Below are 144,179 nucleotides of genomic sequence, written 5' to 3'. Positions count from 1 at the left end.
GACTTTATTTCTACATGTTCAGCCAGCTACAGAGTCCAGATAATCACAGAAAGGATGCAGAACAAGCACAAAAAGAAAAAAACAGTCACAATAATCCCCGAGTAGAAAAAAATCTATATTTATGAAATGTACTTCACCTTCAAATTTACATCTAATGGCGCCTGAAACTATTGGACAGGAGACTACAGGCCAGTGCAAAATAAGGACATTTGGAAGCAAGGAGAGGCAGGCAGTTAAAATTCCTCAAATTGCAAAACAAGATTGAGAAACTAATGAATCTTTGGACTGCAAATTTTCTTTTTAAAGGGATTTCTTCTCAAATTATTTTGTGTGCTACTACAAGTTTGTGAATCCTCATCTATTCATCTTCCAGTTTGTCCATTTCCTAACCCAAGAGGGCAAACAAAATATATTTACTACCTGGACAAATAGCAGCTTTTGCCTACTACATCTCAGGAAAAAAAAAAAGAGAGATTAGAGCAAAAGAGAATGTATCTGGAAATCTAGGTTTTCATCTTGCTTTAGACCACTCACAGAGGAGCCATCATTAGTCCCTGAAACTTGCTGCTACATGAGCCTCCAACCACCAACTCAAAATGGAAAGGAACTGTGACTACGTGTTCCTTGCTTAACTTACAGTATCACCCACAGGTTCTCTGCAGGTGGTGCCCATAGGGCTTGCCTTGCTCAGTCTCTGAGCTTACAACCTTAACACACAACATGTTAAACTACCCAGGTTCTGTTAAGTAACTTGAGCTGGAATCAGAATCTTAAATAACAAGACAGAAAACTGGCAAAGATAATATATCTATCTACTGCATTAAAACCCACAAAACCTTAGACCTAGATTCATCATAGTTAAATGCTAGCAGCAAATGAAGATACTATCCAGTTCATTGGCTGGGGAGAATGAGGTAACTTCAAGACCCATCAGCCACCTGAAAGCTGACACTCCAGTGTCTGCCTGAACCCCTGTGGTATCTGGACCATCACAGATCAGAACTAGTTTCTGCAGATGTTTACATTCAATGAATGCTAAGCACTGCTTATCATAAAGGCTTGGCCCCACTTGACAGTCACTTTCTCATCTTCTTTCTTGCTGAAAAAAAAAAAAATTTAAAATCAGAAGTTCAAAAGATTTATTAGTAATGACAAGATGAGGACTTTTCAATATACAGTAGTAGAACTGCCTCAGTGAAGTCTCAGTGGCTGTGTGCTACAGACCATGTTCCTGACAGTGACCTTAGGATTGCAGGAAAAAATGCAGATATTCTTAAAAGAAGGAGAAAGGCAGCATTTGCCATGGAAAGTAATAAAATCATTCTGATGAGCAGAGCAGCAAGGTAACCCTGTCAAAGTCATGCATCCTTTATGTTAGCACACATGTCATAAGGTAAACTGCTTTAAAGATGCTACAAATAAAAAGCAAAATGGAGATATATATATATATGTAAAGTAGTTTTATTCCATTTTACATGCAGAAAAATGTAAAAATACTTTAAGGGTGATCCTGAAAGAAGAAGAAATTCCTGGGTTTCAATAATAAATCCATTTCTGAACACATGCATTAAAATAATAAAAAGCCTCCTCTGCATCAAGAGTACACATAAGCTCTCATTTTTTTATAGTCTCCCTCCTCTTTCCAAAAAGCAACTGTCAGCAGAAAACACAAAGAGAAACCAAACAACTTTGTCACAAAACTAGATTACTCGCCTCATGGATTTGTCAAAAGGAGACCAGGCTTTTTCATATAGCAAAGACAAGTTTCATTGTAGACAAGAAACAACACATGTAATTAAATCAGTCACACAGATGAGCATGATTTGCATAAAATGCTACCTTGAATAATGCCTTCTTGCATATCAGTATCTCTGCCATATGGTGAGCATTGAGGATGAGTTGTTGTTTCTGTTTTGTTAACAAAAAAGACATACTTGAACTATGACATCAAATTATGATGAAACTTAAGTAGCACAATGAAAAAAGTACAAATTGTAAAGTCATCTATCTGTCTGTGTTGTCTGCAATGATAATTTCCTTAATCTCAAAAGAACATAGTTGATACCACACTTACAAAAAAAAAATACTTATGCCCTGAGGTACAAACTTATGCTGAAATGATTTAACCAAACATCTTTAAAGATTATTCTGAAATTGCAAAGAACTCTATAAAAGCAGATGCCAGCATACTTGCCACATGGATACAGTACATCACTTAAACTCAATCTTGGGTACATACTTTGATGTTTTGTAACTGCCTCTGTATTCAAAAATTAAGCTTATTTTAATACAAATACTGATTTGCTGAATTTTATACCCATATGCTTGAATAAAAGAGACTGACAAACACCAAAAGATGTTAGAAATGGTTTAATGAAATTACAAAGATATAATGAGAGTACTCAGAGATGTTAATTTGAGTTTCAGGAGACTGCTTCATTCCATGAATTCCAGGAAGAATCTCATGAGACTAAATAAATAATAAAGGAAGAGAGGGTCATTTGCCCAGTAACTCCCCATTACAAACATAGTAAATATAGAAACATCATATGAGGGGAGAAAAGACCTTTAAAAAGATTGGGTTGAGGGACAAAAAATTAGCCATAGAAAAACTAAAGAACTGAAGTTGTTTTGGCAACAATACTGTCTTCCCTTTATGTCTACATACTATAACACATTTTTCAATTACATAATCACTGACTGCATTGTTCCAAGATCTCTGCTTCTCCCATTACACAGGTAGTGCAATTTCCAATGAAAGGATCATGGAAAAGTTAATATAGTTCTTTTATATTAAAGTTATACTCATCTGCTGTCTGTGAATTGCATGGAGAAACAAACAGACCATCTTTATGTCTCCTTATCTGTCCTTAACTAGAAAACCGGTGATAATATATCTGAGCACTTTTAATGGAGGAAAAATACAGTAGAATCATACTACAAAATTCAGTTTGGTTTTACCTATGTTGTGTACAGAGTGGAATCAGAATATCATGAGGTTACACCATGGCAAGTCACCAATAGACATCAGAGACTCTGATAGCTCTTCAACATGAGTAGCAGTTCACAACATCACTTAGCTTGCTTATTTTGAGAGGGAAGAAGAGAAGCCCTAGAAAAAAAGACTTGAACTGCACAAAGCAGAAGAAGCCATGGTGCTGGTGTAAACACTGAGAAACAGCAGACACATAAGGAACATTATGGGATGGATTTGTCACCATCAACACTTATAAAATTAGAAAAATTTCTGTTTTTACAGCAAACATGAAGAAAAAATGTAGAAGGTATTTTTTATATAGCTTGTTACACTGTATAACTAAGAACAATTTTTCTGACAGGCTGTTCACTGATATTATGACATGCTATATTTTTACATGGTGGCCTTCTTATATAATAACACCAAACACTTCAAGGGAAGGTTTTTCACTTCAGAGATTTGTCCATTTTGAGCCAACATGTGACTGACAGAGAATGAAAAATAAAAGGACCATCCAGCCCACATCTTTGTTATTTAAACTGTTTGTAAGAACTCTTTTTAACTGTTAAAAGTACTTTGAATGAAGGTAGACAAAATAGTAGGCCAGATTAAGTTTGCCTTTGTATTTCATAGAATAGGTATTTATTAGAAATCACTCATTGCACTCTCATTTAAAAAATATTCTTAACTGCTATATGAGAGTAAGTGTATGCAATTGTCTAAAGTGAAAGTGTCATCATCTATTACAGGTAAAACTCATCACAAGGTTTAGAACACATCTGGAGGTTTCCCAAGAATTATTTCCTTCCTACAACTAGAATGCAGGCTGAATTCTGATTAAACACTATATACCCGCCAAACAGGCAGCTTTTTTCAATATCTAAACTTATTTTAATTATTCATGTATTTTAAGTCAGCAGAGACCCTAATAAGAAGTATTACATGAAAACTACATTGGGTGAATAATAACATATGCACAAATTAAAGACTTGGCTGGGCAAAAGAGACATATTACAGCTGCCTCCTGAGAGGAAGAACAGCCCAACAGCTTACATTTTCAGTGAGCTGTCCTGTCTTCTTTTAATCAAGATGGAACTTTTTGCTCCAAAGCCACTCAATAAAAGACAGCCTTGCAGAGCTACTATGTCTGCCCTCTATCTAACATTTCACAGAACATAAAGCCTTTCACATACAATTTTGTATGTGTTCACATGACAGATATACAGAAGAAAACCACAAGGTTTCTGTCCTCTTACCTAGAGATCCACAGCAGCTGCCTGCAAAGTTTGTCAAGCCTTGCCATGAGTGGGACAGATGAGTTGAAGAACTCGATTCATCATCTACAGAAGCTGACCGTGAAAACCCCAAGCATAATGAGATAGAGAGAAACAAATGATTGTAAAACATCACTTGGGGGCAACTGAAAAGTAACAGCTTGAATATGTGTGCTTGTAAAGTAGCTATTATTAGAGGTTGGGATTTTGCATATATAACCACCTTTACTAGCCAGTTGCTAATAAGAAACTCTACCTTGTATTGTATGGAATTGTCACTTGTAAAAGAGATGTTAAAGAATGCAAATTTGCAGCAGCTGCTAGAAAATGCTAAGGTAAAAGCTAGAAAGATTCTAATATGATGGTACTGTTACAAAGCAGATAATGGAACAAATTAAGAGGGTGGGAGAACTCCACTGGTAAGAAGTTTCTTTGGTTAGTCACCCACTGCCATCAGCATCTTCAACATGCTGATGCACTCTGTGATAATTACTCTGCTAATGTAAATCTGTGTGTACTTTGCTGTAGTAGTGACTTGTTACTGGGTTAAGCAGGTGAAACTCTGCATTGACAACAAGGTTCAAGGACTGAGATTGACCAAATGCCTGCTACCACAGTCTGCAACCCAGCAGGCGTAGAGCGGTGGGGACACATGCCATGCCAGACCTTGATGTGAGGGATGGCCTCGGCTGTTATCAGAGAGCCATCCAAGGGAAAAAGGGCAGGCCCAGCTGTGTACAGCTATCAACAGGACCATACTGGCTGCCAGCGAAATATACAAAGCCCCAGATCTCAACAACATAAAGAAACAGCTATGACAGAAATCTTTGTATTATCTGTTCTATTATGTGTGACCATGGGTAATGGACAAGTATACTGAGCACATCTGTTAAATCCCCATTATTCCAACCTGTTACATGGTGTGTAGGATTCACGGTATGCCACAGGTTATAAAGGTTCAAGTGACTTCAAATCAGACTAATCTTACTGAAATAATGCTGCCTAGAGTAGTGGGTTGTTATGTTACACAAGTCCAGCAGTGACAGAGCAGACATACCAAATTGTAAAAAACTTATAGTAAAACTAAAAAGGGGGAGATGTGGAGACAGTGTTCTCACAGGAGAATGGATATTTGGTACATGAGCTCTGAATAACTCCAAGGGATACAGCAAGGCTGTGGGAGGCCCAAGGAAGCCTAAGCAAGCAAGATAAGAAGAAGCTGGAATTCACTGAGTTATGAGAACTGTGGACTGTTGGCAAGCGTTCGAGGTCAAGTTCTCACACCTGTGCTTAACCAATTATATGTTAGTCACTAAGGGTCTTCAAGACAAGTATCCAATCATGATATGCCAAATAGTTGTAGGTGTGTGTAAGCAATAGTATATAAGGAGTTAATGCTTTGCAATAAATGGCTTTTTGTCTGATCATATTGGTCTCTGACTGAGTCCTTTCCGTGGCAATCCAGTGACCAAAAAACTCCCCCATATTTTTCTCATGTAGGTGCTTACACCTTTTCATAATGGCTTTTTTTTTTCTCAATCTCTATCTCAACAGCCTTCCCTCTGTCTGCAATTTCACATTTTTTATCTTTCTTGAAACCTCTTGTAGTTCTTTCTCCCTGTATGGCAATTTCCTCTGCAGTGTGAGCCAAGGTGAGCATTTGACCCATGCAGAGCAGAGACAAGAATTCCTGCACATAGCCAGTGCCAGCCTGTGGCAGGGGGAAGGCCACAGAGGGATTTACAACATAAACAGGTTATGTAAGTGACTGCTTAAAATGAAATATGAAGTTATTCTTTCAGATGCAAATACAATTGTGGTCCCTGTACCAGTAAGAGAGAAAATTTTGCTTCCTGCTACCAGCGAAGCACCACATCTTACTTTAGAGGCAGCAGTCAAGTTGAGCACCTTCAGAGAACAACATCCACTGAGCCCTTCAAAAAACAGTGCAGCCAAAGTGAACTTCGCACTAGTGGAAACTACTAGATACAGCATAGAAATTAAATATTGTGGGATTGCAGCAATGCAACTTCAAATTATCGCAGGGATAGAACCAGTATAATGTCCAAAGTTGGATACAGCTTCATTCTTAGTTGGGGGACAGAGGCATAGATAGGCTGTACATCCACATAACCTTTGTCACATGGAGTGATGCATGAGAAAGTGCTATGCCACCTCACACTAAGGCCCCTCCAGCTTCTCCCATCTTACATCTGTTCCTGATACCAGATTTGTCTACAAGCTGAAAAATTTTCAGACATAAATGGGTCTTGAGGTGGTTGCCTTCCACTCGATCCTAATGACAGCTTGAGGTCTTACACTTTTTATACCTTTCAAGATGTCATTAAAAATAGCTTTGATTCAATTATTATACCTATGCAAGGAAAGAGAACTCTGCTTTGTGATGTTAGCAATTCATGTCCTGATTTCTGTCCCTTACTTATTGCATTAATCATTCTTTTGCCATTTTATTGCTCAACTAGCTCTTCAAAACTGAAGAACTTATTTCCATAAGCATTATAGTGACTCAGGCACACAACAGAATGAATTTGGAGCTAAAGTTTACATTTGATTTAGTACTTCCAGGTCCTGGGCATTTAATACTAGTTGTAAAAGTATTTCTATCAGCTTCTCATTTGTACAATTCATTGACCTTTTTAGCTCACAAATGAAGAGCTGTAGGTTACAAGGATTTTCAAAATATTTAATTATCCAAAATTTAATAAAGAAATCATGTTTTCTTATAGCTTAAAGTAATTCCTAAAAATCTAATTAAAATATTCTTAATTAGTGCTGGCAAAATTGCTCAAGCATCAAAGGAGATCATATTCCCCTCCTCTAGAAAAAAAATATAAAATCATTTTGCAATTTGTATGCACTATCACTTCTGGGAAAAATGTGGCTGTCTGGGATTTTCTAAAGGCAAAGTTCAAAAATGTTCAAAGTGCTCAAATGCACTGGCATTGTACTGTACTTGGCAAGAATAAAGAAATCATGCTTATTCCAGCAAAAAAAAATGGACTTCTGAGATGTTAAATGCTGTGTTGGTCAGGGATGGTATCTGGAGTGTACACGACTTACAATCACTCAGGTGAAGCAAGGTGCTTTATCCTGTCAGATGGTTGATTCTTGTCAATTCATTACACAATAACATTTGAAAGTTGTAACTGACCAGAAATGGAGGGAACAACTGGCTAAATCTCATCCATCCTGGTGGCAGTAAAAAAAGCACAAAGGAAGAAAGTGGACACAAAAGATGATTGTGTCTTTTGTGTCTCTGTGGAAGCAGAGCTTGCACAGGTATACCTGTCCTTGGAAAAAGCGCCATGCCCTCGTGACATGCACACAGAAAAGGGCTTGAATTGCAGCACAGTAATCGTGCTTACACAGCCTTTCATCAGATGTGCCACGGAGTAAACAGGTTACCCACAGTTTGCATCTCACTCCATAGCTAGCTGTGTGCTCCATGCCCATCACAGCATGCTCCGTAGAAAGCGTTGCAGCTGCCACAGCCTCTAGCCACTTCTCTGAATGTCCTTCCAAATCATTGTGCAGCCTTCTGCTTTCATGGCTGACAGTGATTCGGAGAAAATTCCGGGAACAAACTCTCCAACAAAGTTGACAAGCAGCTATTCTTCATTGCAGCGCCAGAAGACACGGCGAATAGCTCCTCCTAGCATGTGTTCCCGTATTGCTACACAAGTCGGCCTCATATAGCCACTGGGCATATATACATATTCATGAGGCTACCTGTAGATTACATCATTTTCCAGAAAGTTTCCCGCATGCATACAAAAATGTGGTAGTGGTCTCTGAGGGTTGTTTACTTCTTCCAACAATCTTCATCATTTCTGGCAGCCTTTGAAGCATGCGCAGTATATGTTTTATACCAGCTTAATTAGTTTGTTAAGACTACAGACATAGCAATCATCCTGTCCTACTTATCACTTAGTTTAGCTGCAGCCCATCCTGGACACCTGCTATTCACAGATACGCCTTACCCCTAAGTCCTGTTTTTCTATCCTGTTTTTCTTACACTTATTTAGTACTAAGGTCATAAGGACCTAAAACTACGTCAACACCACCGGTTTACCTTATACAAGAATTCTCGGTATATTCTCTAGCTGTACTCTATTTTTTTTCTCTGTGAATCATGCACCTCAGTAATTTTCAATTGCTACTGTTACAAAGCCATCAAACTTAACATTACTTAAAACTGATTCTAAAGGTTTATATTTCATTTTGTGATTTTGCGCCTCCTTGTCTCAACAGTGTCAAGATGAAGCTCATCACCAGGGCCAGCATCTCAGGAACACCCACTCCCTCTGCCAGGAGAAACTGTAATTGTGCAGTGGCACATGCAGGGCTGGCAGGGGGTGCACAGATGGAAAGCAAGAGGGAGCAGGTAGAGAAGGAAATATGGGAAGAAAAAGAAGAAATGGACTGTGTTTAACAAGTATAACACAGTCAAAACAGAAATGGGGCCACAGAGTCAAACACCAGGTCCCTTGAGCTTGAAAATGGGGGTGAGGGGCCACAGAGACTCCCCAGAACTGAGAAAGAAGATGGTATAAAGACAGGGAGTCTCTAAAGGAGGGAGAGAAGGGGAAGCAACAAACGGAAAGGCATGGGAGAAATGTGTGTTGAAGCTGCCTTCAGTAACTTCAGTGAGCTCAGGCAACAGAAGCTCTGCACAGCTCACTGGTGTTTCATAAAAATAACTCCTAGTCCAAAATCAAACAACTCAAAAGTGTCAGTGAGAAGTGAGCACAGGCACTGTGTACCAACAGATCTCTGGCTCCCAAAGTAGAAGAGCTCTCTTCAATGGAAGCACTTCAGTACTGCTTGTCATGGAAAAGCACATGGAAGTGCTCATGCTACATATCCAGAAATCAAGAATTTAGGAAAGATAAATAGGTCATAGAATCATTTATGTTGGAAAAGACTTTTAAGATCTTCAAATCCAATTGTAAACCTAACACTGCCAAGTCCACCACTAAACCATGTCCCCAAATGCCACACACAGATAAATGTGCAAACACATATCCACACCTGTAGTAAATCCCCAGTAAAGATTTCTCCTAATGCCATGACAAATGATCTGAGTCATACTGCATTCTGCCTTCCCTCAGACAAGAAGTAAAGCTACAGGTAAAAGTTTGGGATCACAGAGCTAGAAAGAAAATAAGAGATCCAGGTTTGGCTAATTAAAGCTCCCCTATAGCTCCTTCACTAATCCAAACCTGAGAGTTCCCTCTTCCCTTTCAATTTACTTTTGCTGCTGTGGTGCAGAGAAAAACCTACCATTCCCTGAGTAGCTAAATGTTTTCTAGCAGCCTCATTTTCCTTTCTGTGTGCTGATAAGAACCTGAGCATCAATTCTCTCTTTTAGCACAGCAGGCTCAGTCTTGTTTTTTGAGTACTTCAATTTGGCATTAGTACATTTCTAACATCAATTGCATCTTTCAGATTAATCTTTAAAAGATCTCTGCTGCGTTGAATAAGTTGGGAGGGGATGAAATAGAGGATTGAGGGTCATTTGTATAATTGATATCTGATGCTTTCAAAGTTAGCAGACAGTCAAATCACAAGACCTTCACAATGAATTATGTTGTTTCTACTTAGGCATGAGCATAGGCGTGCTGGTGGGATCCCCACTTAGCTGAATACTGGCATATATACAGGCTGGCTGCTGCTATGTTTTTTACTATTATAATTAATGCTAATAATGTTAATAAAAATATTATCTAGACCTAGGTAGAGCTCTCAATTAGTAGATCTCAAAATACTTTCCAGGAACCATTAACTAACTCCTCAGTTTGCCATCAGAACAAATGGGACTAACAGCCATTTACTTTTTAATGTGCGTCACTGACTGACACTAATAGGGCTGACAATGGCCTTTATCCATGTACGTGACCACTATTACTTATGGTTGTTGTCTGAAGTGCTACCATATACTAGGAATTTCAAAATCTCAAATACATTTAAATAAGCTGCCTGCCAGAAGAATCAGAAGGGGAATCAACATATGAATTCTTTAGGGACATAATTTAGTCAGTGAAATGTTTCAGTCAGTTTTTCCTGGTTTTTTTTTTTCTTTTATTCCAAACTTGCAAATGGAAACTATCCATGATTATCAAACTACTTTCTTACCCCGTGTTTCTGTTTAAAACATTCAGCATATAATTAGCTAGTGTCTGATACAAAACCAATGGTAACTCTGGGTTTGGTTATCTGTGCACCAGTCCTGACAGCTCTGCTTAGTATGGAGCATCAAGCAGGGTATCAACACGCAGCTCAGACAGATAGTTTGACTCCCCCTAATATGATCACTTAAGAAAAGTAATCTGCTGAAGTATAAGGCCACCTGGATGTAACTGCATGGGTTTGAAGCTAGTGAGAACTTTTTTTTTAATGTGAGTTAGTATGTTAAGGTACTGGAACGGTTTTAAAAGTCTTACCTCTTGTTCCTTTTATTACGAGCATGAGTGGGGGATATAATGCCATGAAAATGAGTTAGAAGACTGTTAGTTTTATATATCTGCACTGTAACATTATCTGCTGGAAACACACTGCCAAGCAGAATAGTAAATTAACTATTGTATTAAAATTTGCAGGATCATTCCTAGAATTTTCATTTCTGTTTTATAGTCAAGTAAAAATTTGTATTTATTATATGATGATCACATATCATAAGCAGTGATTACATTTTTAATTAACAATTGAAAAATCAATTATACATTGCCAGGATTCAGAACAGAGTGGTATAGCTTAAGAACCATGTTGTTATATGACTCATGTATTTCATACTATAAAAACTTATACTGAATATAGGGGTTATAAAATTTATCCTGGGAATAATGTTGTAAAAATTATCACAGGTTGCTAATTCAGTCACTGCAAATGAAAAAAAAAAACTAGTCCTTTTACAAGGAAGGTGTAATAATAAATGTTCAGTTTTGCGGGCAAGCTGGACTCAAATGTGGTTGAGCTCTGTGGCCAAGTACTCAAAGTGTCTTTTACTTCCAAAAATAAATAAATTTTACACCCTACTCATTACAGCTACTTCCACCATTATCTTGAGCTTTGGCTGTAAAAGTGCATTGGAATATCTGGTTTGAGCTACGAGTCTGCAAAACAGTACAAGTAAAACTCATGCAGACTCATCACAAGGCCCAATAGCGACCTATAGCTCTTATGTCAGCAGAAAACATTGCCGATAATCAATAACAAAAGCTAGAACTGCATAGTTCTAGAACATGAAGGTGTGTAAGTGCTCTCTTTGCATACTTTTCATGGACACACTAAGACAGCCAAAGTACTTCTTTCTGATCTATATTTTTTTAATTGCAGTACTGTATGTGCCATAAATGTGAATGTTTCCCCTAAATCCCTGTGCTAAAATTTCCCCCTCGATACCTCTCATGATTATGCAGAAGTGTCACATTGAACTGAATGACATACAGTAAAAGCATCATCATAGAAATGTTGGGATAGGTAGTAAATATATAATTCTTTCCTCATGGACATGCTCTGGTTCTTGTTAACAGTAGAGTTGCATACTACATGCTATGTTTTGAGGTGTTTTAGATTGAAACAGCCCATTACTAGTAGTTTGTTCATTCACTTAGCATTATGGAAAACATAATTCTATTTGTATGAATCACCCCCTTATGTATGCTAAATATTTACAGCAGCTGCATTTAGCAGATTTCATTGCATCCTCACAATTCCTGAAGTGTAGGAAAGCATTGTGCATATTTTGGCCTACAAATGTTTACAGGCTTCTTTTCTTTTATCAGCTAAGGGCAGTTAATCCCTGGAGGAGAGGAGGTGCAATACGTTTTTAGTTTGCTGTTCTCAGACACAAACATGATTTTCTCTAATTCTCCTCCATTCCTTCGTAAAGCAAATAACTGGTTGTCTGCTTCCTTTTCCCCAGTGGCTCTGCTATTTCAGGCAGCTTGTCTGAATCTCCTTGAGGAACCTTTTTTCTTCCAGTCAGACTTCAAAGAGAAGTATCAAGGGAGCAATGGCTGTCACTCTGTGTAAGTAAAGATTACTTTTTCATTTAGCATCCTCCTCATGTTTTTTCCATACATTGAATTTTTTCAAAATCTCAGCTTCCTCTGTATTTTGAATAAAATCTTGATCTTCTCTCTACTTTTCTCCAGCTGCATGGAGGAAGAAGTTTGGTGGGAGCACAGAGCCATGATGATTACTGAGGGACTGTCTGAGGAAGGAAGAGGTTAGAGATGATGTTTCTAGCAGGCTGAAGAGAGGCTGTTGTTGACAGACGTTTGAGGCAAGGTCCTGAGGGACACACTTCTGTTAGGAGAAGTGCTTTGGGAAAGAAGAGACAATTTAGGGTGGGATTTTAAGAAATGGAAGAAACAGAGAAAGAGTAAGAGACAAGGAGAATACAGTGGTGAAACCCTCTGTGGGGTGAGGAGGAGACGTTAAGGACAATCCAGTTCCTGAGACATAGGCTTTTATTACTATTTGAGCTACTCTGGCACTTTAGACATCTTCGTGGAAGCTGGCAGCTAAACTACAGGGTGCAAGTGAGCTTTCCTGAACTTGCAAGTGAAAATTCCTAAGGACATTTCAAAGGAAAGTAGATCCCTATGTGTATTTAATTATCACTTGTATATTCAGCAAGACATAGAAATTAGGGAGGAATAAGGACTGATCTTAAAGGAAAGCATGAAGAAAGTTATTATAGAAAATGGTAAAAGCAAAGCAGAAAAAGAAAGGAAGACTTGTCAGGTCATAAAAAACAGAAAACACGCTGAAGAGTAGGAAAAATTGAGAAGGAAGTGATCTCTGGGGTAACAGTAAAACAAGCAGAAAACTGCAATGCTGCTTAAAAGTTTAAGTTGCATACTCTGCTTGTATGTTACTGGCAGACATTTAGTACACAAGTCAGGTTAAACTTCAAAAATATCCATGTTCCACATTGGTTTAACACAGCTATTATTTTGCACATCTGTGAGTATATAGAATCCGTCTAAGATTCAGATGGTACATTTAAAAAAAAAAAAAACAAGTTATAACTTTTATTATTTTCTAAATTAAAATCTAAACCTAAGGTCATTCCATAAATGAAAAACAACAGACCTTCCTGAGTCCCTGTAGCATGCTTGCATGTTACAGGTGACCAAGTATCTGGCCTCCTATACTATATACTTAAGAATATCTCTAGAGTGTCAGAAGAAGTAAGATAGTGTTGTGTGTCAAATTTAAAAAGATTGATCTAAATTAATATCTTTATAGACCACTGCCCCCACTTAGTTCACATTTCTTTACTTTTTTATTCACCTCTCAATATTGAGAGAATATGAAAAAGGGAAAAATATTTGTAAAAGAGAGAAAAAGTACAAAATTAAAGGGAAAAAAAGAAGAAAGTGAAGGGAAAAGAATAAATGTAAAAGCAGGGAAGGACAACAGGAAAGAAAACAGTACTTGCAATGGGCATTTTTGTTGTGGAAAACTACTGTATGGTTGAACACAAATATTTACCTTGTCAATAGGGGCCAAAGGATCTAAGGCACAAGATATAAATGTGTTGGCTTGGTGATTTCCCTATTCATGCATAAGGGGGTATTAGGCCTTCTATGAATTGCAGAACTGCTAATTTAGAATAAAATTAATTTTCAACTGTTCTTGTAGAGACAATGCTGGCTATTCCAGAATGTATTTTTCTGTTGTAATATCTATTTTCATGTTTGTCTGACAGGAGATTTACAGGAGTGTAGGTGAAAGATTTGGGTTTAATATTTAACAGCTTTTCTTTAGGAATGTTCTTTACATACAGTAGTATATATTTTGAAGACTGCTTTCTAAGGCCTAAAATATTCCAAATAACAAAAGTATAAAACACTGTGTTTCCAATATCATCCCCTTTTCTTTAATAGCATTATTCCTCCACTCTCATTCCTGAAAGGGTTTTCCATATGTATCACTTTCCTCCTCTGAGCAATCTCATTGAAGACAATGGGGTTCCTTGTACATGCACCACACATTAAAATCTCATCCTAATTTCGGCCATGCTGATCATGGAAACTACAGGAAATTGGTATGGCATTTTCCTCCTACAGCTGATATTCAGAAAGAGCGTTAAGTAGAGTTTGAGGGCTGAAAGACAAGGTCAGCCTCTGAAGCACACACTTTCCCTATGTCTAAATCCACCTTCCTTAGCAGATGGTAACAGCAAGCAAATGAAGGATCACAGAGTCTTTTCCCCTAGCAGAAGGAAAGGGAAAAGAAGACAGTGCAACGGGAACAGCTTCATCCTCTCATCATAGATTAATTGGCTATGGCTTGAGCCAGTGTGCATAGCGCTGCCTAAGAGTGAAAGAAGAGAAACTTCAGATGAAAGGAGAGTCATTCACGTGGTCATGTTCAAAAGACCCAAACATGAAACTGCTATATTTCCAGCTGGAAGAAAGAACTGCAGTGGTATGTTCAGATCCAGGCCTGAATTCAATACTTTTTCCCTGTGATTTCCATTTGAATGTTCAATTCAGACCCTGCTTTAGATCTTTTGATAAAGAACTTAATAGCAACTCTGTCTGAAAAGACAAGGGGAAAAAAGTAAAGATGGCAACTAATTCAGCCTAACTTTTTTTATTGCCAAGCAGCATTTACCGATTTCATCATTGCACTCGGTGCTAGTGAACATGGTAATTTTTTTCTATTAATAGTCTTATTTTATTCTATTAATATTTATGGACTGTGCCTGGTTCACCTTTTTTATATCTTAGCATTCATCTGACATTAGATTAGCACAGAAATGCTAATAAGGTTTCCTAGATAATCATAGAATCCTAGAATAGTTAGGGTTGGAATGGACCTTAAGATCATCTAGCTCTTTGACTCTTCCATGGGAACAAGGAGGTACTCACTATTGGGAGATTCTAAAGGGCTTATTTTCAGTGATCCCAAATTGTCCATCCTAGTATTAAGTCTGAACAAAATGCTGATGTAGAGAAAGGCAAAATATGAGCTTATTGCAACCCCTAATGTCTAATCAAGAAACCAAAATTCCATAAACATAAATGGTTCTGTTTAAGGCACATTAGCGGGCAAGATAGTGCATCTAGCATCAGCCTAGCTCTGGTGACAACTTGACATGAAATCCTGAATTCATAAGCTTGTTCTACTGCATCTTTGTCCTTTTTTTTAAACTGCAACTCAGCTGTGGCAACTACAAAGTGTTATGTACTATATAGTGCCTGACAAAAGGAGAGTTCCACTTCCTGTGAGACCCGTAAATGCAGGAATAAAAATCCTGAAGAAGGGTTTCTATAGCACTCAATTGTATGATTCTAATCTAGCCTACAAGGCTCCTCCTTTAGTCAGTAAATCACAGTTCATCTGAACTGCCTATGGCTCTAGATTGACAGGCAGGTGTTATAAGTGTTCAGCTAAGTCTGGTGCCTATTGTTCAGAAAGGTAATATCCTCTCAAGTAAAATGCATCCCACTTGGAGGGTCCCGTGGGCCTGAGCTGAACCAAATCAAAAGTAAAATAAGAAAAATTCAGTTCAGTTGTTGACTTCCTATTATACTTCTTGCAGAGGAGGGAGAGTAAGAAGAAAGATATAGCAATATAGTCTCTAATTCAAAATAAATGAGAACCACCCACAGATCTGGCAAAAAATGACTGTAGCATAGAGTCATTTGACTTGCGTGAATAGCACCATTGGTGCCAGCAGAACTACTGCCCAGGAACACAGGCAAGTTTTCCCAATTTTAAAAGTTCATGATTTCTCCAAGTAATTAAAGTAACATTAATTCTTGACAAAGTTTCTTCTAAATAATATTCACATTTTTAATTTGTTTTAAAAGCTTTTCCTTGTCGCCAGGGTATATGGGGCAATATGTCTGTCAGACTGCCACTCTGTAGAGAACAATAGTTGAATAATTATGACAAAGAGCTGTCTAATTAGTCTACATTTTTCAAAGAATAATTGCCTGTCAACCAGTTAAACCATCTGTCTGGAAACACATTTCCTAGGGTGGCAACTGAAATTACAGGTATGCTCATGTGGATCTCTGATAACATAAATCTTTCTCAAAAGCTGTCCTGTTTCTATTGTTTTATAGAAAAGTGTATTTTCAGGGCTATTTTATATTTGACAAGTACTGCATAAAATTAAGGAAACTTGAAGGGTTTTCAGTGTTCCAGCAACAATACTGTGCAACTAATGTACAGTAGTTCATTTCAAATAACAAGGCCGATGACTTCTTTAATGGCAAACGTTAGTCACTTAGAACAGTTTAAAATACTGCTGTTAGTTTTTCAGAAGACATAAAGCACGTGCATTAACAGTGGCATGAACAGAATAGCATAAGGTTGAAGCAAAAGGGATTGAATATTAATGCTGTCACTCCAGGTAAAGATTGAAGCTATTTTTGGATCTTCCTTTTCAACTGTGCTTCAAGCAATAATGTACTCATTACCAGACTCTATGGGGACTTCTGCTCAGTAGAACTTACTTGGTTTGTATTGGTACAGAGGTAAAAGCACCTTTGAAAACATAAAGCATATTTCAATAAATACTAGAATCTTTAGCAAAGCTCAGAGGAGATATTTTCCAATACCTCATTATGTATCATATCTTCTTATTCTAACAGTAATCAGGCACCAGGGAAGAAACAGACGTGAAACTGGGATAAAGAACTGAATTAGAGATGCTGCATACTTGCTTTGTTGTAGTTATATCCCTGAAAATGAATCTAATATGATGTACTCAAGAAACTGCTAAGAACATAACAGAGAACTCTGCTTATTTATTGGGCATTGTTCTTTATATGACTTAGATTTGCATAACTTGGCTCTTCATGTAGTGCAATTTGTATGCTGAGATTTACAAATCACTCTTAGTTAATTTCTAGTTTTGTTAAGGCCAAGGTTTTACAGCCTTCAAGTTTACAAGCTGAGGATATCTGCATGTTCAAACTTACCAGGACTATCTGTAATGGAGCTCTCTACTAAATGTTTATTCTCTTGTCATTATCACTCAAAGCACTATGATATTTAACACAAGGCTACTAACATTTGCGAGGAAAAGTGAGGCGTTTCTGCTTTAGCAGAGAAAGGCTAATTGCCATGTTTTGCTTTCCAATATATATAAGCAGAAATAAAAATTTCTGCTCATTTTAGTATGCTTTTGAAGCACAGACCTATTCTGAAGATTACACACTAGAAGCCAAAAAAACTTGTTTTTGCCATCTGAAGTGGCAGACATCACAGGTGGGGGTTTTGTGTTCATTTGCCATTCATTACTGGAAATCTCTTGGCGTCAACCTTCAGGAGTATTTCTTTCACTATCTGTGAAGGAAGGATCCTGATGTTCGTTCAGATTTTCACTATACAAAAGATGCCACGGATGGTATTACACATGGGAAAAAAAATGCACTAAGCTTAATTGAATTAGTAATTATCCTCCTATAATACCTTACATGAACATTTGTTGAAATACTATATTAATTCCTTTTGGGAAAAAAAAAGTGCCAACAACTTTAAATATTGCTTTTTAAATGCATTTAAGTTTTCTCTCAGATGGCTTCAAAAATTTCAAAAAATACCCCTTTAGTTATATTGCAAGTATACAATATAGCATTATAATTACTCTTAATTGAGAACTATTCTAATAAATGCTTTGTAGTTGTTTATATACATTTATCATGTGCAAAATCATTCAAAAACATAATTTAATAGTAATGAAGAAAACATAATATTTAGTTAGCAATAGTGAAATAACTTATTTCCACTACTCATATAACACTCATTGCTGACTAATAAATTATTACACCCAATTTGAACTCCCTTTTCTGGATTTCAAGAGAATAATAAAGTATTGCTCAGTAAACATCAGTCTGCTTCAGACTTTATTTATCAGTGTTTTGCTATTTATTTAATTTACTTCAAGATAAATGTGTATGAGATTCAGAAGAAACCATCTTCTCTGTACCTTCACCTTTCATTTTAGTTTTTAGGGCAATATTTTGGCTACTGATTGACTGGCCTGACCAACAAAATCTTCCAGAGGAAAGTGTTTTGTAGAACCTTGCCCAGTCACCTTGGGAAGCTGATCCTCAGAATCAAGTTCCTGGCTCTGCCAAGACACCTCGCCAGCTGTCTCCAAAAGGTGTCAAAAACAAATGCCTCCTTTTCTCAGACTTTGCTGTATTAATATCAGCTCTCACTGAAATCAATCCAGACTTCAATATATGCTGTTTGGTTAAGGTTGAGTGCTTTTCCAAACAAGAGTGGGGATTTTATTATATGATAATCATAGAATCATAGAATAGTTATGGTTGGAAAGGACCTTAAGATCATCTAGTTCAACCCCCCTGCCATGGGCAGGGACACCTCACACTAAACCATATCACCCAAGGCTTCATCCAACCTGGCCTTGAACACTGCCAGAGATGGAGCATTCACAACCTCCAGCTCTTTTTACTCTCCAGACAATTGATATGGAAGGATTTAGAAAGGTTGTTGATTATTTTGAACTAAGCAAGTTTCCTTCCATAGAAAGCCATGAAAAAGATCAACTTTGCTTGGCAATATATTCATTTTTAGAAGGCTTGTTGCTACCAAGAAGATAAATGACATAGACAATCTGTGTCAAAGCTATTTCCTTCTTGGGGCTATAACACTAGGCAGCCTCTATAGTGCCAAATAAAATAGGTCACATTATGTCATATATATAAAAATGTTAACAAAGAAGAAATTTCCAAAGAAGGCCTCATAAAGACTGCAGGAGAAAAATCCATTATTCCTTTACTGTGACAGAACCTAGAACCCCCTTTGGAGCTCTGTGTGAAGCTCTGAATTCATTTACACTTGAATCTGATTATGAGAATTGATGGAATAGTGAAAGTGATGACACAAATTTTCTCTCACAGTTGAAAGTATCACAATTATATATAAGATGTTGTGGAGTTTCCCTCCAGACCATTGTACACTTACTGCTTATCTGTTACTAGAGAGTTTGCTTTTCTTTTTCTGTGCTCACTCCCACAGACTAATATTATTTCTTCTAAAACTTACTTAGACCACAGCTCTTGATTTAGAGCCATTACTACAGGTATTTTCAAGGCTCTGTCAGCACTGTAATTACAAACTCCAAGCTTCATTTTTGTTAAGCAAAAATCCAGCACTTAGGTTCCTTTGTCATTTATCAGCTTGCATGCTGAGTTACAGTTCTTTGTAGATGAATACTCACTCATCAACTTGTCAGCACAGAACCATGGATATTAACTGAGCAGGGATTTATCTGTGAAGCATACTATCAAGCCAAAGAGTAAAATAGTATAGCTTTTGTTTAAAAGGGTGTACTATGCAATTAAACACTTCTCAATGAGACAAATTCACTTTTCCAAGCAAAGTATGAAAGTATGAGAAAATTAGGTAATTTTTCTCCTCATTATGCATTTTCCTCTTTTCTGACTTTAACAGTTCTGATGAGAGCTGTTCTTGTCTCTTTACCTCCTGTGGTTATTTCTTTTATGAAAAGTATAAACCTTACCGTGAACTTCTTCCAGACTGAACTCTATTGCATTACTCTATTCTTAACAAGCCAAATTTTCAGGATAATGTATGTCTCTCCCATGCCAGTCTTATTGACCTAAGGTATGGACCATGCTTACAGAGCACAACCTATACCCAGCTTGTAAATGTTGTGGCTGAAGACAGATATGCAGATCTATTCCTATGTATTCTCTTTACACCAGAGAAGACCAGAATTAAAGACTAACTTCCCAGTAAGTTGGCATCCCTATGCCACATCCTCAGGGAAGAACCTGAGCTGAATCAGACAGGTGCCCTACAACTGCTGTCACTCTGCATGTTTCCAGCCATGGGGAGCAGAGGTTGCCCCCATCCTTTGTGCCCAGTCATGCTTCAGGAGACCTCCTGATGTTCCAGCTGGGCTCCAGAGCATCACCACTCCTGGGTTACCCACTTGATCACAAGGCTGACAACAGCCCTGTATTCAGATCAACACAGTTTGTAGCCCTTAGATGTCACTGAGCTAGGAATATGGTTAAATTTTAAGATACTACCAAAAGGAAACACCTATAAACAAATCGCTCACTGTCTAGGCATTGAGAGCACTGATGCATAGTTTCTGATGGTTCTGTGTGTCCCCAGCCTTCCCCATCTTTCCTTCCACCAACCTCATGTCATACTCCCACTGGCTAGTGTAGGCTGGGACCAGCCTCCAGCTACCCATGTCTCTGATGTCTAATAGCAGGCCATACTTTACTATTACATCTTATACAAATAATAATCATGTAAAAGCAATTACAAAGAAAAATACTACAGAAGAAACATTTTTTCAGTGAATATGAGGATGAAGTAGACAGTGAACGTAAGAACGTGTAAAGTGCCATCACTGCAAAGGAGTTACTGAACAGAAAATTAAATAGGTGAGGGAATTGTCTTCTTGAGATGTTTCTATGCTCTTTATTACAGAATCAGCACCAATCAATTTAAATATCAGAGGGTTTCACATTTAATGTTATGTAAATTTCTTATATTGTAATAGGGGAGAAAAGAAGTGCCTTAGTGTAGGTGAAAGAGGAGAAAGGCACAGCATTTCTTACAGTAGGAATTTTGGTACTGCACCAAGTTCTGGAGCAATTATCTCACCACTGGGGCCCATGTTAGACTCTTCTGGCTTCCAATATAATTGAAAAGGTTTATCTTCCTACAAAGACAACCTTCACTGCATAAAGAGCACTTCTCACCATTTCCTCGAGTTTCTTCTTGGCTGCCACCCGGTAGACCACAGATAGCTGCTGTGCTGCAGTACCCAGTGAGTTTTATGCCTTTTCTTCAGGGACCAGTGGCATGTATACTTCCACAATTGCACTGTGTCATTAAAAGGAGAATAAATGTCGATGTACATTACACTGGCACATATCTTAGATGGAAAAAAAGAGTTCATTGCAAAATTGGGTTTATGATCCATTCAGTTCCTCAGGGATACACCTGTTATTAGCCTACACAGTTACTTCAATCTCTATTTCTGTTTCCAGAGTACACCTGTAATGATAGCTATAATATACTGTGCTAAAAAATCGCATGGTACGGGTCTGCACTAGGGAATACGCACTTGCTCTTAAAATGCTCTGGAGATTTAAGCAATCAGTATCAATACAGAGAATTACCTGTTGACTTTGCAAATGGTTAACTTTTGATTTACTGACTTACACAAGACAATAATGAAAAATTGCCTCCACTTACAGTCAAAGAGAAAAATGCTTCACACTCAGGGATCATGGTAACATTCAGGTTTGGATTTGAGGCCAATTTAAGCTTAATGATCAAGTTTGAAATCAGACTCTGCAAAAAATTTGAGTATCTAATTTGATAAAAAATTGAGATCTAATTATATTGAAATAACAATGTATTTTAGAATCATAGAATCATATAAAAGTTAGGGTAGGAAAACACCTTAAGATCATCTATTTCCAAACTCCCTGCCAAGGCAGGGACACCACACACCAGAACATGTCATCCAAGGCCCAGTCCAACCTGGCTATGAACACTGCCAGGGATGGAGCATTCACAACTTCCTTGGGCAACCCCTTCCAGTGCCTCACCACCCTCACAGTAAAGAACTTCTTCCTTATATCTAACCTGAACTTCCCCTGTTTAAGTTTGAACCCGTTACCCCTTGTCCTCTCACTACAGTGCCTAACGAAGAGTCCCTCTTCAGCATCCCTGTAGGCCTGATTCAGATACTGGAAGGCTTCTATGAGGTCTCCATGCAGCCTTTTCTTCTCCAGCCTGAGAAGCCCCAACTTTCACAGCCTGTGCTCACTTGTCTGCCCAAACCGTAGCTGTGCCTGGGATTGCCCTAATCCAATTGCACTTCGCATTACTGAACTTCCATGAAGTTGGCATTGTCCCACCTCTCACGTATGTCAAGGTCCCTGTGGATGGTATCCATTCCCTTCAGCATATCAACAGAACCACACAGCTTAGTGTTGTTGGCAAACTTGCTGAGAGCACATCAATCCCACTGTCCATGTCACCAACAAAGATGTTGAACACGAATCAATCCCTGAGGGACATCACTTGTTACTGGTCTCCAGCTGGACATTGAGCAATTGACCACAACTCTAGTTGCATCCATCCAACCAATTCTTTATTCACCAAGTGGTCCATCCATCAAATTTATGTCTCTCCAGTTTAGAAACAAGGATGACATGATGGACAGTGTCGCATGCTTTGCACAAGTCCAGATAAACTATTTCAACTGCTTTGCCCCTATCCACCAGTTCTGTAGCCCCATCATAGAAGGCCACCAAACTGATCAGACATGATTTGCCCTTAGTGAAGCCATGCTGGCTGTCACCAACCACCTCCTTGTTTTTCATGTGCCTTAGCATGCTTTCCAGGAGAACCTGCTCCAAGATTTTGACATGCACAGACACGAGACTGACTGGTCTGTAATTCCCTGGGTCATCCATTTTCCCCTTCTTGAAAATGGGGGTTATATTTCCCTTTTTCCAGTCATCAGGAACTTCATCTGACTGCCATGATGTTTCAAATATGATGGACAGTGGCTTAGCAACTTCATTCACCATTTCCTTCAGGACCCACTGATTGATTTCATCAGGTCACAAATTATTGCTCAAAAATACCTGAAGTGTCCTGAGCTCACCTACATGATTACATCAGACTAGTTGTAAGGAAGACACTCTTTGCAGTGAGGGTGATGAGGCACTGGAATAAGTTGCATAGAGAGGTGGTAGGTGCCCCATCCCTGGAAACATTTCAGGTCAGTTTGAATGGGGTCCTGAGCAACCTGATCTAGTTGAAGATGTCCCTGCTCATAGCAGGGAGAGGGGTTGACTAGATGACCTTTAAAAGTCCCTTCCAACCCTAACTATTCTTTGATTCCATGATTTTCAGTGAGTGCTCCCTTCAAGTTGTCCTGGGTTCAGCAGTAGCAGCCATTTCTCTCCTTAGTAGTTGGTGCAGTGCTGTGTTTTTGAATTTCAGGCTGTGAACAATGCTGATAACGCCGATGTTTTCAGTTGTTGCTAAATAATGTTTGCTCTGACCAAGGACATTCTGAGTCTCATGCTCTGCCAGGGAGGAGGGGAAGCTGGGAGGAAGCAGAGACAGGACACCTGATCCAAACTAGCCAAAGAGGTATTCCTTACCACAGCATGTCATGGCCAGTATATAAACTGGGGGCAGCTACCTGGAAGAGCTAGATTGCTGCTCGGATCAGGCTGGGTATCAGTCAGTGGGTGGTGAGCAGTTGTATTCTCTTCCCTTGTTGTTTCCCTTATTATTATTGTTATTGGTGGTAGCCGCAGTGGTTTGTGTTATACCTTAGTTACTGGACTGTTCTTATCTCAACCTGTGGGAGTTACATTATTTTTATTCTCTTCCCCGACACTCTGGGAGAGGCGGGAGGAAGAAGCAGGGAGTGGGCCAGTGTCTGCATGGTTCTGAGTTACCAGCTGGCCTTAAACCATGACACAAGTTAATTCAAAGCCAGTAGCCTGGTATTCCAGGTGTTGAAGGTTCAAACATTTCTTCTTCCTGCTAAAAGCAAAGGGGCAGAAAGGAGATTTAGACCCTGTCTTTCCAGATGCACCTCCTCCTTATGCATGTAGTTAATAGACTTTCAGGAGAATGGTAACTGCTTTTCTTAAAACTAAGCAACAGAAAATCTTACCCCAAAAAAAAAAAACCCTACAGAAACTCTTTGACAAAAAAAAGAAATAAAATACAGAAGGTTATTTCTGGTTTGCTGTAGTTAAACAGCAACACTGTCATTAAAATGACTTAAAGGCACAAAAGAACAGAAAGGGCAGGTATGGTATAATGAAAAAGATCTGGCAATAAAACATCTGTTACTAGCTCTGCTTCAAAAAATCTAAACAGTCCTAAAAAATAACAAACCAGTGGAGTACTTCTTACAGATGGTGTAGTACAGCAGCAGCTCACCATGCTCACATATGAGCAAAACTCTACTTAAACTCTTTCCTTAAATCAGCTTCCTGTCATAGGATGCATCTACGTACATTTATTTTCATTATGGTGACGCTTATCAGTTAACTCAGCTTTTTGTTTCTTGGGGCAGGGAAAGAAAATCGATCACGGCCATTTCTATTTTTAAATCCATGGGAGGCTCTCTGATACTGTAACTACAGAATTGCACAGAATCTGAGGCAGGCAAATGGATTTTGCAACTGAAATCTAAAATATTATTATCAGGTCCTTCAGGAGATATAATGTTAGTCTGAAGAGCAATACAGTGATGGGGACATGTTGCTTCATGTTAAAATCCCACAGTTTTTTAAATTTCTTTAGCTTCATCTCCCTTGCAACATGTTCCACTCCCACATGCAGAGAACTGAATGGAAGGGTCTGTTTACCGGGAAGATTTGTGCCTGGAAGGAATGAAATGTGCTTTCTGTGTTATCTCTGTGAAAAATGGATGATCTTTTCTGCAACAGTGACTAACCAGGCACTCCTGAATCCAGACATGAAGTCATTAATATTTCTTTCACACAATATTTTCAGAAATGGGCAAATAAGTGTAGGGGCCAGAAAATTTTCAGGCACATGACATCGCGCTGGTGCTTCCAGCTCAGTTAGATATAGAATAGTTGAATGTTCAGAAACACATGCACACTTTTTCTTGTTAAACCATGAGTTATATCAAATAGGGAAAGATATTTTTCTCAAAATAGGAATTTGGTCTTTTTAGTACATTCAGGTCCCTGTCTGCCTAAATTACTTCCCTTTTAGACTGAAGCTTTATAATAGAAATTGTTGTTTAGTCTTTACTACGTATCCAATCTAACATTTCATTTCAAGCAAAAACTTCACACAGAGTGCACAACAGGAGAAAATTTCATGATTCTTTAGAATACATGGACCAAATACAGTCATCAGTACACTGCCTGCACAGTGCTTTGAAAAACTAATATTAATTCATTTTATTATGTGTTAGAGTATGCATTTCCTGACAGAAAGGCTTTTTCATAACTCAGTCCCATGGTATAAAATACCAAGCAGTTACTTTAACTTCTAAAGCTGACAGGTTGAAAAAAAAAAAAACCCACGTAAATTAATATTAATCTTTCCAAAAGAAAATTAAGACACAAGCCCCAGTAAATATATTGCAATTTGCAAAAAATTAAATGCTGTTGCAAGGTCCTTTCCAATCCTAACTATTCTATGATTCTATGAATTGCAATTTATCCCTCTACTCTGAGCATGCCTAAAGTCAAAGTCAAAGGCATTCCTAATGAAAGCTTGCTGAGCTACAAGCTGGCCACAAAATATATTGACAATCTAAAATACACTTTTTTTTTTTTGCCAATTCACGGCTTTAACAAAAATTCACCCTATATCATAACACTGCTCAGATGACTCTATATTTCATGACCTGAAGAGCTGAGCTCAGGATCTATCTCTCTCTAATAATTCACTGGTTTGTAGTATTAAACTGAATGTATTTGAAGTATAAGCTATGACAGGCAATAATAGGGTATATTTAACTACAAACTGTAACAAGTAATAACTTCTCGGGTTATCAGGGAGGTACTATACTCAGAAATCTTGAAGACCTAGTGAGAGATAAACACAAGTCTATAAAATCCAGTGATGCCGTCTGCATTAGTCTTTCCCCATATATTAGTGACAAGACAAGTCTCAGGCTGTAGTTACAATTAATTTAATTTCTGACAATGTTCTTGTTAGGGTGCATCAACCAGTTAAAGGTTGGTTATAGCATCACTCAGCCATCAGTGAGAGACAGGAGAGTGAATACTCAGGAAGAAAGCACAAATACTAGAAACAGAAGTAATAAAACCAATAACACATGTTAAAATAGCTCCAAGTGTATGGATATCTGATATAATCCAAGTCCTTTGTATAGCCTTCCACTTAAAAGTGCAGCATGTCATGAATCATAAACCGCATGAGGAAAAAATAAACAGCATGGGCCCATATAAACAGCAACTTTTCGTATACTTTGCCATGTGGAGCCCCAGAAATGAATGACTATGCTGGGACAGGGGTTGTGACCAGCCCAAGTGTTTCTTCCTCTTAATCTAAAGCTTACAAGCAGTCCAAATCACTACAGTAAGATCATTTGAGTACTTAAATACCTACTCTTCAGATCAGGGCTTAATCTACAAATGCTAATAAAAATATAAATTAACATTGTAAAGTGCTAAATTATAAAACTCAAATTAACAAGGATAAAGTGACTTATATAAAAACTCAGTTTTGCAACCATTATGCTGAGAGAAGTTCTGCACGTTGCATGGCTTTTTCAGTTCCTTTCGAAGTTCCTAATTCTCAGCCCTCACTGCAATGGAACAGTGAGCTGTTCCAGTAAGATAATTTTTTTTATCTCTGGGAAATGTAATGAAAACATAAAAGGTATTTGCAGTCCTTTGTGCCAGAAAACATTAGGACAAAGGAATGCATGTTATCAAGAATTGTTCAAGTACTTCATTTCTGCAGTTGCCCAGTATTTCCACTAAGCTATAAAACAAGCACCAGAAAAAAAAAGAAAATACAAAAAAAGGTTTGATAAAAACTAAGCAAAACAAATAATTCCTTTTTCCTTCTTTTGTCTTAGAATCAAGGCTGCAGGACACTAAGTATTTTTTATGCATGTGTCTAAGTTTTTCTTTAGCTTGTGAAAGGGCAAGTAATTGATTCCATTTATAAAGCCTTTTTAATGCAGTCCTGCCACTGAGATTGATTTTTCTAACTCATTCAGGTTCATCTACTACATTCTTCAGTTTAGTGCTGTCTGGTATTTTATGTGCAACAATCTCTTCATTTACTACATTTGCACTCTTAAGATATTTTTTCTTTCCTTTCATCTATTTTTCTTTCTATTCTATAACCTTCTCTATCACCCAGTTTCACAGAATCATTTAAGTTGGAAAGGATGGAAAGGATCTTTGAACTTCATCTTGTCCAACACAGAATCACAGAATCCCAAGGGTTGGAAGGGACCTTGAAGGATCATCTAGTCCAACTCCCCTGCAAGAGCAGGGTACCTAGAGTACACCACACAGGAACTTGTCCAGACGGGCCCTCAATATCTCCGATGTAGGAGACTCCACAACCTCTCTGGGCAACCTGTTCCAGTGCTCTGTCACTCTTACAGTAAAGAAGTTCTTCCTGATGTTCATATGGAACCTCCTATGCTCCAGTTTACACCCATTGCCCCATGTCCTACCACTGGATATCACTGAAAAAAGCCTAGATCCATCATCCTGACACCCACCCTTTATATATTTGTAAACACTGATGAGGTCACCCCTCAGTCTCCTCCAAGCTAAAGAGACCCAGCTCCCTCCGCCTCTCCTCATAAGGGAGCTGTTCCACTCCCTTCATCATCTCTGTGGCTCTGCGCTGGACTCTTTCAAGCAATTCCCTGTCCTTCTTGAACTGGGGGGCCCAGAACTGGACACAGTATTCCAGATGCGGCCTCACCAAGGCAGAGTAGAGGGGGAGGAGAACCTCTCTTAACCCACTCCCTGCTCTAGGTGACCTTGCTTGAGCAGAATTCCAGGACCATGTCCAGTTAGGCTTTAAATACCTCCACAGGGACTCCACAACCTTGCTGTGGACCCTGTCCCAGTGTTTTCGCACCCTCATAGTATGAAAGTGTTTCTTGTCTTCAGGTGGAATCTCACATGATTTAATTTATGACCATTGCCTCTTATCCTATCAGTGGCTCCTTAACCTTCATTTCTTCTTATCAGGTATTTGTTTATACACATGGATAAGATCCCTCTGAACCTCATCTTCCCTAGGCTGAATACCTCCAGCTCTCTCAGCCTCTCCTCAAAGGAAAGATGCTCTAGTCCCTTAGTCATCTTTGTCATTCTGTGCTGAACTCATTCAGATCTTTCTCGTACTGAGGAGCCCAGCACTAGACAGAGTAGACTAGATCTACATCCTGTTTGCAGAATATCTTTTATCTCTCCTGATGTTTCAGTCTCACTGATGTTTCAGTCTCACTGTTCACGCTCATCTGCTCCTACCACTGTAAGGTCTATAAAAAGATTCTTCTCTTAGTTCTAAACTGAGTTATTTTTCCAAATATAGGAAAATGTAATTTAAAAGGTGCTGAGCCATTTTTGCTCCTGACAGCTATCTGAATTACTTTTTCAGTATTTATAGACCTTTTAACTGTTATGGTCAAAAGCTGGCAAAACTGAGTTGCAGCCTATTGGAGAAAAGTTATCAGACCTTCAAAACTGATGTTGGTACCACGGTGTTGACATGGTATATACAAAATAACTCCAGTGCTTTCCAGTTTCTAATTCCAACAGGCTATTATGCTGAAAAGTCATTCAGGAAATCCTTATGGTATGCATAACAGTGCAACTTCACTTATGATATAACGTTTGTGTAAATTTTCTATACAAGATGCTTATATATAATTTATACTTATATACAATTTTTAAGTTTTGTTAAATTATCAGATTTTTGGTGTGGTACTCATAATGTTGTAGCATCATTCTTCTGTCCCAGTCCTCTATACAAAAGCACTGTTCTCCTATGGAAAGCACTTTCTTAGTTAGATATACACACAGTACTTATAAACAGATTAGCCCATTTTTCCAAAACTAGTCCTACTGAAATCAGAGACAGATGTCAAAGCAACAGAAGCAAGATATATGCATCCACTTATACCGTACCCCGCTGTCCTGTCCCACAGTAGGTGTGGGGGGGATCTATCTTTTACCACACTCTGCACGGTTCGAGGGAGAAACCACATGCTCTTCTGTAGGTTGAAAAATGATATGACAACTAATTTTAAAGTAAACTTCCCTAAAGCTGTGGGAGGAAGGGAGGGAAGACAACCACCCACTGACTGATACCCAGACAGACCTGAGCAGCTGTCTGGGCCCTCCATGTAAGTCTCTCCTGCCCCTGAGGGACACCACTCATTACTGGTCTCCAGCTGGACATTGAGCCATTGACAACAACTCTTTCAGTGCGACCATCCAGCCAGTTCTTTATCCACCGAGTGGTCCACCTATCAAATTGATGTCTCTCCAATTTAGAGACAAGGATGTCATGTGGGACTGTGTCGAATGCTTTGCACAAGTCCAGGTAGATGACGTCAGCTGCCCTACCCCTGTCCATCACTTCTGAAGACCCATCATAGAAGGCCACCAAACTGATCAGGCATGATTTGCCCTTAGTGAAGCCATGCTGGCTGTCACCAACCACCTCCTTGTTTTTCATGTGCCTTAGCATGCCTTCCAGGAGAATCTGCTCCCAGATTTTGACAGGCACAGACAGGAGACTGACTGTTCTGTAGTTTCCTGGGCCTTCCCTTTTCCCCTTTTTGAAAATGGGGGTATATTTCCCTTTTTCCAGTCATCAGGAACTTCATCTGACTGCCATGATGTTTCAAATATGATGGACAGTGGCTTAGCAACTTCATTCGCCAGCTCCTTCAGGACCCGCGGATGGATTTCATCAGGTCCCATGGACTTGTGTACATTCAAGTACTTAAGATGGTCTTGAACCAGATACTCTCCTACAGTGGGCCTAAGGTCTTCATTCTCATAGTGTCCTGTCTCTGCTTCTCCCCAGCTCGCCTCCTCCCTGGCAGAGCATGGGACTGAGAAAGTCCTTGACTGGGGTAAACGTTACTTAGCTACAACTAAAAACATTGGTGTTATCAGCGTTGTTCCCAGTCAAAAGCACAGCACTGCACCAGCTACTAAGGTGTAAAAATGGCTGCTACTGCTGAACCCAAGACACTCTAATACACTTTCCCAACAAAAAAAAAATATTGAATTAACAAAAACGGAGCATTTGCTCATTGAAGTGCAGGCTGGTGTTCTGCCACAACCATTACGTCGAAAATGCAGGCAAAAAAAACCCAAATAAGATTAATCAGAATAAAACATCTACTCTGCTGATTATTTTGGAATTATTTTAACTGGTTTTCTTTAGATCTTAAATAATTCTTTATTTACTCATGTGCTCCTAATTTCTGATTGTATATTTACTTCCTTTCTTCACACTTCACAACCAGGATCTTCCCAACAATGCATAATTATTTTTTTTCAGTCATGATGACTTTTTCCTTCCCTCTGCAAGTAAAGAGGCTTCTCATGCCTCTTTCTCCCATTCAGCCTCTTTCTCCCTCTTTCCCTCAACAGCCAGTAATCTTTCCAGTCCCATGGCTCCTTGTAGTAGCTCTTCCCTGGGAGCATTGACAGAGCTTGCAAGTAATGGAGCGTCCTAAGAGCCTTCAGTCATCATACTTGTATTTTCTCTGTTTTAATCCAGGTCACTTACATCAACATGTCATTCATTAAAAATATATCTTTTTTTTGTTTGTTTGCTTTTACTGCAGCTCTTCCTGCACAGCATCTAAAACTACAGCAGTCTTGGGTTTATTATTAAAAAGTGATACTAGGCTAGCAAAGGCTACATGCAGTGCTATACGTACAAGAACAGTGTGTTACAATCCCTGAAGTATATTTATTTAGTGCTAGGCAGGTTCTTCTTGACAAGTGTCAGTTTCTGAGGTTTGGGTTAATTATGCAGAGGCAAGCAGCAAATTTAATCTCTCTTTACTCCTGCCTGTGGTACTTATTTTATATTTCTGGCCAAGTCTGGAAAAAGGGGAAAAGGCAGGTTCAGCACATATTTTTTAATGCTTTCATCTTCCTGCAGCAGGTACAGTGAGCACACAGGTTAGAGCCATTACAGGAAAAGAAAACAAACTGCAGCATAAAGGACAAAGCTGCAGCACAGCAGTTGTGTTGGGCCTAACGCCTTTGGTTGGAAAGAGAGGCCTCTTGTGCCCCAGGAAGCCTCCCTGGGACCTCCTACAGGGAACAATACCTGCCATTAGATATGAACAAGGACGTCAGATGGAAAAGGTGCTTTGTTAAAGTGTCATGTTATGACATTTGCTATTAGCCTTGAGAAAAGAAGGCACAGGACTGTGTGCTTGAATGCTCGGAGTCCTCTGTGCTGGATGAAAGGCTTCCATCTACCCTGAGGATATAAACCCATCCGCCTTTAATATTGCACATACAAGCTTTATAGTTCCCTTTGAGATCCAGGCAGTCTCTAATGAAGAGGCTGAGGAATTTAATGTTCTTCCTTTTGGCTCTTGAGAGCAGTTACCCCCCACTATTACATATGTCATGTAGAACTTTACTTAGTAAACTTCCTAAGTGCAGCTTAAATTCCAAACTGCTACAAGTACTGGCAGCATAAATCAAGCCAGACAGAGGCTTTGCACTAAATCCCGTTGCAGGCTTTCAGAGGTAGCTCAGGGAGCCATTCACATATGGGAGGAGATCAGACTTAGCTGAGCCCTTCTGCAGTTTCTTGCTCCCAGGAAGTGTCAAGTGAAGGATCAGGGTTGATGTCTGTAATTTAGGAGCAGTAGTTTTAGAAGTAAGAAGGCCTGTTGATTGTTTATTGTGGATAGATGGTGCTGGATTATTTTTGCCCTCTTCTCTTGTCTAAACTTCACAGAGGGACAGTAGCCAGTAGCTTTGCCATGCATCTGTTATGTTTCAGATGTACAAACATTCTGTAATTAGGAGATGAAAATCTGCAGAAGAATAATATGCTCCCTTTTTAGCCCCAAAACCTGTTACAAGGGGCCAAAATTGCTTCTTTTTTTTAATGGAAGAAACACAGTGTTTAATATTCAAACTATTTTATTCTAAATCTGGTAGCTCCAGTCAGTCCTATTTGTACATAATTTGGTGATCTAATTTCTTTCACTTGCCTGTTTCAGTGAATTTTACCATCTGATTAAGCTGTAAGAGTCAACCACAACAAAAAATCACTTCAGTGAGTTTACCATTGATCTATTTTGAGCTCATACAAATCATTAGCATCAAATTTCTTAGTGGCCCAATTTGTTAACCAGCAAGAGTTTTGCTGAGCCTAGCAACTGTCACTGATGTCTGATAACATATTTTGGTATTTGCCTTCCCTCATTTCTATCATTATTTTTGATACATAACATTCTGTAATAGCTCTTAAATTGGGTCATCCCCTCCACTATAGCTTCTTCATTATCAGTCTACCAGCTTAAATATACTCTATCTTTTATATTCTCTGACTACTTTAAATTTACAGTTTTTTTTTTCCTCCCCCTTCTCACAGAAGGACATAATACTTTGACCCATGTCTCCCATTTACATCTCCTAAACTGCAAGAGCTCTTCACTGCTGTTTAAAATGTCCTCCAAGCCATCCATCATTTTAGGTCAGTGGCGCAGAGAGGGAGATGCAGCAGGGCTCTTTGACTGCACTGAAGTCACTGTAGTGCTGGGCCAGTCTATAGAAGATGCAAAAAACCTGCAGCATAAAAAATAACAACCCACCAGACTGATTACTGCAATGGAGAATATTAATGTCTTAAATTAAATACATCTGACAGCATCCTCAACTATTTACCACTTTTGATGCTAGTCTCTACTTACCTTCAGAACAGGCTATGACAACCTGCAGTATAATAACTGAGATGGAGAGAGCCCTGGTCCAAAGAGGGGGAGAGAAGGGGAAGGGGAAGAAAGGACTGTGCAGCCATTCAACTGTACAGCACAGACATCAACATAGAAATACGTTTCATGCTGAAAGAAAGAATAAAGCATGCTTATCCCTGCCGATAAACATATGTTTGGTTGTCACTTGAATTTCCATAAAAAACCAACACAACTAATTTGTCTGCCCTGTGTTTTACATATGTCCCATGCATTTAATCTGTCATGACTAAAGAATATAGAATCCTGGGATATTTTCTCCTCTTCCAAAAGTTACTACAATATAACGTATTTGAAGTCATGAAATGAGACAGTTGCTATTACTCAAATGTGTTTCTAAAGCATACACACTTTTCCACAATGGTTATTTGTACTTCATTACCTTCAAGCTAGTTCTGCTTTAAAGTGATGCATAAGTAGCATTTGCTTTTACATATAAATGCATTTCTGTATATAGGCAATATTTCCCCTTAAGATTAAGTGAGAGATTCTGTACAGTTGATACACTGAACCCTTCAAACGCACAGGAAGTTGTCTATTTCAGGCTTTGGGATTTGCCATAGCTCTAAAAAGATGACATTCTTATTGTTCCTACCCAGAATGAGGAAAATAGGCATACTATTTGAACAATAATCTTACTCCTCCATACATCCAGATCATCTCTTGTTTATCTTTCATGCCTGTTTGTACTTGGATAATACAGGACCAGATTCTGGCTGCCTAATCAGTTTGAGTGGGATGCTGCTTCCCTAGTAGTTTCATCAAAATAAACAAATCTAGAAGAAGTGCTAATGAGTAAGAGTAAATAAAGCACACTCACATTCATCATTCACATTTCATGAAAGCAGAAGCAAAAAATTAATCAGGAAGCACTGGGGAGAGAAGAACAAAACACCTATATATGAGTACAGAGCTGCCCTTGTCTGTACGTTTTCATTTCTGCATAACTGTGGTTATTTTAGTTGCAGTTGTGGAGATAGAGAATAAGGACCAGACAGGTGTAGTTTACAGGGGTGAGCGGAATCTTCTTTGATTGCAAAATCAATTTATTCTAAGTCAATGTATAATTTTTGTTAAAATCTTGAGTTTGATCGAGGTTTTTGCCTAGGCTTTAAATACTACCAATGCGATAAGGACTATGTATTTGTGCAAGACAGGCTAGCAAATCCTGTGAGCCACTAACATATTTTTAAAAACCATACTTTTCTGCAGCAGCAGGATGCCCTATGAAGAGGTGATAGAGTGTAAGTAAGGATGCCTGTTGCTAAAAAGTAAGATAAATTCACTTCTTTGTCTGTCTCTGTCTTCCTTGGCCTAGCCTACACTATAGCATTCCTGTCAAGAGCTGACACAGCATCTACAGAGAACAACCAAATTGCTATATTGAAAGAATGGATGCTATTGAAATAATTGATTAAATTTACACCATTTACTTGTCTTGGTGCTCCCATTCTAACCTTAGTCAAATGGGAAGAGACTGCAAAATTTCTGGTTATACAGTAATCTTACTGCTTTGTTTTGTTGTCATTACATTTTTTTATCAGGCAGATAGAATTCTGAGCCCTTTTTGTCCTTATTAAAATTTATTAGATGAATGGATTGATTATGTGCCAGTGTCTGGTCGCTTACGATCTTTGCAGGAAGAATTAGCCAATACCTCTCTGACCAAGGAGGGGTAGGTGGCAGTTGGGTATTATGGCTGGTTTTTTACAACTTCATTTCTGAAGAATGTCATGAGTTTCAAAATAATGAGCATTTGACTTCAGGCAATGTCTCCTCAAGGGACATACCACATCTGGCTGTCACAGTCACCATGATGGAACATGACACAACCAAGCAAATGGTGGTAGCATGTTACACAGGAAATCTGGCAAAATAGAAGCTTCCTCTGGGTGCACCTGAGCAAAGACTTTCTTAACCCTTACATCTGAAGCGTATGTTCCCTAGAAAGGAACATGTGTCTAACATAAAAGCAATAAAATCACCAAGATGCACTAGTAGGTTCTGCAATTTTTTTCCTTTACTAATTCAGATACTTGACTAAAGGTTTTGTTAAAGAAGAATACAAGTGCACTCCTTGAAATGCAGATTTGAGAAAACCAGAGAAAATCTCACCTTTATTTTGTAAAGATATACAAAATCTAGGCATTCACACTTTTTCCTCAACTGCAGTTTAAACCATAACTATTGTAATAGTCTTCAAAAAATGTCTGCATTGAAATTTCTGTCTGCCAGAGAAGGGGCAATGGATGGGAATCATCTTATGCTACATCTGAATAAGTCACTCAAGATTTCTTTGGTATCCAGTGAAGAGTCATTGCTCCCTGAAGCAGGTATTTAAAACAGGTCTGATGAAGCATGCTGTAGAAGTGCATGTGCACAGTGCTTCTTCTTGACTTCAAAGGGACAGCTAAAGAGTATTGGTGAAGCTCTATATAGTCAGATGACATGGATCCTACCACAGGGTATTACTGTGACCTGATCCCATTCCAGAAATGAAGAAGGAAATTTTACCTTCACACATATTATCCATTCACACATGGAAATCTAGGAGCCAGATTCAAACTCTTGCTCTTTCACTGAGCCTATCATATTAAAATCCTATTTTCAGTGAGAATTGCTGGGAGTTTCTGAAGAGAAAATGCTGAAGGCAAAAGAGAGAAAAATACACTTTTTCATTTTTATTCTGCATTTATTTTCAAGGTAGAAATCCTAGTTGGAGTTAAGCCTTAGCACACTCTTAGTTTTGGAGAAGGTAAGGCAAAGCTTAAACCTAAATTGGAGCTTATAGCTAAACATTGTGAAGGAAAGCCTTTGCTTTGGATTTACATAAATTTAGGATTCACCGTGCTTAGAAAGATCATAACTTCCAGCAGAACAGCTCTAAGGGAAGTAGTTTAAGTAGTTTCCTATACTGGCTCATGTCAGAGACAAAAGCATTATTACAACTTTGAAATAAATACACAATGATCCTGTTTAGGTTCCAGTGTATACCTATGACTTGTTAAACAGATCATTGCTTTCTGTGTTCTTGCCAAAATATCTACTCCACCCGCTTCCAAGCTTCCTCATCTACAAATGCCACATACAGATTTTCCCACCATGTTAGTGTGTCATTATCTTGGAGTCTAAGCAGCTGCAGTGTCTTCTCCTGTGTATGCTTCTCCTATGGCATCCTGAAATATGTGGCAGTATCCCTTTGCTGGTCTTGGCATTTGGTGTACTACTCACCAGCAAAAGCAAAGAAACTGACTGCTGTAGGAGGAATCTCTGAGCCTACCACGAGAGTCATGGCAGGTCAGGTACCTTCAGAGAAGGAACCAAACCAGGCATCACATTTCTTAGGCAGCAGCAAGAAACAGTAGCCACCACACAGCATCTGAGATCATGTACCTCCTCAGGCCTCTTCATGAGGAAGGAGCCGTGTCTCTTCACAATCAACATGTTAAATGTCTTGGCTCCAGCCTCTATGCCTCAGGATCATCTCCTCTGGCAGCTTCCAGGGATCCAAATCCCTGTGCCTTGCTCTGAAGGAGCAGCTCTGCCCTCTATCTGTAGGAGAACCTGGCTGGAAATACATACCCCACTGCTAAAGCCAACACAGCAAGTGCCAGGAGCTTCAGGGCTGGCCAGACAGGAGCTGCAAGTACCAGCAAAGTTAGTGGATTAATGCCTCATGGGCCAGGACACAGTCCCACAGGCCCCAGGAAAGAAGGGCAGAGTAGGTCTGGTGACAGTAATATGGGGCAAACGAGAGGGCTCTGAGGCTGCACAGTTGCACCACATCAGCCCTGAGCAGACTCCAAAAACTGGTGGAGGTCAGGGATGTGCTCAGGGTCTAACAAGGCAGTGACAAAGAATATGCTTTTCACCTTTGTTTCATACAGAAGCACATCAGTCCCGCAACCTGCTCCAAGTGTGCATGTCTTTCACTGCACACAGTCCTTTTTCCCGGCTGCCACTTGCACAAGGATGCAGGGATAAAAGCAGCCCCACAGCAAGAGAGCCACGCCTTCCACCTAGGCACCTTCAAAACAGAAGAGCTAGAGAGAAGGTGCTCCCTGAGGAGAAGCAAGGGTTAGGTCAGGTATCAGCACTGCAAAGTAAAACCAAAAAATGAGCTCTAGTAAGAGACCTAAAATTCTTTCTGCTCCATAGCAATTGTGTCTGGGACATGCTCTTGCAAGTTTCCCTGGCTTCAGTAAGTTCTTTCATGATCCCATGAAATATAGAAGATTATATAAAACGAGAATTTAATAAAGAAGCACTCTCCCAGTATGATCCTAATCTCAGCAATTTAGCAAAAAACTTTCATATATTGGAAAGGAGTGCTGTCATACTTTGTCTTCATTAATAGTGTCTCCAAGCAGCAACTGAGTAATAACTAAATGCAAAAAATCTGTCTTTGAGTAATGCTAGGGTTAATATTTTATGCACAGTAGGATTGAGGAAGGAACAGAATTACATTATTTGCCTATCAAGTCAGACAAAATTGACCTATGCAGAACATTTTATGTGTAAAGGAAGAAACACCTTGCTTACTATAGGGTAAAAATAAGATTCACATCACTAGAATACTAGGAATAATCTAATCTGCATCATAGATCATGTCATCTTAATTATAGTATATTTGAAAGGTACATAATACAGTCTTGCCCTCTTAGGAAACTGTGTTTTTTTATTTCCTGTCACTAGTGGGTGCATGTTTCATGTTATGCTCCTGTAGTGTTGTGGCTTAAGTGCAGTTAGTAACCCAGGCAGCCTGCTCACTCACTCCCCCGCTTTCTCCCCACGCCCCAGCCCCACCCCCCCACCCTGTTCCTGGAGGGATGGGGAGGAGAATCGAAAGAATGTAACTCCCACGGGTTGAGATAAGAACAGTCCAGTAATTAAGGCATAACACAAACCACTACTGCTGCCACCAATAATAATGATAAGGGAAATAATAAGAGAAGAGAATACAATACCACCCATCGACACCAAGCCCAACTGAGCAGTGAACTAGCCCTTCTGGGTAACTCCCAGTTACATCCTGGACATGACATGCTATGCTATGGAATATCTCTTTGGCTGGTTTGGCTCAGGTGTCCTGTCTCTGCTTCCTCCCAGCTTTCCCTCCTCCCTGGCAGAGCATGAGACTCACGAAGTCCTTGGTCAGACTAAACATGTGAGTGATAACTAAAAATATCGGTGTTATCAGCGCTGTTCCCAGGCTGAAAGTCAAAAACACAGCACTGCACGAGCCACTAAGAAGGAGAAAAAATACTGCTACTGCTGAACCCAGGACATGTAGCTTCAAATAAAACATACAGCTAATACCACATAAAGCTATTTAACAAGATTCAAAACAGTTAACTGCATTACGTAAGAAGCTGTCACAATAGAAGAATTTACTGTGAATAAGATGAATCACTGCCAATATGAGCAAGCCTTAAAGTGTCTATGTTGTCAATCACATTATACTATCACCTTAAAAAAATCACCTTCTAAAGGGAAACTTCCTGAACTCTCAGATGCTGGTATCTTGTGGTCCCTACTGTCTTCCCATGTGAATGTTCCTGACCTCTGCTAAAGACTACTTTGTGTCCTGAATCCATCAATTATAATGACGGTTGTCCCCATTTTATACTGTATCTGACAAGCAGAGTGAATACTGTTCTGGAGTGACTAATGCATCCATGAGTTCAGTGTCTGGGTCCCTCAAGGTCTTAGCCTCTGCTGTGAAGGGCTTTTTCACGTCCAGTACCTTGGCAACTTTCTACTATACAGTTTTCTTTGGAAATACCACAAATAGGTGAACTGTTTTTACTTTTTTTCCCCTAAGCATGCTGTTAGATTTTTAGGAATACAACTATTGTCCCACCTTTTTTAAAATCTAGTACCTCACATGTATATGCTTACCTCCTTATTTAATTTATAACCTGCTGCAGTCTACACTACTTGTTCAGCAAAAGCTAAGCATTTTGCTTGTCCCTTCACACTAAATTCCACCCACCATGGAGACACTAAGTCAGTTTACAGTGTGATTGAGCACAATGTTCTGCATTTGTAAAACAACCTCAGGACTGTTCCATTTGACAATTGAGAGAGATAAGAAGGGCACACTGCATAAGGTGAAGGAAGACTTTGACTTGCAGTTCCTCTTGACAGTTACCTCTGTGTAGCCATCGAAGCATTACTAACCTATGTTTCTTGTTTCTCAGCAGTAAAACAAAACGCATCTTGAAACACTTATGTTCCATAATTAAAAATTACAACATGTATTTTGAAGGTGTGATGATCCTGCTTGCCTTGGAAGAGGCACGTAACTCCTACATCCCCAGCCTCATAGTTGGCTCATCTTTTGAAATTGGGTTATCACGGGATGGAAGTTTGAGTAGTACTGCAACACTCATGTGCAATTACAGTGCTCTCACAGTTTTCAAGGCTGTGCTAACATGCAAATTACTAGCCAAATTTGTCTTGATTTTCAGGAAGACATCTGTAATTACCCTGTAAAAGGCAAAGATACCTTCACTTATTTTGGCTTTGAATCAACAAGGTACTTAATCACCCGCTTATTTTTGAGCATGAGACTGGAACAATTCATTTTAAGTGGAAAGATAAGGAAATACTTAACCACTTGCTAGATCAGGGCTATGAATTGCACTATAAATTAGGAAATAATCATGCCTTTCTGTATCATAATTTAAGTTAGGGCAAGTGAACTGGTCAAGGAATGGGGCCTTATGGGGAAAAAAACAAACAACTCAATAGTGGAAAGAGGGACAGAGTGGACAACCTGTGGGAAAATACGGACATCTCAACATGGTTGACTGAGATTAGGTTAGATCAGGTTAGATGCAAGGAAGAAGTTCTTTACTGTGAGGGTGTTGAGGCACTGGAACAGGTTGACCCAGGAAATGATGAATGCCCCATCCCTGGCAGTGTTCAAGGCCAGGCTGGACGGAGTCTTGGGCGACATGGTCCTGTATGAAGTGTCCCTGCCCATGGTAGAGGGGGTGGAACTATATGACCATAAGTTCCTTTCAAACCCTAATCATCTTCCAGAGCAATTAATGCATGAAAGGAATCTGTAAGAAAACTCACTTTAATGTAAAAATGCAACTCAGTAAAGTGCAAGTTAGTAAAATTTTGCTTTAACGCTTCTTCCCCAGATATGATTTCTAATCTGGCACGATAACAAAAAGGAAAAATACAGACTATACATATAAAACAGTAAGACAAAAGCTGATGATTAAATATAAATGTGGAGCTTCTATGATCACTCTGTAACTATAGAGGAAGGGCACCATGGAATTTATCTGCTCTTCTAAGCAGCCTTCTCATAAGCCTAAGCTGATTAACAGCCAAAAAAAAAGGGAAATGAACAGGAAGACAACCAGGGGATGTCTATGCAGATGGACAGAGATTTCATGATTGAAGACATGAACAGCTTCAACCCCAGGAAGCAAACAGCTGTATCTGCAAAACACAGAGCTGTGGGCAGCAGGAGCAGAAACAGCTGTGCCACTCTAGACATGAATTGGGCCCCAGCCTGTCTTGGCTTGCACCTTCTGCCAGGGATTTCTCTGCTGGGTGACAGCACTGCATTAGCAAAAGTTGCAGCACTTTGCCTCAGCTCCCTGGCCAGCCAGAAGGGCTCTCCAGCCCAAGAAAAGAGCTCTTGTGCATGGCAGGTGTTCATGGTCTTCCAGCAGAGATAAAGTAGCACACCTGATCCCCACCTCCCTCTCCTCTTTATTAAATGGAGCATATGCATGCACTGCAAATAAACAAATTTGCCAGGGAAATTACATTCTGTGTCACTAACTTCTCTACAGCCTTTCCTTTCAGATGCCTGAAAAGACTGGTCCTGAGCAAACAGGCAGAAATAATTAACCTCTTTGCCCTTCCAGTCAATCCGCTGTGACCATCCTCCCTTTTTTTTCTGGCTAGAAATAATAGGTTTGTGAAACAACTTTTTTACAGTTTACTACTGGTCACTGCACGTGAAATTATGAGATCTACTGATGCAGAAAGTGTTTATAATTAACTAGCTGAGATACTCAAAAAGCTTGGCTAAAGGGTCAGAGCTGAGATCTCAGCCCTTATCACATGTTTGATGAAAAAAGACTGGCTCAGTCACAGAGCCCAGTCTGCCACTGGCAACAGTCTACTTACTCCATCAGGATTTAAACCTTAGCCTTTACAGTATTTTGCATGTGGAAATTCTGTTGTAATGCTCCAATGAAACAATTTTAACAAATGCAGGTTTGCCCTTCTAGTCACCCAGCCACAGAGCTTTATAGATACTTGAAGGTGATGCGTGATGCAGCTCCCAGAACAGCTGTCTGTCTCCAAGCACCTTTTAAAATTATTTATTAAAGTAGGTGTAGAAATTGTTCCAAACTTGAGGTACAAATAATCCTCTCAAGATAACACAATGCTCTCTGTATGCAAAAAAAAAAAAAGACATGGGTATCTTTGTTCTGAAAAAAACCTCTGTGGATTTTGATCAATGACTCAGTTTTACAGTAACTGAGTGTATTGTATGAAAGTCGATGCTCTTTCTCTGACAGGTCTGTGCTGTACCCTAGGCTGATCTGCCTTGTTTCCTCGTAATTATAAAACCAACAAGAACAATAGCTCCATTCTTCCAATGCTAGTGTAGTTCTTGTAACTCTTCCACCCCAGTTTTTAGCCAGAGAAAAGGCAAGATCAAAGGTGACACAGACTGCTGCGACGCCAGCAGAGTTTTGCCCAGTGATGTCACACATCTTACAGGCAGTGGTAGCACTGTGGGGTTTTTGGAGGGTGGGGATTGTCTTCCGAAGTGTAGAGTTCATGGGTGGTACTGCTTTCTGGAATCAGAAGGGGTGACCACAGCAAGGGACAGTTTTCCAAACTATTACAACAAAAACGGAACTGGTGGCCTGGCGACTAGATCCCAGGGACTGATGGGGCCAGAGTAACCCCACTGGCTACCCCTGCTGGCTCTGTGGGTGACAGCTGGGTTTAGCTTGCTATTGACTGGCCGGCATGTTTTAATTCCAGTGAGAACTGGAGTAATTCAGCTACCAAGCCAGCATTCCTATTGCAGGCAAAGTGCTGAACAAGGCAGAGAAACTCCCCTTAGAGGAAAGTGACAGTAACAGTGACATTCTTATGTGTTCAAGCCTAGAGGCATAATACTGAGATCAAATAGATCAAGCCTGAGGGTAGGAAAGTAAAAATGTGTCACATTTTCTGAAAAGAGTATTGTTTCTTTAAAAAAAAAAAAAAACAAACAAACCAAAACAAAAAACCAGAAAAAAAAAAACCACCACCACCCCCACCCACCCCCGAAACACATCCATAACATCTTTCCTTTGGAATAAACACAAGCGACCTGCTAAAGAAGACAACAATAGCCATCAGAACCCTGGGAATAGCACCAGGATTCACTAGGTGGGTATGTGTGATGAGTAAGGCACTTCAACTATTTCTCTTTGGCATTTATATACAAAAAAATTACTGCTTTCTCTCTCTCTTTCCCCACAATGGGAGCAAGGAGAAAAAAACATTTTTTCTGGATTTGATTCTTGATGAATTAGAATTAATTATTACTACACTGAATTTGGACTTCTGCCTACAACCACAACTCATTTGAAAACAAACACAGTTAGCATTCCAAAGGTAGTTACACATTTTGAAGAGCCTATCAATTGTATTTTACATACATACTTAACTATATATGTGCATACGTATTATGTATGTAAGGAAAGCCACAAATAGTGCAGGGTGCATACAATAAACCACTGTAATCTGAAATGTATAGCTACGGGAAAGAAAAGCTCCAGTCTTTGTAACAAAGAAGAATATGACTGATTTGTGATTACTCACATAAAAACCTTGTTAGTAGAAACTGACCACACAAAGAAGTATATACATGGTATAACAGTGGTACCCGGAGACAGAACAAAGAAGTGCACAGTTATTTCACAACACTTATAAACTATTTTTCCTAGACAATTAATATTTTCATTATCAAAAGCAATCCTTTCATTAACTTGTGTAAAATTCATGCTATGTATTTTCTGTCTCTCATTAACATAACATTCTTTAGAGTTACCAGCAAATCCAGAAATCGATGTTTTTAAAAACCTAATGCTAAAAACTTGTATATTGCATTGTCACTCAAAGTCTGGAGAATAAACACCTTGATACTAATGTAGCATGAAGAAGCAAGCACTCCTTTATTGCAGCATTGAGTGCTAGGTGGAATTTCCACAAATCAAGCACACCCCATTCCAATTTCATCATTACAATTATACACAAAAATTACAAGGTAGTACACTTCAGTTACAATGACTGGTTAGTGACTTGCACATAATTATAATATCTGCTTTGTCATTCTCTTCGGTTACTATGCTTGTGCAGAGGAAGGGTCTTCACCTGGGCAAGGGTCCTCTTGATTTGTGGGTGTGTTTTTTAGTATTATAATGAGAGTTTAACGAGGACAGTTAATTTAAAGGGCACCCTAATCTTATTTTGTTACCAAGTTGGCTGGCTAGATGTCCACCTTGCCAGGTTGTCAAATAACTCATCCTATATACAACAGACCCTAGGCGCTCTGGTTATGGTCTAGAAAGTAAGGACTAAGGCTAACATGTTACAGAGAACAGGAACTTCAAGCAATGGAGCATCAGATTTCAAGCACCACAGCAACCCATGCTAACATCTTAAATCAAGATGTTCCTATAGGCAACTGTTTCACAAACAAACACAAAATACGGAAGGATTCAGTAAAACTGAACATAATCTGCAACATTCTCCCCCCTCCACCCCAAAAGTTTTGAATATCATTTCAATACTTTCATTCTCAGATTTATTTTTATGACTTGTTGGTTGCAGTTATTATAAGTTAGTGGGAGTCCTTCGGATTGATTCTTGTTCATCTTGTTGTCTAGCCACTGTTTGGGTGATCACTCGACTAAATAGTTGTCGTGGTTTAAGTCCAGCTGGTAACTCAGAACCATGCAGCTGCATGCTCACTACCCTCCTTTTTCCTCCCCCTGCTCATGGAGGGGTGGGGAGAAGGATCAAAAGAATATAACTTTCACGGGTTGAGATAAGAACAGTCTAATAACTAAGGTATAGCACAAAACCACTACTGCTGCCACCAAAAATAATGATAACGGAAATTACAAGGGAAGAGAATACAACCGCTCACCACCTGCCGACCGATACCCAGCCTGACCTGCGCAGTCATCTGGGCCTTCTGGGTAACTGCCAACAGTTTACACACTGGTGGGCATGATGTGATGTGGTATGGAATACCCGTTTGGTTAGTTTGGGTCAGGTGTCCTGTCTCTGCTTCCTCCCAGCTTCCCCTTCTCCCTGGAAAAGCAGGAGCCTGAGAAAGTCCTTGGTCAGAGTAAACATTACTTAACAACAACTAAAACCACTGGTGTTGTTCCCAGGCTGAAAGTCAAAAGCACAGTGCTGCACCACCTACTAAGAAGGAGAAAAATTACTGCTATCTCTGAACCTAGGACAATAGTCTTGCTGTTTGCCTTTTAAAACAATAGTAGATCAAAATAATTGTTAAAAATATTATCAACATTACTAATGCAGCACTAATCAGTGATTTTATCCATGAACTTAAATTCCATCCTAACCCCTTGAAGATTTTAATCTATCCAACTGTCTTGTACATCTTGTTGAAACTTTATTCTCTTTTACCTTTTCTACTAAGTCTAAGTCATGCTCCACATCTTGAATTGTATTCGGAATGTGCATACAACAATGATCAATTATATCTTTCAAGTATCAGTTCAGGTTTTGTTTTTCTAAATGGTGTCATTGTTTTGCATGACACAACGTGGAACCTGAGAAAAAATGTGAAAGCTGTTCGTGTTTGAAAAGAAGTTCCTGGCTTCACTTTAGTTCTGATACTGAGTTAGCAGATGGTAATTACAGTCTTGAGGGCCAATCCCTTCATTAGTTTTCTCCCTCTGTCCCTCTCCACCCTGCTGTCTACAGGTGGGTGACCTTTCCCAGAAGTTGGAGAAAGAGTCTAAAAAATGCACGCAGATAGAAGCACAAAATCGTGATTTGCAAGAACAGTTGTCCACCATGTGTGTGAAATGTGAAATACTGGAGAAGAGCGAATGCCAGCTGAAAGAAGAGGTGGTTAATCTCAAACATCACATCGACACTAACATGGTAGATCGCAGCTGGATAGAACAATACAAAAGAGAGGTAGAGGAACGAGCCACACAGGAATTAAGAAGAAAACTAGAACAAGTCAATCTGGTTTTGCAGGTAAGTGGATTTTTCACACGTGTCTGTAGTTTCTATTACAGATTTCCATTATGGTCATAATTTTCTAGTATTTTATTTTTGGTGCCTGATTCCATGTGTTTGTGCTGTCTTTCCTGGTGTGTGGTGGGAGAAGGGAATATGGTTGGGCCAGAGTGCTTTTATGTGCGTGCAATGTGCAGGCAGTTCCCTGAATCGACAGCTTGCCCAAGGCAGATTTACATTTTGCAGTTTTTCAGGAGTATGGCTGCATACTGGTCTTGTTCTCACTGCTCATCTTTGACTGGGTGTTGCAATTTACAGGAATCCTTTTCTCTATGCCAGAGACAGTGTTCTTTCATGAGTAGCTTTGATGAAAATAGTGCTAAGAGGGGGGTTCTTTCTGAATTAATAAATTATCTTGTGTGGTGTTTCCAGGGTTCTGCCTTGATGGCTGATGATAGTGAGGAGGCATGCTTGCCTCAGTGAGTAAAACTGGGCTCCTGAAATTCAGTATGTGCAATTCACTAGCAGGGAGAGTTCTCTTTTCTTTTGCGGTTGGTGAAAGTGCATTATCTGCTTCAGACCCAGGCAATTTTCCAGTATAAATTCGAAGAAGCCACCAGAAGTCTTTCTGAGATACAATACAGATTAAGTGATCTTCAACATCGAGAGGAAAATATGCAAAACAGCTGTCAAGAGATTTGTTTTCAACAACAAATCGAGCTGCAAAGGTACAAAAACTGGTATCAGGAGGAAGCCTACTCTAGAAAACGCCTAGAAAATGAACTGGAAAAGTAAGTGCATGCTTTTTTGGAGTGGTAACAAGATACTACTTTTTTCTCATGCATTTTCCTCCTAAAATCCCTCTCCTACATCTCGTTGGCATGACATATGTAAGCAAAAGATGGCACATTTGTTAGGAAAGTACCTTCATACCATTCCCCTTCATTAGAGCTGTCTCTTTAGTGCTTCAGCAGTACCACTGATCGTGGCAGTAACAGGGCATCTTTTAAGTTCATTGAGACTTTTTGTCAATCTCCCCCTCTAATTCTGGGTATGGCAGAAAAGATAAATTTCAAGTCTCTTATTGCTTGAATAAGTGTAGGCCTTTCAGAGAACAGAATTTGACTCTGTGAAGAAAAAAGAAGAAAAAATAAATTGATTTTAGCAGTGTGCCTGAGGTTTGATCTTTCCTTGGAAAGGGACAGTAGCTCAGAAGTCCTAAGTGTTGGTTACTCTTGCTGCTCCTTGCAGGTAGTGTCACTTCTTCGAAGCAAGCTCCAAAAAAACTCAGATCAAACAACGCTCTTGTTTTGGATGCTCCTAATCCCTTCCACTTTCAAAAGTCAAGTAATAGTCATAGACCTGGAGGGTAACTTTGCAAAAGTGCTGCTGCCAAAGATGACTCTGTATATTTCTGAATGTTTCAGAACTAGAAAGGAACTATCAGAAGCCTATGCTAAGATCGGTCAAAAGCTCCATAGGAACAGATTACCATCCACAAGCAGCACTAAGATCTGTCTGAAAGTCCAGTTCAGTGTTCAACTGAACTGGGACACCTTGGCAACACTTAGACAGTGAACACAAGCCTGTGTGTAGGAATAACTGTCCGAAGCACGACCAGGGCCCCAGTGCTGTCAATAAATGGGGCTGAAGCCTGTGTGGAAAATACGGTAAACATTTTGAAATAGTGTTCTCAACTACTGCTGAAGAGTATCCATAAGCAAAGTTATGTTTTTTAGCCTAAAGTTAGAATCCATTTATAGATCCAAACCATATGGTCTAATATACTGAAACAACTGCTAATGATGAGTTTGCTTCTGACAGTTGACCCAGGAGGAAGTTATGTGCCAAGCTTCCGGGTCCTCAGCAGCCCTCCCTCAAGGTGAAGAAGTCTGTTAGGACACACAATCCACTGACAACAGCAAGAACATCAGCATAGTGTGACCAGCCTCGCCCCCCACCCCCCGGAAGCTTTTGGGTGTGATATGGAAGGGTCTCCCTTCGATACTTTGATTCTCAGAATGCTGGAGCAGAAATGTCCCAGTTCCAGAAAAGAAGCAGTGGTTATACTGAGACAGAATGTTTGCCTTCCACTAATACAGAGGCTGGAGTTTGCAGCCTCAGAAGAGCAGCCACAGTTACCACAATGGGAGGTTTGAAGTCTTGGAAGAAGAGTAACTGTGGTTATTACCGTGAGAAGAAGATGACACTTTTGAGTTGCTAAGACCCGGCATTTAATTCCAAGAATTTTTTTTTTTTCCTAATCTGGAATTCAATAAACTGTGCAGTCTAGCACGTATCTTTGTTTTCTTCTTCTCCCCTTTCTGGCTCTGCTTCTCCAGTCCCCTGCTCATGCAGCTGTCCCGTTTTCCCCTCTTCTTGCCCCTGGTACAGACTAAGACCTGTCTGATGCTACAAAATGGCAACAGCTGCTAGAACCGTTGTGACTGACATTTTAGAACTGCTGCATTTTTGTTACAGAGTTTGAGTTCTTTGGACCTTGCTGGTATGGAGAGGAGAGCTGTATTTTTGAATAAGCCTTCAGGCTTTCTTCCTGGGCAGTCTGTTAAGAGTTCTCCGTCTGCTCTTGCATGCATGTCAGTCACGCAGACTTCTTTGAAGACGAGAGAAAAGCAAAGCTCCCCTCTGCGCACTTCAGCTCCGTTCACAGCCGTTACATCCCCCACCGCGTCGCCGGCCAACGGCGCCTGCGCGAGGCTGGCCGTTTTATGAGGGAGGCCGTGTCCCTGAGCCTGTAGTGGCCGGCGGGGGAAGGAGCTCCGCCCTTAGCAGCTGTACCGTGCGCGGTCGCTCCCGGAACTTCGTTCTGGCTCCGGCACATCTCGTAGGGTGCTTCCTGCTGTTGCTTCCCTGAGGTGGGACCGTGCCCGCGTCCCTGCCGCGGCATGAAGAGGATCTTCGGGTTCGGGAGGAAGAGGAAGGGGCAGCCGCCCCTCGGCAGCGCCTCAACACCCCATCCCGCCGGTGCGTACGATCTCCGGCAGAAGGACCTGGGCAAGCTGCACCGCGCGGCCGCCTGTGGCGACCTGGCCCAGGTGCGGCAGGGGCTGAAGAAGCACGGCGTCGACGAGCGGGACAAGGCGGAGCGGTAAGGGGGGAGCGGTGGAGGGAGAGCGGTGGAGGGAGAGCGCTGAGGCGCGGTCGGGAGGCTCAGCGGTGCCAGGAGCAACCGCAGCCCCCGGCGGCAGCTCAGCAGCCCCTGGGGTCGAATGGCCGCAGCAGCGCGGGGAGCGAGAGGGCCGTTTGTAGCTGAGCTCAATCTTCGGCTGGCTGCGGCAGTCGATCTTGCGCTGGCAGAAGCCCTTAAATTCGGCCTGGCATCCAGCTGTCGCCTTCTTCCCTGGCCTTCTCAGTGCTCTCTTTGCTGGAGTCGTACTTCCTTGCCCGGGGCGCAGGAATGGAAGGGAGCAGCCTGCCAAAGGTGAGTTGCACTTAAGCTGCGAAAGCCGTACTTCCTTAGCTGAGGGTAACTGAAGGAGGGTTAAGTACTGTGGGCAGGAAAGAGCCCCAGAGCAGAAGAAACGTGTGGTTTGTTGATGGTGCGTGCGCAAGGTGCCTGATGTACCTTTTCTGACTGCGGTGTGGCAGCCAAAGCAGCAACCTGATTTTAGGTGGCAGTTGCTTGGTGTGGTACAGGTAGTCAGTATCTTGCGTTGGAAGGTCCAGGCGGGAACTTGCAGGAGAAGCTGCTGCTTCTGGCAGATGTTATTGTGTGGGTTTTTGAGTTAAGCATAGCAAGTGCTTGGCAGTTTTATCTTAAGGAGAAGTCCTGGACTGTAGCATAGCTCCTAGAGGTCCATCGTAAGCAGAAGGGATTCAGCTTCAGTTTCTGGGTCTTGTATGTGTCAACCCTTTAATGACTTTTCTGAAATGACTCAGAGTCAAAACCTTTGTGATGTTCTGAAGAGATCTGGTTTTTACCAGGGTAGCGCAGCTCCCTAGGCTGTCTGTCCTGAAGACTGGACTTCTGCCAGCCAGCTAGCTTACTGCCTCAAAAAGACCTAGATGTGTAGGAGAAGCAGGGAAGAGCATGGCAAGCTGGCGCTTCGGTAATGCTGGTGGTGTGCCTGAGTGTTGCCAGTCAGTACTTGTTTATGCAGCTGTAGGTGGGGGATGTGGTTTTAAGGTGGACTGTGTTCTGTGTATATTCCAGGTGTCTTGAGTCGAGGGGCCCAGTGGCATTTCTGGAAATAGCTGCTGAATGTTTCTGTGTTTCCCCTGTACACTACACCCTCCGTGAGGGTTGCAGACCCACAAGTGCTTGTGGGTGTGATGTGAGTTGTGAGTGACCACCAGCTGCAGCCGTGTTTCAGACCTTCATTGGGTCCTCCAGTGACTGGAAGAGTTGATGTAACTGGAAATAGAAGTGAAGAATAGGAAGTGTGGGAAGTAATGGCTGAAACGTGTGCTTTGGTCGTATGAATATCTTAGTTCTGGTCGTTGGGACTTCCAAAAGCAAAATCCTGTACAAGGGATGGGGTAAGTATCACACCTACAGGCTCCTTCCATAAAATGGGTCCTGTAACGCATAGGACCTCCCCAGAAAATGCACTTTGAACAGCATCGGTTAGGAGCAGGCATTTTTTCAGAGGCGGTCTACCAAAGTCTTCAGCCTTGCAGAAAGAGATGTGCAAACCTCAGCCCAGAGTTGGAAGTACTGTAGGTGTGATGCTAGCTAGTCATGAATCCTGGATGAAAGCTACTTGCAAAGAGAGCTATACCTTGTCAAGCTGTCTGTCAGAGTGAACTCTAGAGCAGCTTGTAGCTGCTGGGTTATCAGCTCAAGCGCTGTTAGAAGTGTGTGCCAGCAGCCTGCAGTTTCCCTGTGGTCTCCCAGTGGCGTGGTTTTGTGGGGAGAACTGCTCAGGCAGTTCTCTTCTACCTCATGGGTGATCAGTGTAGGATTGCAGCCACAGGAGGAACAAGGTCTGCCCAGGGTCCTCAGGGCTGGGTGGCCAGAGCAGCTTTGGTGTTCTTGTGGGGACAGGCAACTGTGAGCACTCTGATGTTCTCTGCAAGCTTGTGTCCTGACGTGTATCTTTTGTGGAGCTGAGCAGGCCTTGCTTCAAGCAGAGCCGTCTCCTTCCCTGTTGGCAGCCGGAGTGGCTTGGTTGAGGAGGCTTGCAGCAAGAGTCTGCTGGTTTTCTGAAGGCTTTTTTGTTTGCAGAGCCGATAGTAACTTCTTCACATTTGTCATATTTCACAGTGCTTATTGGCAGTAGGAGCTTTATGAAGGAGTCCATGATCATCTAAACCAGTCCTAGTTAGCTTTCAGATACTATTAGTCAGTTGCTTCTTCGGAGATGAAGGATTCTGCATACTTGCATGGGAATTTCTCAAAAGTTGTGGTAGTCATTCTTGGAATGCTTGAGTCTGTTCTCTCTCTGTGGCAAGATGTTGCAAGTTCTTTTGAAGGTTTGTATGTTTTTCTTGCCCTTAACCTTGTTGCCCTGGAGAAGATCCATCAGCTGCCCTGTAACAAGAAGTATCTGCCTTAGGAATTGCTGTGTTTCTGTGGGGTTTTTCTATTCCTCCACCTTCAAGGGAGCAGGGTCTGGCTGCTTTCTGGCTCGTCTCCTGCTCTGTTGGGATGTGTCCTGCAGAGCAGCAGGCACTTTGTCTTCTGCACAGAATGAAGCTGATGCTGCTTGGTGCCTGTGATTTGGGGGGAAAGATATGCAAGGAAGTGTGGGTGATTTTGTCTTTGCATACAAGTTGGCTGGTTAATTAACACCAGACTTAAGATATTCTGTGGTTTGAAGGAGCCCTTCTCTTTTTGACAAGGTGTTACCTTGAAGAAAAATTTAATTTTTCTTTTGCTTTTCATTTTGTGTTTCATTTGCTTATGCTGGTCGTGTTTTGTGGAAACACCATATTCCCTCCTTGGAGAGGAGAGGGCTTCCTCCATACTAGGCTTTTTATTGCTGTAATAGTCATACATGTCAGGAAGGTCAGGTATTACTTTCCTGTAGTCAAGATTACAGTGTTTTGCTGTGTGGTTTACTGCACCTTATCAGAGGCACTTGAGTGCAAGTGTTTGCAGCCCTAGTAAGCAAGCTAGAGAAAAAAAAGGTAATTCTCAAAGTGCAGGGAAACACTAATGTTCTTGCTAAAAATCTCTGATATACTTCTAGCACATGAATGATCACTACTTGCTGTAGTCCTCAGATTTCTGATCTTTGGTCTCTGTTGCTGTGCCATGTGTGTGGTACTGCTGGAGGCAGCGACCAGTGCCTAGGCACAGGAATCTGTGCACTTTCAGTTCTGCAGTGAAGGAAGTAGCACCTTACTAAGTGGACGCTGTGGAGACTTTTTGCCAGCAAGCCTCAGGCATTTGGTGTGCGACTACCATTGCTGGTAATGGAATGAGAAGTCTTTTCTTAAGCTTGCTTCTTTGCAGAGTGAAACTTGTGATCGTACTCATTTATCACAGGCCGAAATGTTTTCCTTAGTTGTTTGTGCTAATTTAATGTACTTTAATTTTATAGGACACCTCTGCATCTTGCTTGTGCAAATGGCCATGCGGATGTTGTCACATACCTCGTAGAAAACAAATGTAAGCTAAATCTTTTTGACAATGATAACAAATCGCCACTGATGAAGGTATGTGGAATATGTTATGTTCTTATAAGTAGAGCTTATTGATTATGCACTAAATGGTGTATCTTGCCAGATTCGTTATGTAGGCTTTTGTAGAACCACGTATACTCTAATTGCTGTGGCATAAGCATATGTTAGGTAATCTTCAAGGATGCTCTTTTGCCCCCCTGTAGGGAAGTTGGGGGAGTTGTAACAAAGTGGAACGTAAATGTTGGAAATTTTTCCCTTCTTGTGTGTTGTTCCCAGGCAGTACAGTGCCAGCAAGAAAAGTGTGTGGCTATTCTGCTAGAGCACGGTGCTGACCCAAATCTGGCAGATGCAGATGGGAATACTGCCCTTCATCTTGCTGTTGTATCTCCTAATACATCTGTAGCAGAGCTATTACTTGAGCATAATGCCAATATTGATGCCCAGAATAAGGTAAATTTTTAGATTTGTTACAGAAGCTCTTTCAGAAAGTCATGTTAATGCTCATCTTGAGGGGGCTTTTCACTTTGATTTTTAACTTGATGGATTTATATGTCCTATCAGGAGGGATGTACCCCACTTCTTCTTGCTGTCTCAGAACATCAGGAAGAGATAGTGGAATTTTTTCTTAAAAAAGGAGCTGACGTGCATGCTCGAGATCAGTGTGGAAGGTGAGTGATATGTCAAAACTCTGCATGGGTCCCTTTAGTATTCATTGGGTTGGATTGATGAGAGTCATGGGAATGAGCTTTGAAAGCAAGTCTGCGCCTGGCTGCTGTCATAGAATCATAGAATAGTTATGGTTGGAAAGGACCTTAAGATCATCTAGTTCCACCCCCCCTGCCATGGGCAGGGACACCTCACACTAAACCATATCACCCAAGGCTTCATCCAACCTGCTCTTGCACCACCTCCCTGGGCAAGCCATTCCAGTACCTCACCACCCTCACAGTAAAGAATTTCTTCCTTATATCCAGTCTAAACCTCTGCTGTTTAAGTTTCGACCCGTTACCCCTTGTCCTATCACTACAGTCCCTAATGAATAGTCCCTCTCCAGCATCCCTGTAGGCCCCCTTCAGATACTGGAAGGCTGCTATGAGGTCTCCACGCAGCCTTCTCTTCTCCAGGCTGAACAGCCCCAACTTTCTCAGACCTCAGTGGATGATTTTTTGCACTGAGGATTGCAAGAAGGCATTGTGTGTGGTGGCCCTTCTGGCAGGAAAGGTGCCATTAGCTGAGCAGCATTGCCTCAATTCGAAAAACCATCCCCTGCATAGCAGCATAGTTTGTATATAAGTATTTTCTATGTGGAAGCTTTGTCCGAAGCTTGAGAATTTAATTGTTCTGACTCCTTCTCACATTTTATTGTTGCTCTCAATACTTAACAAAAACCGCCCTTTCTTCTGTTCATTTTAAAGTAACGGGGAAATCCTTTTTGTGAGAGCAAGTATGAATAAAAATGATTCTAATGCCTATGTAATATTATCCGTTTCATATAATATTTTGAATGTTTCAGAACTCCACTTATGACCGCTGCTTCTGGTGGGGTGCTTAATTTGATAAAAGTTCTTCTTCATTATGGTGCTGATGTTTCCCATAAAGACACTAATGGGTGGACAGCTGAAGATTATGCTGTTATCCATGGATATTCTAGGTAAATTTTCAACTTTATCATTGGAATAAGTTGTCTGTTATCAGTGTCTGTTGTCTTAAGTTGCTGGTTTTGGGGTAACAGCACCGATGTTTAATGGTGTGTTGAGACCTGTTTTGAAGCTGTTCTCAGTAGTCTTCCAATATATATTGTTCCTGTGTTTAATGTTAACTCAGAATTGAGGAAGATTTCCACACAGAATTCTCTGATAGCTTTCAGATTTTGCTGTGAAGCTTGCATGTGCCCAAAATTAAAAAAAAGTGGCTGTATCCTACGGTTATCCAGAGGTGGAACTTGGCAAACTAAAATGCATGTAAACCCTCTCCCCAGATCAGCACCTTTGTCGTGACTGATTTTCCCTACAATGACCAGGAGCTATGAGCCTTTTGTTTCATATGAGATCTGATATCCCTTTTGTCAAAATCTGTGGCAGTTTACTACTCTTACGCATAGCTTTGTACCTCTGGGTGTTCCTTCTCTAAGGTGGTTACGTGTGCTGAAAAGCAAGGCTGAAGAAAATGTACCAAGCAGGAAGCAGTAGTTAATGATTTTGTAGGTCTGAATATGCATGTATAGAGTAAACATGGCTGTAGTGGATGTTTGTAATAGTCACACAGTAAGTTCTCTGTGTGTTACCTGTAGTGAATACGTCTGAGTATATGAATCCATATGGCTAGGAATATGTATAGGATGGACAATAAGTGCCTGTTAACTGTTCTGTTAAATGGTCTGTATAAATATGTCGTTACTTTTACCAAAGATATTTCCTTTCTTTCTCTATGTAGTCTTAGTAAACAACTGTCAGAATACACAGACTGGAAAAACATGGGAGAAGCTTCTGCAAGTGATGCACATAGCACTCAGCACCAGGCAGGAGCTTGTGACTTTACATTGGGTGCACCTGCTACGGACAGAGGAGGTAGGATCCTTAACCATGGAGTAACTCTTGAGGAAAATCAGCATGTCATTTCTTTAGGAGGCTTGTATTGTTAACACTTACTGTGTTCACCATTAAATTTAGTGAAGGCATGGGATGGATAGCACAGAAGGTTGTGTGCATGTGCTTATCTGTTGCTAGCTGGAAGTGCTTCTTGTCAAGCTGATTTGTGTGCTACCTGTTCGTTTATAGGATTGTTGCCTTCTGCTTGTCAGGTTGCCCATCTCTGTAGGTTTTTCTCTAGAGAGAAGTGGGACAGGGAAGGAACTAGGCAAGAGTGTTTTTGTTCTTCAGGTGTGTAATTTTACCTAGAGATGGCCATTCAGCTTGTGAAAATCCAATTGCAAAAGCAGTAGGTTTATCTTGAGTAGTTGTTCACACTTTTGTAGTTGGAAAGCAACAGATGAGTTAGCAGGAAGGTATGTGTTGTGTTGATTTCCAGTGAGTGTGTATGTCTTTGTTTTAATATTAATACTCATCTCTAAAAATGTCTGACTTTTCACAGATAGGTGAATTTAATTTAGAGCTGAACTTTGCTCCTTTAATTTGGAAACAGTTGATTTGATTTAATTAAGAGGCTTGTAAAGTTTCTTGGTAATTTGGAGGAAGATTTTTGGAAAGGGCTTGGGACAGGTAATCAGCAAAATGTTGCTTTCACCCAAACAGCATGCTCTGTTACTGCCTCTTGTGCATGTAGATAATTACTGTAGTATGGCCTGGTAATGGCTGACAGGCCTGGGTTATTTTAAAATGCATGGCTTGAAGAATAATATAGTCTTGTGATTTCAAAACTGACATGCTCTCAGGGAAATATGGGTTCTTGAACCAAATAATTTGCTCCATTCCTTGAAAATTATGCTATTATTAATACAAGTCCCTAATATTATGAGAAATCTTTACTAAGGCCTCTTCTTAATTTGAAGAAGCATAATAAGTGTGAAGAGAATGTTATGTGAGTTAAGGACTTAAGAGGAGAAGGTATACTGTCTGTTTCTAGTAGGGCTTGTTTTTCTCAGGAGTAGTATGAATCCTTTTCTCCTGGTACTCAGTCTCTTAAAAGATGACCTTGGCTTGTTGAGGGAGAGGGATTAGTAGCATATAGGGAACATTTATTGGCATTAATCCTGTAGTCTCTGACTAGCAGACACAAAGCACAGGTCCTGCATCTTGAGAGTCTCTTTGATGTTTTGCAGAAACGGGCATTGAAGCTTATGTTGAGAAGAGAAGCTGGGGTGATCTTGAGAAACCAGAGAAAAAGCCACTTTGGAATTATTTGCTCTTGCTCTTCTGTACTATGTTTCTGGGGTCTTCAATGTTGTTCTTATTCCTTCTGCTGCTTTTGCACTCTTCAAAATGCTCTCCTCTAATGAGCAGATTGTCATATTTAGGAAGTTGGCTTGTGCTTATTTGTATGCTTTCTTTTTGTCAGAACATGACCCTTCTTATTAATCATGAACAGGTTTGCAAAAACCTCCAAATGAATGGCTTCCAGCCCTAGCATATTGAATTGCAGACTCTTTAGATTCAAAGTTGGAATTTCTTGGGCAGAAAATAGTAATTATGCAATTTTTCTAAAGACAAGAGAGATTCAGATTTCTAGTATGACTGCTGCTGCTGAACCCAGGACAGTCTACAGTGACAGTATTTTTTTAGCTACTGCACTGCATATTAGTGATTTGTTTCTTCAGTGTTTCCCTGAGTTCCTACAAAAACTGCTGGTTTTTCATCACAGAGTGTCTGGAAGTGAGTGCTTCAGTATGTTTTGTGTCTCCTGAGGTCAGGAAAAGTTGTCCTGTATGAACTTTTAAGAGAACTGAGAAATGGAAGAGGGATGAGGAACCATCTTGAGGGGCCCCTTCTTACCTCTTTAAGTGCGTTTTTCATAGGAGTCCTTTTGCCACATTCATTCCATGTATCTGTGGTAAAATCAATTTAAGCAAGACTCCCTGCTGCTTCAAGACGAATGTTATGGCCTTGTCACAAAGAAATTTGGTGTAAGGTAGCTGTAATAGCAGAACCCAGGACCACACTGTTTTCTGACTTGAAATATAAAATTTTACTAAGTAGGATTGGGTAGAACAGGTGGATAGGTGATTTATATTATGATTCTATGATTTTATATTCTAAAACTTGTGTTCCACAACAGATAGACATGCATACGCACCCAGACATGCATGCATGATACTCACACAGCCAATGCATCTGGTTTGATTCCGTTCTGGCTTTCCCTGTAGCCCTGGGGGAAGAGGATATTTATTCTGACCACTTGTATCTGCATTCTGGCTGCTGGCATAGCTTCCTGTATGTGAACAGTTCAGCATGGTCAACTCAATGCAAGCAGGACTTTTATCTTTAAACTGAGGTAGGAGGGGTCTGTGTTTGCATCAGACACCAACACAAGTTTAAAGGTGAGCTGGTTAAAGGCAAGAAGTTTGTGAGTTGCTTTTTTTAGTAGGGGATAATAAACATGCTAAAACTGTAACTTGTGATGACTGAGTGTAAATAACAGAATGGCTTAAAGTTGTGTGGTAAAGTGAGTGCCTAAACCAAGATTTCCTTCAGGATTTGTCGTCGGTGTATCTCCAAAGTTTAGTTGTTGGTAGCTAAGTGCCGCGGAAAGGACTCAGTCAGAGACCAATATGAACACACAAAAAAACATTTATTGCAAAGCATTAACTCCTTATATACCATTGCTTACACACACCTACAACAATTTGGCATATCATGATTGGATACTTGTCTTGAAGACCCTTAGTGACTAACACATAATTGGTTAAGCACAGGTGTGAGAACTTGACCTCGAATGTTTGCCAACAGTCCACAGTTCTCATAACTCAGTGAATTACAGCTTCTTCTTATCTTGCTTGCTTAGGCTTCCTTGGGCCTCCCACAGCCTTGCTGTATCTTTCAGAGTTATTCAGAGCTCATGTACCAAATAGCCATTCTCCTGTGAGAACACTGTCTCCACAGCTAAGGATTTTGGGAATGTTTAGAGGGAGGGCTTTTAAGTGTGCTGTAAGTGGAAAGTGCTCTACAGATATGAAGGAATTACATTTGCAGTCTGTGCTATGCAGGGGCTAGTCAAGTCGAGGGAAATGCAAAGTTGAGAGTAAATTTCTGGTAAACTGTTTCAGTATTTCAGAATACTGGAACATGAGTATTTTACATGGAGCAAGTAAATTAAGTTACACTGACACTGTCCCTTGAGAGTAGACTTCTGTAGATTGTAACTGGTTTTATCCTAGTGCTTACAGCTGTAGAGTGGGCTGATGTTCACAATTCGTTCTCCACTGCTATAGCTTTGTTGATGTACTGCTTGTGTTTTCCAAATTCTGGGAATGCAAATTTGTTCTGATATCATTGTTTCATGTGTCCTTTCCGTGCCATTTTCCTAAATGGATATAGGAATGCCCCAGTCTCCTAACCAGGCATCAAAAATGGGAAAATCAAGGAAAGGTATTCTGTCCAGTAACACTTCAAATGTGAAACATGTTTTAACAAATAGAAGTGTTAACTCACCTATGATGTTTATTATCCTGGAAGTCCCTATTTTCATGGTTTTGGTTTTATAAATTAGATGTGAGAGCAAGCTTTGGGTGCTTTTTATTTATTTGCATGATTTGCATGGCTCCTTTATTATTGAGTGTCTGCTTTGTGTCATTAATGGCAGTAAATTTATTTATTTATTTATTTTAATATGTTCTTTTATTACTCCAGAATGGTAATGGACTTTAATTAAAGTTTGAAACAAGCAGAGACTGCTTTTCTAGATTCTGTTTCTATGGTAGGGCATTAAAGTCTATGTGAAAGCTAGCTCGTGAACTTTCCGTGTTGACTTCTAAAGGACAATGTGACCTGGTTTTGATCATTGCTTAAAGTTGCTATGCATTGAAATCAAAAGGTCAGATAACTTACTCAGCTGGTTTGATTCATTATAACTGAAGCCACCTGTGAAGAGTAACTTCTGACTACATACTATCCATGTAGAGACAGATTTTTATTCAGCCTGGGAGGTTCACAGGTACATTAGACTGCTAGTAATGAGCAAGTTAACACAAGACTGTGGTATGTCCAAATAATTAAAATTTTCAAATCTTATTTGTTTGCAATAGGCAACATTGAAAATCAGAGTCTGTGTTAGATTTTTTTTTCTGGTTTAGCTTGTTCTTGTGTTGGAAGTTTCACATGACATGTTTACCTGACTTGTCCACACTGAACAACATATACTGTATTTCATTGTCTGAAAGCCCTGTTCAGGTCAGGAAATGTACTCGTCAAAATTCTCACATAAACCCTGTATTTAGGTCAGGCAATATTTCCATGTTCATCTGTGGTTTACTGGTGGTAGAGAAGATGTCTTCAGACATGATATCTCATTTTTTTCTTTTTCATTTAATGATTTTGTCCAACACCTCAGTTTGGTTGTCATCCTGCCGACTTTATGGAAGGTCGGCAATCTCCTATTTATAAGCAACTTCATTTTGTTATGATAGTTAACAAGAACTGGTTACTGAGAACTTGAGGAGTGCTGAAGTAGCTACTGTTGGAGGGGTTTTTGTGGGTTTGATTTTGGTTTTGTTTTTTTCTTCTGTCTTGGGAATTGAAGACCCCTTTTATTTCACCTTAGTTGTTGGTACTTGAGAGGTTTCAGCACTCTTCAGGCTGGATTTCCATAGTTCAAATTTCTGTCATGCATGTGTGGTATGCTAGAGTGCACTCTCATTGAATTTGCAAATAGCCCCAAGCTGTGGGAATCAGTAGATATGCTTCAGGTTAGCACTGCCATTCACAGGGACCTTGGCAAGCTGGGTAAACAGACTGTCAGGCATGTCTCATGAAATTCAGCAAGGGAAAATGCCAAGTCCTGCATGTGGAAAGGACCAACAGCCACTTGTCACAAAACATGCTGGGACTGCCTAGCTGGAGCTTTGCTGAAAAGGCCTGGAGGGTCTTGGCAGAGAGTGAGCTGAGAATGAGCCAGCAGCGTGTCTTGGCAACTGAGATGGTCAGCAGTGTCCTGGGCTGTATTAAGAGCATCATAGCCAAAAGTTTGGGGAAGGTAATTGTGCCCCTCTGCTCAGCACTCACTGGGCTGTATTTAGCTCCCTAGGTATAGTTTTGAGCCCTTCATGCAGGAGGGGCTGGACTCTTGGTCTGTCTGAACAATGAGCAAGTTCAATGGAGGGCTTTCAAACTCACCAGGAGCAGGAATGCTTGCCTTTCAAGGAGCGAGTCAGGAAACTGGGGTTGTGTAGCCTAGAAAAAGAGGTGACTTTGAAGGGGACTGAGCAGCAACTTCCAGGAAGAGGCAAAGCCAGGTGCTTCCCAGTGGTGCATGATAGGAGGCAAAAAATAAAAGAGGTATAAATGGAAATGAGTGTTTCTGATTGGTTAGGGACTGCTCCACCATGATAAGGACAGTACAGTTTCCCGCCTTGGAGGTGTTCAAGACCAGAGTGGTTTAAAGCTTTAAGCAGCCTTATCTGACCTCATAGCCAACTGCCTTCTCAAAGCAGGCTCAGCTTAGAGGCTTCCTGAGGTCCCTTCTAACCTGATTTATTCTGTGATCCTACATGCAAGCCGCTTCATGACACTGATGAAAGCTTGGAGTGTAATATAGAATGCCCTGGTTACAAGCCTTTTATCTGTTGAATCCCCTTTTTGGTGCAATGTAGAGAACTGTTGGTGATTCTTCCACCTGAGAATAAGCTTTAGATTTTGATTATGCTTTTTGATTTTATTTACCTTTTCTGAATAATGTGTAAGTGGGTAGAGCAACAAATCTTTGTATTATATAACATAATGTATACATAATGTTACGTAAGATAGTAAAATCTCTGTATGTGATGGGTACACGTGTGTAATATCAGTAATTCAGTGTTAATTTACTAGCTGTCTTGCTAAGCCATCAACATTTTGTTAATTGTTTACTGATGTAGTATATTCATGCTATGGAGGGTTTTGGGTGGGTTTGGTTTGTTTGGAGTTTTGTTGTGTGCGTAGTTTTTTGGTTGGTTGGTTTTTACCTTAGAGATGTTTCTTAAACTTCTAGGTCTATTAGAGTCCAAAGGAGATAAAACTCTAGCCTTTTGGGGGTTGGTGGGGTTTCTTTTGTTTTGTTTGTTTGGGTTTTTTTTGTTCTTTTTTTTTTCAGTTAATTTAACATTAGTATGTTATTCGTTTAATATAATTAATGTATGGCGTTTGTTTTGGAAATGCATTTGTTCAGGTTGTCTTGTGTTGAATTGACTACCCCAAACTTCATACTAATATGACCTGCAGAGTTGTCCTATGTTAAATGTTTATATCTTCTGGTCAATTGTTAGCGTGCTAGATCTAACATCACCATGTCCCTTAATGTTTGAACAGCAATGGATGCATTTTCTCAAGGAGACTCAGTAAGGTGAGACTTTAAAAATGCCACTTTAACACTTATCTGAGGAATTATTTGTGAGACACAGTACCCATTTTATCTTGCTTTTTAAGAAGCTCTGAGGAGGGGAGTGATGACAGTTGGCATACTTCCGAGGAGGAGGAACTCGATTTTACCCCCAAGGTATGGTGTGTTTACAAGAAAAATGTCTTGTAAAAATAAGTGAGTTGAAGGCAAGTTTTCTCTGGGATTGACAGAAACTGCAGTTCTAGCCAGTGTTGTTTTCTGCTTAGATGCAGTCTCTGGCCTGCCAGCCTTTCTTCTTCTGTGAGCTTTTCCTAAAAGATCCATAGCTATAGCAGACCATGCAGTAGATTTGTGGTTTGGGGCAAAAGAGCCAAAGAGGTGATGAGAGAAACATTGGTTTAAACAGTGATTTTGGTGGAATAATCACCAAATTGGACATGTGAGGAGTATTTGTGTTGTTGGAAGTGTAGGTTGAAGCCAGCACCAGAGCTCTGTCAAAATGTCAGCCTAATTTTATTTACTGTTCAAGATTTGATGTGAAAAAAGGATTTGTTGTTGTTAGTGTGTTTAAAAAAAACAGCAAAACCAAAAAACCCCAAACAAAAAAACCCACAACAACAAAACACTCAAAAAACAGACTTTTTTTTTCCCTTAAATATATCTTTATTTACAGAAGCTGCAGAAGCCAAACTTGACACTGTTACTGAATGCTTCCCAGCAGTACAGGAAAAACAGTAAGCTATTTGGAAAAAACTGCATGATACACTGATATATAAAAGTGGACTTGCTAAGGAGGTGGTTTTTAATTGTTGCTTTTTCTGTAGGCTCTTTTTGTTTTGTTTGTTTTGGGTGTGGTTTTGTTTTGTATTGTTTTTGGTTTTTTTTTTCTTGCCATTGTAGCTGAAAAAGTAGCATTTTGAAAACACAGGATGGTCATTTCAAGAAAAAGTCATATCCTTAAAATGAAGATATTAATCCCCTCCTAAGCCTTTGTCCCTAGTCAAGTCTGTTCTCCATCCTGCGCATCGCTTATCTGGCTTCTTTTCCAGATGTTCCAAGATGACTTGTGTGCAGTAATCTGTTAACATGCCTATTACTGTTTACATAACTCCTTTTGTTGACATGCATTTTTCCTTTTCTTGTGCTTAAAGATGGTGATAGTTCTAGAATTGAAAGTCTTAAGTCACCAAATAAATGCCTCAGAGAAAGAACCCTGTCAGATGCAAATGCAAGCAAAGGAAAATGTGGACAGTTACTGACTCAAGATGTGTCAGATGCAAAAAGCCTGGAGGAGGAGAAGGAAATAGAGGAGGAAGAGGAATATGATGAAAAAGATAATGGAGATGATGATGAGGATTATGAGGAAGAGGAAGAAGAGGGTGAAGATCTCACTCAAGACGAAAAGGAGGAGGAAGATCTTGAAGATGAAGAAACTCAGTCTAATGGCATATTGGAGGAGGAGCAGGGTGAGAAAAAAGAACCTAAAGGGGAAATTAATCAGAAACTGGAATACGTTAGTAGTGCCAAGTATGAAGGGAAAGCTCGGTGTGAAGCTGGAAATGTCTGTGATAATGCTGTAAGTAAAGAACTTGATGAAAAGGTGGAGGAATCTGTTGATGCTCATGTGTCTTTTCTAGGTGGATGTTATGAACCGTCGCAAGAAAATATAACTGCCATGTCTCCAAAGACAATGAATAATGAAGTATCTTGCAAGTCAGTAGGAAAACAAGCTGTCTTTCAAAATCTAAATAATTTGCAAGATACACAAGAAAGCTGGAACAAGAAAAGCATGATCCAGAAGTTTCACAGAAATGGTGACTCCTGTTCTGTAGACTCTGAAATGACCAACTGGAAAAAGGAGATACCTCAGCCTCTCTCAGGTAGCTGTGGTCTTAAGGAGAAAAAGTCAGGCTTTGGTGATGGCTTTGAAAATGGTGATAATTCTTGGTTAGCAGCAAAAAACCTAAGGCTTGGAAGTCAAAGACCAAGCTCTGTTGTTCTTGAATGTGTGGATGATGACGATACTGAAGAAGAGCAATGTGAAGAAGTAGATGGTGAAGTCTGTGAAGCACTGAAGCAAGAAAGTGAAAACTTGTGCTTAAACAAGTGTGAAGAAAATTTAAAAGCAGCATTTTACTCGAGCACCAAAGTGAGTATATAGGGATGATTCAATCACAAAGTTATTTTCAAAGAGTAATATAGGTAAGAAACAAATGTTAAACTGGAGTTCTATTAATACTATTCTTCACGTATAGCAGTCTTTTGATCTTCCTTTTTTTGATCCTAGGGAATGTCTTACTCCCAGGCAAAACAGTTTCTCAGGTATAAGAATACTATCAGGCAATTTTTTTTTCCTGTTGGTTATAGTGGTTTTGTGGGAAAAAGAATAGGCAGTAGTTTTTTCTGGGATTCAGCTGAAGTTTTCTCAGTTGTATGTATAGATTTTATCTGTGAATTTTATTGCCGTTCAGTAAAATTCCTTGTGTGACAGCTGAAATTGAGGAAACAAAAAGAAGTTTAAATAGAATTGAGAGCAGAAAGCTAGTGATAGTCCTGGGAGGAAAGTAGGTTAAAAGAAGGCATATGTTCCAGAATGATGTAGCTTAAAGCTAGTGTTAGACTGACATGAAGAATTCTTCTCGGGGCTTTGCAGAGACAGGCATGAGACTTTATGGTGTTAGGCATGGCTGCCTACTCATACAGATTGCCATGGAAAAACTGAAGGCCTCGTAGAACAAAGCTCAAAGTTTCCCATTAGTCTTAAACAAGAGAAGTATTTTTCAAGTACTCAATAGGTGGTGAAAAAGATCTTTTTCGGCCCTTTGCAGTGTTTTGGTTGATCTTTTTAGGAGGAATCGTCTGAGTGGGATGACGAGGAGGAGCAGGAGAAGCAAGGTGTTGGTGAAGAGCTACAAACTGCAGTTGTTGAGGGTATGAAAATTTCTGCTTGTAATTATAGCCATCAAGTCCGCAATGCTTCAAAAGACAGTGTTGCTGAGAGAAATGAGTCCGTGAATACTGATCCCAATTCCTTTATAAGTATTAATGCACAGCTAATGAGCTGAAATGATGATTGACACTGAGAAAGCAAATTTTCTTCTTGCCTGTGAGTCCTCATAGTCACTGGCAGAGAAGGAAAGAAGTTTTGTGCTGTTTCATTTATTCTTGAAGTGAAATTCTAGCATTGGATTCTGAATGATGCTATATGAAGCAAGTGCCATTTTTTACTTTGGTTGTGCTCTCCCTGAAGCGATCTGAACAAAACACGGAGATGAAAAAGAGGATTCGAGTGCCTTGAGTGTGACAGTAATATTCTGGCCCATACAGTCAGATTGAAAAGCTGTGACTGCTCTTGACTGAAGCCTGTGAAACTTAGTCAAGCTGAGAGAAAGCTGTTCTGTTCCAGTGCCTCACCTTGTCCAGTTTTAAAATGTAGAGCATCACCAGCTCCGTCAGAGCTGAGCACTTGGTACTTGCCTCGGGTCTCAGAGAAGGAGAAGGCACATTTTTAAATGGCAGTGCTGAGGTGTCTAGCTTCTGGGAAGGTTCAGGGTAGCAACCCTGTGTCAAGGAGGATGTTTCCTGGTAGCAGGACAAAAGGAGCATTGTTTCTTGGTGATTTTAGTATTGTTAGCTTGAGGATGTTTTGGATAATGTTTCAACAGTACTTCCTGTACAGTGGAAAGTGGTAGTGAATGCTAAATTTTAGAGCTATAGGCTGGAAAGCAGGTGACTCAAACTCTGTGTACCACAGGACAGCAGCGTGCTGGGGTGTCTTCGGGAATGTTACCTAAACATGTTTTGGGTGTTGCTTGTAGCGGTCAGCTGTTGTGCATAGCCATCTTCTGCTGGAAAGGAGGCAAGAGGAAGTGGTTATGGAAGGGAAATACTGTGATGTGGCAGGGTGAGAAGACACCCTGGAATAACAATTCTGAGTTTGTCCTCAACAATAGAGCTGCTGTGCATCTTTTGGATGCAGGGCTTGAATGACAGGGAAAACCAGAGTGAAATAAAAAAAAATGTCTTCCTTTTCACCTCATTTTTAGGTGCCCTGACAGCAGTGGAAGTAGAGGAAGATGCTGATTCTCCCTGGGATTCTGAGGTACTTCCTGAGAGGAGGAGCATGAGGATTCCCACGGGGGGGGGGGGGGGGTCTGACAGTAGGAATAAGATCTAGAAGCGGTTGAGAGCTTGCTTCTGACTTGGGCTCTACCACTGATAAGGCTTCTTTCCTCTTTTTCCACTTCTGCCATATCTTGGTAAATGGGGCCCCTTGAAATACTTCTGCTGTATGCCAGCTGTTTAGTTAGGACCTGGGATAAAGCTAGGTCAGCCTGATGACATGGGCCTCATAGAAACTGGCTTTTGGGTTTGTTTTCTGGTATTGTATTGAAGCAGTGAAGTTTCTTGATACTTAAAATAGTCTGAGCTTTTCACAGGGGTTGACAGGATTTTTGTCCTTTCACCATACAACTCTATTCTGCTGACCTCGTGGCCCTTACAGTCTACAACCTAGATGGTTAGGTGTTTCTGAATAGATTCTCTCTACCTTTTGCAGGTGTACTTTGTCCCTTTTTGAAAGTCATGTTCAACAGAAGTACCAAACATGCTGGCTGTGTTTGCCCGTTTAGTTCTTTCTGTCTGTGGTAACAGGGTGAAAGAAAACACACAGTCTGTAGTGAACCACTTGTGGCTTTTCTTATCAGTAAAATTTAAATCTTCCCTGCCCCCTTCATAAAAATACAGGACTAAAATACTGTTTTAATTGGTTTTGTTGGGGTTTGTTTTTTTTTTTTTCTTACGTAGCCTTAGTTTCTGTAAGCTTTGCCTTGCTAGACTTCGTTCAGCCCAAATCACCTTTGCAGCTGGGATTAACGATGTGTTTGTTCACCCATGCAGGATATGTCCCTAGGGAACATAAGCATGAACTTGAATGTCAGGTACAAGTTCAGTACAAAAACTGGATCACCACAGACCTGCAGTTCCTGGTTCACAATCCACATCTTGAATTGCCATGTTAATTCTCTTTTGTGGCTGTCTGGTTTGCCAAAGCTTGTCAATATGACAAAGTAGCTTAGATGAGTTTTGAGGTTTTTGCCTAAGATCTGAAAACACAACTGCTGTGATTTTCCAATACACTATGTCTTAATGTGTCCCTTCCAAGGGTCTTACCAGAGGTTTTTGCATCTCTTAAGATACTTGATACCATGCTGTGCAAGACTGCTTAGCAGGAGCTTTTCGCATAGAAATGAGTTGAAAATGCATTTGTACCAGTTTTAATGCATTTGTTTTTAGATTATAGAGACAGATCCTGGAAGTCTGAGAAAAGCATCATCTGGTGTGTTGTTCCCAGCTGCAGACAGACATGGAACATGCTCTCAGGTTGCTTCAGGGGAACACAATGGTAACTTCCTGGTGGACTAAATGTTTGTTTGTAAGCATTTATAGGCTAAAGTGAACTTTTGTGAGTGTCTGCCTTAGAAATGCTGTTAATGATATATGCTATAGCAACGAAGTGCTTTGTATGTGTTAATTAACACCAGTTATCACAGCTCTTCCTTGCCAGTTTGTGAAGCAAGTTGTCTTGTTTGCATAATGTGCGTACTTTGGATGCATTTGGATTTTTCTGGATTCAGGTTCTTGTTGCATACTGATGAAAGTATATGTGGTTTAGGACTGACCTTTCTGAAAATTTAAACAATTTTGATTATAATGCAAGAGAAGAAAGCTATGACCTGGATAAGCACTTTTTTTTTTCCCCTTAGGTTATTATTTTCATAGCTCTCTGTTCTGCTTTGCCTAGCAGCTAAAAGTGTGACTAAAAGTTCAGGGTTTTTGGCTGAAGGTTTTTGCCTGTAGTTTGTAACGCTGTCTCTTGAGCATCTTGAGCATAGGATGGGAGGGAAATTTTGCTGTTGGAATAGAACCCTTTTTAAAGGATTTCTCCTTTAACAAGCAGTTTGTCAGTCCCGTTTGTAGTAGAGGTACAGCAGAATAGCTGAAGAAGCTAATCCAGTTTTAGTTCAGTAAGCTAGAAGCAAAATGTTACAAGCTCCCAGGAGGTTTTAAATCTACTTGTTAATTGTCATGCAAGTCTTCTTTGTCTGATTCTAGTAGATAAGTTGAAAACCAGTGTAAAAAAAAAAAAAGAAAACAAAAAAACCCACAAAAACAAAACAAAACCCCAAAAAAAGCCAGCAAACAAAAAAAGAAAACCCTAACAAAAAAACGACCAACCAGAAAACCCAGAAGAAAAAAAGCAGTGTATAAAGGGTGTTAAATGATTATCGTAATCTTTCTAAGGTATTTCCGTGCTGCTAGCCCACCAAGTCTACTGAAATCAAATACATTTTGATTTTTACTGATTTTTTTTTAATATAATTTTTTTCTGTAGAGCCATTTTTAGTAACATTTCTTATACTTTTTTCATGAGAGGACTCAAACTAAAAGATGACCGAAACAGAGGTTGTGAGAAATACAGGTGGGCGAGTTTTTAGAATTTCTTTAATACTAGACAAAAATAAACAAAAATAATATTTGCAGATTACAACCAAATATTTGTTTCTTTTGTTATCTTTCAAGATAAACTAGAACAATCTGATCTAGCTTGGTTTTGCCTCACTGAAATCATTTGCATAAGATTTCTGTGTCTGCTCCCATATATGTTCTGTTGTATCAATGGAAAGGAAAATACTTCTCAACATTAAACACTTGTAGGATAATCATAGTGGGTAGTGCTGTTGGACTGTTATTCATGAACATTCAGTGCAGCAGACTAGCTTTGGCTTTTGAAATAATCCTTTATGAAAGCAGGATTCAGATCCTCAAAAAGGACTATATATTTTCATCTTGTTCTGTTAACAAGCATGTTATTGCTTCATGTGAATTGTCCTAGTCCTGTGATTATTTTTTTTTTTAATCCAAGGTGCACAAAGGGAAGTATGTATTGTCAGTTTCTTGTATACTAATACAAATGCTGTAGGATGAGCTAAATTGAATGTCTTGATGAAATAATGCTTGCAGCTAATAATTAGTTATAGAAACTACTGATGTTGAATAGAGTAAAATATACCTTCAATTAAATAACCCTTGACAAAACATCTTTTCACCTCCAGGCTTTTCAGAGAAACCCAGCAATTCCCAGGTAAATATTTGTTCATGTCAGACCAACTACTTGTTCTGCTTATTAAACAGTATGTAGTTACTTTGAATTTTTTTTTTTATCATTGGATTGTGTCTTTTGTAGTTGAAGACTCCCCAAGCTGCTTCAGAAATAAATAAACCCTCTCCTAAAAATAGGCAGGAGAAATCAGGTAACATTCGCTTCACGTGATTCTGGGTTTCGCTTCATAATCTTTCTGGACAGGAGTATTTAATAAAACATCTGATTCATTTGTTTTGCAGATCTGTTGGAGGAATTTGGTTTAGGAGATGCAGAGGATATTGAAGGTATTCAAAACAGTCTCTTTGTAGTGTTCTTCTATGGACACATTGTACTTGCATATTTTTTCCTAATATTAAATTAATGGTTCTAGCAAGATGTTCTGGGAGCAGCAGGTCTGCTGAAATATGCATCTACGTATGTGTTCGTGCTCTCTTCTAGTCTGCCATTCAACACTAGTATTCTTCCATGATGTAGGCTTCCTCCACTGTGACTGCTCTTATCTCCCCTTTTCAGGCAGTCCTGAGTTTTCTTTCTAATTTCACAACCCTCCCTCCCTGTCCCCCCTCAAAAAAAAAACAACCCAAGAAACCTCAAAAACAAACAAACAAAAAAAAACCTAAAACCAAACCAAAGCAACCAGGGAAAAAAAGCCCAAAAAACCAAGATATCACACATACACCTTCTTGATATTCCTGGGTCCCTGAGCATGTGCTGTGGCTGATTCCAGGCTAGGGATGTCCAGGAGCTGCAGGTGGGACTAAAGGGTAATTCTCAGGATCATGCTGTAGCTGTACTTAGCAGGAATTATTACAATGTGCACATTACCGAATACTGGGTGCCTGCCTGTGCCTAGTTCTGCTCTCTTGAGTTCTTTTATTTTCTGAAAGGATGTTAAAAATGAGTGTGATGTCTGTGGAGGTGCTTTTCTTGGACTTCATCAGGCTCCAATACTTCTCACCATGCCTTCCCGTTGACACTCCCAGAAATGTATGCTCAGTGGAGGGGGATCTTGCTGGTTCAAATTATCCAGCCACATTACAACTCTAGTAAGAAGGACAAGGACCTCCCTACAAAAACTATGTGTAACTGTTGAAGGAAAGGAAGATGTTGAATTATGGAGGTTATATGTATAGGAACTCACGAATTTGAGGGGATATGTTATTATGTGTCAAGAGTTTTCCATACAAATATGATGATTCAAGATGCACTCTGAGTGTAAATAAGTAATATTAAGTCATGCTGGTTATACAAATGTTTTTTTTTTGCTGTAGGTGAGTACTCGGGATCTACCTCTCACGTATCATCATCAGCTACAAAAGAAGACATCAAGGATACCACTGAAAACTATGGAGTACAGGTATGTAAACTTAAATATTTTGAATTAGATGGATTGGTAAATCGTATTCTACACTAAGGTAAAAAAAACACACCAGTCAGTGCATAATGCTGAAAGCAGAATCTTATAGTTGAAGCTTTATTGAAGTAAAGTTGGATACAGTCTTCTTACAATAGGGTAAAATCCTTGTATTTAGGTTGGATACTCACTTTTCTACTGATTTGTTTAGAACCAGTTTGCTTAAATTTTGACTAGTGTTTTTCCTTTTGGGTGATACTGTGAATCTTTAGCATTTTTTTTTTAATTACAAAAATTGCTCTCAAAATGTTTTGTTTCTGTTACATAATAAGGATGAGTTTGCAACAGAAATTACCTAGATTAACTGTAACTTCCTTTTCCTTGGAAATTTCTCTGTCTATACCTGTTTACTTAAGGATAAATACATTTTAGAAACTACCAACTTGATGCAAAAAGCAGCACATGAAAATCAGACTGGCAGAGCAGAAATTTCTCACCATGATGAGAAGTGCCATAGTGCTGACAAGCAGTTAAGTCAAAAAACTTGGGAAGAAAGGTACGAAAAACTGTGGGTTGAAAATGAAAAAAGGGCATTGAAAACAAGTTTTAAAAACATTACAGCAGAGCTGAAGCAACTGTTTGGTGAAATTAATGAAACGGGGAAAACTGCTTCCCTTGTGGAAGAAGTATCAGAAGATGGCTTCAATGAAGAATTGAAGAGTTCTGTTGTTTCGTCTCCTGTGACAGAATCAAGTAGTAAGCTAGAAAGTAAAGGTGATTTTGGAGATATTAAACCCGTGTTAGGTGGGAAAGTACCCAAAATGGCAATTGTAATTCCAAGTCTTGGTGTCCTTCCTGATCAAAATGACTTAAATGCAAATATGGAAGATACCTGGAGTGCAGATGAAGAAGATGGCAGAAACGATAGAGATAATACAAAGGTGCCTGTAGCAACAGGAGAGGAAAAGGAAGTGCCTACAATGAAAATGGAAGAGAAGGAAAATGGAACTAGTAGGAATGTAGAGGGAGATCCTGAATGCTCCCTGAGACATAGCTTAAAACCAGATATTTTGGATGATGCTTCTAATGCTTTTCCTAAAACAAGACCTGTTTCTACAAGTGATGAAGACGCACTTTGTGCAACAGAAAGGAAGCTTGGAAAAGTCTCTGGATTTAATGAAGATCTTCCCAGCGACTGCCTTCTTGACAATAATAGTATAGGAGAAACGAAAATTGAAAGTCCTTTTGCAAATGCTCGACAATCATGTGGCATACTGAAAAGGAGTCTTGATGAGCAACTAAAACAAGATATGGAAAGATTTAAGAGTAAGATAGGAATGCTGCAAATAGTATTCCTGGCTTTGGAGAAAGAGAAGGCAGAGCTGCAAAAAGAGGTAGAAGTTCACCTGCTACCCCTTGTTCTTTAGTCTTTCTCCATATCAATGGTCCTGTTCACTTCAGCTATTAATCATTAAGGGAAGATTCTTTGTGCTAATTGTTTGGTTTTTTTTTAAATGGAAATACATTCTTTACCAATTAATAGAGCAGTGGAGAGTTTTCCTCCCCATTTTTGGAAAACAGAATACATTATTGTTCCATTTTAACAAAAGGTGGCACTCAGTTCCAGTGTGAGTAGTTATTCATTACTGTGAAAAGAAATGCACAGTTACATCAGTTCTGATTCTGAATCAGAGAATGAAAATAGCTTCTGAACAGGGTCTTGACTAATCTATTCATTTGCTGTGATTTCTGCATGGTGTGTTATCATTGCCCTTCACTAAAATTCCTGTTTGATGCAAAACCATTTCTGCTTGTGGGTTTGGGATCCTCCCTCAGCCCCCATTAAAGAAGCAGTAGCCCAGCTCACTTGGCAGTTGATTTTCCTCTGTGCTTTGACAACTAACATTCTGCAGTCATTCGAGCTCTTTATCCATCTGTGATGTTTTTATTTTGTTATGTTTTGATATGCACTATTGTTTGCTTTTTACATGTTGTGTTCTTGTTACATCTTTAATCATGAGTGAATTCAAAGTACTTTCAATGACTTAATATACTCTGTAGTGTAATTTCGTGACAATGCTTCTGTTATGAATACTTCTCTGTATGAATTAAAAAATTCATTTTTCATTTTACATTATTTTAGAAGTAAACCCTGAATCTATCTTGGATATTGTTTCTCTTCTAGAAGAACTAAGAAATGTATAAATGTGGTTTTGTAGGTTGAGAAAGAAAGATGTTTAAAAATGAAGGTGATGACAAAACAAGATGACCCTGATAAATCATATACACCACCAAGCAACACTGCTGATCAGCAAAGGCAACAGAAGCTAACTCTAAGGAAGAATGAGTGTTTGAAAATGGAGAATGAAAGTGCTATAGAAGAAAAGGACAAAAAGAACTTTTCATCTGAGAAGAGGTCAAAACTGATTAAAATGCCAATGAAAGGGTAAACTTATTTGTAGTACTACTTAAGGATCTTTTAGATTTTCTGGTACTGTAGTAGCTGAAGTAGTTTTGTCAGTGCTGAAAGCCATACTGAGTAGTCCACTACTTCTAAAACGTCTAGAGGAAAAAAAATTAGAAAAAAAACTAAGCATGTAACACAGGTTCAGCTTTATTGCCTACTTCAAAAAAAAAAAAGAAATCCCGTGGATTTCCTTGTCAGTACTGAGGGTTAGGGTTAGGGTTAGGCAAAATGTGTCTTCAAAACCAAAGTTGAAGAATGGAAAAAAAGACAATGATTTTTATAGGAAATGACTATCCAGAAAAGAAAAGTAGGAACTTGTAGTTTACTTTGCTTTCTCCCTTTTCTGGGTGATTTTTAGTTATATTCATGCAGTTAGTGTTTTCATTAAGTTCAAATGCTCTTTGTCAGGAAAACGGAAAAGATATTACCAAACCAATCTCAAAAGTTTGAAGAAGGGAGATGTTTTTACGTAAACCAGAGCAGGAGTTTTTTTTTCCTATTTGTCTTTCAAAGGATTCTGCTTTCTAGCCGACATTCGATATGTTCCTGCTTACCTGAATCTAGCTCAGATTCCACATTTACCACTCATTCCTAGGGAAGATTTTTTTTAATACTTGTACCTTTTGTCACCTTTGGAGTTAAATCAGTTGTTTCTGGACATAATTTAAGTATGTTACTCAATTAGTGATTGTTTTTCCATTTTCATTTAATATAGAAAACTTGCTCTGAATGCAGATGTTGCAAAGAAAAACAAAAGATGGACTTTGAAGAAGGTGGCTGATCAGCAGTTGGGTTCTTCCAGTGGGAATAATTTTCAAGTACTGGATGACAGCACTTCCAGTGAGACATCTCAAGATGAAGGAAGGTGCTGAATATAAGGAATGTTATAAAGAAACCTTACTTAATGATAAAAATTGACCTGAAAGCTGAAACTTTTTGTAAACCTGATGCCCGTATTGATTGTTCTTCATGGGACAATACTACCTGAATGCCCTTTGTATTCAAAAGCACTATTTTTTTTTTCTTTTGGCTTAGAGTGCTTTGAACATAGTAGCCAAGTTAATACGGTCAGATATGCACAAATTCTAAATAATTACCCAAGCATGTGCACTGTGTAAATACGTATAATTTTTAAATTATGATTTTTATTTTAGAAAGGGAGAAGAGAGATTTATAAATGAGCAGAATTACTCCTTCACTGCAGGCATCTCGGTTTTTCAGGGGGTTTTTTTTTCTTTTTCCTGGACTTTTTAAAATTATTTTTATTTTTTTATTTTTCTTTTTTTTTTAGCCCCTGCTGTGTCCCTTCCTGACTTCTTGCCCACCCCAAACTTATTTGTGTGGGTTTTAAAGCAAGAAACAGAAGGTGTTAACACTGTACAAGCACTGTTCAGCAGTACCTAAACATTGATGTGTTATCAACATTGTTTTGATCAGAATCTGACACACAGCACTGTGTGGGCTGCTGTGAAGAAAATTGATTCCATCTCAGCCAGACCCAGTACACTAGAGAATCCAAGACCTCTAGGTTCTTTGACCTGTCAGAGAAGGATTTTCAATACCGAAGAGAGCTAAGCCTGCAGGGTTAAACTCACATGTCTAGCTGTAAGATTCCTATCAGTTTGAATGAAGTGCAGAGAACAGTTATTTCAACTGTTTACTTAATATTTTGTCAAGAAAATAGCCTTCCAATAGACATAATAGTACACAAATTTTTTCAATCTTCCCCCCAATCTAATAAAATTCTTACATAAAAGTTTTCAGAGCAACCTCAGATAATTGTTCATAATAAGCCTTTCAGTACTGAAGTATATTTCTGTTTTCCAGACCTGCAGCCAGAAGAGGGATTGAAAAGAGCAAGGTACTGTAAAATTAGTTTCTTGATAAATAGTTTGCATCAGCTTTTAATCACTTAAATAGGAAGAGCTTTTACATAGTGATCAACCAGATGCACAAATTGCTGCTGGTATGAGGTTTTGTCATATTTGAACCAAATCTATGGCTGTGAATGAGAGAATGAATCATTCATGCATTTGTAATGATCTGCGATACTATACATTTGTATACAGAAAATGCTGTATTTGTAGGTCAGCATACAAATGGATGTAACTGATGACCTTGATTTAACTCGCTCATCTGACACAACTTCAGAGGATGTTGAATTGCCAACTTCAGCCTACGAAGAGGCTATGTTGCTGTTAGAACAGCTCAGTGTGGATCCTACAGGTATTTTTTCAAGTCACTTTGTCTTCAGCTGTTCCTCTTTTGATGCATGATTTCTTTGCACTCCTAGGTATCTTATTTTTATATTTCTATTTAAGATTCTTTTGTGATTAGAGCTCCCCCTCAAAAAGAGTGAAATTACGTCACCTAGCCTTCGATGTCTGTCTATAATGTCAGCGGACACATCTTGCTTTATCCCTGACTCTCAGTCTAGTCAGAGCTTGAGAAGCAGATTCTTGCAAAGTACAGTTCAGCTTTTTTTGGGGCAGTCATCAAAAGTTACCAAGATCACTTTTTTACTCTTTATATCCTCTTGTGGTTTAATGCCATCTGGCAATTAAGCACCACCCAGCCACTTGCTCACTTTTCTCGGGTGGGATGAGGAGGAGAATCAGAAGAGTGAAAGTGAGAAAACTCATGAGATTGAGATAAAGACAGTTTAATTAACAAACAAGCAAAGCAAAACAAGGAATTATTTCACCACTTCCTATTTCAGGCAGGTGTTCAACCACTTCCAGGACGGCAGGGCTCCATCACATGCAACAGTTACATGTTACAAACACCATCACTCCAAACATCCCCCCTTCCTTCCTTCTTCCCCCAGCTTTACATGCCGAGCATGACATCATATAGTGTGGTATATCCCTTGGGTCAGTTGGGGTCAGTTGTCCTGGCTATGTTTTCCCCCCCCAGCGCCTTGTGCACCCCCATCCTGCTTGCTGGTGGGAGTGGTGTGAGGACCGGAAAAAGCCTTGACTCTGTATAAGCACTGCTCAGCAATAATGAAAGCATCCCTATATTATCAATAGTGTTTTCAGCACAAATCCAAAACTTAGCCCCAGTGCCAGCTACTATGAAGAAAATTAACACTATCCCAGCCAAAACCAGCACACTCCTCAATAGCTTATGTCAAATAGTTCAGCAAAATAATGGTTTTGCTTAAGTATGTATTTGTAATCAACTGTCATAAGATGCTTGCATATATACACATAGCATTATATAAATGTAAGCATTACTATGTCTCTAAAACAATGCTAACATTTTATTAGGTGAGGGTTAACCTGCTCTCACTGCCCCTCCTCAACAGGACAAAATATGTTGAAAAACTTGAGATTAATACATAGGGGAAGTTGGATAGATTGGCTGGATTGTCTTTCAATTGTTTGCTCTCCTGGGACAGTTTTTCCACAGCTGAAATGATGGAAGGGGTAAGATTGTCTTTGAACTCTCAGACTTGGTGACTCACTTCATCCACTGTTGGTGGTGCTGCTTCATACCAGGTCACTGATGCCAGTGAGTGGCCATATGATGATGGTGGTGATGCAAAGGGTTAACCGATGTACTGGGGATTAGGGTTAAGCTGCTTGCTTAACAATGTTACTGCTTACTCCTGCTTGCTTGAAAAGTGCTCAACATTTATCATGCTTGCCTAAACAGAGTGGAAGGACCAAGGCTATTGATAAGAGGAAGGAACAGTAACTCCTCTGGACCACTAAACCAGCTGAAATCAGCCTTGCAGTTTGGACAGTGACTGAATCACCAGGGACCATGCACAACAACTAGAGATGAAAAGTTCAGGGAGGATTCATTTACTTCATCTTGAGACCCCCACCCATAACTACCCGGAGACCCTGTGCAAGCAAAGACCTTTTACCTCATTATAATATGAAGCAGGGATAGGTCATGAATATGTATAGGTGTGTTGTGTAACCTCATGAATATGTAATAGTTTAGAGGATAAATATGAAGGAGAACAATGCTGAGGTGTACATGCCTTTGGAGGAGCTATTCCCCCATGCTCCTCAGCACTGAATAAAGCATACCTACTTTACAGCTTTAACAAGTTGTGGAGTCTACCCACGTATCAGAGCACTCTGCATAAGTTTCTGCCAGATGAGTCGTGTACATCTCGCTTCATCTCGATCTATGGGTGTATTTGTGCCATCTGGTCTATGACAGTTTCATCTCTAGAATGGCTGGCTGATTCCCTCAGGTACTCTATTGTGATTCACTTGCCTGAGTGACACGTACCATTGTCCTTGTAGGGATAGCTTTCTGTCACAGCTGCCAAAAGCTGCCTCCAGAGGCTGAGGGCTCATTTCTCTTTTGCAATCGCTTTGTCAGTTCCCCCTTCCTAGCAAGTGATCCCAGCTTGGCTTCCCTTCCTCTAGTTCATGACCGTCAACCCCGTTGTCCCAGTATCAGAGCAACCAAGGTGATAATATAGAATCATAGAATAGTTAGGGTTGGAAAGGATCTTAAGATCATCTAGTTCCAACCCCTCTGCCATGGGCAGGGACACCTCACACTAAAGCATGCCACCCAAGGCTTTGTCCAACCTGGCCTTGAGCACTGCCAGGGATGGAGCATTCACAACCTCCATGGGCAGCCCATTCCAAGGGGAGAGATATAAAACTAAAAGGGGAAAACGAAAAGAAAACAAGAAGCATGAATGATGCACAATACAATTGCTCACCACCCACCAGTCGAAACCCTGCCTGACCAAAGCAGCAATTTGGCCTTGTGGGCAACTCCACCCATTTTATATCCTGGGCATGATGTGCTGTGGTATGGAATACCCATTTGGCTAGTTTGGGTCAGGTGCCCTGCTTCTGCTCCCTCACGGATTCTTGTCTCCCTCCTCATTGGCAGAGCATGAGACTGAAAAGTCCTTGATCACAGTAAGCATTACTTAGCAATAACTAAAAACATCAGTGTGTTATCAGCACTATTCTCAGACAAAAAACACAGCACCGTACCAGCTGCTAGGAAGGAGAAAAATAACTTGCAGCTGAACTCAGGATACCTGCTGTAGTGTCTCCTTCCAGCAGGGAAAATCTGCCCCAGCCTGTGCTCTCCATGGGCCACAGGTCCTTGAGGGAGTGTTTACCTGCTCTGGCATGGTGTCTTCCACAGTGTTGCATTGTGGATATCTGTTCCAGCATCATCTTCTCAAAGGGCTGCACAGAAGTACTTGCTCCACCATTGTGTTGCCGTGAGCTGCAGGGGAATCTCTGCTCTGGTATTTGGAGCACCTTCTTCCCCTCCTTCACTGAACTGCCTGTTCACAGGGCTGCTTTTCACATGCTTTTCCCCTTCTCCTCTGTGTGGTGGTTTTGTCCTCTCCTAAATATGTTTTCCCTTAGGTGCCACCAGCATGGCTGAGAGGCTCAGATGTGCTTGTAGTGGCTGTGTTGGAACCAGCTCTGTCTGGCATGAGTTAGCCCCTGCGCTCTTCTCATAGAGACTTCTCCACTGCTTGCAGTCTTCCCACTACCAAAACCTTGTTCGCTACTCAGTAGAGCGAATCATTAAATAATATATACATTGGCAAGTACTTGTGCATTTGTTTAGCTTTGTGTCTCTTCTATCGCAAAACAGGTTCTTCTATTTTGTTGAAAATTCAGAACATACTACTTCAGTATGAGCAGAAAATAAAACATGAAAAAAATCAGTACAAAGCTGTCTGGAGAGAAGTAAGGAAATTGGAAAGTGAAAAGGAAGAGTCAAAATTAATAGTGGAGGAGACTCAAGATTTGAAATCCTTATTGGCTCACCAAGAAGTGGAATGGAAAAGTGATATCCAAAGTCTTAAGTATGTAACCTTGCATTCTGCTAATGTGTTGTCTTGTCAGTGCATGTGTTCCAGAAGATGCTGATGGTACAAGCAATAGGATGAGAAGCTTCTAGTCTTTTGTATTTAGGTTTTTTGAATCCCATGGGCAAGTTATACTCTAAAGAATGTAATGCCTGAGGGAAGGAAATGCCTAGATATTAACTCCATGTAAAATATTCTGGATATTGTTTTACTTTTTTTTTTCTTTTTTTTTTATTGCAAAAGAGAACAAGAAAGTATGTATGAGGAAAATGAAATTTCTGAGACAGATTTGAGATGTGTTTTTTCTTATTGTTTTTGTAGCTACTGCTGGTGTATAATATTAGAAATTCTAGTAACTCTACATAGTGCAATTTTGATCACAGTTGAGAGCATTTGTGTGCTTGCTTGTTTATTTATTAGGTCAAAATTGGGATTGCCCCTTTCCCCATATTCCTGAGCTAGACATGTATGGTTGTGAAGTTTTTAATCACTGTTCACATCACATCAGACAGGAGTGGCTAGCAGGCACCATATAAAATTCAGCAAGGATACATGCAAAGCCCTGCACTTGGGAAGACATATTCTCTGTTGCTGATGTATCATGGGATCACCTCGCTGGGAAGCTTGCTGAGCATGCCCTGGCTGTCCCAATGGAGTCTCTGCCCAGCCTGTGTTTGTGCTTTGGATTCTCCCAGCCCAGGTGCAGGACCTTGCACTTAGCCTTGTTGAACTTCATGAGGTTTGCACAGGCCCACCTCTTGAGCCTGTCAGGATACCTTTAGATGTATTCGTTTCCTCCAGTGTGTCAGCTGTATCACACAGCTTGGTATCATCAGCAGGCTTGTTGAGGGTGCACTCAATTCCACTGTCCCTGCTATCATCAACAAAGATGTTAAACAGCACCAGTCCCAATACACCCTTGAGGTGCACCACTCCTCACTGGTCTTCACTGACTGCAACAATTTGAGTGCAACCATCCAGCCAGTTCCTTATCCTCAGAGTGGTCATCTGTCAAATCCATCTCTCCAGTTTAGACCCTAGAATGTCATGTGGGACAGTGTCAAATGCTTTTGCACAAGTCCAGGTAGATGAAGTCAGTCACTTTCTCCTTATCCACCGGTGCCATAACCCCATCTTAGAAGGCCACCAAATTTGTCAGGCCCAATTTCCCCATAGTGAAGCCTTGTTGGCTGTCACCAGTCACCTCCTTATTGTCCATCCTAGCATAGTTCCCAGGAGGATCTGCTCCATGATCTTGATGAGGTGAGACTGACTGGTCTGTAGTTCCTTGGGTCTTCCTTTTTTCTCTTTTAAAAATGGGGGTGATGTTTCTACCTTTCCAATCAGTGGGAGCTTCGCCAGACTACCACTGCGACTCACATATGACGGGTAATGTTTTAGCCACTTCATCTGCTGGTTCTCTCAGGACCTGCAGATTAATCTCATCTGGTCCCATGAACTTGTGCAACTTCAGGTTCCTTAGATGGTCTCAAACCTGATTTTCTCCTACAGCAGGCAGTTCTTCATTCTCCCAGTCCCTGCCTTTGCTGTCTGCTACTTGTGTGGTGTGGCTGGAGCACTTGCAGGGGAGGAGCAAGGCAAAAAACATCCTTGAGTACCACGGCTTTTTTCAGATCCCAGGTAGTGAGGTCTCCAGTTGCCTTCCAGAGAGGGCCCACGTTTTTTCCCTAGGCTTCCCTTTATTGCTGATGTACCCATCAGTGGTTTATTTACTGTCTTGTACAGTGATATCGTGGGTCATGGAATGGAGTTAGAATTCCTTAAAAAGTTAAAAATTACAGTGAAAATAGAAAAGACTGTTGGAGATCTGAAAAGATTTAATATTTTTATGGCACGAATTGTCTCTGCGAGTTCATCATGTGGAATATCTACTTTTTACATCAGTGCTTTAGTTTCTCAAATATTCTGTTAATCCCAGATGTACTTTGAAGCAAGAAGAGGAAAAGATGCTCAGATTAGAGACTTTGTATGAGAAAACAAGAGAAGAACTCCGAAGGAAAGAAGATCGATATTGTAAAGAGATGGAGGAAAAACAGCAACTTGAGTTACACTCGAAGAATTTAGAAATGGAGTTAATAACACTGAGAAAGCTCTTGAGACAGGTATGTCAAACAATGAGTTAAACACTTCTGCTTCTTTTTGATTGTCACTGTATTTGAGTATGCTTAAAGAAGGTGGTACTTTGTTGTTCATGGAAGAGGCATTAGATAACTTGCCAAATTTTGAGGACAGTCGAGAACACGTTGGCTCACAAGTGGTCTGTTAATTTTTTTCTTCTCTGTTCTTGTGTGGTTTTTTTTTCTTTGCAAGTTCATAAGTTCTTTTAATGATTCATTTTCTCCTTTTTCAAAATTCAGGTTTCATTTGCATTTCAGGCAAAGTCTGACCAAGTTATTTTTCTAAATTACTAAATAAGTCTGTATTACTTAATTCTTCAGAAGAAATTTAAGATTTATTATTTATAAATGGATTATCATAACTGAGGAGACAAAAATATTTGCAAGAATACAAAGAACAATGGTAAGATATTGTTAGCTCTGATTTTTTTCAAGATGCAAGCAGTTTAATTGTATTATTCTAGGTTGAAGAAGAGCGTGAGGAAACACAGAAACAGCTCTCTCAGGAAAAGAGTGCCAGAGCCCTGCAAGAAGGAATATTGAACAACCACCTTTGGAGACAAAAGGAACTGGAAGAAGAAACAAGAAGAACTATAGAAAAAAATTCAGAGGTCAGCAAATTTATTTCTTTTTTTTTCTGATTAATTACACTTCCCCATGTTTGTTCTAAAGTCATGAAAAATCTTACATAACATTTTCTGCTTTTTAATGGATTATTTACAGTTTTCCAGTGTAACTCAACTGTGTAAATACCTCTTTTGTTTTCCGTAAGGTCTTTAAAAGTTCTGGGAAACAGCATCAGTCCTGTATGCACCTCAATTGCATGTCCAAGTAGGAAACAAACAGAAGACACTATTTACGCTGTTTCCTAAGCCGTTTGTTATTTTGAATTTCATAGACATTTTTCAATAGTTTTTAAGGATTCTAGCAGTTAAAACACCTAGCTACCTGCATTAAGGTTGACCAGGAAGAAAGCTATTTGACACTATTTGTGTTGTCACTACTTGTTTTTATTACCTACTCCGTTATCAAGCTGACTGAGTTCAAGCATGCCTTTCTTTTTGATTTCCACGTACTAAAATTCAGTGAAGGAATATGAAGGCTTTTCAGTGTTGCCCAATGGCAGGACAGAGAGCAATGGCCATAAATTGAAACACAAGAAATTTCACCTCAGCATGGGGAAGAACTTCTTTACATGGGTAGAGCTCTAAACAGGCTGCCCAGGGAGGTTGTGGAGTCCCCTTCTCTGGATACAGTACCCCTCTGGATGCATTCCTGTGTAACCTGCTCTAGGTGGCCCTGCCTTGGCAGGAATGGACTAGATGATCCCCAGAGGACCTTCCAACCCTAATGATTCTGTGAATATCAGCAATGAATTAAATTCTCTGTAGGAGTTAGAATAGTTAGAGGAAGGAAAAACCATCATAATAGCTCAATCATAATTTCATAATAGAGGAAAGTTAAATATATATAATAAAGAGGAAATATACAAGATTAGTGTGTTTCAATTATGATTGATTTGTATAGCTAAGTTTCAGTAATACAAAAGGATAGGTGTTAAGAGGACAGTTGAGAAGGAAAATACCCTTTTTTACCCTTGTTTTTGTCAGATTTCTAACACAGCTAAATTAAACCTAAAGCAAATATTTTAAAGACATGCATAGAATCATAGAATAGTTAGGATTGGAAAGGACCTCAAGATCATCTAGTTCCAACCCCCCTGCCATGGGCAGGGACACCCCACACTAAACCATATCACCCAAGGCTTCATCCAACCTGGCCTTGAACACTGCCAGGGATGGAGCATTCACTACCTCCCTGGGCAACCCATTCCAGTACCTCACCACCTTAACAGTAAAGAATGCCTTCCTCATATCCAGTCTAAACCTCTGCTGTTTAAGTTTCAACCCGTTACCCCTTGTCCTATCACTACAGTCCCTAATGAATAGTCCCTCCCAAGCATCCCTGTAGGCCCCCTTCAGACACTGGAAGGCTGCTATGACATCTCCATGCAGCCTTCTCTTCTCCAGGCTGAACAGCCCCAACTTTCTCAGCCTGTCTTCATATGGGAGGTGCTCCAGTCCCCTGATCATCCTCGTGGCCCTCCTCTGGACTTCTTCTAACAGTACCATGTCCTTTTTATGTTGAGGACACCAGAACTGAACACAATACTCCAAGTGAGGTCTCATGACAGCAGAGTAGAGGGGCAGGATCACCTCCTTCGACCTGCTGGTTACGCTCCTTTTGATGCAGCCCAGGATACGGTTGGCTTTCTGGGCTGTGAGAGCACACTGCTGGCTCATGTTCATTTTCTCATTGACTAACACCCCCAAGTCCTTCTCCGCAGGACTACCATGAATTTCCTTTTTGCCCAACCTGTAGCTGTGCCTGGGATTGCTCTGACCCAGGTGTAGGACCTTGCACTTGGCATGGTTAAACTTCATGAGGTTGGCATCAGCCCACCTCACAAGTGTTGTCAAGGTCCCTCTGAATGGCATTCCTTCCCTCTAGTGTATCAACAGAACCACACAGATTGGTGTCATGAGCAAACTTGCTGAGGGCGCACTCAATTCCACTGTCCATGTCAGCGACAAAGATATTAAACAAGACCGGTCCCAACACCGATGCCTGGGGGACACCACTCGTTACTGATCTCCAGCCGGACATTGAACCGTTGACCACAACTCTTTGAGTGCGACCATCCAGCCAGTTCTTTATCCCCCGAGTGGTCCACCTATCAAATTGATGACACTCCAATTTAGAGACAAGGATGTCGTGTGGGACAGTGTCGAACACTTTGCACAAGTCCGGGTAGATGACATCAACTGCTCCACCCCTGTCCATCACTTTTGTAGCACCCGTCATAGAAGGCCACCAAATTGGTCAGGCAGGATTTTCCCCTAGTAAAGCCCTGCTGGCTGTCACCAAGCACCTTGTTGTTTTTCATGTGCCTTAGCATGTCTTCCAAGAGAATCTGCTCCCAGATTTTGCCAGGCACAGAGGTGAGACTGACTGGTCTGTAATTCCCCGGGTCATCCATTTTCCCCTTCTTGAAAATGGGGGTTATATTTCCCTTTTTCCAGTCATCAGGAACTTCACCTGACTGCCATGATTTTTCAAATATGATGGCCAGTGGCTTTGCAACTTCATTCGCCAGCTCCTTCAGGACCCGCAGATGGATTTCATCAGGTCCCATGGACTTGTGTACATTCAGGTTCTTAAGATGGTCTCGAACCAGATCCTCATGTACAGTGGGCCCAAGGTCTAGGTTTTCACAGTCCCTGCGTCCGCCTTCCAAGACTCGGGTGCTGCGGTCAGAGCCTTTGCCAGTGAAGACCATGGCAAAGAAGCCATTCAGAACCTCAGCCTTCTCCAAGTCCTGTGTAGCCAGTTCTCCTGAAAGTTTCCGGAGGGGGCCTACATTGTCCTTAGTCTGTTTTTTAGCCGCTACATACCTATAAAATCCCTTCTTATTACCTTTAACATCCCTTGCCAAGTTTAGCTCCAATTGGGCCTTAGCTTTCCTAACTTGGTCCCTAACTACCCTGACAACATCCCTGTATTCATCCCAGGCCACCTGTCCTTGCTTTCACCTTTTATAAGCCTCTTTTTTCCTGTGAATTTTTCTCAGCAGCTCCTTATTCGTCCAAGGAGGTCTCCTGGCCCTCCTGCTGCACTTCCTTCTAGTTGGGATGCAACACTCCTGAGCTTGTAGCAGGTGATCCTTGAATATTAACCAAGAGTCTTGGGCTCCCTTGCCCTCTAGGGCTATATCCCATGGAACCTTGCTAAGCATGTTCCTGAAGAGCCCAAAGTCTGCTCTCTTGAAGTCCAGGGCAGTGAGCTTCCTGCACGCTCTTCTCACTGTCTTGAGGACCTCAAATTCGACCATCTCGTGATCACTGCATCCAAGACTTCCCTGGAGAGTCACATTTCCAACGAGCCCTTCCCTGTTGGTGAGCACGAGGTCAAGCAGGGCACCTCTCCTCGTCGGCTCCTTTATTGCTTGCAGAAGGAAGTTGTCTTCCAGACAATCGAGAAACCTCCTGGATTGCTTGTGCCGGGCCGTACCGTCTCCCCAACAGATGTCAGGGTGGTTGAAGTCCCCCATGAGAACAAGGGCCTGTGAGCGTGAGGCTTTTCCTATTTGTCTGTAGAGTTCTTCATCCACAGGTTCCTCTTGATCGGGCGGTCTGTAACATATCCCCACAGTAATGTGTCCCATCACTGATTTCCCCTTAACCCTGACCCACAAACTTTCTGTTAACTTATCACCTGTCCCCAGACAGACTTCCATACTCTTCAGCCTATCCCTAACATAAAGGGCAACTCTCCCTCCCCTCCTACCAGGCCTGTCTTTTCTAAAAAGCCTATAACCCTCCATTCCAACACTCCAGTCAAAGGAGCCATCCCACCATGTTTTGGTGATGCCTATTATATCATAGCCCCGTAGATGTGCCCACATCTCTAATTCCTCTTGTTTATTCCCCATGCTACGGGCATTTGTATAGAGGCATCTGATCCGAGCTCCAAATGAAGCCAGCTCAGTGGCTGGAGTGGCTAGAATATTACTACATTGCTCAGAGTATTTATTATAGGTGCTGGCAACTGACTGGGTGTGTTGGGATGGAATGATGCTCCCCTCCCCCAACACATCTACTTTAAAGCATCCTTGACAAGTCTGGCAAGCCTCCCAGCAAAGCCACTCTTCCCTTTCTTTATCAGAGCAGTTCCACCAGCTGCCAGTAGGCCTGGCCTACAAATGTGGGCCCCATGTCCAAGACACCCAAACCCTTGACTATGACACCACCCTTTTAACTATTTATTAACCTGTCCAATCCTCCTTGCCTTTGGAAGGTCCTCCCCTGTGTCTTGGAGAATTGTCGAAAAGACTATCTGAGCTCCAGAACCCCTGACCACCTCTCCCAGAGCTCTGTAGTCCTTCTTTATACTCCTTAGGCTACTACTATTTCCCTAGCACCCACATGTATCACTAGAAGCGGGTAATAGTCTGTGGGACTTACTAGAGCAGGCAGCCTCTCCGCAACATCCCTGATCCGTGCCCCAGGTAGGCAACACACCTCCCTTGTGACCGGGTCAGACCAACAGATGAGTGCTTCTGTCCCTTTCAAGGCAGAGTCCCCTACTAGTACAACCCAACGCTTTTTCCTGGCGCTACCAGTAGAGATCTTCTGTACCAGCACACCAGCCGACTGTTTGTGATGCAAGTGCATTTTGTCATCAGCCCCCTGCAGGACAGCAAAGCGGTTGGGGGTGGGTACAGCAGATTTAGGAGGAAGCCCCTTGCTTTTAATTGCTCTCTTCTTCCTTTGGTTGTTTTTTTTTTGTTACTAATTCCAGCTTCCCTGATCAACAGCCCCCTTCTTTCCTCTAACCCTAGACAAGACCCAAACCTGACTCTGCTTAACTTTTGGGATCAGATAAAATGGTTGTGGGTAGAACACACTCTGTGTCTGTGCCACCATGCTGATCCCTATCACAATCAGCAGTCAGGTCCCAAGGGCACCCAAAAACCATTCAAAACCATCAGAACTCTCAGATGATGCTGCTGCACTTGTCACTGGGGCTGATGTAGCTGCCCTGCTTGCCAGCTCTCCCATTATCAGCTTCTCTTCTCCCAAGTCCGGATCTTCCTTCTCTACCTTGCTGGGAAATGCTGCGTGGTCTCCTGTATCCTGCTGGGGGTCGGCGGCCAACTTCCGGGGAATCTCCTCGGACGCTGCGGGGTTCGGAACGGCGACGGGACTCAGCTCCCCCACTGCCTTGCTGGGAAGTGCTGCGTGGTCTCCTGCATCCTGCTGGGGCTCTACGGGCGACTTCCGAGGGACACTCTTGGCCGTCGGGGGGTCGGGAACGGCCGCGGGACTCACCTCCCCCGCTGCCTGGTCCTGCTGCTCAGCTACCGCCCTGCTCCGCTCCTCCCCTGCCTATTCCCGCTGCTCTGCCACAGCCGTTTGGCTCCCCTTGCCGCTCTCCCTGGCAGCCTCAGCTGCCGGCAGCTCCCGGGGCAGCTCCTTCCTGGCTTCACGCAGCTCCACGCAGACGACGACGAGGATAAGGACAAGGACGGTGAAGAGCAGCAGGACGGCCTGGTACAAGTCCAAGTCCACTGCCACGTCCATCCCCCCCTGCTGCCGGAGCCCCCCCGTATTACAAGCCTCCGACACAAAGTACCGTGAAACAAAAGCTTTAGCCCAAGCCTCATGATTGACAAACAAAAACACATCCAATCCATACACAAAGTACCCGGCAAAATCCCGAAACAGCGAGATCCAGAGAAAAACCTCTAAGAGCCAATAAATCAGCATTGTGACAAGAGACCATAAATCCACTCAGATCTGTTCTTATCTCAAACCCTCGGGCCCCACGTTGGGTGCCAAAAATGTCGTGGTTTAAACCAAGTCCCCCAACTCCCGGAGAGTTAGGAAGGAGAATCCAAAGAATGTAGCCCCCACGGATTGAGATAAGAACGGTTTAATAGCTAAGGCATAACACAGAATCACCACTGCCATTACCGCTACAAATAATAATGATACAGTAAACAACAAGTGAATAGAATACAACACCCCACCAGCCACTGACCCATAACTCGCTCCACCCTGCCTGGCCGAGCACCATGTGCTCCCTCCTCCATTTTCCTTCCTAACTCTCCGGGAGTAGGGGGACTTGGTTTAAACCACGACAATGAGTTAGAGGGGAATCTTGAGGCCCTTGTGCTGTTTGGTCCTGGAGCAAGCAGTCCTGCTTCCTCTCAGCTTTCCTGACATCTTGCAGCTTACTGACAGCATATGTAAGAAAGTATTGTAATTTTAAAAGCTTTATATTTGAGATATACTTGTGAGGTGTCCCTGCCCATGGCAGGGGGGTTGGAGCTGGATGATCTTAAGGTCCTTTCCAACCCTAACTATTCTATGATTCTATGAGATATTCTAATAAATTTTATTGTTTGGTTGCTGGCTTAAGAAACAAAAAAAGGTATTGTATATTTAGGATGTTCATTTAGGGTTTAAGAGCATGTTACACTTCCATTGTGTGCATACACTGTACATGTGCATGGTTTCATACAATAGCTTATGTATTAACTGAGATTTCACTCTCATCTTTGAAGTCATGCTTCAGTATTAGAAAAGTTAAACACAGTTTAATGCTGAATTGGTTTTGTAGATTTGTTTCCTAATTGGCTATTTATTCATGTTTCCTGGCGTTCAGGAATCCAACGCTGAGAGAGAAAAGGATCTGTTGTACAAAAATCAGTTGCTACAAGATGAGATTGGTATGCTAAGACTGGAACTTGATCAAGTAAGACTTAGGCAGCAGGAGGAAGAAGGAAAATATTTAGAGGAAAATGAAGCCTTGAAAGAAAAAAATGAGGATCTCAAAAAGGAACTTAAACTAAATGAAGAAGCCTTAACACAAACAGTTTTTCAGTACAATGGACAGCTGAACTTATTAAAGAGAGAATCTGCAATGCTATCTTCCAAACTTGAGCAGACAAAAGAAAGCAGAGACAGACTAGAGACAGAAACAGAATCATTCCGTTCCCGTCTGAACACTGCTGCTCAAGAACTTGAACGTCTTCAGTCATCAAAATGTGATGTTGAACGAACATTTCAGAGAGAACGTGATGAATGGCTTCGCTTGCAAGACAAGCTCCATCATGACCTCTCTGATGTGCGAGAAGTCAGTAAGAGCTTGTCTCAGCAGCTGAGTAAAGCTGAAAGCAAAGCTAATAGTCTAGAAAATGAGCTCCACCAGCTGAAACAAACCCTCAGAGAAAAAACACTGCTTTTGGAAATGACACAAAAAGAATTAAGTCAAGCCCAGTGTCAGGCAAAGGAATGTGATCATGCTCGACAACTTGAGAAAGAGCAAGTAAGCAAATTTATAATAAAGCAGGAGTCCATGCAGGAGCGATTGGTCCAGCTTCAGAGTGAAAACCTTTTACTCCGTCAGCAGCTGGAAGATATGGAGAACAAGGGGATCATCAAGGAAAAAATAGTGAATGATGTGCAGGATCGGTTTAATGATGTTTTCAGTAAACTCAGAGCTGATACTGAAAAGCAAGTTTGCCTAGTGGAAGAGAGAAATAAGGAATTAAATGCCAAGTGTACTGATTTAAGAGAACAAGTCTTTAAATACGAGACTGAGAAGGCAGAAAGAGAGGTAAAGTATACACTTAGAAATAGCAATTTAAAGTTTCTTAGCTCTTGAAGCTATTTTATTTTTCTGAAATGTACCAGGTGTAAGTTATATGCATGGAACCAAATAATGGTGACTTGTTCCAGTTTATCGTGTTCCACTTAGAACTGTGGAAGGTTTTGGCAAACAGTATATTACTGCTCACATCTGAGCAGAGAATGGAAAAATGTCTAAGCTTTACCAAGAAAAGTGATTCTTCTCTACAATTTTATAAATTTCATTAGTCTATTTTATGCCCAATAGAATGATTTCTTGTTTGATTTTTATGTCACACACTAATGACACAAAGAGCCATCCAATTTGCGAGGGTTGAGAAACGAAGACGAGGACAAGTGAAGTGATAGGGATGGATTTATTTTAAGCTCCTACAGAGGAAAAAAAAATTACTTCTCCATAAGTTGCTATCAAAGTTGAAGGGTATTAGTACTGTCCCGCTGTTTATTTATTATGTGTGTTGGGGTTCTGAGGGGCCTGCCTGGTCCTCGAGAAGGTAATTTCAGACAGTAACCTAAGCTTTCTTTTCTCTGTTTTATGATGTGTAGCCATATTTAAATGCGTTCTTTCCTTATGGCTCCATGAAAGACTAGTTAACTGGACAGAACACTCATTAGGACATCAGTTAAACTACCATTCTACAAATTCACACAGTACAAGTATGAAACATGCTCCTGTGCAGAGCACTAGCATCAATTTACATTGCTCAAACACACATGAACCAAGTGTTACTCCTATTACTGTGTGTAGATGGCTTTTGTAAAGGAAAAAGAGTGGAAGAGAATAAAGGCAGGAGTGAGTAACAGCTGAAAAAGCTGTAGGCAGTGGGAGAATGCATTGTTATATATGTTCCTAAGAGTAGGTACTCTCTTCTCTATTGTTACAATATTCTACCAGTTCTAGAGCAGTGATTTAAAAGTTGTCTTACCCATTTTGTTTAATCTTCTTTTACTTTCTGAAAGATAAGAACTAATCACATTCCGTATTTCTATTCTCTGGTGTAAGGTTTGCTTCCCTTAATAGTTTGAATAGTGATTTAAAATTAAATTTCCTTCTTCATAACAAATCCAGAATCTCAGATAATGTCAGATAACCACCTTGTTGTTTATTTGTGAGTTGTCACAGGGGGAGTGAAGAACTTCAGAAGTACTATCAGTCATATTAATCTGTGAATTGCTTTGTATTCTTACACCAAAATAACAGATTCCTTTTGAAGACACTTGATATATACGTATGAACTATCCAGATTTTCATAGATCTAATGTCAGTATAAACTCAGTTGGTAGTCTAAAATGAAGGTGGTAAGAAGGCTGCAGAAGAATGTGATTCAGCACATACTTAAAGCATACCTGAAATGAGCTTTCTCATATATCTTTTTTAAATTATATTTCTATAATGGAGGAATAGACGAAAGTGATCTAGAGCACAGCCCTGCTTTTGGTCACCTGATTAATATCTGCAGTCGAATTATGTCTCTTACAATAGTTTTCTTTGGATGTTGTTAAAAAATCACATGATCGCAGTGTGTGCTTGTATGTTTTTCAGAGAAGAATAATACCTGAGTGCTTTTTATGTTTTGGGAAACAAGCCCTCATGAACAGCTGCTAATAGCTTGGAGGTGCTCAGCTGAGAGATGAAGAGAGGTTGTCATCCGTACAGATGCTTGCTGGTTGCAGGCAAAATTTCATGCCTTTGAATTAAATCCTAAACCAGGTTTAATTATATAATAAGTTAAAGGTTTATTTAATGTTCTAAAACTTTCATCATGTTCATTAAACTGTTTCATTAGGGGGTGGTCAGACAGCTGCAGCAGGAGCTTGCTGATGCCCTTAAAAAGCAATCTATGTCAGAAGCTTCACTTGAAGTTACTACACGCTACCGCTGTGACCTGGAGGAGGACAAGCTGCGCTTGCAAAAGGAATTGGAAAAGGTTAACACCAAGGTACATAATGTCTGTAACTATATGAAAAAATCCAAGAGTGCCTGATGAAAGCGGGAGTAAATGTTGTGCTAAAATCCTAGGAAAAAAACATGAACAGGATTAATTCAATGATGTCTGAATTAATTGCACTGTTCTATGAACTTGGTGTCCATGTCTTCTGACATGCAGATGCTGTCCTTACTTAGACAAAGGTGTTTGTATTTGCTAAGGTGCTTTGCAGAATAAACTTGCGTGTTGCATTTGGTTTGGCCAAGCATGTCTGATACCTGGAGAAGAATAGAAATACTGGCCTGCTGCATTTCAGCTTTTTTATGATTTCTGTGTTTACCCCCTACTCCCACCACCAGGTAACATGCCAGTTCTGAATACTTTTGTAACTTATTCTACATTTATTCATTTCCTTCCCATAGCCTACTTTTGCCCTGCTTAAGGATTTCCCATCCTTAAGCAGCCTTCTTGAAAGTGAATTGTAAATTTCTTTCTGAGTCAGGGAACATATTTTGCAGTGTTATTTCTGAAAATGCAATCAAATCCCCTTAAGAGGTGGAGTCTTCAAGTCACTTTAGAAGGAGTATGAACTTTTTTGATTCATGTTTTCAATGGAGCAAACAAGTGAATAGAGTGTCACAAGTCACCGAAAGGGCAGGAGAGGCAGTGCTGGTACTTTGAACTGTGCTACGGGAAATCAGTAGAGGCATGGGAGTGGCCAGGACAAAAGGTGATGAAGCAACACAGTTTGTGTGGTTCTGCTAGTAGGCATGAAGGTGTGAATGTACTCTTTGCATAGAGGGTGTGTGCAGATACGTGCAGTACTTGAAGTCTACAGCAGCAGCTGATTCCTCTGTGTAAAAGCTAACCTGACTACTGTGGATTCTTCCTGTGATTTGACAGATCCAGGAGCTGGAAGAACAGAAACTTCAGTCTGAGCGTTGTGTCCATGACTTGAAGACTGTCTTGGATAATAAGGAAAGAGAAGTAGTAGCTTGCCAGAAACTGCAGGACTTCCTGTTGGCGTCTTCTGGGACTAATGCTACTATCAAACAACTGGAAGAACACGTGCAGCGGTAAGAGAATAACACAGGGAAGCAAGCTGTCTGTCGCGTTCTGGAGCTGTGCAAAAACAGCAGGATAGTCTTCTTGTATCACAGCAAGTTGACGCACTATTTTGGAAGGTGGTTTTGGATTTGATTGTGTTATTTCATGCTATTCTTTCTGAATTGGTGCTCTGGTGGATTCCCACAATAAAACCTGTATTTCTTTCTAAGCCTTGAAATTGAAAACGCCAGATTAGAAGCCACGATCCAGCAACAAAGCGGAAGGAATGAAGCCCTTCAGAGAGACCTGCAAGCCTCTGCCTCAGTAAGCTGGTCATAAACTTCCCTTTCTGTGAGCTCTTGAGCCTAGTTACCTGTTTGTGTGGGGAATTTTTGAGATGAGGTTTTCCTGGAGAACCTGGGGAAAACAGCTCCAGAATACAGGCTGGTCAGAAAGCAGCCTGGTCCTTTGCCCATCTTTCTGATTTTGAGAGTTTTCCATGGTACTATAGCAAATCCTACTTAATACTCTAAAAGGTAAAGATTTGACATTAATAAGCTGGTGTAACTGTTGTCTGCTTTAGACCCTTTGTGATATCAGATGCTGCTTCAAACACTTGTTGCAATATGTATTGTAGATTCATAGAATGGTTAGGGTTGAGAAAGGACCTGAAGATCATCCTGCCATTGGCAGGGATACCTCACACTAGACCATGCTGCCCACAGCTCTGTCCAGCCTGTCCTTGAACTCTGTCAGGAATGTGGCATTCACCATTTCTTTGGGCAGTCTCTTCCAGTGCCTCACCACCCTCACAATATAAAGGACTTCCTTATATCTAACCTGAACTTCCCTTGTCTAAGTTTTAACCCATTATACCTTATCCTATTGCTACCGTCCCTGATGAAGAATCCCTCTCCAGTATCCTTGTAGGCCCCTTGGGAAGCTTCTGTGAGGTCTCCACGCAGCCTTCTCCAGGCTGAACAGCCCCAACTTTCTCAGCCTGTCTTCACATGGAAGGGGGCTGATCATCCTTGTGGCCCTCCTCTGGACTTGTTCCAACAGTTCCATGTCCTTTTTATGTTGAGGGCACCAGAACTGTACACAATACTCCAAGTGAGGTCTCACGAGAGCAGAGTAGAGGGGCAGGATTACTTCCTTCGACCCGCTGGTCATGCTCCTTTTGATGTAGCCCAGGATACGGTTGGCTTTCTGGGCTGTGAGCACAAGCTGCTGGCTCGTGTTCAGTTTCTTATTGACCAACACCCCCAAGTCCTTCTCTGCAGGGCTGCTCTGAATTACTTCCCTACCCAACCTGTAGCTTTGCCTGGGATTGCCCTGACCCAGACCTAAGACTTTGCACTTGGCATTGTTGAACTTCATGAGGCTGGCATTGGCCCAACTCACATGCCTGTCAAGGTCCCTCTGGATGGCATTCCTTCCCTCCAGCGTATCAACCGAACCACACACCTTAGTATTGTCTGCAGACTTGCTGAGATGGCATCAGTCCCAGTGTCCATGTCGTTGACAGAGATGTTGAAGAGGAGCGGTCCCAGCACTGCCCCCTGAGGGACACCATTTTTCAGCTCCTCCAGAGCCCGTGGGTGGATTTCATCAGGTCCCACGGGCACATTCAGGTTCTTAAGATCATCCCGAACTTGATCCTCTCCTGCAGTGGGCTTAAGGTCTTTATTCTCACAGTCCCTGCATCTGTCTTCCAAGACTTGAGTGGCGTGGTCAGAGCACTTGCCAGTGAAGACTGAGGCAAAGAAGTCATTGAGAACCTCAGCCTCCTCCAAATCCTGGGTAGCCAGTTCTCCTGTTTCCTTCCAGAGATGGCCCACATTATTCTTGGTCTGTCTTTTTGTTAGAAACATACCTATAGAAGCCTTTCCTATTACTGTTGACATCTCTGGGCAGATTCAGTTCTAACTGGGCCTTAGCTTTCCTGACCATCACGATCCCTAGCTACCTGGACAATATCCCTGTGTTTTTCCCAGCCTGCTTCCACCTTTTATAAGCTGCTTTTTTCCCCTCTAAGTTTTCTCAGCAGCTCCCTATCCATCTGTGAAGGCCTCCTGGTCCTGCTGCTGCATTTCATTCTAGTTGGGATGCAATGCTCATGATCTTGGAGCAGGTGATCTTTGAATATCAACCAGGATTCTTGGGCCTGCCTGCCCTCTAGGGCTTTATCCCATGGAACCTTACTGAGCAGGTTCCTGGAGAGGCCAAAGTCTGCTGTCTTGAAGTCCAGGGCAGTGAGCTTGCTGTGTGCTCTTCTCACTGCCCTGAGGATTTTTAAGGGTATTCATCAACTTAAGTCATGGAAATTCTACTTTATGCTGGAGGCCTGACTGGCATCATCAGACTGGAACAAAATTAATTTTTTATCTTTTGGAACAAAACACTTGTTTTTTTTAATTTTATTTATTTTTATATTTTTATTTTATAATACAAAATATTGCTATATTGTACTTTGGAACAAAACACTTTTGCTGTGCAGAATTGCTTTTCCTTTGGCCACTTGGTGTGTGTTCGTTTTCATGAAAGAGAGGAGAGAAATGCCTTTTGTGTCATTTGCGGAACTTGGTGCGAGTCTTGGAATTTCCCACTGCCTCTAATTTTAAGAAAATGTTATTTTTAGCTTAGATAAGGTGCTTTTATCTGTGGCCTGTGTGAAGCAAATTATTTTTGTATTGTAACCAGTGAACTAGAGCTCTTGTTACGACTGTAGTTTCTTATTAGGACTGAATAGATTTTGCAAATAACTGCATGTAAAAGTTGAGTTTTATGATGTATTAACAAGAGAAGAGGGAAGGCAGTCCTGATTCTGATCCTTCCCTTTAGTTAATAGGGCATGGTTTTCAAATGTACTGTGGATGGGAAAAGCACTTCAGCCTGTTTTCACCGAACAGACTTTGTATCCTGCATGGTGTTCTCTCTCTCTCTGAGGCAAAACACTAGAGCTGATGACTGCAAACAATTTTATAGTGACATCAAACTGTGGCTGTTTTGGTCATTGGCTCTTCATGGATGAAGCCTTGGGTGATATGGTCTAGTGTGAGGTGTCCCTGCCAATGGCAGGGGGGTTGGAACTAGATGATCTTAAGGTCCTTTCCAACCCTAACTATTCTATGATTCTATGATTCTATGTAAATGCTGTAGAAATAAAGAGGTGAAGAAGGTTATGTAATACTTATTTCTGGTAATGAGGTGTAAACTTCAGTCTGGAAACTCATACTGCTCCTTTTAATGCTTCTGTAGGTTCATAACCTCTTGGAAGACTTGTTAACTAGCTTGCGGGCAACACAGGCAGCTGCAGAGGGTCACTGCCAACAGGTACATGTCTGGCTTCTGTGAATGACTGGTTTAGTCTTGGAATATTTTGTATGCAGGTAATTAATGAAAATACCAGGTGGGCTGTGTAGGCACAGTTAAGCTGAAAAATGCCCTTCTAGTTTTAGGGCAAAGCACCCTCAAGGGAAGAGGCTGTAAGTTTCCTTATTCTCCTGCTGCTGTGTTTTCTGTCTGTGTTGTGGTGTGCAAGAACTTGTGTTCAGCATGATTCGTCTGGTGAATTCTATCTCCCATCCCACTGGGGGAATGAGCAAGTGGCCGTGTCATGCTTAGCTGCCTACTGAAGTTAAACCACGGCAGGTGATGAATAGGATGAATGATATGGGTAGAGGGAGATAGATCTGTGGCTGAAAGCTGCAAAATGAGACTGGACTGGGGAGATCCATGTTATCTTTGCAGCTGTGCCAGAGCTTTCCCTTGAGATATTAGCTTCTGTCATAAGACACAGCATTTCACTACTCTGTAAGGACACTTGAGAAAGTTGTACACCCTAAGAATTTTTTTTATCTGAGCCTCTGTGCCAAGGTTTTCATGACTTCCTGTAGATCATTAGACATCTTTTAATTTATTATTTTTCCTCCCCTTACAGAATGCCACTAAAAGCATCTAGTCAACTTGTATTCTTTATATGTGAACTAAATCAGCAAATTCTGTTCCACTCAGGTGTATCTGTTGGGCAAAACATTGTTCCTTTGGGTAGAAGCATAAATAGCATTGGTGATTTGAAAACATTTTCTTACTCCTAGGAGATGTACAGAAGCCATGAGTATTTTCTGTGGTGGGCACTAGCGGAATTCTTATCTTATAAAGTATGTATTGCTAGGAACCCCAGACAACCTTTGGAAGAAAGTTGTAGGGTGATTGTGTGTGCGTGTGTGCGTGTGCCATCTTATTCCCCAAAGTTGCAACCATATCTTGCCACTTCAACAGCATTCATTCATTCCACCAGGCTCAGCTGCTGTTCTTGGTTATGTTATGTCTCTGCATTAACTTTAACCATAGATCTTGGACTGGGAAAAGAGCATTTAGGCCTGTTTCCATTTGTGCTGCTGCTGTCTATTGCACTGTTGTCTTTCTGGTCACCTTAGATTTTCTTTTGCTGCTGTTGCTTTCATAGATGCAAAAGCAGAATGTGCTGGGTCTGACATCAAATGACTTACACAGCATGTGGGAGGAGCATTTGAAGTCAAGATCCCATCTTGAAGAGCGTGTTGCTCAGCTTGACAGGGAAAAGGCTGAACTCCTGGAACAGGTGAGCCCAGCAAATTCTTAAAACACGTAGTCAGTACCCAGAGAACTGTTTCCACCTTTTTGTTGAGTTCTTGCATACTGTGCTTTTTTCCATTATTCCTGTCATTCAAGCTCTGAGTATCTTGTCATTTGGGGATCATCCAGGGAAAGCTAGTTGGGTATCTTTGTGTAAATTCTGCAGCAATTCTATTCGGAAGAGTTCCCTGTGTGGTTTGCTATCAGTTGAGCACATCAGATAAGGCCACAGTTCCCCAGTTCTTTCTTGGATTCCTTCTGATCATTTTCTAACTCCTTGGCTTCTGGGTGGTGTTAAAATGCTTTGTGCTTCCAGTGCAGTGCTTCAGGGAGCTGGTGCAAATTTTCAGGTTAGCAGGAGCTTAAAAGCCTTGCAGAAATCTGTACTGAAGGAATACTGGGCAAATGAACTAGTGCTTAGGAAGCAAGAAATTGCTGCCAGTTTCCATGGGTCAGTCTTTCCCTTTTCTCCTTTTGTGTGGAAGAAAAATGGAAGTACAAAACAGTTACCAACTCTCCTCTTGTTTGGCTGAGAAAACACCAAGAGGGAGATGTCGGTAAGCAAATACCCAGAAAGAGGAGATATAGGTAGTGGTAGAGGGGAATAAAGCACTAAAGAACTCTGAAAGATCAAATTCCTCCATAAGCCCCTGCCTTTTGGTTATTGGAGGTCCCATGAAAGCTTTAGATTGTTCTCTGCTCCTGTGATGTGTATACCTACATAATCCCTGCTATGAGCAGAGGAACTGTCAGAAGTGTTCTCCAGCACCTTTTCCAGCTTTTTGCTGTGAATCATTAGAAGAGTGACCTTAGTATCAGGGAGGGCATCTGTTTCTGTTGTTAGCTATTGTCCTATTTGTTGTAAAACACTAAGGAATTAACTGTTCTCAGGAATTCTGTCCCTTGACATTCTGTGGAACTAGGCTAACAGATATACTGCAGCTTCTTTCTGGAGAAGGCTAGATGCACATACTGCATTGTTCCTATGCTCTGTGTGTCATGTATCTTTTCTATTTTGTAAGTGTGAGAATGAAAGAAAGAAAGTGAAAAAGCTGGTAGAGTTGAAACGCCCAGTCGAACTGCGTCTGGATCAGGAAATGAAAAGAAACATTGAACTGCAGAAAGACTGTAAGAGGTATGGTTTCTTAGCATGGTGAAGTGCTATTAGACTATAATGTACAACGAGGTGTACATAATAGTTTGTGAGCCAATTCAAGCCTCATCTATCTTCTTGCCAGACACTTCTGTGCATGAGCCTGTAGTTTTCCATAGCTGCCAGAAGAACAGCAAAGGCAGGTTGTTTTGTACTTACTCTGCAAAGAAGGGAAGTCTTTCAACCTTCTTTTCACATGAAGTTTGGACCCTCCAGGTGATTTGCGGTACAGGAATGCTGTTTTTTCTCAGTAATTCCCAGTTAATGATGAAGCAAGCCATGCCTGTGTTGTTTACATAACAGTATGTGAAAGAGGATGATTCTTCTTGTCCCTCACTGAGGTTTTTTTGACCAATTTGCTGTGCAGGTTAAAGAGGCTTATGAGCAGAGCTATGAAGAAAGTAAGGGTATATGAGGAGAGAGAGATGGAGTCCCAGCTTAATTGGCAGGGAGAAGTGAAGAACAGGTATTCTGAAATGGTTGATGAACTTGGCAGATTAAGAGCAACGGTGAGTTTTGGTTTGGTCATGTTTTTGTGATTGTGGTGGTGTTTTTCGTCTTGAAACCTGTGTTATTCCTTTCCTATACTACTACTCTCATTGATTGCCTTCCTCCCCCCCCCCCCCTCCTTTCTTGGATGTATTTTGGAATTGATTGATCTTTCTTGATGCTCTATCTACTATTCCAGTAATAGATAACTATAATACTGGTAGTGATGAATAAATTATGATAGGATGAATAAAGAAGAAAATGTTATAGGCAGAGCAGTATCTGCAAGGGAACATCAAGAGCAAGCCAAAACTGGCACTAGGGCTGGCAGGGCTGCAGAGCAGTCGCATAGGTCCTTGCCAAGCAAGGCAGAAGAGGCCCTGTGTTAACAGGCAGGCTCCCTGTGAGTGCAGATTGCCAGTCCAGTTTATAGGGATGGGCAGGTCTGCCGTCCTACCAGTTTGTCATGCCCATGGCTGAGGTTGAGGGCTGAGAACAGTGAGGCCTGGCACAGGCCTGGCTGCACCTTGAGGCTGCAGCAGCATCCTCAAGGTCTCACAGATGAATCCCTTCTCTGGAAGAGAGGCAGGTAACAGTGCTGCAAATCAAACAACTGTGTGAAGTTGGCTTTGCCCAAGATTGGCCCCTGAGCCATCTCTTAGGCACAAGTTGGGTGGGAGACAGTACAGGTTTTGCTTTTCTAAATGGTATAGTTGTTTCCCAGGACACAATGCGGAACCTGAGGAATGCTGTCAGAAATTATGTGAAAGCTGTTCTTGTTTAAAAAAAGTTCCTGGCTTCACTTTAGTTTTAATACTGAGTTACCAGATGATAACAATAGTCTTGATGGCCAGTCCATTCATTAATTTCTGCTCCCCCACTGTCTACAGGTTGGTGACCTTTCCCAGCAGCTGGAGAAAGAGTCTAAAACATGCATGCAGCTCAAAGCACAAAACAGCAGTTTGCGGGAAGAGTTGTCCACCATGCGTGAGAGCCATGAACAACTGGAGAAGAGCGAATGCCAGCTGAAAGAAGAGGTGGCTAAGCTCAAACATCATTTGGAGACTAGCATGGTAGATCGCAGCCTGATAGAGCAATACAAAAGAGAGGTAGAGGAACGAGCCGCACAAGAAATAAGACAAAAACTAGAAGAAGTCAATCTGTTTTTGCAGGTAAGTGAATTTCTCACATGTGTCTGTAGTTTCTGTTACAGAATTCTGTTATGGTCATAATTTTCTAGTATTTTATTTTTGGTGCCTGATTCCATGTGTTAGTGCTGTCTTTCCTGGAGTGTAGTGGGAGAAGGGAATATGACTGGGACAGAGTTCTTTTATGTGTGTGCAATGTGGCAGTAGTTCCTTGAATCGACAGTTTGCCCAAGGGTAGATTTCCATTTTACAGGTTTTGGGGAGTATTGCTGTACACTGGTCTTGTTCTCACTGCTCATCCTTGAATGGGTATTGCAACTTACATGAATTCTTTTCTATATGGCCTGTCTTATAGAGACATGTTCTTTCATGAATAGCTTTGATGAAAAATAGTGCTAAATTATGTCATGTGATATTTCTAGGGTTCTGCCTTGATGGCTGATGGTAGTGAGGAGGCACACTTGCCTCACTGAATAAAGCTGGGTCCTTGAAATTGAGTATATGCAATTGACTGGTGGGGAGAGTTATCTTTTTCTTTGTGGTGGTTGAAAGTGCATTATCTGCTTCAGACGCAGGCAGTTTCCCAGGACAGATTAGAACAAATCAGAGCCAGTCATCATGCTTCTCTGAGAAACCAGCTAAAGCATAGAATAAGAGATCTTGAATGTGAATTGGACAGGATAAAAAATACCCAACAAGACGGCATTTTTCAACAAGAATCCACGCATGCGGAAGTGGAAAGGTACAAAGAGCTGTATCTGGAGGAATTAAAAATTAGAAGACGCCTAGGAAATAAACTGGAAAGGTGCGTGCATCCTTTTTTGGAGTGGTAATAAGATACTACTTTTTCCTCATGCATTTTCCTCCTAAAATTCCTCTTCTCCATCTGGTCAGCATTATGCATGTAGGCATAAGATGGCATATTTGTTAGGAAAGTACCTTAAGACCCTTCCCCTTCATTAGAGCTGTCTCTTTAGTGCTTCAGCAGTACCACTGATTGTGGCATCAATATGGCATCTTTTAAGTTCATTGAGTCTTTTTGTCAGTTTCTAGTCATCTCCTCCTCTTCTCCTGGGTACGGAAGAAAAGATATGTTTCAAGTTCCTTATTACTTGAGTAAGTGTAGGTCTTTCAGAGAACAGAATTTGATTCTGTGAAGAAAAAAAAAAATCTTTATTTTATTTTAGCAGCGTGTCTGAGGTTTGAGCCTAGAGTTTTCTTACACAGGTGATGTACCTTTCAGTCCTAAGTGTTGGTAACTCTGGCTACTCCTTGCAGGTAGTGTGACTTCTTAGAAATAAGTCCCAAAAAAACCTCAGATCAAACGACGCTCTTGTTTTGCATGCTCTTCATCCCTTTCACTTTCAAAAGTCAAATAATAGTCATAGACCTGGAGGGTAACTTTGCAGAAGTGTTACTATGAAAGATAACTCTTTGTGTGTTTCTGAATGTTTCAGAGCTAATGAGAGACTAGCAGAAGCCAATGCTAAGCTCCTTCAGGAGCGCTGCAGAAACAAAGCTTTATTCACAAGCAGCATTGTCAGTGGAGGTCTGGCTGAAAGTCCAGTTCAGTATTCAACTGAGCTGGGGCATCTTGGCAACAGCTTGACACTGAACAGAAGTCTAAGTCTAGGAGGAAGCTTCTTAAGTCCAACCTGGAACGCATTGTCATCAAGAAACAGGGTTGAAGCCTATATGGCTAAGGTAAGCATTTTGAAACAGTGTTCTCAACTACTGCTAAAGAATATCCATAAGCAAAGTTACGTTTTTTAGCCTAAAGTTAGAATTCATTTATAGATCCAGACCGTGTGGTCTAATATTTCAGAACAACCGCTAATGATCAAAACAGTACACAGCTAGAGGTGGTCAGGATGAAGACTTCTGGTCATCCAGGTTATACAAATTTCCAGAAATGCTCAAAGACTAACAAATACTGAAATCTGAATAATGCATTGTGTAACTACGTTCTTTAAAAAAAGGAACTTTGATCAAGAATACTGTGGCATAGAAAGTTCCCAGCTAACATCTTCATTAAATTTTAATGCATAGTAGGTATGACCTATTTAAATCAGGTAACTTTACGATTGCAAAATCCCATTAGACATCTTTGTTTGCCTTTTTTTTGAAGAGTAGTAATAAGCAGGAAAAAAGATAGTGAAGGGAAAGAAAGAAAGAGTACTAAGTGTTTCGTAGCTGAATTACAGGAACATTCTTCAGGTGGTCCTATCCATTTTCCCAAAGAAATTGGAACAGTCTGGATATCTCAAAGTTTTGTCAGTATCGAGAGACCTTTACTGGTTTACTAGCTTTCCTTAAATGTATTGCAGAAATATTTTAAAAGGCTATTTCACAGGTTATTGTTTGTGTCCAGTTGCTAATATACGCAGATGCGTATTTCAAATTGGTATATAGGCTGCTTCAACTTCCTTGTGAAGAATGATTCCCAGACCTACTTGTGAAAAACATTTGAGCTGATTCCAAGGAAAGCATGCATTAGATCTGAGAATGGTGATACTGTTCTTTCTTAGTCAATGTGTCCTGATTTCAGTAGCACCCATAAAGTTTCTTTTCCGAGCACACGTCTCATATTTTGTGACAGGTTACTGTGCTGGGTAATGCCTTTAGGATTTGATACTGTATTTTGAGGCATTGCTTTGGAGGTTTATAAAAACAGAACCAAAAATACCTATCAGCCTTGAGCAGAATCTCAAGGAAGTTGAACAGTTATGTATGACATTTTCCCAGTCTCCAGTTTCTGACATCAGCTGAGGGCTTGTTTGTTCGTTTCAGAGCTTTCTTACTTATCTGAATGTCTCCTTCCTAGTGCAATTTTGTTAGTAGTGCTAGGTCCCTAGAAGTTGTGTTTGATCTTGTTTACAAGTTACAGAGACTTAGTTTGTTGTCAGCTGAGCTGAGAATAATTTACTCTTACACAGTTTGTCTTAATAGGATTAGATTTTAATTTTAATACAGTATTAAATTCTAAAGTGTTCTTCCTTGAATGAAGATGAACAGTTGGACTTGATGATCTTAAAGGTTTTTTCCAACCCAGTTGATTCTATGAGTAAAACTTCCTGAATGCTCAGAGAACTCACCAATTCCTTACCACTTCTATCAGGTTCTCTTAAGAGAAAGCTGGAAATCTCAGCATGCCTGTTTTCCCTCAGTCAAAACTGCAGGTTTTGGCTGGTTTCTGGGACTTAAAATTACTGGTCTGAATTTATCCTCCCTAATACTAAATCCAGCTGCACATCCTTTTGTGATATTTTTTCCTGTCATTGCCACTTAGGGAACAACTGAGACTAACTGTAATCACAAACTCCGTGTAACCAGAAGTCACAGTTTGGTGTCTTCAGGCCAGGAGTACAGTTCAGTGTATTCAGGCAAGTCTTAAAACCTGATCTTCTTTGTCAGAGTCCTTCAGAAAAAAGTAACAGGATTCTCAGAGGTGCAGTAGTTGCTGAAGGACTTGCATCTAAGTGGGTATTTCACTTAGAACTGCTGGTTTAAATTTCCTCAGCTGGGTGCAGTATGTCATTAACAGTGTTTAAAGCCATACTGTATCTTTGAGGAATTGAAAGGAAGGATTCTTAACATGTGTCTAAAAAAAGGAGATTCAACTGGAAGTAAGGCTTTAAGTCAGGAAGTAACAAAAAGGGAAAACTGTATATATCTGTCTGCATACAGTAATGGGTGCTGAATGTCAGTCAGTTTCCAAATGCAAAATTACCAGGTGCTGTTATTTCTGCAGGAATCTTGTACTGTTCTGGAGACAGGAGGTAACTGGAAGAAAGAATTCAGAAATTACAGTTTGTCTATTTTGAAGCGCTTTGCTGGCTGTACTCTGCCTTTGTAAGCACTTTGCTGCTTAGTACTCTGCCTATCAGATTGTTTAAAGACGAAAGAGTTTCTCTGACTTTAAGACTTTTCTGTACTTCACTGTTCACTTCAGTTATGCCCCCAGTTTTTTCCCAGTAACCTGGTTCCCTTCTACCAAATTTGTCTTGCCTTTTAATTCAAGCTGAGCAGTGCCTTCTGGCTGGAGATTACAAATGCTTATGCCAGCAAAGCTTATAATCACAGGGAGTTAGGGAGCTTAAACTGAAGTGTGTCTCAGGTAGTCATCGTGCGCTTCTATTTTTAGTCAGAGCTGTCTGAGCAGATTTGGTGTTTCTCACAGTAGCTTCCTCAAGGTGAGAAAAACTGTGTGAGGTAGAGGACATGTCGTTCTTAAGAGGAGGATGTTTATGTAAACTTGGTTTGTGCAAAAGCTTTGAAATAGCTTCTGGGGCAAGGAGGTGAAAACATTTCACACTATTATTCAAAATGCTGGTTATTAATTCTTTGTCCATACAGCTGTTGGAAATAACATTGGTAAATGATGCTGGTTGCAGACAAGAGGAAGAAGTGCTCCTCTAGCAGATAGACACAGCTGCTTCTTTTAGACGTAACTAAGGAATGTGGAGTTTAAAGGCTTGAAAGATCAATTTTCCTAAACTGCTGCTTAACATAATAGTCAATGTCAGTGATTATGCATATAGGCTTATATTTTGAAGATGGTTGTGTGGCAAGCTCAGTAAAAAATGAGCATTCTATGATTTTTTTAATTTTGTTTTTGTTTGGTTTAGAATAAAGAAATGTGTTCCATTACAGTATATCCCCTCCCCCCTTATCCAGATACATATGCTACAGAAATTAATAATCTTGACATAGAAGTGCAGAAGTATCTTGAAAAATACAAAAGTGTTCATACTGACACAAGCCCATTAACCAATAGAACCCCAATCATATGCAAATGTCTTTGGTTTTTAAGTCTTTTGGCTTTTGTTATAATTTTTATTAGATTTTATTGTGTTTTTAATTTTGTTATTTTAGGAATGAGGAATAGATGACAACTACTTTAAAAATTCTGTGCATGTAATTACAAGCAGTGACTGTAGCAACTAGCAGCTCATTATGTTCTGGAAGGAGGCTGGCTGAAATTTGTTTCATAGTAAAAGTTGTGTCATAAGAAGGATGTATGTGTGTATTGCCTGTCCTTCACAGTAGTAAAATGATCTTAGATGGGGTCTTTTTGTCTTCTAATGATCTGGTCTACTGACTCCCAAATTGCTGATGAATTGGTATCTAAACATCCAGAACTAAACTGAGTCAGATGAAACACAAATACGAGGTACTGCTAGTGGCATGTGTACCATAATTTTGGAACTGCTGCCTTAGTCCGTAGATAGACCAAGGTGAGGAATATCTGCTGCAAGTGCTGCAAGGAGATTTTGAGACTGGAATTCTATTGTTAGGTTTAATAAATTCCAAATTTAAATCCAAACAGCTGTGGCAAAGACAGGTGAAAATGGATGTGTGTCTTGAAACACAAGGTAATAGTGAACTCTGCTAGCTGCAATCAGTTTGAATTAGTGCAGTTATGAAACCAGCTTTCTTAAGTAACATGCAAAAGGGAATGTCTGCTTCCTACTCTCTCAATTTCTGTTGCTTTTCCAATTTTGTTTTCCATATTCTCTCTTGTATTGTGCCAGTATTTGTGTTGTTAGCTTTTTTACTTGCTTCATTAACATACAGGCTGTGTTCATATTTCTCACTGAAGAGTCTTGAACTTAAGGTTGTTTTTCTTGCTTCTTCAGCTCCTTAACCAAAAATCTGTTCTTTCTTCTGTGCAGCCAGATATGTGACAAGGTTTATAGCCAGTATTGTTTAATGTTGGGTGGTATCTTATACTAGAAATGTTTTGTCATTTAAGCTGTTAGGTTTCAATTAAAACTTACTTATGCATTCACATTTTCCTAATATTTTTAGCATGTTAGTTTGCCCAAGTGAAAGAAAGACTGCTGTAGGGTACTTTGATGCACTATGTATTTGTAATGTTATGATGTCCTGGGTTCAGCAGTAGCAGTCATTTTTCTCCTTCTTAGTAGCTGGTGCAGTGCTATGGTTTTGATTTTCAGCCTGGGATCAGTGCTGATAACACCGATGTTTTTAGTAATGTTTACTCTGACCAGGGACTTTCTGAGTCTCATCCTCTGCCAGGGAGGAGGGGAAGCTGGGAGGAAGCAGAGACAGGACACCTGAGCCAAACTAGCCAAAGAGGTATTCCATTACACAGCACGTCATGCCCAGTGTATAAACTGGTGGCAGTTACCCGGAAGGGCTAGATCATTGCTTGGGTCAGACTGGGTATTGATTGGTAGGTGATGAGCGGTTGTATTCTCTTCCCTTATTTCCCTTATCATTATTATTATTGGTGGCAGCAGTAGTGGTTTGTGTTATACCTTAGTTACTGGACTGTTCTTATCTCAACCCGTGGGAGTTACATTCTTTCAATTCTCCTCCCCATCACTCCTGGAGTGATGGGGGGAGGAAGCGGGGGCAGTGAGCAAGCAGCTATGTGGTTTCTGGGTTGGCGGCTGGGCTTAAAGCACGACATATGGCTTCCTTGGTAGTTAACCATCTATAAGACGACAGTGTATGGATTTCATCTGTTATGACGGAACTTCTTAATCTATAGGAATATGCTAGTTAATCCTCCTTGCCAGTTCTGATATTCAGAAAGTTCTTGGTAGTTAGAGTGGTTGTGTCTGAAGTACTGGTACTGTTCTGACGTTGGGTTCCTAGTCTCTGAGTTCACTAGTTCCTCCTGTGGGTCATTTAGTAAGTCAACGCTGCTTTCTGGAAAAGTGTTAGGGGATCCCTTCTCCCCAGGACTTGGATGCTGCTCGTATCTGTTTGAGAACAAGTAGAGATTTGGGTGATCCTTTTCTGTTGTTCTTTCAGCTCCTCTCTTCTAGCTGTGAAGGAACACACTATTCCAGTCTGGAGGAGTAGTGGATTAGGTCACAACTATTCCTGCAGTCCTGCAGAGATGGCCCTTCTCTCTAATCTGCTGGCTTATGGGTCCACTTCTTTGGCCCTTGCAGTTAGTCTGTGACTGCTCCTCTTGTGAGAGTATGCAGAGTGCTTCCTTTCCTGAAGCTCTTGCGCCCTATGGCCAGTTGAGTACATTGTACCGTGTTCTGGTTCTTTTTGTTGCTAGATGAGCCTGCTCATTTCATAAAATGCATGAATACCCTCAGGGATTCAGTACTAAAATCAGAGAAGCACAAAATGGGTGAGGGTGGAAGGGGCCTACAAAGGTCATCTACTCCAACCTCACCCCTGCTCTGTGGAATTTCCCCATTTAGATTTGTACCCATTCCTCGTGTTCTTTTACTTGGCAGCACTGAGATTATGATTCCATCTTGTTTTCTTCCCCCCAGCAGGTATTTATACGCATAACTAAGGTCCCCCAGAGCTTTCTCTGCTCCAGTAAAGAAACAGTTGCAGCTCTCAGTCTCTCCACTTAGCTCACATAGTCCAAGCCCTTCAGCATCTTTGTGGCCACCAAAGGTGTGGAAGCTGTATGGTATCTGTTTTGAAATCCACTTCTGTGTGTCACAAACTTGATGGAAAAAATGCAGGAGTCACATGTGCTATCAGATGTAAACAACAGCTTATAGTGTTTGACTGTGATTCTCAAAAATACCTGATTTTTTCTTATGGAGACTTTGAAGTCAGTCATGAGAATAACTTAATTGGTAGCAATAACCACCTTCTAGGGAAGAAAGGAGAAGTGCTTCTTTCTAGTGATCGAAGCAAATTTTTTGGTTACATAATAAATCCCCCAGCACTTGATGAGTAGAAGCTGTAGGTGTTGATATCTTTGCTTATTACTAAGTTCACAAGAAAAAATAGTATGTTTTTATATGTGTGTCATGGTATTTGCAATAACAAAGAAAAATCCTGGCATGATCTGCAGGAGCACTTTCAATTCTCCATCTTAAGGTGGAGAAAAGAACATTGGCATGTTTTTTTTCTGTACAACAGTACGTGTCAGTTCTTTGGCAGCTGCAACTGCATCCCTGTTCTTATGAAGTTACAGAAGACAACTGAATTTGTCCCTGTGGATGGCATTTGTACACATCTGAGCAATTAGCTGACATTCAGCTCATGTATATGTTGCTAGACTTTAGCCACACCTTCATTGTAATAACTCCACTTTGTGTTCTTCCTGTATATGTTTTAAATGCCTAGTTAAATTCCAGCTGGTGAGTTACAGGTTGTGCTATGATTAATGTTGCTCAGCGGTGAGAATGCTACAGCCTGGCTGATCAGGAGGTTCTCTTCATTGTAAATGGGACCTCTGACCCCTAACCAAGATGTTTCTATTTGGGATGATTCTTTTTAGTTTTGATCATTTTATGTGTGTATTTTAACAGTGTTATAGATGTTTAATATTACAAAAATATAACTTAATATATTAAGTGTATATTTTCTGTATGATTCCAGGTACGGCAGGAACTGGATGAAAAAATCACTAAACAACTTGAACAGGGTAATGTGTCATGTTAGGAGTGCTTTTAAAGGAAAAAGATGACTGTTCCTAACTCTTGCACATAATGGCTTGAAAGCTGCCAAGTTCCCATGCTAAACACAGGGTTTTTCTGCTAACTTTCCAATTTAGATGTCAATGTGAAAACCTCCAGTATTATGTAGAATGTTATGCAGTTGCCCGAAAAATAACAAGAACAAAGAAAACTAACCTGTTTATCACACAGATACACTGGCTAAAGCAGATGTCACCTTTCACTAAAGTTAATCTTCAAGCACATCAAACATAAAAGAAGCCCTGAGATAAGATTCTGTAGATTTCAGCTGTCCTTTCTCCTTCCATGTACGTTGATTGCATTCAGCACTAAACCATACCAGACACATTCTCTGCTGTTAGTTCTTGATTTTTGCCTGTATTTGTAGCTTGTATGTTGCCACCTGTTTTGAGTAAGCAAGAATAATATAATCAATGTCAAAAGATACCCTTTCTTTAGGAAAAGAGCAATTAGTAGTATTTAGGCAAACATAAGATGAGTTGAGTGCTTGTAATACATATCATAAAACATGCTACATAATATGAGGCTGGATGTCTGAAGAGGAATTCCACGTATTTCATGACAGCTGTTCCTCCAGGTCAATGGCTTTGCAGTGACTGGTGCCATTTCAGGGCAGGTAGACCCTAAGAGGATTTTGTTCTGTTCCTGTATGTTTTTAATCAGATAGTGTTCAACCGTACCTTCCTAGCTCTTCCCATGTGTCTGAATGGACACAAAGCCATTACATTGCATCCACATGTATTATTTTGAACATAATTTTGCATCTGTTAAGAATCATGGAGTGTGTTTGGTTTGGGGACCTTGTCAGAAAAAGATGACTGGAGAAAGATGGCAAAGGCAAGTTTGCTTTCATTGGGTGTGTGTGTTTATGGAGGAAAGAGGGTTTTGCCAGGGCAAGTTATAAAGACACTCCTCAGAGAAGGTGCCAGGCTGGGAAACATGTCCTGGCCTGACTGTAGAGCAAAGGTGTTTGCATTTTCACAGGCAGATGCTTTAAAAGTTTGCCCCAGTGAATGTAGAAGCTGTTTTTTAGGAGTAGTGTTCCAGTAAGTCCCTGGTTTGGACGTTTAAGGAAAACGAATACTTGAGGTTAAAGAGGTCTGTAGGGAGCTGAACTTGGCACTGGTTCATGAGTAGGACTAGTTTGTGGATTCCCTGGGATGTTAAGTGTGTAGCCTCTGGAATTTCTTTGACTAGCTTTAGAAATACCATTGGCTGATAAGCAAAGCTGGAAAAAAATGTTTCTCTCTTTGTGCCTAGCTGTTTCATTGTTATGTTCCCTTGGAATTTTTAAAATCTCGTTAGGGACTGCAGTTTCTCCAGTTACCCATGATGTTTTTACAGTAATATCTTTGGCCCTGTCTACTGTGAAAGTAACACCAGGAACCTTTTCTCTTTTCTCCCTAGCCACTGCTGAGCTTGAAACTGGATCTGCTGGAGTCTCTCCCATGAGATCTACTGACGGATCTTCAAAAAATGTCCATGTTGTTGACCAGGATCCCCTTTGCAGGGCAATACAGGAGTACCGTGATGTTTTAACCAAAAATTGCCTAATTTGAACAAAATGCTATGGAAAAGCTCTGGAAATAAATTTGTTTATATAGTGCATCTATGGTTTCCCATCCCGTGGTACAGATGTGAAAACATGTTTATTGCAGTGTGACTCTTTGTCTCGTAAATGGATGTCAAGGACACTACACTTACCTGTTGGTCTATTGCTGCATAGTTGTTTTGTTTTGCACCTACAGTAAGAACCATATCTATTTTTTTCTAACAGATTGACTAACCTTGGTTCTTGAGCTTGACAGAACTGCCAAAATGTTTCTTATTTACATGGTGTACGATTTTATTCCACTCGTGTTCTGTGTTTTAACAAAAGAGCTCCCTTTGTTCTGTTTAATCCTTTCACTCTTAGTGTTTTTAATGTTTCCAATGTTATTTTAATGCTTAGGATATTATTCAATGTGCTTTGAGTGCAAGGCTTCAATCCTAATGCAGGGAATATTTCTGCTGATAAAGTTTTAGTAGTGTTAAAGCTGGAGAATAAGGCACTTTACATTACTGTCACTTGATGCACCTTAGGTTTAAAATTACTGGGAGTGTATAGTAGTGCCAAGGAAGTTATGATGTGATCTGTTTGGTCTGTTTGTTTTGTATCACAGAACCACAGAATGGCTGAAGTTGGAAGGGACCTTTGGAGGTCCCCTGGTCCAGCCCCCCTGCTGGTTGACCACCTAGTACTGGTTGACCAGGACTATTCTGGCTTTAGAATATCTCCAAGGTAGGAGACTCCACAGCCCCCATGGGCAACTTGTGCCAGTGCTCACCCTCCATCACAGTAAAAAAGTGTTCCCTGATTTTCACAGAACCTCGGTGTTTCATTCTGTGCCCGTTGTTTCTTGTGTTATTGATGTTGATTTTTGTATGAAAAATGGCTGCAGCTTTAAACTTTCACAGGTCCTACATCAACACCTGTGGTGCACCTGAAGCAGTTCATATGGGGTAAAAAAGGAATCAACTTTCAGTCTCCTTAGTATTTCCAGAACTAATTTGTGTGTTGCAATGGCTAATCTTTTTGTCACTGCTAGCAGCTGATACGGTGGCTATAGCCTAAATATTAGCCAGTGTTGTGAGACTGCTGGAGGGGAAGGGGTGGCATTCAGAGGGAACTTAACATTTTCGAGACGTAAGCTGGTGCAAACCTCGTGAAGTTCAACAGTGCAAACTGCAGAGTCCTACACCTGGGTCAGGGCAATCCCAATCACAGCTACAGGTTGGCCAGAGATTCAGAGCAGCCCTGCAGAGAAGGACTTGGGGGTGTTGGTCAATAAGAAACTGAACACGAGCCAGCAGTGTGTGTTCACAGCCCAGAAACCAACTGTGTCCTGAGCTGCATCAAGAGAAGAATGACCAGCAGGTCAAAGCAGGTGATCCTGCCACTCTGCTGTGCTCTCATGAGACCCCAGCTGGAGTCCTGTGTGCACTTCTGGTGTCCTCAACATAAGAAAAACATGGAGCTGTTGGTCTCACTAGATCAGAGGAGGAGTACAAAGATGCTCAGAGGGCTTGAGCACCTCCTGTTTGAAGACAGGCTGAGAGAATTGGGCTTGTTCAGCCTGGAGAAACAAAGGCTCAGGGGAGAGACATTACAGCAGTTTTCCAACACCTAAAGGGGGCCTACAAGAATACTGGAGAGGGACTTTTTACAAGGGCAGTTAATGATAGGACTAGGGGGAATGGCTTTAAATTGAAAGAAGGTAGATTTAGAACAGACAGTAGGGAAAAAAATTGTACTATGAGGGTGGTGAGTCACTGGAACAAGTTGATCAAAGAAGTTGAGGCTGCCCCATCCTGGAAGTCTTCAAGGCCAGGTTGGACGGGGCTTTAAGCAGCCTGGTCTAGTAGCTGATGTCCCTGCCCATGGCACGGAACTAGATGGTCTTTAAGGTCCCTTCCCACCCAAACCATTCTATGATGTTTGTGTCAATAAAACAAGCAGGTTTACTTTTCTCAGGGAGATTTCTGTTGTTGCTGAAGATTTATAGTTGTCATTTCCTGTCTGCAAAAGTTATTACTGATCTGATGATTATAGCACAAGGTCCCAGTTCTGGAAGAGTAAGAGTGGTGGTACTTAGATGAATTATGAGTAGAAAAATTTGGTGGTTTACCCAGTAATTCAGAGAGTTAACAGGCAGTGAGGAAAGCAATGAATGCTACTGTAACACTGTTCCTTTTAAGAAAATACATTTCTGTGAAGCTCTTACACTGTATTTAATTCCCGATATTCTGTTTCAACTTGATAATTAAACTTGGTAGTACATGCCCTTGTTTATTGTTCCTGTGCTTGACATTAATTTTCACACTTTTCCCTACCCCTAGAACTCTCCAGAGCTCTCCTCTGCTCATTTCAGCTCTGTTCACAGCTGTATCTTCAGCTTGTCCTGGAGGCCAGGCAAATGCCTAGCACACATTTGTCTTTTTCCTCTGGGGAGGCTTGAAGCACAGTTACGTTAAGATTGTGGACTAAAGCTGAGGGATTGCTAATAATAAATTCCAGACTCTTTGTGTATTTCAGAGCAATCCTCCTTGTGGTCTGAGCAGAAGATGCCAGTCTGATAGTCTTCTATGATGATGTCAGTAATTCAGTGGACAGAGAGAGAACTTCCTTGACTTTAGCAGGGCCTTTTCTAAACTTCCGGATCTCTTTCCAAAGAGAAAGCAAATGTGTTTCTAAATTTCCTTGCTAAGATATGTTAGAAACCTTTTCACCTCAATAGCTGCAAGAGGATTGCTAGACTCTGTTTCAGAAAATCTCAGTATGCCAGTTGCTTTTTCCTCAAGAGCAAACAGTGTAAGGTGTCCCAGGTTTTGCTCTCTTCAAATGATGCTGCATTAATTGTAGCCACAAAACATAAGTTTTTTCATTGCTGTTCTTTGACAGAGTAGTGGCTTGAAAGCTCAGTTAAAGGCTGTTTGAGTAGTGCTACCAATGAGGTTTGAGATTTCTGAAATACCCAGGCATCTGCTGACCTCTGCAGCTCTCACTGCTTCACTGATGCTTTCAGAGGGAATGTAAATCTGGTGTCCTGTAAGCATATTAACCAACTTTGATCTGTTTTCATCTTCCCTTTACCTTACAGACACCTCTTGCCACCCATATCTGGATATAAAATTTCTGTTACTTAAACCAAGCAAGCTACAAGTTCTGTTTGCCTAGAAAAGCCAGTGGTAAATGCTTTCTTACTGCTTGCTGGCTCTCAGAAGTGAAGGTTATTGCTTACTGGACAAACGGAATTAACATCTCACATAACAATAAAAGGAACTCTAGTGGATCCATTAACTTTAAAGATGGATGTGTTTGTTTGCTTGTTCACTAGAGAGAAAAACCTGTTCTCAAAAGTGGGTACTTGCTGGAAACAGCCCCAGCTACCCTGAGAGTTGTGCTGCTACTACATCACATGGCAATATATGAGGTAACTATCCTGAAACAGAGCTGAATCCTGTTGTATAAAACGGGGAATCTATCTCCTGCATAGGAGTCTGTCTTTCATAATTTCTGACTAGGTGTCTGGATTGCTTACCTAGTGTCTCAGTGCTTGATCACATACTACTTGAACATAGTAGGTGCATGTTGAGGGATTGTTTTATGGAATTTGTTCATGCTATGCAAGCAATACAAGCAAATTGCATGTGAACAAGGGAATTTTGGCTTGCTCTTGTACGCCATTGGCACTGTTCTTTGCATTCCAGAACTTCGTCTGTATGAAACAAAGAACGCCTTCTTAAGCAAGGCTGAGCTGTATGAGACCTTGAACAGCCAAATGCAGCATGTTTCCCACTATCAAACCACATCTATTCAGACAGATTTAGGGGAGCTCTTTCCCTTCAGTTTCTACCCTATCCACTGCACCTTCAGCACCAGAGAACAGTGTCAGGCAGTCTTCTTCCAGATGAGGTGCAGATTCATTTTCCATACTTAGGGAAAAAATATCCAGCTTCTTGTCTATGGTATGCCAGTCTACCTGTGTACTAGCAGTGTCTTTTCCTTTCAGCATTCTCCTCGGTCACCATTTGCTTCTCTCCAACCCTTTTGGCTCCAGCCATTGTCTGCTTTTCAGCATATTCCACAATTTTATTCATAGTATAGTTCCTGTGTTTCCATCCTTCCAAAGCAATTTCTTTCATATGCCTGATGTCTTACATGGTATTAGTAAGAAAAAAGAGATTAGTGGTCATGATTCAGTCTTGAAAGGTCAAATGAAACTGTTGGAGAAAACAGGAGTCTGAGGCCATTCCAGATACACAGGGGAAAAAACCTTTCCTTTCTGAGTCTGCCATCACCACAGAAAGCCTCAACGCTGAACAGTTATGGTTTATGTGCTGGAACTGCAGAGTGAGGTTTCCTAACAGGAGTGAATCCTAGTCCTGTAGTTAATACCACTCCAGCTTCTCTGGAGCATCACAGCTACAAAAAAAAAAAAATCAGAAGGCCACACAATAATGCCTTTTTTATTTTTAAAGCCCTGAATTCCCCAAAATGTGTCTATGTGTAGCCTTCAGTGCCCTCCAGTGCTATTAAAACCAGGGATCTTGTGTCAGTAACAGATAATATCATTTAATTTATTTTTTGTATTGCAAGCTGGTTTTCATGCTATGCTCTTCCGTTTATAGAGGGGCAGAAAGATATCTGTGTGTCTTGCAGCCAGCCAGCTTGTAGGGACACTCTCAACAGCTTTGGTGTCTTCAGGTTTGTCACAGGAGAAATCAACTATGTGAACTCTTGAGAAAAGCAGAGAGATGTGATTCTAATGGGCATGATGAACTGCTCACCAGTTTTCAGTGGTAATACCTTGGCTTCCTACTGATAATGTAAGATGTCTGTGGAAAAACAAGCCACACACGGGGATCCTTGGGGTACTTCATTGCAGAAGGCTGGCTGTCCCTTCATGAGGCAGCCTCTGCTGCAAGTCTGTGCATACAGAAACTGTTGTGCACACAAAGCTAAAACGGAGGTCTGCAGATCTGTCTCCTCGGCAAGAATGCCTGTTCTTTTGAACGTGCAGTTGTGCACCTAGAGTCAATCATTACAATAGACTGCTAAATAACAGAAAGAAGCTATACCAGGATACCTAGAAGACTCCTAGGACACAGTTGACAAACCAGCTACTCAGTTTTACTGTATCATCAATTTGACTCCTGCCTCCTCTTACCCATTGGTTACGTATTACCAGTAGCAGATGGTGTTCACTGTTTGTATTGGCAGATCCAAGCTGATAACCTTATTTCTTCACGCTATCAGCCTTGAACATACAAATTGCTTTCCATTGGTAGCACCACCTTTTCCTAAGCTTAAGCACTACTTCAGCTGAGAGTTCTTTGATAGTTGACCATTCTACTATTTTCTAACCATGATGAATTATTAATCAAATTATTACTATCAATTTAATCACTGCTGTAAACATGACAAGGACAGTGACTGTTACACAGGCAAGCAGCACCATTCATGTTTATTCAGGATAATTTGGACCACAGCCTAGTTAGACCTTGTGAGCACAGCTGTGTATTGCAAAGGACAAAGATAATTTTCTCTTTTTATCTTCTGTTGGCTTCTCTGTTTTAACTCTAGAAATGGAGTGTGAATTCTGCTCCCACCTCATAGGACCATCCCCAGATGCCCATAGCATTGCCTCTGTATAGTGTGGAGCTCTAGGCATCTTTGTAAACAAACAGAAAGCCTCTTTGACATTTATAGACACTCATGGCATCTACAGGAACACTACTGCTAGTCCCCTTCTTGCTGATGAACTGCCAGTTGCCATGGCCTTGGAGAAAAGTAATTTTTATCTCCAGTTTTATTACCAAAATCCCATGTACACAACTACATTCCCTGTTGCAAGAATGAATAGACAGTTACTATACAATGCAAATGCTCCTCTTTAATGGCTTTTCATGAAACAGGATCATGCTTATATACTTCTAGAGCACCAAGGCAAAAATAACCCATTTCAAAACTGAAACTCCTTTCACAGCAGCTAGACAGCCACAGCAGAACGTATTCACCAAGGAATCCTGAATCATACAGGCCCATTCCAGTTCCCTTTTCCAAATAATTCCTCATAACAACCTAACCAGCAATGTGTCTTTGTATTTACTGTTGTTAATTTTGAGTTGTTTTATGCTGTCCTCTGATTCAAGAGTTGCAGGGGTGTGTATTTCGGGGCAAAGAAGTTACTTTGAACATGGGCTGAATTTAATTTCCTCTCTATAAATGACTGGCTGAATTGCCTTCCAACTTTATTCCTGAAACAAAATCTTGCAACTGCATTTTGCCATCTGTCACATGAGGGGCCCAAGTCACTGTAAGGAAAAATAAGCTTTCATTTTGGACATGGAAGACAAGATGTGTACATGTTTTGGGTGTGCAGACAGGAACAAACAAAGATATGTACCAGAAATATGTGGAAAAAAGTTGGATCACTGGCTTTTCAAACGTAACTATACTTCCTTATTTCTAGATTATCTACGCTGATTAAACCTTTCTTGGTGCTGTAGCAGAATGTTTGTCATCTTAGAAGTTTCTCCTTTCATTAAATTATAAAGGCTCAAGTGGTCCCTGGCAGAGTGAATGGGAACTTCACTGCTCACATAAATGCTCAGGGCCCAAGATGCTGAAGGACATTGTGCTGGGTACCTGTCTGTGTTGAAATGTGGCATTAGCAGTAGGGTAGCCTGGCACCTCCTTTTCAGCTAAGGGCAATTCTGCTGCTATCTGCACTTTGGTGGTGAAACTCCGAAGAAGCAAACCCAAAACTACTAACAGGCACAGTGTGGTTGTAAAGCGTGATCCATGTCTTATCCATAAATAAAATCATACAACTCCCAAGTTTTTTTTCTGACTGGTTTCTGCACTGGCTGGACTTCTGAAAAATGGTGGCATCAGAAGTTAGAGCATGACACTAAATATTACTTGGATGTTACAAACTATGCAGGCTGTTAAACTACTCTCTAGATAAAACAGGGAGCTGTTTTATCAGTCATCATTTAATTATAACGGTAGCTCACTCACAGATATTTGAATTCTGTGCCATTTCTCATCATAGACTTTTTCCACTCAGATCCTGGCAGTTTTAATTTAATGTGAGCTGACAAGTTTTCACGAAGCAGTCTTGAAAATCCTAAGTACCATGCCAGACAGCAATCCTACCACATTATAGTTACACAAAAGAACCTTAAGCCAGCCTTTCAAAGACCGTGAGCATTTGTACTTGTCAGATTTAAGTTGCACTTATACCTGACTTGCATCCAGGATGAATTGGGATAAACAGAAGAAGAAACAGAAAAAAACAAGAAGGCTGTTTCCATTTGGTGTTGGTAAGTACACACTTCCATGCATTTTGCACTTGCAATTTAATCATGGAAGTAATCTGCACACTCCTAATGCTAGTGATCTCATTGGTAGAAGGTGGGCCTCAGCCCTATTGACTGTTTACGTCTTCATCTTCCCTGTTTTTGAAATCTATTTCTAAGCTAACTGAGGCTCTATTGTGTGATGCTTCCTCTGCAGCATCACATATTTTCAATCAGCAGCAGCTCCTTAGCCATAATCACTTCCTGCCTTGGCTTCTGTTCAGCACTGCCACTTGCTGCAAAACAGAATTGTTGGAGAGAGATCATAAGAGAGGAGCACCTCTGTTAAGAAAACAGGCTGAGAGAGTTGGGTTTGGTCAGCCTGGAGAAGACTGGGGAGACATTAGAGCAGCTTCCAGTACCCAAAGGATGGCTACATGAAAGCTGCAGAAGGGATTTTTACAAGGGCATGTAGTGACAAGACAAGCTTTAAACTGACAGAATTAGATTAAACATTAGAAATTTTTCCCTGGGAGGGTGGGGAAGCACAGGTGCAGGTTGCCCAGAGAAGCTGTAGATGCCCCATGCACGGCAATGGCCAAGGCCAAGTTGGATGGGGCATTGAGCAACCTGGTCTAGTAGAAGGTGTCCCTGTCCATGGCTGGGGGGTAGGAAGTAGATGATCTTTAAAGTTCCTTCCAACCCAAACTGTTCTGTGATTCTAAGTCCAGTCTGTATACACGAAATTATACAGATGAAGTGGTATTTAGGTGGTAGTTGCAAAAAATTGTGCTTATTCATTGGAAATGCTATAAACTGAATTTGAAAACGTTATAAACAGCTATTGAGTTTATTGCTGATTTTTTTTTCTGGTCTTTTGCATGCATGTTACTTTTAATACAATTTTGAGAATTCATCTCCTGCATCTGGAGAACATTATATAACCTGCATGTTCCGTCATGTGTTCCATCTGCAAATACTGCAGAACCTTGTCATACACCACCAGCAATTGTGGCCAGTTTGCAGAAACACTACAGCATTCGTCTGCATCATAAGCAGAGGTGAAGTCTGAAACTGTACTTGTGAGAATTACCAAAGATTTAAACACAAAAATTCAAAGCAAGAAACATAATGATAATAATCTCCCCACATACATCTTAGGATAAGAAGTGTCTGTATTAAATTCTAGTGCTTTAAAGTAGTTCCACATAAAGAACACTTTCTCACAATTTCTCATTATTTCTCATAATATGAATCATATGCACCATAATTTCATCCGTGTGAAAGAGAATTTTGCTATGAGCATTGCTGTAAAAGCTAACTTCTTCCATGTTGAACAGGTTTCCATCCTGCTTACTTCTAATGTTTATGGATTTCACTACCTCAAATGCAGCTTTGATTTCCCCACCTGTATAATTTCCATTCCAGGTTTTAGGCAGAGCACTGTAATCATCACTGCTGGAAAAATCCACACTAAATGAAGATAAATCTAGAATATAAACCAAAAAGATGATGTTAGAACAACAGTTAAAGATGGTCTAGTGGACAAAACCAGTACACGCTCATGCTCTTGTGCTCCCTAAAGTAACAAACAACTTTTATTTAAAAGTGCAAGTAACACACAAAAAGTTCAGCTTTCAGTGGCACTGTTACTGATACAAGGCTGAACGGCAGTAGCACATTGTTCAACACAAGTTCCAGAGTTCCAGGAATGTGCTGCAAGGCTCCAGAAAGGAAGATATTACCATCTAGATAAGGTCAGGCTTTTAGCACTAGCAAGTAGTTCTTGGCAGAAGTCTGAATGCTATTGTGTTTTCAGCTTTGATTTCCACCTTCTTCAGTGGAGCTTTTGATTTCTTCAGTGAAAAAGCTGCCACTGAAAGAGAGCATTTCTGATATTACTGTAAAAAAATCCTGTTTAAAAAAAGGCCCCTGAAAGAGACCCTGAGACAGAATACAGCACACTGGAAGAGGCTATCGGGAACAGGTGTTCTAGGACAAATGCCTGGCTCTTACTATCTCCTGTCGTACATTTTTAACCTGGTACAAGTTTTCTCTCCCTCACCTGAAATCTTGGTCTGTGCAAATACCACCTTCTAGCACATCTGGGTTTCATGGGTGTTTTGTCTGTGAATACTTGATACATGAAGTATGCCTTATTATTTAAGCAACAGGGAAGCTAAGACTGACTGATGTGACACATTTTCTGGACCTTTACTGCTCCTGAAGAACACTCTTCCACTTAAAAATCCACAGACTTATTTTCATAATTCTTATCAATAAACTGAAGTTTCCTCAACTGGAAAGCAGAAGTAAGAAAATTACTAAAAATTGGTAGAGCTGCATACACAGGAGCCAAAATGTGCCATAAACCAAATATAGCTGGCAAGCACAAACCACCTTCATGTTTCCCTGGCAAGACTCGCATTTACAGTTTGCAAGTATCTTCATCTGAGGCTTCTACCTTCTTGAGAAGTACCTTCGTGGTTGTTATCATTTAATTCCTAAAGGAATAACAGCTCTTGGCTTGGTATTCATTATATTAACTGTGGAATAAATTAAATCATTTCTTACCAATCCATGGGGAACACAACCCTGGTATTTAGGATCATTTATGTATTGATCTGCAGAATAAAATTCTCAGCAGAGAATTCTCCATGCAGCAGAGGCCAAGAGGGGGAATTATGTTACCATGGGTATAAAGCATCTACCGAAGCATACACATCTGGTACATTTGCTATGGCATGAGATAAATATCATACAAACAACAGGGACTTTATCTTCAGTTTAGCACAGTGTGTTTTATGTCTCTCAGCTGCTTTACCAATAAAATGGATTGAAGAATAAGCACTAACTTCAGCAACTAAGGGTAGTGGGCTATTGTTGATAGAAAAGGTTGAGTCATACAGAAATTCTTCACTGTTGGAATTAAGTCCTCATAACAGAATCCATGTTCTTTCAGTCCAATAGCTTGTCTGTAGGCCATGAAGAAATCTGATTGCAAATACATGAAGTGGACATGGAGGCACTTCACATGGGTTGCAATGAAGGAAGTTGCCCTTGGACCACAGAAGACAGCTTCTGCTCTTGCTTCAGGCACACCAAATGAATATAATTGATCTCTTTATAAGCCAGCTCAGTCATTACACTTGAAGCATCCTTTTCCAGTAGTAGTCCAGATCTCCATTAAGCAAACAAAAGGAGGAAGTGACCAACCTGGGGCAATGCAGGAAACTTAATGGAATATGATAATTACCTCCAATTCAGCATTACTTCCTTTTGTCCTTAGCATCACCTTTCTCTGCCCTGCTCGTTTTTTGTAAAACTGGTTTATTACTCTGTAAGGACTCATTAGGTTTTCCTGAACATTACCTGTTACTTATTGGATCTTTAATGTAAGCTTCTTGCAGGAAAAGGCATTTTCCAAGAACACTGTGGGCTATGAGCCCTTCTTCCTAGCTCAGAGGAGCTCTTCACATACCCCTGAGGAATCATCTGAGAGCCACAGTGGTCAGTGCTCACTGGGAGCTACTGTAGGTCTGAAAAAGAGTTTTTTTTTTCTGAGAGTACTTTTCCCTTCAGCAAGAATAAAGCAAAGGTTTTTTCTTCAGACATTACTACTCCTCATCTCCTAGGAGACCTTTGCTGTGCTACATCTCTACAAGTAGTGAAAAATGGCAAACAGGACCTCCACCCCAGTCAGCTGGCACACACCGGCTGACATACCCCTGCTCAACACACACTATAGAGATCCTATAAGCATATCAGGCCCTAGATTCAACTTCATGAAACCGCTCCTGAATGTGTCTCCTGGCTTTGATTCTTTTTTACCAGTACAGAAGAGGCTTTGGTCAAATCCAAACCAAAGCCAATGGTATCAAATTGAAGTAAATTTTGGTGCAGAAATTAAAACAAAATTTGAGTGTAAACCAAGCCCCACAACTCTGAAAAGTTTTACATTGCTGCTGTCTAAGCATGTCACAGCTGCCAGTTTCAAGGTTTTAGACAGGCTCTTCTGAGCAGGCTCTGTCATGCAGAGCTGCGTAACTGTCAACCATCCCAATCCTTTGCTTATCCCATTGCAGAACAATCAGTTGTGACAACACAAGCATGTCAACAAATTTGGGCCTTCAGCATCCAGTTTTTGTTAGGATCCTTTTCTAAAAAGAAGTTTAAACTTACCTTTCTCAATGCCTTCGAGAATGCCCTAAGTTTAAGTCAGCCTGAAAGTGGAAACACATCTTAATTTCTTGAAGATATACCCACCCATTGCACACATTATTTCACTGGTACAGAAGAGTGCATGCAAAAGCCAAAATCACCCACCTGAAGGGAGCACAGTTTAGACATCTGCATTAAATTATTTCCCAGATCTTGTTTTTGCTGCTTCAGCAGTTCCTGTACTTAGCCAGCCTCTGGATTTTGCTAATGAGCTTCACAGAATCATAGAGTAGTTGGGGTCAGAAAGGACCTTAAGATCATCAAGTTCCAACCCCCCTGCCATGGGCAGGGACACCTCACACTAAACCATATCACCCAAGGCTCTGTCCAACCTGGCCTTGAAGACTGCCAAGGATGGAGCATTCACAGCTTCCCTGGGAAACCCATTCCAGTGCCTCACCACCCTCACAGGAAAGAATTTCCTTCTACCTAACCTGAACTTACCCTGTTTACTTTTAAATCCATTACCTCTTGTCCTATTACTACAGTACCTGATGCAGAGATGCTCTCTGTCATCCTTGTAAGGCACCCTTCAGATACTGGAAGGCTGCTATGAGGTCTCCACACAGCCTTCTCCAGGCTGAACAGCCCCAACTTTCTCAGCCTGTCTTCATACGGGAGGTGCTCCAGTCCCCTGATCATCATCGTTGCCCTCCTCTGGACTTGTTCCAACAGTTCCATGTCCTTTTTATGTTGAGGACACCAGAACTGCTCACAATACTCCCAAGTAAGGTCTGACAAGAGCAGAGTAGAGCAGCAGGATCACCTCCTTTGACCTGCTGGTCATGCTCGTTTTGATACAGCCCAGGATACGGTTGGCTTTCTGGCTGCAAACACACACTGCCAGCTCATGTAAAGTTTCTCGCTGACCAACACCCCAAAGTTGTTCTCCACAGGGCTGCTCTGAATCTCTTCTCTGCCCAACCTGTAGCTGTGCCTGGGATTGCTCTGACCCAGGTGTAGGACCTTGCACTTGGCATGGTTAAACTTCATGAGGTTGGCATCAGCCCACCTCACAAGCGTGTCAAGGTCCCTCTGGGTGGCATTACTTCCCTCCAGCGTATCAACCAAACCACACAGCTTGGTGTCATTGGCAAACTTGCTGAGGGCACACTCAATCCCACTGTCCATGTCACCGACAAAGCTGTTGAACAAGACCGGTCCCAACACCGATCCCTGAGGGACACCACTCCTTACTGGTCTCAAGCTGGACACTGAGCCATTGACCACAACTCTTTGTGTGTGGCCATCCAGCCAGTTCTTTATCCCCCGAGTGGTCCACCTATCAAATTGATGTCTCTCCAACTTAGAGACAAGGATGTCGTGTGGGACAGTGTCAAACATGTCTATGTCACTGACAAAGATGTTGAACAGGATCACTTCCAACACCAACCCCTGAGGCACACCGCTTGTTAACTGGTCCCCATTTGGACATTGAGCCACTGACTGCAACTGTCTGTTCCACCATCCATGCAGAAAACAACCTTGGCTTCACAGCTTTGCATCTGAAATCATTGCTTCAAGGGTAGAGAAAGTTTCAACTAAGATCAGAATCTCATCATATTTAAGCCCTCAATGAAACACAGTACCAAGGAGTTGAATTGCAGAGAATGTGTTCAAGGCAGACGGTCTCCATATGAATTAATGTGCCATAACTAAGTTTCAAACATAATTTCTCAGCTATAAAGCAACATCTTTCCTCAGTTGTTCCAGTGTTTCCACAAGTATTCAACCTATGTGTTTAAGAATTGAGAGCCAGATTCCACTGAGGACAAGTATCTTAAGTTCAATGCATTTGGTTTCCTGTGAGCTTGCAATGAAAAGTACCAAATCTCACTTAACACATACACTAAAATAGCTTTTTTTTTTTTTCAACAGCACACTTACACATGGGCAGGTGGGGGGGAAGAGGGGGAGTAGCATAATATTGGACCTGTTGGCACACTAGAAGGAAAACAGCTTTCTGCAATAGCATCAACACCCTGTACTGCCACACCAGTATTTCTGCTAAGTAGTGAATATCATGTGGCCTAAAACATACTAGACTGCACAGAACTTGTCCCACTGAACTTGGCTGTTGATGATGTGTAAGAATAGGTCAATTACGGTTACATGTGATCCTTATATTCACTGTTAAGGGAGATTTCATGCAAAAGCAGTAATTTCTCTAACTACACTTGTGTCTTCTAAACTACACTTTAGCAAGATAATGGCTACCCATTAGCAAACACGCAATTCTCTATGAATCTTGCCCAAATTTTGAGCAACATGACAGCTGCTGAGAGAATACAGAGAATGAGTGGGTCTGCAATTTAATGGGCTTCTAATAAATATGTGTATTTGAGGTTGTACTTGTGCTCCTGCTCAGAAGTTTGCCTTTCTCCAATTTGGCTGTAAGCATTAAGGCACCAAGAATTCCTGCACTCCAGCAGTCTTACGAACCAAAGAACAGTGTTTGATAAACAAAAAAAACCCCAATTACATGCAGAAGTCACTAATTTGACTGTGAAAGCTTTTCTACACTACACATCAAAAAACCCATAAACCACAAAAAGGTCTTCTAAGTCTTCTAAGTCAGAACTACATTTAGAGATGTTTAAATTGACTGTTAGTTAACCTATATCCAAATAAACTTCAGTTAACACAAAAAGCCTTGGTTTACATTTAGGAATAGATCTTATTTTAAGAATGAGATATACATACACAATACCAGGGCTATCACTTATACTCCTTAGATTTCCCAGTATGTATTTCACACTGAAATTATGCAGCATGAAATCCCAACAGAAATTCAATGACCGCATCTCTTGTAAAAAGCAGAAACTTTAATTTACATGCAAAACTAAAACATAATCATAATAAACTGATGACCAAACAAATTACACACAATTGTAAAAATCATCCACTTTGTTAAATAGGCCTGTACAACCAAAGATTTACAAAGTCCTTGTGCATGTTCATCTTTTCAATGCACAACTGAATTTAAAGGTTCTGCTCGAATATTCCCCAAGTCAAGAGCTGAATCCGTCTCTTCATCAATTTCACCAATAACAGCACTGCAATAAAAACAAAACAAAACCAAGCATGTTACAGCTGGTGAAGACTTTCTTTAGAATTGCAGAGCTTTGTCATTTGAACTTCAAATATTCTTGGCACTAAATACCATCTAAAAGAGGTTTTAGAGTTTTGAAGTTTATTATTTATTGTTATTATTTAAATTATTATTATTATTTATTAAAGATCTAGGCTATAAGAACCAGGCACTGATGGTCTCTTCTAGGCAGTAGGTTACCCTCTGAAACAAGAGCTGGAAACTTTTTAGAGAGGATAGATTTTCAAGAGCAATGTCTAACAATTTGTAAGTGCATAAGACATCAGATAAACATGACAATTTCCATTAACACCCCCTAGTAAAGTGTTATTAATTTATCCAATGAAGAATATATATTTCACCTATGCCATGTTAAGAGACTAACACACCAGTGGACTCAGTAAAGTTGCTTTAAAGAGAAAAGAAGGCTAAGGTAATGGACATCATACTAGCTCAAGATGGTAACTAACCCAAAGGGAACATAAAAACAAAGAGTCTAATCCTTCTGGCATGCCCTTCCATTTACTGCTTCAAAGATTTATAAGCTAGTGGCTGCATGCACAGAATGAATTAACAGCCACCAGAAACTATGTTATATTAATCCGTCCAATAGCTTTCTGAATAAAGTTTCATTTTTGGTCTCTGCTATATCTTGCTACAGTGAGGTCCCCCATTTAGTTTTACAGTGTGCCACGAAACACTTTCATAGATAATTTATTGTTGGATTATCTTTGATTTTCAGTAACAATAAAACCTACAGGAATTTAAGTGAAGTACTTATCTTCCCATCTTCTTTATACTACTCCCAATTTCACAGCAACCAGTAACCACTATAGCTGTGCTTTTTTTTAAACTGAAGAGCCCTTGTCTATTCAGCCTTTCCTTGACAGAAAACATCTTATACCTTTACTTATTCTCACTTGCAGTCTTCCTGCATTTTCATACTGCACCCCTCTAATGACAGTGACACACTAGCTGTTAATGCAATGACACAACAACAACTATTGATTCAGTCTTTTTCCTAGTAATCCTTAATATTCTTTCTTCCCAGTGAACCAGCATTTACAAAAATACAGCCAGAGACCAGCGTGAAACTGAGCTTACAAGTAAGAACATCCCAGTATAGGTTTCCAGGTTCCCATGACAGTCACTGGAAACTAAAGAGGAATTTAACTTGCCTTGAAATGGAAATACGGTCAGCCAAGTATCTTTCTTAGTTTCATCTCTGCCTAGAGCTTCAGTGACTTCAAGCACTGATCAGTGTGAAGCCTCACTTCAAATTTGAGCCCCTTCAGAATTCTTGCATGAGAATTTGATCTTCAAAACTTGTTACTATTAGCTTTTTGCAAAGTGACAATTTAAAATATTTCCTTATATTAAAAACCACCTAAGACAAAGCACAAGTTTCTCTTTAGTTCGCAAGTAGAAATATAGCTTTTTCAAAGATCTTACTCCCTGGACATAAACAGTATCTGTCACCACTCCTGCCATCTCTTTCATAGGCTTTCTGCTTCTCATGCAGCAAAACACACACACATGTATTTGAGAGGCTTGGTTTTAATCAGCTTTTTGACATAATTTTTAATACTAGGAAGTTGTGTGATAATATCTTTGGTTTCCCTAATTCATCACACACTTCTAAAACAGAAGCTCCTTTTTTCCTTCTGAAAACCTTTACATACTGAGTTTTTCTGACTGACGCTGCCTATTCACTGCAAGCTTCTAGTGAGGCACACAAAAATGCCTGGAAGTATTTTATCCCATAACTGCTGCTTTTCTTTTCAATAGCTTCTCTATTTGGCCCATCCATCTTGTCTCCCCCAGCCCCAAGTCCCCTATTTTGGAGTTAGTGTTATTTAGCTGTTGTTTGGGTTTTTTTCTTCTTCCTACAAGGATGCTGAACTTCAGTATGTTAGGAGTCACATGGATACAGAATTACTCCTTCTGATGAATATGATTCTGAGTTTGTTAAGGTCACAAAAAAAATTCTATAAAAAATGCTTTGAGTTTGAGTAATGTGGCAGCCTGATATGGTGAAAAAGTAGAGCAGCAAACAATTATTTGGCTTTTTATACACATCAGTACTATCTGAAAAGTTACTAGCAAGTAGCATGCTCAGCCTTACCTTTGTACATTTGTCTATTTTTTTTTTGCTTAAAAGCTTAAGTCAAAAGAGATGAAAGTTTCCAAAATGATCCTCCTTCTCAATTATATTAAACACACCTAGATATAAGTCTAAGTCTTCACATTTCTCCGCACAGAAATATCCATTAGAAGATTAAAATTCTTATCCAGGCTCACAGGTTGGTCACTATGATATTCTCTTTTTCTGTGATAAAAAATAACCTCATTTTTTGCCATCAGTTTCAGAATGCTGCTGCAAAAGTAGCTTTCCTAGCAGGCCCAACTTACCAGGCCTTCGTTCCAGTTCTCCTGTATCCTTCCTATCTGTTTGGCATATGAGCTACTTTTCTCTGCATTTAATGAGCATTTTGTTAGGGTATTGTACATCAAGTATAAACTCACGTATTTGACCTGTCACTACATCAGCTTCAACAGCTGTTACTCTTTCAAGCCAGAACCTTCATGCACTTCCCAGATTATAAAAAGCGTTCTGTACGAACACCTCATCCAAAAAAATCCTGTTAAAAGTCAGCTTTGTAAATCAGACTGCTGACTTTTTGCACACAAGTTCTCATCTTTTGTTCCTTCTTCTCTCTCGGTTAACAGATCCTGCTTCTCACAGGCTGGAATAAAGAACATCTACACAGTGCCTAGACTCAAGAAACGAAAATGCTGAGCTTTATACTGACCTTTCCTAGATGGCTGGCAATCTATAGCTCTAAATCTGTACTAACACTATCTTAACATTACAACAGAATGTTAACAGAAGCATAGGTATTTGCTATTTAGTATACAAACACAGAATCATTTAGGTTGGAAAAGATCTTTAAGATAACTGAGTCCAAACATTAACCTAGGACTGCCAAATCCACCACTATGCCACGTCTCCAAGTGCTGCATCTACATGTCTTCCAAATTCCCCCAGAGATGGTGACTCCACCACTTCCCTGGTTGCTTCAACTTTGACAATACTGTTGGTGTTACTCACCAAAATAAAGATGCAATGTCTCGGGCTAGCAAGACGTATAGACACACACACACACACAAAATTTGTATTAAATTGGTTTAAACAAGAGTGTGCTATACTTACACGTTATCACCTCTTACAATGTATAATCCCAGCACAACCTGCTCTACTCCTTGTGAAGAACTGAACACTCGTTCATGGCTTTCATCCAAAATCAAGTTAATGGTCTGATCAAAACCTTTGAGGGTTCCCTGAAAAAAAGAACAACCCACATACAAAAAAGAACTCCAATTACCTTTTAAATTTATCATTATGCTCTCATGGAGATCTTAAACAAGGCTGCAATATAAAGGTACTAGAGAACAGATGCTCTATTTAGGTTTTATTGTTAGGCTTAAACATAAACAGCTGGAGAATGAACCTTTAAAAGCAACTGTCAGTTTCAGAAAAGTATTTGTATTTAGCAAGTGTTTGTCCAAAAAGTTACAGTAATACTTAGCATCAAAAGAAGTTTCCCCTCTACTAATGACAGTCCACATTAGACAACTTATTTTAATCTAATTAGACAACTAATTTTATTGTTTCTATAGTAAAACTTGAGTTTTCCTTGTATGGAAGTTCCAAGAAATCAAATCAGCAACTTGAAAAACAAACAAAATAGATTTTTGTGGTCAGCAATATTGAAACAATTCTTAAAATGCAGTTTTAAGTGGTATCTCTTTGAAAGTGATTAGCTTGGTTCCACAAAATTACTAACACCTACCCCCCTTAAAAAAAACAACAAAAAACCAAACCAAAAATTGAAAATCCACACAAAATTAATTTCTGCACCATTTCAATATGCACTTGGAAAAATTATAGCATAATTTATTTGTGCAATTTACTATCAGCAATTGACTAAGAAATTTCAACTGAAAGCTCATGTAAACCACTTGTTCAAGCACTGGTAATATCTATTGATATTATGTAGCCATGTAACAGTGAGGCATATATACCAACCCTATTCCAATGTTTTTGGTAGAAAGTATCTTGTATCAGGACACAAAGTTAACCAGACTGACTCCAATCAGACAGCAGGTTTGTTGAAGCTAGCATTTTTCTGCTAGAAGCACTGTTTTCTCTGTACAAAGCTATGTACAGGCACAAACACATAATCTTCATTCAGTGATCATATTATTAAGTTAAACACAAAAGAATAAAAGATGAGGGGAGGGAAATACAAGAGAAAAAACAAAACAAACAAACAAAAAAAAAAACCAAAACACAAGCAAACCAAAACCCCAATGAAACCCAAACACAGAAGCAAGAAAACAAAACCATTATACAGGCTAATAAATAACGGTTTGGCAACCCTTAGTTTCCCAGGCTTAAACAGAATCCCATAATTCTTCAGCAGTTATCAGCTGATGTTTTTCTGTAACCACATGGAAGAAATCGTTTTAGCATAAAAGGTGAAGAACCTACCGAACAAAGAGGACTCTTAGATGGAAGCTAAATCACTGAATAAAAAAGGCATTTTCTTGTACATTCCTACAGGAAACACCATTTGATAAGTCAAAGCACTTGTATGCACAAATTTATCAATGGACAACGCCAACAGGCAAGATCCAGTAAATGTTTAAGTCAAACGGTATAAAATAATGGCAATAAAGCCTTAAAGCAAAAGCATGTAAAGATGTGAACATAAAAGTGATAATATCCTAGCATGGTGCCTCTGTTGCCATGAAAGTCTTTATGGAGAAAACAAAAATGTTAAAGATACAAGTCTTACCACAATCATTCTTCCATCAGAAGTAATTACTGCAACAGTACCTGATAATTCGCTAAGGAATTGTTTTGAGATATCTGAGGTAGAACCATTAACATTTTCTGAAGCATTCATATGTAATGTAAGTTTTAAGATCCATTAAGAACCAGAAACACCTACCAGCACTTAAAAAAAAAAACACAAATCAACCAATATGGTTGATAGAAACATTTAACAACACACAATTTTTTAGTTTCACATTACCCAGCCACAAAGTCATACAGAAACATGAACACGATTAAAAGCAGGCTGAAGATTTTTAGTTCACCTCTCTTCCCCAGACTAACTGCACTACCTCAAAATTGAAACAATATGAACAGTTTTATAAACATTTCAATCCAAGTCCTTAACAACAGCTTAGCAGTGGGGATCATGAGTCTGGCATTCTACATCCCCTCACTCTTAAGTCTTGACTATCTCAGTGAGATGATCAGATATCCATCATCCTGAAAAATTCTGTTAGTATCTTACCATTTGTGAATAAAACTGAAACTGCTCATGGGTTATGAAGAATACAAAAAGGTTCAAAGAACACTTGAACTTTAACGTTTCCAACCCAAACCATTTGATGATCCTATGAACACTAACTCGCAACTTTTGAGCGATCGACATAAAGCTGCTAAGCAAACACATGTTAAGCGCCCTTTACGGGTCCAGACCAATTGTGAACCCCGTTCCTCATCACAGATCAAGCAAGCTTGAGGTTCGCACCACTTGTACTACAGGGGACCCTATTTTACCTGCCAAGCCAGCCTAAGGTAAAAAGGAAATCGACACAACCAGCAGGGAAGGGCCCAAGGAAAGCAACCGGCCGCGAGAGCAGGAGGCCTCAGGCTCTTCAGCTGCCTGCCGAGGCCCGGGAACTTCTCTAAGCTCACACCCGCGGGCCCGCAGGTACCCGATGCCAGCAGCACCCAACCCCCGCACTGTGCCGCAGCCACCAGGCCGCCGCCATCGCTCAGCAGCACCGAGCCGCTGGTCCCCCCGCGCGAAGGAGAAGGAAAGCCCGTTCCCACCGCCGCGGGGCAGGATACGGTTGATGTAGTTCTCCAGAGCAGATGTCATGGCGCCGGCTCCCGCGCTTCGCCTTGCGCTGGCGGCCACCTCACGCGAGACGGCAGCTGCGGTGCCGAAACGCCCGCGGCCACCTCCGGCGCACACCAATGACGTACACCGCATACGCGAACAGCGCTGAGGCAGGGCCGGGTTCAAAACGAGCGGCTTCCGCATATGCGTGGAGGGATGCGAGTGGGCTGTGGCTAGGCACCGTCTGCCAGGGTTGCATGGGAGGTGGCGGAGGCGGTGGTTAGTTTTCTGTGTGGAGTACGGCACCATTCATAGGGATGCTTGTTGAGTGTGGAGGGCGGGAGGTACAGGGGCAGTGTGACCAGTCGTCCGTACTCAGCCCGCCCTGCCGGCTGCTGTTGTAGAGGGGAGCGGTGGGGGGGTGGAAGGGCAGTTAATTTGCTCAGCCTTAGGGTTGTTGGGAAGCGCCTTGCTGCCTGGGTGTAGCGTTTTTCATGCTAGCACGGGACCCGCATATCCCTTCTTGCAGGCGGTCGCTGGGAGGTGGGCTGGGAGGAGGCCTGGCACCTGTTGGTGCGCCCTGGCTGAGAGCCACAGGGCTGTGGGGTGGGCGCCTGAGGCCACCCGCGAAGTGTTGCTCACTGTGGTCCCGTGGTGGTCTCTGTGGGAAATGGCGGGTAGCTGCATGTCGGGAAGATGAGACTTGAGGAAGGTGGAATTGTGCTTGAGTCGTATGGTATAGCGGGCATGGCACCAAGCCACGTGCAGCAGTTTACCAGCAAAGACTTGTGTTGCTGTTTAAAGAGAAATGAAGCAGTCAAGCTATGCAATCCAAGCAAAATTATGCCTCTTTATGGAAAGATGTGCAGTGCCGAGTAGGTGGTGGTTCTTATGCAGAATTTTGTATTTTATGGTTACAGGAATCCTCTTTCACCATAACCTATAAATGTGGGAATGGCAAATCAGAGTGTCCTAAAGGACTTGTGCTTTTTAATGTTTTTATAACTTTAGCTGTCACCATCATTCTTCCCTTACCTTTCTGGTGGCCCATTTTTCTGATGCATCCCTGATTATTGCTGCCTTCAGTAATTCCTGGTAAGTCCACCTGATGCGTACAGTGTGTCCTTAGTGTCAGGAGTCCGGTGAGCTAAAGGAGTGCATAAAATCTGCTGGGTTCAATAGTGGCCGCAGCAGACAGTTTTCAAGAATGTAGGAGCCAAGCTGGTACTTGACACAAGGAAAAATATCCTGGAGAAATTAATTTGAGACATTCAGTAGTGGAACCAAGTTAAGCTGCAAAGCTAATTCTTGTACTTTGGCCACCTTTGCCTTGGGAGATAATGTAGTTGTTAGTGTACAACAACCTTTCAGAAACGTGACTGCAGTATATTGTACATGTACACATTCTCTTCATTGCAAGATACTCAGCCATGAATATGGCCCTCTAATGGTATTTAATAATACAGCAGATTGTTGGTGATATCTAAAGGCTTCCACGGTATGACTTCCCACAATAGTCAATCTCCCAAGCTGCTCAAAGCACAAGGTCAGAGCTGTTGTTTCAGCATCTCTGCTCAAAGAGCCTTCACAGTCACATTAAATTTTCTTACATCTGCTTTTCTTGTCAGTACTGGCAATTTATTGTACTGAATGCCCATCTTTTCAGATGTAACACTGTGTGGGAAATAATCTGAAATTTTTAAGTATAAAGCCAAACAGTAGCTCATTTCCAGTCCAGTTCATTGTGAAATGAGATGCTACATAACCAGAATAAAAAAATAATAAAAAAGTTATTGCAAGTTCATGACAAAATAGTACACAGAAAATTAGCTTGGGTCTTAGAATATGGAATTCATCTTTTTGTCAGTTTTTGGATGACATGAGAAAATCAAATCTCTGTAAAGTTTTCTAGTCAGTAAAGATAGTGATTATGATGGGTTTCATAAAATGGTCTAAAATATGGTTTGATCTGTGTATACTCAGGAGATTAGATTTGGTAAAACACCGAGTAGAGACAGTCATAGGAGAGAACTCTTACAAATAATACTTTGGAAAAAGTGGGAGGAAATGAACTTTTAGGGTTTTTTTAATTATTTTGATATTCAACTGCAAATTTCATAAATCTTCATACATTGAAATACTGAAAATGCATTTTTTAATAACTGGAAGGTACAATCAGGCATTTAAGACAAACTGAAAATTCAAAGCTGTCTACTCTCAGTTTTGTGGAAGAACTGAATAACTCAACATGGATGATGTACCAGCCTGTGTTCTCTTTAACTGATGAGATACTATAAAAAGAAGTATCAAGTCATGCAGCAAAGCTGCAGGCACAAATGAGGCCAAACTGATGTTGCTTAAAACGTCTCGGTTCTGAATTCCGTGACCTCTGTGTGTCCGCCTTTCAACTGGAACAATATTTTGTGGTTTTTATTTAACTATATCGATGCTACTCAGAGGTGAGATCTTCTGTCAGTACTAGTCCAACTTCCTTTAATTTCAGTAAAACTCCAGGGACAAATTGGCACGAGGAGCAAACTGGAACTTGGTGTCCTGCCGTTGGTATAATTCCTGCAGGGAATACTATTTCTGGACAGCAGAATGCTATTGTTTCACCCCCTTCTAGTGTGCCAGTTGTTTCCTTTCATGCTATAGCCACCACAAATACAGGGAAAGCACAAAGAAGTTTTCAAAGGCAAATTAACCAGAAAAAGTGGATAGACATTTGCTGGTGACTCTGAAGAGACTAGACCAAAGTAGTCTCTTGGCAATTTGTCTAATGGCTCAGCCTTTAACAAAAACATGACAAGAGATCTTGGAGAACATAATATACTTTTGGAATCAAGTATTACATAATGCCCGTCCTCTTAAGCTCCTATAAAAAGCTTAACTGTCACCAACCCTTATACCAGGATTGGAAGTAATTGCTATATATTCCATCTAAGAGGCTGAAGACTGTGTGTGTGTCTGTGTGGTTTGACATTTTCCTTTTCACACTCTTGCTTCTCCCTATAAAGACAGACATTTTCAGAGGTCAGGAATATGTGATCATTAGGATACACGGACGTAGGATAAAATCTTAAAATACTCACACTGTGACATTACCTCAATATCTGATACCCCTGACAATCTTTGAGTTTATTTCAGCAGTGTCCCTGAAAAGCAGGGAAAGACTTTTTTTCTTATTTTATAAAGGAGAACTAAACCCCAAAGAGTAAGGCTTAGGTGTGGGCTCCTGATGTCAGGTGGCTGGGCTTTGTCAAACTAAGTACTTGACAGCAGTTAGTGTAGTGGAGCTCTGAAAAGAGAATTCCTGGCTTCATCTACTTAGATGCTCTCTGCCTTCTTCTAAAAGCAAGCAGATATGGCCACCTTCTCACAGTCCTAATTGAGGTTCAGTCTTCCATTTGAAACAACCATTACTATTCTTCTAATTCTCCACATAGGAAGATGAAAACTCTTAATGTCATTTTCAATCTTTTTGTGGGGGAAAAAAAATTAAAAGTTGCCTGCCTTTCCCTCTAAGTAGCAAGTTTTGGCAGAGTAAGTTACAGCCTGGGGCTGTAATTCGCCCTTTTGTTGAAGCTGCGCTTCATGCAGAGAAAACGTGGGTTAGGCGAGAGTGACTGTGATTAAATTGCTTGTCCAGTAGAGGGAAGTCTTTAGCTTTTGGTTGCTATTACACAGGCTGTTTTACAGAAATCTAACGGCATTTTAGATTAAATGAATAAACAGCCCGGAGCATTGATTCTCTGTAGCTGCTCAAGATCACTTGAGTCATAACTTTAGATGTAGAAATTCATTGTCTTATGTCTGAGTTTGTCACCCTGGTCTTTACAGAGAAAAATAATGAATTTTCTACCACAGGATGAGATGTGTTCCCCCTAAAAGTGTCCATGTTTCTCCAATAGTTACAAAGTGAGACTAACTCAGATATTTCACAGGTTCACACTTATATTAGACCAGACAAATTTTATTTCTGGTAATCAGAGTTGCCAATATAACATTGGTTTTAGTATCAGAAACCTGCAGCTAATGCCTGTTTGTCTGTTTCTTCCTTTCAGTTGCTGCAGAGCATTTAGGATATCCTCAATAACTGAATATGAGCATACGTTAAACAACTCATTATGAGCATGATGCCCGTTAAGCTCTCAACTGAAGAGACAAAACACCTTTGTGAAAAGGCTTCCCCTTTCTCTTACATTGTCTAGGTATAGTTTACTTGCTAATTACATTTACTTCAGCTTATTTCTGGAATTGATTTTCCATACAGTAAGGTTGCTATGGCAAATGACTGCTATATGTTATGCTTTCCACAGAGTATATAACCAGCTAATCATGTCCTGGAGTGTCTCTGCACACTTTCCTGCTTCCTTATGGTCTGCCAGGGCAGGAAGGAAGCCCTGCGGAGGTACTTGTAGGATGTATGTACAAGCAGTTACTGTGTGTAAAGTTGTTATCTGGCCAAGGGCTGACGGAATGGATAAGTATTTTCTTGCTGGTCTCACTGTATATTGTCAGTTTTATGTCTCCCCCAAAACACTGTCTTTTAGTGGTTTGCTTTCCTTGGTTATTAAGAAGTAGCACAGTTTTATAAACCCAGCTATGCTAAAGGATTAAGTGGCTTTGTGGAGTTCCTGTGTGCAGAGAGGCTTGAGCAGTACCATTGTGCACGTCAAACCATGTCCCTGTCAGATCAGACAGAGAAAGGTGCAAGACATACTTCCTTGAAAAAGCTGAAACTAATATAATCACGAGAAGAGAGGCTTGACCAGTACCACTGTGCATGTCAAAACATGTACCTGTCAGATCAGATGGAGAAGGGTGCAAGACCTACTGCTCAGGCTTCCTTGAAAGCTGAAACTGATATAATCACCCAAGTGTTGGAACAGGAAAGTCAAGGCATGTATTGTAACAACACCATACCCCACACTCCCCCAGACCCCCCAGATTAATAACATCTGTCAGCCAGCTCAAGAACTGCATCCCCTGGTTGCTGCTCAGGATGAAATAGCACTTGAAGTAGTGGCATGTACAGAAGAAAAATCAGACAGTACATATTCCAGAAGAGAGAATTACCTTCAAGTTCCACATGTTTCATTTACTTAATCCTTCTAACAGCCTTTTTAAACTTTCTAGGACTCAAACATTTAAAGCTGTCTTATTTTCATCTACATTCCCAAAATGTCACTCCATAAAAAAAGCCCAGCCTTTCAGTTCATCTTTAGTTTATACACATCCAAGCTGGCTAAACATGATTGCCCTCTCTTTATGTGTTCAGAAAAAAACAGAAACATCCTTTCACCTTTGCTTTGTTCCTCTGACTCTGGGGAGACTTTAGGGTCCATTATCAGCAATGTGATGATACAGATTTTATCTGGTTGCTGGAGAAAAGTAGAAAGATCTTGCTCACCTTGTGTATGACTATCTGCAGTCTAAGATGAATGTGTTTTGTGTATATTATATCAAATGACAAGGGTTTGCAATGAAGCAACTGGAAAATATTACAAAAGATTAACAGTCTGAAAATTGCTGTAGGCTCTGAATATAAGTCACAGTGCATTAGAAACAAACCTGTAGCATAAGTAGGCACAAAATGCTTATTATTTATCTTCAGAAACTTGGTGTTACCAAGTGTTAACAACAGGCTAGGGTTGACATGCTGGAAAGCAGCTTTGCAGAGGAGGACCTAGGAGTCCTGGTAAATAAGTGAATTGTAAGCCAGCAATGTGTCCTTGTGGCCAAGGCCAGGGGTATCCTGGGCTGCATTATTAAGAGTGTGGCCAGCAGATCAATGGAGGTTATCCTCCACCTATACTCTACCTGGGTGGGGCCTCATCTGGATCACTGTGTCCAGTACTGGGCTCCCCAGTTCAAGAAAGACAAGGAACTTCTGGAGATGGTCCAGTGGAGGGTTACAGTGACAATGAGGGAACTGGACTATCTCTCTTGTAAGCAAAAGCTGAGAGAGCTGGGCCTGTTTAGTCTGGCGAAGAGACTGGGAGGGGATCTTGCCAATACATGCAAGTATCTTAAGAGTGGGTGTCAAGAAGATGAGGCCAAATTCTTTTCAGTGGTGCCCAGTGACAGGATAAAGGGCAATGGGCACAAACTGAAACACAGAAAGTGTGGTTTAGTGTGAGGTGTCCCTGACCATGGCTGCGGGGTTGGAACTAGATGATCTTAAGGTCCTTTCCAACCCTAACTATTCTATGAAGAAGTTCTTTTCTGTGAGGGTGACAGAGCACTGGAACAGGCTGCCCAGGGAGGCTGTGGAGTCTTCTTTGGAGATAATTCGAAATCCACCTGGGCGTGATCCTGTGTAACCTGCTGTAGGTGAACCTGCTTTAGTAGGGGGGCTGGACTAGACAGTCTATAGAGGTCCCTTCCAACCCCAACCATTCTGTGCTATCATGGGAGACATTACAGAAACCCTAATTTTACTCAAGGAGCTTCTTTATGAGAAAGTGTATATTTTTTTCAGCATTTTTTGCTAAAATATGCAAAATACCAATAGCAATAAAATAATGATTACATCCCGACTTAATGTGTCGGCATAAAAAAATAACTGCACATTTCTGTTTGCAGGAAAACAAACAGTTTTCCATTTTCCTCTTAAACAACAAAACCAACCAACCAAACAAAACAAAACAAAAAAAAAACAAAACAACCACAAACCAAAACAAAAAAACCCAGAGGAAGCTGAAAACAGCTGTAGAAGTTCAGTACCATTATCCTTTTATAACTACAGAATTACAAAGCAAATGGATTCTTTTCGGCTGCTCTAAGCAGAGTATTAAGACAATTCTGCTGTACATAAAATGAATAATAAGCTTCAAATTACTGACATTTACTAGCATGTCAGGTTCATAATTTTTTACAGTCATAGCTGAAATTGCATTTGCTAAATTGCTCTCATAAAGCAGGCTTTTCATTCTGATAGATTCCCTACTATGATTCATCTTCCTATAAAAACACTGATCCTAATCTTTAGCCTGTGTTAAGATGACTAGATCTTCCAGTTTTAAATATAAGGTACTCTATCTTAATACTCTACAGGGATGCTCATTTGATCCAATTCTACTTGTTTCATTTGCTCTGTGGCATGTAATCACCATGTAAAAGGAATAGCACATGGTCAAAGGGCTCTTTTCAGAGGTGACTTGCACACTGCCTGCTGCCAGATATAATGTAGATTGCACTAAAAAAAATCAATAAAATGCTGCTTTGTAACATATATGGCATCATTATTTTGTGAAGTAGGTTATTCATTGTACCACAGGGCAGTCTTTTGGCACAAGGACCTTTAAACCAATTACAGAAGTGGCACTGAACTGTGTTTTGTGTAATAAAAAGTTTAAAGCCAAAGGGCAAGGAGGAGGTCGTTTTTTTAACAGAGCTATACTGTGAAAAGCAAAACTTGAAGTACAAGCAAACAGAATTGCACCAAGAGCAAAGGAGAGGTGGCATTTGAGGATGGCAGATGCTATCCTTTCTTCACAGCCTTGAAGAGGGCTGCCTGTTTTGTCATTATTTCTAGCCTTGGATTTTGCAACCTACTGCTCCAACTGGATATTTTCTCTTACAACCCCCAGAATCTCCTTGATAATTGCAACTGGCATCTTTGTTCACCACCAGAGTATGTGGTAGCTCTTTAACTTGGTACTTTCAGGTACTTGTTTCACATACTGTGGTTAGTTTTTATGTTAGTTTTATGGATAGTTAGCATTATGTTCATGCTGGCATTTGAGTTTCCTTCTAGTGATGAGTCTCTTTAGATATTAGTGTTCAGATACCACGGATGGTTAACTTACGGGGAGAAGAAACAGCTTTAGTGAGCTTGCTTGTTCCAGCAGTGGTAGCTCATGATCCTCTCATGCAGGCAGCTGGCACCAGTGATGAGCTCAGGGTGAGGCCTTTGGTGTGAAGAAGATAACTACTGTATATGCTGCACCCTGGAATTTGGGCTGCAGTCAGCACATGGCTATCCGGAGGGGAAGGAGGGATCATGATTACAAGATTAATAGAGGTAAGAATGACTGGCAGCAGAAGAAAGCCTTTCTGTTGACTTACTGTTTGCACTGTTGGTCTAAGTTGGGGAACACCTTTGTAAACATAAAAACCCCAGGGCTTTGGGTCATGACAAGATGTGTTTCTTGTTTGAAGAGGTATCCCCATGGGTAAAGCTTTTTGTTTGAGGCAGATTTGCTTCACAGAAAGAAGTTGCACTGTGCTCAAGATTGGGGTTTTTTTCCCTTTTAAGCTTGGACAGAATTTGTTTTCCTCACATCAATGTGATCAGGTGTCTGAGGCCTAATAGCCACTCTGGAGTGCCTAATGGCACAGATTCCTGAAATTCCTAATGCGCTGAAATCTGTGGGCTATTTGGATGGGTACATGTAATGACTGAAAGTGCAAGTTAGTTTTGCAGCTCTATAGTGCTCTAGTAACTGCGAGGAAAATTATAGAAGGCCTTGAGAAATGTCATTCTATTGGATTGTGCGCTTCCCTGGCTATGTTGTAAGGAGAGTTGCCAACAGTCCTTGATATCTCACATGAGAGCAGTGTCTCAGAGAGCACAGTGCTAACCATTAGTAATTGCTGCCTTTTCATTATCAACTACTGTGCTATTGCATTATTGATTAATGGCTGTTGAAAGCCATTCCTGCTGGTCCCTTGTGTTCTTACTGAAAACCACTTAACATGTTAGCCACATCTAATTGAACAGCAAGAGGAATGAGTGAAATATCATTCATAAGCACTTCCTCACTTTATAGTGATTGGCAAAAGTGTGCATGTCCCTGAACATTGAAACCATCCTGAAGGCATCCAAATTTCCAAATATATATTTTTAAATATATTTTACTCAATTTGTGCTAGATACGCTGCTGCTACTTATGTTCTGGAGACTCGTGTGCTTCACTTATTGCAGGAAGTAAAAGTATTCTGTACATATTCTATTTCAGTTCTGTACAATTCTACTCTATTCTACAGACAGAATGCAAAGAAAAGTGATTTGCCTAAGGCTGTTGTGTTCCACCAGTAGAAACCAAATTTGTGTTTCTGAACTATATCACAGGCAATTTCTCATAGTTTATTTTACAACAACTTGTTAGTCCTTAAGGAAGGTTCTTCTGCTTCCCCCTCAGCATGTAATTTGATACAGAGCATGTATGAGCATTCCCCATCTTGCCCCTTCTCTTCCCCTTTCAGGAGACTCCAGTACTTTGTTAATCACCTTCATTTCAGCCTCAGGCAGAGAAGTTCCAGAGTGGGATATGGACTGCAGTACCCACACATGAGTTAAAGTATCATCTGCCTCACCTACTTATCTGTCTTTTAGTTAAAAAAAAAAAAAACAACAAACAAACAGAGAATAGAGAATTAAATGCATCTGGAAGAAGATCGTTAGGATGGAAATAATATTTGTTGCCAATTCTGATGACACTGACATGACATATTAGGGTGTTTGTATATCTTTCAAAAAATGGTCTGCCTTCTTTAGTGTCAGGTAAGTGCTGAGGCAGGTATGTCTCCTAGGCAAAACAGATTGCTGCAAATTGAAGCATAGTATCGAGATAAGACTGTCATTGTGGTGCCCCGAAGCTAATGTGCAAAATCTGTTTGTGCAAGTGCTTTCATATTTTTGTTCTTTATTATGAACATACACAGCACATAAGTGTTTTTAGTATTGGCTGACTCTGGTATTTTGTAGTCACGATTGTGGTATTTAAACAGGAGGTGATCTGTTCTGCACATGGAAAAGGGGCTGTGTTATAGAGGAAATAATTTTTGAAAGTGTTGCTATTTTTTGGCAAGAAGGTGTTGTGATTATTTTTCAAAGAATATACCCAGTGTTCATTATGTTCATGTACAAACCCATGGTGATTCGAATCTGATTTCTAGTCTGTACCTAGGGAACATTATCATGGTGTTAGAAATGCAAGTATGGTATTAAATTGGAAAGCTCTTATATATAGTTTCATCTATTTCTTTTTTACATGTTGTGTAATACTGCTTCAAAATCACAGCCTAAAAGCTGTGATTACTTAGGTGAAATGAGCAATGTCACTTGAATAGCAACTACTGTAAATAATAAAGATCTTTTTGTAAAACTTTATCATATTGCTAATCCAAAATGCATTTGGTGTGATGTAGCAGCACATTGCCCTGGGTTAAGAAAATTCCACTCAAGGAGTTTGCCTGGCAGTGATTTTTAAAACACATTTGAAGACTTTCTGAAAACCTTGAAATACAAGCGTGAGATGATTGTCCTCTAAAAATGTGTTTTGTGAGGGGGACACAATTATCTTCAGTTTCCAGGTGAAAGAGAGCTGGTAACTTATCTCCAGTCACTGCTAACAAATTTGTTTAGGCACTTAGGGAATTCAGGGAGTTTTTTGTTGTTTTGGATTTTGTTCTGTTTTGTTATGTTTTTTTCCCCCTGCTGCACTGCTCTTGTACAGAGATAAGTTATTTTTACAAGAGGTACTGTGTCCAGGATATACATATCTAGCTGAAAATTGTCACAAGGTAAGAAAACCCTCTGAAACATGCATTCCTCACATCTCAGGAATACAGTCTTTCCAGTAAAATGCTCAGCCTAAGAAACTGTATGTCATGACACTGCATGTGTACATGCTGAAATACACAGCACCAAGTATAATGCTGGGTTTTCTGAAGCAGGTCTTGTTTTTAGGTTAAAGCATTGTTGTGCTAAATTGGTGATTACTCAGTAATGTTCCAGCTGAACAAAGCCTCAGTTGAGAAGGGTACTATTGCTGCTCCAGGTTTAGACATTGTCCAAGAAGGGGCCCCTATGCAGTGCAAAGATTCCAAAGGCCATATTTGAACATAGAAATAAAAAGAGCATGGAGGAAGCTGGCAACAGGATTATGCCAGCTAATGCGCTTGCAAACAGATTTTGAATGATAGTGCAGTGGATTTAGAGGATGGGTGATTTACAAGCCTAGTATATTGTTCATATTGGGTATTTTTTTCTGATGCAGTTATTCACCTTTTTTACCTCCACATGGTTACCAAGGAACGCAAAGTAAGCTATCACAGTGTCAGATGCAAGCAAGATCTAACAGCTTTAGAGCAGCTGTGAACATGCGTACAAGCATCTTGGGTGTCAGGATGATGCTATACTGGCAGAGGAATCGGTAAGGGACAGAGGCTTCCATTTCCTGCTGAGCTTTGTCAGGATCGAGGTCTGTAATGTTATACAGAGAGATTATGTAGTCTGCAAGGTGGTAATGTGCCTGTGCCTCTGTAGCACCTTACAAGCTGAGTCATTGCGTTAAAAAGTACAGGACACATTACGCATTGCAGGGAAAAGCATTTTGGAATTGTGCAAAACTTACGATAGGATGTTTAAGGGAGACACCACAAGCAGGGAAAGGGAGAGATAGAGGTGATTTGGGGAGAAAAAAATCTTGGGAAGACAGAAATAAGGGCCTAGAAGGGGCAGTCACATTTTAACAGTCTGCTGATCAGTAGCTTGTCTGGCCTTGCCCTGCACTTGATCAGCACAGTCTGTCCTGTCTTCTCATTTAAATCCATTTTAATTTTCCTGGATGTAAGGTTCTCTTCTGTGTACATGGAGGTCTGAGAGGGCAGCAACTGGAGCGGGACCATAGGATCACAGGAATGTCTGTGATGTTAGCAACTGGAGTGCTGGTATGCAAGTAAGTCAGTGTGTGATCACTCCTGAATATCAACCTGGGCTAGCAAAGTAGTTGGAGTGAGCAGGGATCCACATGTGCACATGTGTCCTTGAGAGTGAGGCAACTGTAGGAACTGGCTGTTGGGGGGCGCGAGGGTCCCAGCCATGTTGCAGAGAGACAGTAGGGACTAGGGTTGACTGAGAGATCAGATCTGTGTGTCTCTCTGTGTTTCTCTCTCTTTCAGCATCAGGCAGCTGAGAAACCAGGGACAGCTACTGCAGGGACTGAGTGTCTAGGCTCAGGTACTGGAGGCAGTTAAAGCCAATTCTTGACGTTATTCTTGTCAATTTACATCTATGCAGGGTAGGCCTCATTCTGATCCTCTAAAATCTGAGTTTTTCAATTCATCTCTCCTTTTTTTCTAGGCCTCCTTAGAGACGTGTTTCTGTGCTCTGCATTTGTAGTGATGGTATAGAGAGCGAGATACAAGTAGATAGAAAGTTTTGTTTTTTGTGCTTTTTACAGCCGTTTGTTCTCACTGTGTACAGGTACAGAGTAGTAGAAAACCAGTCCCATTGTGTCTGGAATGCTTAGCACCCCTTTTCTGTATCTGTTCTATAAAATAGATATCCATTCTACACCCAGTTAGAATCATAGAATGATAGAACAGTTAGTGTTGGAAAGGACCTTAAGATCATCAAGTTCCAACCCCCATGCCATGAGCAGGGACACATCACACTAAACCATGTCACCCAAGGCTCTGTCCACCCTGCCTTCAACAGCACCAGGGATGGAGCATTCACAACTTCCCTGGGCAACCCATTCCAGTGCCTCACCACCCTAACAGTAAAGAATTTCTTCCTTATATCCAATCTAAACTTCCCCTGTTTAAGTTTCAACCCGTTACCCCTTGTCCTATCACTACAGGCCCTAATGAAGAGTCCCTCCCCAGCATCCCTATAGGCACCCTTCAGATACTGGGAGGCTGCTATAAGGTCTCCACACAGCCTTCTCTTCTCCAGGCTGAACAGCCCCAACTTTCTCAGCCTGTCTTCATACGGGAGGTGCTCCTGTCCCCTGATCATCCTCGTGGCCCTCCTCTGGACTTCTTCTAACAGTACCATGTCCTTTTTATGTTGAGGACACCAGAACTGCTCAAAATACTCCCAAGTAAGGTCTGACAAGAGCAGAGTAGAGCAGCAGGATCACCTCCTTTGACCTGCTGGTCATGCTCGTTTTGATACAGCCCAGGATACGGTTGGCTTTCTGGCTGCAAACACACACTGCCAGCTCATGTAAAGTTTCTTGCTGACCAACACCCCGAAGTTGTTCTCCGCAGGGCTGCTCTGAATCTCTTCTCTGCCCAACCTGTAGCTGTGCCTGGGATTGCTCTGACCCAGGTGTAGGACCTTGCACTTGGCATGGTTAAACTTCATGAGGTTGGCATCAGCCCACCTCGCAAGCATGTCAAGGTCCCTCTGAATGGCATTCCTTCCCTCCAGCGTATCAACAGAACCACACAGCTTGGTGTCATTGGCAAACTTGCTGAGGGCACACTCAATCCCACTGTCCATGTCACCGACAAAGATGTTGAACAAGACCGGTCCCAACACCGATCCCTGAGGAACACCACTTGTTGCTGGTCTCCAGCAGGACATTGAGCCACTGACCATAACTCTTTGTGTGTAGCCATCCAGCCAGTTCTTTATCCCCCGAGTGGTCCACCTATCAAATTGATGTCTCTCCAATTTAGAGACAAGGGTGTCGTGTGGGACAGTGTCGAACGCTTTGCACAAGTCCAGGTAGATGACATCAACTGCTCTACCCCTGTCCATCAGTTCCGTAGCCCCATCATAGAAGGCCACCAAATTGGTCAGGCAGGATTTCCCTTAAATGCTGGCTGTCACCAAGCACCTTGCTCTTTTTCATGTGCTCTAGCATGCCTTCCAGGAGAATCTGCTCCAGGATTTTGCCAGGCACAGAGGTGAGACTGACTGGTCTGTAATTCCCCGGGTCATCCATTTTCCCCTTCTTGAAAATGGGGGTTATATTTCCCTTTTTCCAGTCATCAGGAACTTCATCTGACTGCCATGATTTTTCAAATGTAATGGACAGTGGCTTAGCAACTTGATCTGACAGCTCCTTCAGGACCCATGGGTGGATTTCATCAGGTCCCATGGACTTGTGAACACTTGCTGTAGTTGTTTACCCAGGAATCTCTGGACTGAGAGTGTCTGTAATGTATTGAATTAGGTAGACAGATGTGTGAATCCTAGTTAAGCAGTCTGAATGAGGAAAGGCAGTACTGACTTGTTTTTTTTTTCCTTCATGCTCCTGAGGAAAAGCCACTTCATAAAGAACTGTATGAAATATGTGCTACATACTGACATGTCTTGCAAACAGTAAGTCTGTGACAGTGTCCTTCAAAGATTGCTTGAGGGTTCTGTCACACCAAACCTCACCACTTCCACATGATTAATTACTGCCAAGTCCAGTCTTGAGCAAGAAGCAGTAATACATGTATGTATTTGTGTAAAGTGTGTCAAATATCTGGGCAGATATATATGCTTGTATGTAATACAGGTTTCAGTATATGGTAAGGCTTCATAACAAGATTTGAACAGTCCCTTACTAAAATGAGAATATTTTGCCTTATTGTGGGCTAATGATTTTTTAACATTTAGTGAAGTCTGGGGAGTGGTTCTCATTAGTGGGTGCTGCTTGCAGGAAGGAGAGATATACCTGCATCTGGCTTGGCCAGACATACTGGCTGTTTGAGGAGGTGAAAGCAGTGAACATTTGGGGGGAATGAGTATTGATATTTCCTCCTGAATAAGTTGAGGATCGGTAAGTCTCTTGATGAAGAGCAGGAATCAGGGTGGAAGTGAGAAGGACAAAACAAAAAAGGCTGTAGGTGTAAGAATTAATCCCAACAGATTCTAATGGAGGGAGAAAGCACACATTCTCTGGCTGAGGTCTTCTTTAGGTTTGCTTCCAGAGGATATGATGGAATTTGACAAGGACTGCATTCTGAGCTCCATGGTCAAGGCACTGGTTTGACACAACAGAACATAGTAAGTTTTTTGAATCTGATCTAAAGATAGGTAAATACAAACATAGTCATATTTTATTTCTGTCAGCCATTCTGCTATCTTCTATTTCTATTCAGAAGCTTCAAGTGAGAAATATAATGCCCTTGGCACCATTTCCTACCAGCAGATGGGTTCTACCATGGGGTGGTACGGATCTTAGGAGCTGTGAAAAATTAGATGGAGTGATTGGACCCTGAAGGAATGTAACGCTCCCTCTCACTCTTCCCTCCCCACCAAGTTTAATAAATCAGTGCACAAAAGCTCTTTGGAAAGCAACCAATTCAAAACAAAATTTCATTTGTGGTGTTATAATTATATGAATGTTAAGCAACACCTACAAAGAAGCAAACTGTGTGGTGGTGGAGCTGTTGTGTCCTTTCAGAAACATTAAATAGAGTTCAATAAAAAAGAGAGATAAAAAACCTTTGATAACAAGCCTAGTCTATAAACTTTCCACAGAAGTTTTCCAGGATTGTTTCAGAGTCATTTATGATGTCAAATTCTTCATTATCACCAGAAACTGTTCCTGCCATAGGTATAAAGTGCTATATCATGGTGGAAAAGCACACAGGAACCTCTGTTACACTCACTTGAGTAGGTGCACAGAACCAGAAAACCACTGAACATTGGAGACATGATTCTGCAATAGGTATTAGCCCATTTGGCCTGATATTTAATATGCCTTTG

At 40.7% G+C, this 144,179-nt stretch overlaps 2 protein-coding genes across 3 annotated transcripts; one reads left to right on the top strand and one right to left on the bottom strand.

Annotated features, from left to right (window-relative positions):
- The first annotated feature begins 47,984 nt into the window (after nucleotides 1-47,984).
- LOC101870542 (ankyrin repeat domain-containing protein 26) lies at nucleotides 47,985-109,500 on the top strand. Of its 2 annotated transcripts, XM_034063041.1 has the most exons (38): nucleotides 47,985-48,200; nucleotides 51,601-51,715; nucleotides 51,959-52,132; nucleotides 52,244-52,350; nucleotides 53,196-53,333; nucleotides 54,116-54,249; nucleotides 60,637-60,670; nucleotides 60,754-60,823; nucleotides 61,341-61,401; nucleotides 61,819-62,133; nucleotides 62,305-62,816; nucleotides 63,517-63,598; nucleotides 64,714-64,769; nucleotides 65,963-66,071; nucleotides 67,783-67,811; nucleotides 67,914-67,980; nucleotides 68,072-68,116; nucleotides 69,104-69,189; nucleotides 71,406-71,632; nucleotides 72,369-72,518; nucleotides 73,481-73,514; nucleotides 73,741-73,879; nucleotides 77,258-77,471; nucleotides 79,414-79,597; nucleotides 80,077-80,223; nucleotides 86,843-87,796; nucleotides 89,616-89,768; nucleotides 90,660-90,832; nucleotides 91,034-91,127; nucleotides 94,065-94,139; nucleotides 95,275-95,409; nucleotides 96,446-96,558; nucleotides 96,944-97,085; nucleotides 97,956-98,237; nucleotides 98,783-99,018; nucleotides 99,671-99,917; nucleotides 106,551-106,596; nucleotides 108,056-108,207. In XM_034063041.1, exons 1-38 carry the CDS (start codon nucleotides 47,998-48,000, stop codon nucleotides 108,205-108,207), a joined length of 6,234 nt encoding a protein of 2,077 aa, XP_033918932.1. In that variant the 5' UTR covers nucleotides 47,985-47,997. The 2 variants fall into 2 exon arrangements, with proteins under 2 accessions (XP_033918932.1, XP_033918931.1); XM_034063040.1 differs by having other exon boundaries at nucleotides 61,819-62,816; nucleotides 108,056-109,500.
- Nucleotides 109,501-122,521: 13,021 nt separating this feature from the next.
- LSM8 (LSM8 homolog, U6 small nuclear RNA associated) lies at nucleotides 122,522-128,868 on the bottom strand. The gene is made up of 4 exons (XM_005146076.3): nucleotides 128,740-128,868; nucleotides 127,670-127,710; nucleotides 126,022-126,149; nucleotides 122,522-122,772 (listed from the first exon to the last, which is right to left on the bottom strand). The coding sequence occupies exons 1-4, from the start codon at nucleotides 128,768-128,770 to the stop codon at nucleotides 122,682-122,684; spliced, it is 291 nt and encodes a 96-aa protein (XP_005146133.1). The 5' UTR covers nucleotides 128,771-128,868; the 3' UTR covers nucleotides 122,522-122,681.
- Between the last annotated feature and the right edge of the window lie 15,311 nt (nucleotides 128,869-144,179).

This window comes from Melopsittacus undulatus, chromosome 5 (assembly GCF_012275295.1).
Source record: "Melopsittacus undulatus isolate bMelUnd1 chromosome 5, bMelUnd1.mat.Z, whole genome shotgun sequence".
Classification (NCBI taxonomy): Eukaryota; Metazoa; Chordata; class Aves; order Psittaciformes; family Psittaculidae; genus Melopsittacus; species Melopsittacus undulatus.
The sequence above is the reverse complement of the archived record's forward strand: the minus strand, read 5'-3'. Positions and strand labels throughout refer to the sequence as shown.

Coding starts and splice junctions, on each gene's coding strand:
- LSM8 (XM_005146076.3), bottom strand. CDS start 128,770: ATGACATCTGCTCTGGAGAACTACATCAACC. Junction 127,711..128,739: donor TCTGGAGAACTACATCAACC/GTATCCTGCCCC, acceptor GCGAATTATCAG/GTACTGTTGCAGTAATTACT. Junction 122,773..126,021: donor ATTGTAAGAGGTGATAACGT/GTAAGTATAGCA, acceptor TTTTTATTGCAG/TGCTGTTATTGGTGAAATTG.
- LOC101870542 (XM_034063040.1), top strand. CDS start 47,998: ATGAAGAGGATCTTCGGGTTCGGGAGGAAGAGGAAGGGGCAGCCGCCC. Junction 79,598..80,076: donor TGAGAAAGCTCTTGAGACAG/GTATGTCAAACA, acceptor GTATTATTCTAG/GTTGAAGAAGAGCGTGAGGA. Junction 90,833..91,033: donor CTGGAAGAACACGTGCAGCG/GTAAGAGAATAA, acceptor TTTCTTTCTAAG/CCTTGAAATTGAAAACGCCA.